We start from the raw sequence: 144,179 nt of genomic DNA, 5'->3' as shown, positions 1-144,179 counted from the left end.
ATGAAGTAGGAGAGGAACGCCAGGAACAGCAGCACCCAGACCAGCATGAGGCCGAGGGCGAGCCGTCGCCACTGTTTCAGACTGGACTTCATCTTTCAGAAGTCCTCTCGGCCACACTCCAGACCCAACTGGAGAAGGGTCAGCAGGAGGCCTACAACAGGACGGGAATAGTTAACCTCATAACACAATTTCAGATACAGATCACTAGCTTTGAAAATATGTGAAGTTGACCACTACAATATTCTAAACACAAATTGTCATTTTCAATGGATTTTTTTAATCAAAATTAAGAAAACTCTCGAGTTAATTTGAGGTTACATTACTTCTTGATAGGGCTGTGCAATTAATTGCATGCGATTGTCATGCGCCTCTATTCAGTAAAGCCAGTTCTGTGATTAGTAGTAAATCTCCATCACAGGCATTCACTACACAGAGCGGTAGTTCACTGACAATTAGGCAATGTCGCATTCACAATCACAGATGAATTGCATTTGATTATGAAGGCGATTATGAACTACGACTCTGTACTGAATGTCACTCAATCAGAAAGCAAATGATGGTGATTTACTACTAATCACGGGACCAGCTTTACTGACAAGATGCACATGACAAATGGCATGCAATTAATTGTACAGCCCTACTTTTTGATTACTTTTTCATTTTGGCAGGGCTTGTTTGTTTCAACTTGTATGTTCTTCTTTTACAAATGAAAATACCCTTTCACAACAAAAGTGAAATAAATATGCCTGAAATGTAAATGTTATGTCTGTACAGTAGAGGGTGAAGATCAAATTGCATAAATGTGACGCAGGAGAAGAAAGTTCAACTACACAGCAATAACAAAAATGAAACGTGTGTCATCTTTTGCTCAATAAGGTTGACCTGGATCATCAAAGTTCAGTAGCAAAGACATGAGCTAATAAAACGGGGTTAAATACATGAATGATTTTTGTATTTAACATTTAATTATTGCAGGTTTGTATAATACTCAATTTGCATTTGACTTATTAATTTTGAGGAATACTGAATCTGTTTTTGTGCAAGTGAGATAAGTAAAAGCTAAAGAGATATTTAGCCCAATACTACAGTAACATTGTTCACACTGCACACACAACGCCTCTGCACTTAAACATGATTTCTCTCAACATGGCAACACGAGAGCTGGCAGTCAAGACATGGGAAACAAAGTAACTGGGATTACTTATTTGAAAAACTCTAAATAATTAGTAAAGTAATGGATAACTTTTTTATTATTATTTAAAGTAATCTGATTAAGTAACTCACTTTACTTGTAATGCATTACCCCCAAAACTGTATACACACACACACACACAATCTTGTAGTCTATACTAAATGTTATAGACTCATTCAAATGTTATATTTACTCTGCCATACTGAGTCAGGTGAGAAATATATAAATATATATACATATATATATACATACATATATATATACACATATATATATATATATATATATATATATATGACGGGGAAATATATATGAAACAATGTTTACCCATTGTCATTCCCTGGTGCATAAAGTTTTTATTACTTCAAAGCCAGTTTAGTCTTAAACATCAAGCAAACAATTGGCTCATTACATTCATTACAAATAATTAAAGTTTCAAAGTTGTAGTTGCTAACTACTGTAGAACAATGACTTATTAGGTGACTACTTTCACTTGATTTCAAATATCTACAAGTTGTTCAAATATTTTAGTTTAATTTAATGTATGCACATGACAAGCTGCATAGAACAGACATAGTTACAGAGACAGTAACCAATTGTGTCAAAAACAGGAAAGACATTCTCTCATATCATATTTCTCTTTCCTTTGAGAACCAGCCCCCTGAGACCACTCATGATACACCATTAGTTTTCTGTATCGTTTCACTATTCTCTAACTGCAGATCTCAATTTAGACCTGAGAACACCTGCTGTCATAACACACTTTCCACCGTCTATTTGTATAAAAAAACTAAACACAAAAACCACTGTTATGCATATTTGTCAGTCAGAAGAAAAACAGGAAATAATTATTTAATCGAATTAATAAATTTAATTTGAATATGCAATAACATGGTTAATATAGTAAGAAACAATAAAAACCCCATTTTAAACCTACAGTATAAACATTTTAACTAAATGAATATTGCTTTTTCCACATCTAGCCTTATTTTATCCATGCTATTACTTTTTAAACTGAATACATGCAATTTTAATAGAACAGATTTATGCTTGCTCTAAATTTAAATAAATGCACTTTTTTATTCCAATTTAGAAAAAATCAAAAGATAAGCAAATAAGTAATACAATTATGTCATGATTTTTTGAGTGCATAAGTTTTACCTGTTTTTTTTACCCGTTTCATTTATTTAAGACTGACAGTTATATCACATTAAGGTTATTGGCTTGTTAAATGTTAATGTAAAAACTGTGTAATCCAAATATATGGAAGTTTTACATTCAGTTCAAATGCATATCTTTAGACTGGTTTATATACGGAGCATATCATACCTTCGGTCTCCCTACCCGACCCCTAAAAACAACCCTCACAGAAGAAAAACAAAAACAAAAATAAAACCAAACACACCTCACTGTAGTTCATATTTCCTTGAACCCATTTATCCTCAAACAGTTCGTCTGTCCCTGCAAGACAAAAGAAGACAGCAATTAGACACAATAACAGTCTTTTGAGAGCAAACTTGACACATCCCTGCTAAAATACTGTTTAAACTAGCATAAGCTGGTTTGATGGTCTAAGACGATCACATGGCTTCCTTCAAATGTTCAGCACAAAAAACAGCTGTAAAAAGCATTTTTTCCCCCGATGAATCATGATGTCACTCAATAAGTGACTAACCAAAGATGCCTCCGGACTTCATGAGTCTCTTCCTTAGAACAAGCACTCACAGACTGGACATTTGGTTTTGGTTTTGTTGTGTGCACTTTTTCCAGAGTTTGAAAGAAGAAGTGACGTGGATTCTCCAACTTTAGTACACTTACAGTGCTGGCTGTGACAATAACGCTGTTGTTGGTGTGGTGGGAGAAAATAAATCCTCAGTGGTCATCTTCCCAAATAAGAACATTTGTTCTCTGTCCAACAATGGATTAGTGAATGTAAAATCCTTACCAGTGGTGCTTTTAAAGGGAGATAACATTTGTCCAATAACTGATAGACTAACAGTCATGAATGTGGAGTCACATGTGGAGTCTGACTAACCAACCAACTGGTATGACAAGGCAGAAACTATGATTCAACACACTTCCTGTGCTTTAGCCTTCCTTCTCTCTTTTACTCATTCACACACACAGATAAGTTTAAATGTTCACAGCGAGGCACAACTAAGCCAGCTGTAGGACAACATCAGACATTAAAAGATAGACCAACATGAAGCCCGGTGTTGAATTAAAGAGATGTATAACTCAAACATGAAAACTGTTTACTAAGCATGTTCTATGTCAGAAGCACAACACACTCCGATGTGATTTGGGATGTCACATGGACTATTTTAATGATGTTCTTACTACGTTTCTGGAACTGGGAACATTGCAGTTGCATTTCTGTCTACGCAGGTCAGAAAGCTCTCGGATTTCATCAGAAATATCAGAATTTGTGTTCCGAAGATGGACGAAGGTCTTGCGGGTTTGGAACGACATGAGGGTGAGTAATTCACGATAGTTTACATTTTTGAGTGAACTATCCTTTCAACAACTTGATGTAACGCACAAATACAACTTGTGATTTAAAGGAATTGTAAGGAATTTTTTTAATTATACAAAGGTTTAATTTACAGTTAGACTAGTCACCATGTGTTTTTTAGACTCTTTTTACGCAGTGAAATACTGCTGCAGCAGAGTAAAATATTACTGATAAATCCATGTCTGATGATGATCAGTGTTTACAGACCGGAGAATCGTTTTTTCTTGACAGCATTGACAAATCTACCATTTGCCAGTGATGAAGCAGCTTTCTATTGTCCATGCAGATTGTGAACGACTCTCTACTGAAGGGAAAGACAATTATGTGGGCACTTTTTTGCTGGGAACCTGTGACCTAGTACTGTTGAAAAGCTAGAAATGCCCTGCCAGTAATTATGAAAACAGTGTGTCCACTTATGGTTTATGATACGGACTACAGTGTTTCTCATTAACCTGAGCAATTCTTGTCCGGTTACACCAAAAAGTGTCAACTTTATCTGAAGTTCTCAAAAATTCCTGAGTTTTTCAAGAATAGCATGTAGAAATATACAATTTTAAAGAGCATTTCATTTAGCAGCATTCAATGTAAAAAAAACAACTGTGTGTGTGTATGTTTTTGAGGAGAACACAGCAAAGGAGAGACTGAGTGTGACAGGATTTTCACAGCAGTGAAGAGTGAAAGTGTGACGTTGAGAAAGAGATAAAAGCAAAGGCGGAAACGCATTAACTGTTCAATGCTGAAATGCAGGGCAAAATTAATGACAAGGGGACCGACATCATGAAAATAGTGAGCCCAAAAAATGGAGAGATGTTGAGGCTTCAAACATGTTACACTGCAGGACACTGCTGTCACTTCTTGAAATTTCAAGCTAACTACATGATCATTTCCTCATCAGAGGTTGCATATAAGCCATAACACAGAATATGGTTTGGTTTGATATGTGAAAGAAGAAAAGACCAAATGAAGAATAAGGGTAAAAAAAAAAAAAAAAAGAAAAGAAAAGTGTAACAGACATGGTCTGCTTGCCACATTTCCTTTCGCTGGAGCCTGAGCTGAAACTGACAGACACAAACACACTGTAACAGCAGAAATCTACATAAAACCCGAGTGCAAGTCGATACGACTGGGCCAAGACACTGTAAAAGAAGCGAATAGACAGAAATAGAGAGAACGTACAAATAGAGGGAAGGACTTAACAAGGGGCAACGGCAGTGAAAGAGCGGAGAGAAGCGTGGGAGTTACACGCCACATCCTTTACATTATTCATTAGACTCGCAAGACACATCAAACCGGGTGACTTCCCAGAGCTCTTTCAGGTCATTATGCAAGCCACTCTCTCACACACTAAAACGCACAAGCAAAAACACACACACACACAACACACACACACACACACACACACACACACACACACACACACACACACACACACACACACACACACACCTTATTCCCTAGAAACATCTGCAGTGGCTTCAGACAAATTAATATCATGTGTAGAAGTAGTACAGCACTCATTTTGGAACTGCACTGCAGTTTAGCATGAAAAACCACATGTGCAAAGCTTCATTAGCTGGATCGGTTTAATTTCACAGCTTTAAGCAGTTGTCAAACAACATCACTCTTATACATGCCTTTACTTTCACTTTAAAGCATATAAATACACATTTCAAAGAAGAGCATTTCAGTAGAATTTTAAACAATATAGCAAACATTTCATTTAGCAAAGCTCTATACCACAGAAATCTTCAAATATACAGGTCAATACTGTTGCTTCATTAGCACTGAACGGCATAATAGACAGAGGCAGGTCAATTAGGCCTAAAGCAAAAATGGCTAAGATACGCAATATTTTGTTGTCCTGCCTTTACTACGCATTCACCAAAACAGTGACTGTTTACATTTCAGGAAGCAAGTTATTGTGTATATATATATAAGGGCTGGGTATCGATTGAGATGTTCCAGATCGATTCGATTTCAATTCACAAGCTCTCAAATCGATTCTATTTCGATTCTCGATTCTATTTCGATTCTCGATTCGATTTTCTATACTTGATTCAACTCAATGAATATAGATTTAATACAAATACTATATGTATAAAAAAGAACAGTGAACATAAGTTTACAAGTGGGTAATTAATAAAAAGAAATTAAGAGCCATAAACCTATATATTAAACATTTATTTTAGGTACACTTGGGTACATTAAAACAGAACCCATCTCTAATTTTCAGATGCATACAATTATGTTAAATAAATACAAGTTTGATTTAAGATGAAAAATGCTTTGCTCTTGTCCACAAGATTATGGTCCAAGTGCAAGTCTCGCGGGCCGCACACATATAATTTACAAATTACGTCACCAATACAAACCAACCTGATTTATAATATTATAGCCTAAATATTATGATATCTAATCGATTAAAAACATCGAAAGAAATAAATAATTCTACTCCCCATAAATAAAACACCTGATTCTGTCGGTAGCTGAACAATTTTGTGAAATTCGGCTCGATGTAGTAACAGCACAATGAAGTTGCAATTGTAAAGCCTGTGTTATACTTTCCGCATGAGCAATCCAGACGCAGACACGGCCAGCGCGGACGCAGACGTCTTCCATTTATACTTCCGAATGCGCACGCTGATGGTCCACTCTGCAACAAACATGTGAACAAATAATTGCCCAGAATTACTGCACATCTGACTGTCTTTATATTCTTTGCAAGTCTGTAAGACGTGCACGGGAGCATGACCTGACGCGCGACATTGCAGAAAATGTGCGTTCACAAATGTAGCCTGTTGATCCAAATATGGAAAGCACTTTCAAATTTAATAATATGAGGTTCTCTCTAGCGATGTTTTGCCACATTTCTTCAATTAAGGATGATTGCTGTGTAGTATATGGTGTTTCCATTTGCTTGAACTTCAAGTGAGCTGCGGGGCAAACTGAAAATCCTCCTTCACTACTGATACTTCTACTATTCTTTTTTTGTATGTGTTCACGCTATATGTGTTCGTAATGTTATGCAAGTCTGCTCATGTCTGAAAATAATTTATGAAAAACAAAATTTCACATAAAAACATTAGGCTATAGCTTATATTTCTTTAGTAGCCTACATTTTTTTCAATTAATGTAAAAAATAAAATTCATTGTAAAAAAGTTTTTTTTTGTGTGCATGTGTGTGTGTGTGTTCAGCATATGATTGGCCGCATTTGAATTAATGACGGGCCGCGGGTTTAGATCCACTGCTTTAAGAACTGAATGAATGAAAGACAGGTTCGTTGGTAAACATCGCACAAGGCACATAAGAGGGTGACATCTAGTGGAGAAGATGTAATTAGATTAACGCTAATCTTACGTTCAATGTCTGCGGAAATAAATATGAAAAAAAAAACGATTCATGGCCTTTTTCAACCACATTTGAAAAAACGATTAATTGAAAAACTATTTTTTTACCCAGTTTAATTATATATTATTATATATATATATATTAGGGGTGCACCGAAATTTCGGCCGCCGATAATTTTCGGCCGAAAAGGCATTATCGGTTTCGGGCCGAAATAAAAAAAACAGCCAAAAACGTAAACCGAAAATGAATGGTTTCACTCACGGTCGAGCTGTTATCACGCGTCTGCCTATCAAAGATTAAGCATGTCAAAGGGCTGTCACAATCAAAAAAAGCTTGTCACAAAAGCTGCACAATCGATCGGACCAACCAACACAAGTTTCGAAAACGAAAATAGGGAATCGATTTTAACGGCCTTCTCTCGGAGCGCGTCCAGCTCGCCACTATACGCTCGCAGCGTTATTAGTGCATAATATCAATGTAGCCTTCAGTAATGTTTTTCATTGATGTTATGGCAGTCCACATTGCTGACTTGTGCACGTCTCAAGCGCCCTCTTTACGTTCGCCCTAATGCCTGTTTAGTTGTCGGTGGATTTGCCTATATTTGGTGTTGAAAAACGGATCAATGCCAAATATAGGCAATTTACTAACGATTCAATGAACACTTTGCCTATGTCTCAAAAATCGAACAGGATTTTTTTTTCACAAAAGTGACAGCCCTATACGAGAGGACACCAAAGTTGCAATATGTAGCATTTGTTCTGCAAAAATCTTCAAAATTGTGGATTTTTTTTGCACAATTTTTAAAAAACTATTTTATTTGATGGAACATAAAACTTGAAGAATAATTATTATTTATATTTATTGTTAAAAATATTTTATGTTTTATGTAACTGTTAATAAAAGTTTGATTATTATATTGTGATTTTTCAATTCAGATCCATTAAATCCAAGCAATATATATATACACGTTTTTAAAAGAAGCCATTTTCGGCTTCGGTTTCGGTTTTCGGCCAAGTGCATCCTAAATTTTCGGTTTCGGTTTCAGCGCAGAATTTTCATTTCGGTGCATCACTAATATATATAAAATAAGGCTGGGTAATAATCTGATCTAAACATTCATCTTAGTTATTCGTGACCCTGGACCACAAAACCAATCTTAAGTGTCAATTTTTCTAAATTTTGATTTATACATAATCTGTAATCTAAATAAATAAGCTTTCCATTGATGTATGGTTTGTTAGGATAGGACAATATTTGGCTGAGATAACTATATTAATATCTGCAATCTGAAGGTGCAAAAAATCCAAATATATTGAGAAAATCGCCTTTAAAGTGGTCCAAATGAGTTCTTAGCAATGCATATTACTAGTCAAAAATCAAGTTGATATATTTACAGAAGGAAATTTGCAAAATGTCTTCATGGAACATGATCTTTACTTAATATCCTAATGATATTTGGCATTAGGGATGCTCATTTCGATTAATTTTCCCGACCGACAACCGCCGCTAGTTAATCGATTATTAACCGTTAACTGATAAGATTATAATATTGAATTGGCATTAAATACAAATAAAATTGACGCGTATCTGTTACCCTTTAAAAAAATACAAACAATTTTTTTTTTTATCAAAGGGTTTATTTTAACGTGCAAAGTGCAAACAGCAGCATACAGAACAGATCAACAACAGAACCTGGATTCAGTTTAAATTTCCACACACCTGCAGCATTTCTGACAGTGAGAGAAAAATAGAATGAAATAATACAAATTAAAAACAAAATAGGCCTACACTAAATATATTTTTAAACTTAAATGATTAACAAATTAAGATGACAAAAAGAAAACACTGAATCCGTTTGAACGAAACTTTCAAAAACCGGCAATTTTTTTCGTTAGACTAAGATTTTTCGTTAAATTAAAATAGCAGCCCTACCTCAACACCTTGTCTAATTTTTATTTAAAAAAAGCAACATATCAACGTGATGTGGGGTCAGTCTGGAGCGCAGCCTGTTGACAGTTAGACCCGCGGCAGAAAACACCCTCTCCGATGGGACAGATGTACCGGGAATACACAGGTAACGTCTCGCTAGAGTGGCCAGCTTCGGGAAGCGCCTTTCATTTGCTTTCCACCAGTCAAGAGGATTAATATCAAGAGAAGGAGGATCGTCTCTCATGTAGATGTCAACCTCTGCTTCTGGATAATCAGTGGCTTGACGAGGGGTGCTGTAGTCACCTCCCAGGAGCATCATCATGGCGTTGCTTTTGCTGCGGTCTTCATCTCCAGCTTGTGTAGCAGACACCGCTTTCTCATCTCCTTCCGCATTGGCCATTTCCAAAGCAGCACACATTTCAATAAGTTTTGCTTTTGCGGCTTTTTTCTCCGTTTGTGCAAAAAAAGGGAGATGTTTATGGCGTGGGTCCAGGACAGAGGCAATCAGCGCAGGTTTGGCCACCAGATCATCCTTGTCAACCTGTGACGAACATATAACCTCCTTTTTAATGCAAAACAACGAAAATAATAAATAATAAATAATAATAATAATAATAACTACCTCCATGCGGCCACTTAAGGACTGCCGAACCTTTGCCTTGAACTCCGTCACTCTGTGGCCATCATCCTCGGCTCTAATCAGGTGTGTATTCAGCAGGCTAAAGGTGATGGGGTAAATGTTGGAAATTGAAACGTTCTTTTCTGATGACATTATGGTGGTTGCACATTTTAAAGTTTCCAACACGGGCGCAATCTCCTCCATTATTTGCCAGTGTTCATCTCGTATCTCCAGGGTTCTGGCATCTTGCAGCCTTGTAACTGTTCGGTCAGATAGAACAGCTGTAACAGACCACCTTTGTTCGAGAAGTCTTCCGAACATGTCACACACCGAGTTCCATCTTGTTTTACAAGACTGAATGAGCTGGTGTTTCGGAATTTTCATTTGTGATTGTTTATCTTCCAGTGCCTTGGATGCAGGGGTGCTGTGGTTAAAATGCCTAACCAGGCGCCCAGCTGCAACGATGACCCGATGCACGAACACATTAAATCCATCATTTACAGCGAGCTGTAATGTATGAGCAAAACAGGGAACCGAGTCCCAGTTCACCCGTTCTGGAGAGTTTGCAGCCACGATGTTGCGTGCATTGTCATGAACACATGCAGACACTTTCCCATCAAGTCCCCATGTCTCCACTGCATCAATTAGTTTAGCTGCGAGGTTCTCAGCTGTGTGTCTGCTTGGCATACTCTGTGTTAGAAGGACAGCTGTATTAACTTGCCAGTCCTCGTCGATGTAGTGGCACGTTATTGTTATATAGCTCTCCGTTGTGAGTGCCGTCCAGCAGTCAGTCGTGAGGGCCACAAACTTTGTGCTTTCGAGTTGTGATTTAAGCGATTTTTTTCGCTCCTCAAAACGGGCCTCAATTCTACGGGTAATAGTGCATCTTGATGGGATTTCGTAATTGGGCTCAATATAGCCCAGTAGCTCTTGAAAACCTTCACCACAGACGACACTTATGGGCAAAGTGTCTTTTACTACCATTGAACAGATTCTCTGCGTTATCTCCTCAGATCGCCGTGCATCGCATCTTCTCCCTGAAAACATGGAGGGCAAAGTTTGTTGCCCTTCATCACTCGAAGTTTGTGAGTGTTTGCTTCGTAAATGGAACTGCATCGTACTTGTGCTACTGCTGTATTTTAATACGGCGCCGCATAATTTACAGGTAACTTCGTCACCCTTTCTGTTAAAATGATCCCACACAGTGCTTCTTTTCGCTCGCTTCATTTTGCTTCCCTTGCTCGGAAAAAAAAATTCTGCAGGCATGTGTCACTTGTGTGGTTGCGCGTGCCGATGCGCTCCGTGAGTTAATAAATATAAGCTATATAGTAGGCTATTTTATTTTTAAACCATGCAGCAAACTAAAAAAAAAAGAACCTTAAAAAAAACATTTTAAACCGTTTAACTGATAGTATTAATCGGTCAAAATTTTTTCTTTCGGTTAACGGTTAAACGGTCAATATGAGCATCCCTATTTGGCATAAAAGAAAAATTGATCATTTTGATCCGTAAAATGTATTTTTGGCTACTGCTACAAATACACCCAAGCGACTCAACTCCAGGGTCATATTTATTAACTGGTGTTAACCAAATTTAGTTAGAACATGTTTATGTAAAATGACTACAACCTTTTCTTCAGAAATCATGTAATCGTTTCCATTTAATGGTGATAACAGTATTTGTTTTTATATTAGCTAAACAAGCAAACTTATCCTTGACTATATATAATCAAACAAAATAAGTGGCATCAGCCACCTGTGTTTAACATTTGACTAACAATATCAACGCTATTGATTTTTACACCAACATATCATTCAGTATTCAGTACCATGGACTGCACTGATGAACCACAGTGTGAACTGTGCTAAACTGTAAAGGTTAGCCAGTCATAATTATTTTATATATTATCAGGGGCTTGCGATAAATCTTCATATAAAACTAAATATATGTTGATAATAAGCTCTCAACATTTTTACTCTATATGGATTAATCGAACAGTTTACACAACAAAAATAAACGAGACGGCAGTAAAACATTCACAGTTTCATTTGAGAAAAACTACCATCAAATAAATGCTGAAACTCAAAGACCTTCATGAAAAGCCACCAAAATAAAAGTCTGCTTTAACTTTAAGAAATTATAACAGAAATATCTTACTACTGTATACCAAAAAGTACTTCTCATAATAATAATAATACTTATTATTATTATTATCATTATCATTATTAATAATTTAATGTTTTCATTCATACAGTTCTGTTGAGCAGCATCTTATTTGACAAAATTTTTTTAAATGTGATGTAAATTAAATATATATATATATATATATATATATATATATATATATATATATATATATATATATACACACACACACTCAAATAGTCATATCGGCCCGTGAGATTTACGATAGACAATAATATCTATCATAACTATTTGGTGTTAAAATATAACTATTTTATTTTAATGGGATGAACAAAATATACCTTGTGGTAAACAAACACTTTGAAAATGAAAAAAAAAAAAAACTCCATCACTCCACATATATATATATATATATATATATATATATATATATATATATATATATATATATATATATATATATATATATATATATATATATATATATATATATATATATATATAATCTCAGGGCTGACAAAATTCTGAATGTATATACACACACACACACACACACACACATATATATACATATATATATATATATATATATATATATTTATTTATACATATATTTAGGACTGCACGATATTGGGAAAAAATGACATTGCGATATTTTATTTTTCTACGATATACAGTACAGACCAAAAGTTTGGACACACCTTCTCATTCAAAGAGTTTTCTTTATTTTCATGACTATGAAAATTGTAGATTCACACTGAAGGCATCAAAACTATGAATTAACACATGTGGAATTATATATGGAATTATATACATAACAAAAAAGTGTGAAACAACTGAAAATATGTCATATTCTAGGTTCTTCAAAGTAGCCACCTTTTGCTTTGATTACTGCTTTGCACACTCTTGGCATTCTCTTGATGAGCTTCAAGAGGTAGTCACCTGAAATGGTCTTCCAACAGTCTTGAAGGAGTTCCCCGAGAGATGCTTAGCACTTGTTGGCCCTTTTGCCTTCAGTCTGTGGTCCAGCTCACCCCTAAACCATCTCGATTGGGTTCAGGTCCGGTGACTGTGGAGGCCAGGTTTGCTATGTTTTTAAAATATAAATATTTTGTAATTACAATATACACTACTGGTCAGTAATTTGGGGTCAGTAATTTTTTTTTTCTTTCTTTTTTTTTTATAAAATCAATACTTTTATTCAGCAAGGATGTGTTAAATTGATAAAAAAGTGATAGTAAAGAAAATATATTTTTAGAATATATATTATTAGAATTTTTTTTATTTTGAATAAATGCAGTTCTTTTTAACCTTTTATTCATCAAATATATTAGACAGCAGAACTGTTTCCAACACTCATAATAAATCAGAATATTAGAATGATTTCTAAATGATCATGTGATAGACTGGATGTTACATGTGACACTGTAGGCTGGAGTAATGATGCTGAAAATTCAGCTTTGCATCACAGGAATAATTTTATTTTTTTTAAGTATATTCAAATAGAAAACTATTATTATTAAGTTGTAATAATATTTCACAATATTACAGTTTTTTTCTGTATTTTTGATCAAATAAATGCAGGCTTGATGAGCAGAAGAAACTTCTTTCAAAAACATAAAAAATAGTAATGTTTCCAAACTTTTGGTCTGTACTGTATATATACACACATATACACATATACACACACACACACACACACACACTATTGTTACGGTGCGAAAAATACATTTCTAATACTACAAATTTATTTCTAAATCTACAGTAGCAGAAATGGTCCGTTTCATTCTGAGTGTCAAAGAGCAATAGCAAATCACACTTCTGGCGGTCCCACAGAAATCTGTTAGACCATTTTATTCTCCCACGCTGACAAACCCACAAGCGTTTCATCAATTTCAGCAAAGACAACGTTTGCACTTGAGGCTTGTTCTGTCCTTGTGGAGGGCAATCAATATACAAGATGAGAAGCAAAAGTGAGAACAGAATAGATAAGGAAGGGATTTCTGAGCAGACAACCTTGAGACTGCCGGTCTCAATTCAGTCCGTCTCTTGGTGACCCTGTTTCGCGTTTACAGTGCTCTTCATTATGGATGACCAGGCAAGAGCCCTCTGAAAGCCTCCCCGCCGCAGTGCAGCGATGAGGGGGAATCAACACAGAGGTCATTTGACTGCATGTACATGGAGAGCAGATTGATGAGCAAACACGTGCTTACGGTCACACACTGAACCCATTAACCTGAACCCTTCATCTACATTGCTAATGCACTCTGGTAACCCAATCCGCCGCCAGACATTTCAACAGTAGCGCAGGATTCTTTCCATCACCGAATCCATAGTCTTCTTCAAAAGCGCAGCCGTGGCATCAACCTGAGCCAAGCTGTCCTGCTACATCTTCTCCAACACCTGGGGAGAGAGATCTCTCCTGCCCCTCGGATCTGGCGTCCATTTAGCATTGCACAAATGCACATGAGCTGTACAAATGTGCTGCCTTCACCCAGCTGGAAAAATGTCTTAAATAAACCAACACAGATTTCACCAGCAACCAGAAATAAAGCCACCATCTGGACCATGTCCCTGAGAAAGAACAGAGACAGGCAGAGGAAAGGACAAAGACGGCAGAAAAGAAGGAAGGTGTTGAAGAGAGGTTCCTCTGAATCACTGGCGTGTGGGCAACTAACTAACTAACAAACAAACTAACTAACTAACAAACAAAGCAGTCATGTTATTTTACAATGTTGTTTATTATATATATATATATATGTGTGTGTGTGTGTGTGTGTGTGTGTGTGTGTGTGTGTGTGTGTGTGTGTGTGTGTGTGTGTGTGTGTGTATAAAAACAGTATTCTGTATATTCTGAAATATTTTAGTTCAAAATAACTAATTTTCTATTTTCTTAAAACTAAAAATAGAATGTATTTTTGGTGGTCATACCAGTTATACCAGATAAGCTGATTTGCTGCTCAATAAATTTTTATTATGTTCAATGTTGAAAACATATGCATTAAAATTGCTTAAAACTGTAAAAGCGTGATATGCTTTATTTCGAGATTATTTGATGAAGTGTTTTTTTTAAAGCATAAATGAAACAGAAACCTTTTGCAACATTACAAATGTCTTCACTATTACTTTATTTACTGCATCATTGCTAAAACGTATTAACACTAAGTGTTATTTTAATAGCACTGAGATACTATTATAGTTTTCACTAATATTTCTTCATTTTTTTTTATTATATTTGCTTTAAATATTTGCGATATTGTAATTAAAAATGCACAAAAAAATTATGAAAAAGACCAAAACATTATTAGTATTATTTTATTTAATTTCAGTTAACATTTATTTTATCCCAAGTATCAAATGTTATTTTTTACTTTTAGTAAACTATAATAACCCTGACACACACACGCACACAATTTCTGTCTGGCCCCACTATATTGGATAAATCTAATTATCCAAAATAGTGACATTAATTAGCCACACTAATGGATTGTTAAGAGTTGTTTGTTGGCGCTCTGATCGTGGGCACACATAAACAGTCACTAGTGGCTCAAAACTGAAACTATAATGAAAGAGGAAAATGGGAATGGTAGACACGAATGCGTGGCGTTAAAGCACTCATTTGAAATGATGGGAAAAGGCCAGCTTGTAAAGTTCTAACTGAATTCACACCTCCCATAGCAACAAGCCCCGTTCCCACACACCCATTATTCATAGATTTCGGTCTGATGCCTCTCCAAATGTTTAACGGAATAATCTAACAGAATAATATAAACTCTGACAGGGAGATACATTTCTGGGCTGTTGGCAGGCTTTCGTAAATGCTAAGCACCTTTAATTTAGACCCTGTCATGTACTTTAAAGTAAGATAAAGAATCATTTCTTCACACGTATGCTTAAAGGCTGCATGCCGGAGGACGGTATGGAGGATATTGCTCTTCATCCATTTTGTCACAGGACTGTGAAGCATCCATTTCAAATAGCTAATGTGCGAGCCTAGCCGGCACGCATCGCAGAACGCTTTAGAGATGGAGGATACAGACTGCCAGGGGCGTAAACATCCTATTTGCTTTCATAAGGTAATTAGAAAGCACTCTCTGAAGGTATGAGACCACGAGCAATCTGATTATATAACAACAATACCTGGATGCTTTGTTTTAAAAGGATGTCCACCTTGAGAAATGAGCATCCAGATGAAATGTAATGGATCTCATTTGGACCGTGCTCTTTTATGAGATGGCTTGCGTCTTTAGTATGTAATGGATCTCATTTGGACAGCACCACTTTACGAGATGGCATACTTATTTACAGGCAAGCAATTCTACCCGCACCAGCACAAAATACATAATAGGGAAATAATTTGGTTCTGTGACAGAAAGAAAATGCTTCAGAACACACACTCGTGCGTCTGAACAAAGTCTAGACTTTGTGAAAAGAATTTCAAAAGCAGCAAGTGTTTATAACCTGAATGACATTTATTTTTGCAGATGGCTTTATGAAAACAATAGAAGCCAGAGAAAGTCAAATCAGATTTTTTTCCAAATGTGACGCAATTTCACCAACTGTGTGTAACCAAAACTAATGAAAACGAGTGGGTGCAGATGTCTGATCAAATACAGCTGATTGCCATATTGGGAAACCTGAAAGCAACATTTGCTACTTTTGAAACCTTTAAGCAAAATTTAGGTGTCATAACTGTGAAGATAACGTTGCGATCTACATCTTTTTTTTTTCTTTTTTTTTTCTTTTCTTTTTCTGTTCGTACCATCTTGGGGCTCGTCAGTGTGAGCATTTTACTCACATTTGCAACTTATGTATTCAGGAGCAATGGTACAAATTTGTCATTATGAAATTTGGGGCATCTTATAGTATAAAAACTTATGTTTAAAAGGTTTTAATTTTGGGGATGGAAAAATCGGAAGCGTGATGTTGGTATTAAACTTCCAAAGCTATGATGTAACTAAATATGATAGCTGCACATTTCAAAGGAAAAACTGCAGTGCTTTTGTGTGTTTGCCAAGCTGTTTGCAATCAATGAATACCATGCATTTAAAAAAAAACTGATTACTGTTGTTACTGTCATTGTGATCTACTGTAAATTCATTATTATAGGGGTTTACTTTCTGGTGTTTTTATTTTAATGTTTTATATGTTGTTAAAGTGAATATTTCATCTTATCTTCTATCCCTCATATGTTTGAAAAAGCAGTCAGCAATACATTTCAAAATAAGAGTCGCAGTGTATGCATACGTCTTAAAACAGAAATGCTTAAAATCTATTGTACGGCTTCTATTCTAAAAGATTATAAATGTCTCCTCTTATACCTTTATTGAATAAAAACTCACCATTTAATACATTTTCATTGCTCCCCTAAAGATATTTTCTATGTACTTAAAAAAAAATTAACTAAGGAGTATATGTGTTCCTTTGGAAAAGCATCAAGCCAGCCAATAGAATCCAGAAGGGAATCATACCAAGTTTTCTTTTTTTTATTAGGAGTTTTAAATATTCATAACGTCACATGATAACTCCGCTATAAACATTGCTAAGCCAGGGTCAAAATGGGACCGTAAAAGCCAGCAACAACAGCAAATCATTTAAACGCAGTAAAAACCAGATGTTGCATCATATAACCTACAGTAGCTATCACATCTGACATGCACAGATGCCAGGTTTACATTTATTCATTTAGCTGATGCTTTTATCCAAATTACACTTGCTATATATGTCAGAGGTTGCATGCCTCTGGACCAAATAGGGGTTAAGTGTCTCGCTCAGGGACGCATTGGTGTCTCAGTGGATTCGAGCCCGGTTCTCTCACACCAAAGGCATGTGTCTGATCTACTGCGCCAACCCCACCCCTATGCCCCAGGTGTGCAGAGAGTGATTTGGCACATACAAAAAATTTATTATTTATAAAAGGCACCCAATGAGAAAGTAAGATTACAAGTAAGATTTTCATAGATGCAGTACTTGTTTACAAAAAAACCCATACAATTAAAAATAAAACAAATGTTTTAATCAGTTCAATTGCCATTTGTGTTGTGACAGAGTTTCGAAAGTACAAATGACCATAGTGTCCAATTAAGCGTCAGTTTGCATTTAAATAGTCCGATTCTGTCAGTCGTTTTAAATAACATAAAATGAGCATTTGCATACATATCTACACATAAAAATAACTACCAACGGCCTTGAAATGCCATGTGAAAATGAGATTTAGGACCAAAAACATTACTTAATTGCCATTTAGTCATTATAATCTGATGATAATTACAGCTCTAGTCACGGTTATGATTCAAACCACGACTTGAGCAGGACATCAATGCAGAGGTCTTTGCTTGACATGCAGCGGCACTAAAGGAGCAACACTTTCATTAGAGAGCTGTAATTCATACACCGTATTGATCCGTCTGCAGTTTATGATGACGGAAACATGAGCGCCTTCAAATCAGAGTCAAAATGAGCCAAACCCTTGAGCGATTCAATACCTCAGCAGAAAAAGGGGAAAAGAGGGGGAAGAAAGTAAGGCTGTAGACAACGTCAGTGAAAAAGAAAAATCGATCTAAAAATGAATGCCTAATTAAAGAGAAAGTTCAGCCACAAAAGAAAATTGCCATCATTTACTCCCACACCGTTTTCAAAACCCACAAGACCTTTTGTTGCTTTTTCATACAATGAAAGTGAACCAATTCAGGTCACCATTCACTTTGAATACACTATGGAAAAGAGCAGCATGAACATTCTTCAAAACATCTCCTTTTGTGTTCCACAGATGCAAACATGTAAAGGTCACCACACAGGTTGAAAGTCATGCAGAGGAATAAAATGATGACAGATTTTTAGGTCAAATACTCTTTTGAGCCAAGATGAGAGTTCATCTTTTTCTTTTTGTAGGTGATGAGTAATCGCCTACATATAAAAGGACGAGGGGGGGAGAACAGTCAAGCAGCCATTGAATATCCCACCACATGCTCCCCACTTTCCCGAGGCCCTCTGGAACATGAGAGCCGACTCATAATTGCACAGTGCCACACAAGAACCCTGGAATGAGGCATGATTCATGTTCATGCGTAATTTAACACCATAAAAAGAGAAGATAAAAAAACAACAACAACAACTTGATAACGAAAAAGCACCACTCACCAACGTTAATGGTTTTTGAGTCTTGCAGGTGTGTTAGTGCCGTGGAATGTTGAAGTTGCGGTGTCTCTAATGCCTCCCAACAACTTAGCTTATACATTACACACACACTGCTCTCAACCTCTACTGCATCTGATCCAGAGAGCATTACAGGCCCTGGGAAAAGAGGGCAGGACAGGACCCCTATGAAGTCGAGTCAAAGGGGCTTTACATACTGAACATGGACAGCTGTGAAGCGTTTCACTCCCATTCCTCATCTGTCTGAGAGTGAGGGATCTCTGGTTTCAGCACTATATTTGATCAGGACTAAATCATCAAATTTAAATAAGTCTGGCTCAGCTTTTTGCTATCCTCATATTGAACTTGAACAGAAGTCTGAACAGGAAGGGCTGCTATAATCCCCATAAACAGCAGTGTGACGTAAATGTTGGCAGTAAAACTTGAACCCTGATATCTGAACATACTCGATCTGTTCCAAAACCTTGTGAGCCTATGTAGGCAGCTTTAAAGGCATCCTATAGGCACAATAATGAGGTAAAGCTATCATGAGCTAATAATCAGGGCTAGTTCACCTAAAAATGGAAGTTCGGTCATTATTAGTCATTTAATCGTACTGTAAGTCATTCCAAACAAGAAGTGTTTTGTCCATAATACCACAGTGAGGTTTGTTCTCTCATGACACCAAAACCACTTTTTTTTTCCAACCACGAGGTTTGTTTTTTCATAAGAGGAAGTATGGTTCTGCTTCTATTTAGTTTACCATATCTGATATGCATAAAAAAAAGTCTAAATGAAACCTGGGGCCAGTTTCATAAAAGTTAAAACAAGTTTCAGTTATTCAGACTTATTTTGAACCAAATCAACTGACAATGTGTCAGACTAACTTAAACCCGGTTATTTGGTAAACTTGTTTTTTTATGAAACAGCCACCTGGTAATCACAAAGCAACACAGAGATGCACAATATACAGGTATTATATTGTTAATTTGCTTAAAAAATATTCCCCAATTTAATCAGTAAATATTGGATATATAATTAGTTAGATAGATGAATTGTTTTGACATACTTTATATCTAAAATTCACTTATTTAATTTTTAAACACACTAATAATAATAATAATAATAATAATAATAATAATAAAGCTTTAGAAAATCTCAAAATTAATATATTTTCACATCTAAAAAGTATGACAGCATAGATTAATACATTATTTACATGGGAGGACAAAATAAAAAAAAAATATGAAACTAGAATCTAAAAATCTGTGCATCCAAAATAAAATAATTAATAATAATAATAATAATAAAAATAAAATAACAATAATAATAAATCCAAGATGGAAGAAGTTTGTTAATTGTTTGATAATTTCACAGCATTCTGAGAAGAACTGAATGTATAATATTATATAATATGATATAATATATATTACCATTTAATATATATTACCACTGGTTTTGTGGTCCAGGGTCATGTCAAAATAATATAATATGCGCATGTACACATGTAGTCTACTTGCTGTCTATGTAGAGCATGAATCTTAATGACACACCCGTGAACAAGCTAATCACGGTGTTCAGAATTACTTTCACATCACAGACAGGTGTGTTTCATTAAAGTTAGAGTGTGAGTCTACAGGACACCAGCCCCCAGGACTTGCGTTGAAGAGCCCTGATGCAGTGCTCCGGATCAAACACTTATGCGCTTTTCTTTCAGTTAGGCGGTGCCTTTGAAGGCAGCTACCTATCTAGGCAGTGGGCATTTTACTAGGTTTTGGAACAGAGCTAGTATCTGTGTGTGTGCCAAGTTGGTGCTCAACACGAGGTACTGCACTCACCCTGCAGGAGACCGTTTCGGCCCTTATTCCAGCCATCTTGTAGGCTGTCAGTCATACACACACACACACACACACAAATGGCAAGCTCCCTGCCTGGTTTTAAACCAAGTCCTCCATAAGGGCTCTCCTCAGAATGACGCACAAGCACAGCAACTATCTCAGAGGAAAGAAAGCAAACAGCTTTGGATCATGTCGGAGCAGAGAAAAATAAAAGTGCTTCCCTCTTGGGACTCAAATAAATAAATAAAAATGCTACAGTGTCTCCTGTATAGGCATGTTTTTAAAATACAGCTGCAAGTGTATAATTTCCATAACTGAATGAAACCGAATGCATGGGATCTCTGGGCATTTAATATTACAAATAAGTTTAACTTGACACTTGTCTTAATGTGTAGCTCATGGTGTAAGGTGCCTGAAAAGAGCACAAGTGCAAACGAACCCTTTCTCATTTAGTACTTGGTTGATTTTAGAGATGCACAACATATTGGTACAAATATTGTTTTTTTTTTAGCAATATTAGATATTAAAACAGCTGGTATTGGCTGATTTTGGATCAGTGCTATTTTAGTATAATTGAGGTACTATTAATTATTTATTAACATTATGAGTTTTTTGTATTTTTACTGTGTTTTTTATTGTTTTTATTTTCATGTCTATATAATTTTTATTTCCGTTTCAGTTATTGTACGACGTAGTTAAAATTAAAATGAAAAATTGCCAACTTTGCCTTGCAAACTAGCTGTAAAAGTAAACAATCAAATGGGTTAACATTTTATTTCAAGTAATACTTTCTTAATGGCTTTAATGTTATTTAACTATAATAACTCTGCTGGACTTTGATCTGTGCCGTTCATTTCCTTTGTTTATATTGAGGCTACCTTTCCCTATCATCTAATACTCACTTATTCTATCTATCAGCACAAATTTAATAATAGTGTTGAATGTATTCTTTGGCAAAACCCCAAATTAATACATTTTTCACACTTTACATTACAATGTTGTAGTACCTAAAGTAATTTTTAATGTTTTAATTTTTAGTCTTCAGTTTTAATTATTTGGACAAAATGCACTAATTTCGTCCTTTTTTTTTACTGGTTATCGGCCATAATACCAACAACAACAAAAAAAGTCTCTCTACTGTTATTTTTTATTTTTTTGTATCAGTTAACATCTGATTGACCACAAAAACAGACCTCTATAATGATATGATCTGTATGGTACAAATAGAGAAACGCACACCAAAACACCAAACAAACAGAGAGCAAAGCTTGTTCAGGTGAAGGAAGAACCACAGGGCCTGCACACACACACACACACACACACCTGTACTCATACCGAGCTCCATCTGTTCCACAGGAAACATGGATGAACTCTGACCCTGAGGAGTGGTGGTTCAGAAGGCCGCTATGTACCTGGGCACAGGATGATGTCTGGTATTCAAACAGGAGACAGACAGTCTCCCTACTGTTCCGATGAACAGAAGCCAATACTCACATACATGACTATTGGCAATCACACCTAAACTGCCACCCACAAATACACCACAGCCCACTACCATGAACCAGGAAGAATATATGAATACATACTCACATAAATACACATGCAGCGCAGATTGAGGGCTTATTGTAGCCACCACCTTGTATAACTAAAGGGATAGTTCACCCAAAAAATAATCTTTTACTTACCCTCATGTTGTTCCAAACCTCTCTGACTGACTGACTCCTGCGGGTCACAAAAGATGATCATTTGAAATGTAATTATTTTTATTTAGACAATGCAAGCCAAATGACAATCTAATTTAGACCCAAATGTTCTTCAAAATGTGTTTGTTTGTGTCCCACAAAAGAAACTCATACAGTCTAGCAACATGAGGGTGAAAGTAAATTTTATATATATATATATATATATATATATATATATATATATATATATATATATATATATATATATATATATATATATATAGAGAGAGAGAGAGAGAGAGAGAGAGAGAGAGAGAGAGAGAGAGAGAGAGAGAGAGAGAGAGAGAGAGAGAGAGCTTTTAAAAAATATTTTTGTTTTGTTTTTGTTTAAAAGCTTGGCATCAATAAAATTCTCTGTTTTGAAAGAAATTAACAGGCATTCATCTAACACTATTTAATTAGATAATTTAAAAAGAAGATTTCTTTTGAACTATTCAGAAAAAAATTAATCTGACCCATTCTCAAACATCTTTTTTAATATTTGAAAATAGAAAAGTTATTTTAAACTGTAATACTTACACATTATTAAAATATTTATTGTATTTGAGCATGCAAAATTTATAAAGGACACTTCAACTGGCCTATTGATATCACACTCAACAGCAAAAAACAACACACACACACACACACACACACCTACATATCAATACATGCGAAATGTAAAAATATATAATATGCTTAATTTTACTGCAATGCTGCAATCTTGCATATTTAAAGTTAGCATTTTTTTCCAGCTAAGATGCCACACGGATCTTCTATTGGTCGTACGTCTAGACACAATGTGATGCATAGTCAGTGGAACTATTTATTAAATTCAAATGATAGCCTACTCAAAATATAATTTAATAATAAAATAATAATATTACTTTCTTATTAATTTAACTGTTGAATAAAATCATTTCCAAATTTGCACTCATTCGTGCCTGGGGTGATAACTTTATGAGACAAAAGCTATATGTATAATTGTAAGGGCTTTCCTTGCCATCTTCGCGCTCTTGCAAACTGGATGCTCTGACTTGCCGTAGAGTCCTTGTAGCCTTGAGAGGTTTGTCCATGTAGATGAGTAAATAAATCTGCATCTTAAGTGGCGTGTCGCGTTAACTTAACGTCTGTCGGCGTGTGGCGTTATTTTAACGCGTGGTGGCGTCTGGCGTTAACTTATCGCGTAACGGCGCTTATTTAACACCTGGTGGCGTTATGAAAACGGCATTTTAAAATTAATACGCCGTTGAAAAGCACTTGTTTTATGGTCCACTTGGCTTTCCATAGAGTCACTCCATGAGCATCTGACCGTTTGATTTGAGTAAAGTTTTTGAGTAAAAGTTTTTTTCCAGAAATCTATTACTAGCCTATTGTTCAGCAGAATGTACATAGCCTACTACTACTATTAAAATGAAACGAACATAATTTAAGGAATAATCACACAACATTTCTTCCATGTATTATTTTTAATAGTAAATCCCCCTTGTTTACCAAAAAATAAAGTGCTTAATTTTCAATTATTAAAAGATAAATTAAATGAATGTTTTATGCCTTCATTTGATAAGCAGAAAAATGTGAATACACAGAATATCAGAGGGGAAAAAACATTTCTCATAAGGCTATTTTAAGAAAAAATTTTTACAAATTAAGTTGTTTTTATGCTTTTAAATAATTACACTTGCTTAAACCGAATTAGATAATAACACATATGGTGGAGAAAAAAATTAAACATTTCATAGGGCCCTAAACATGTAATATTTGGCATATTTGTTTTTACAGTAGTTTTTGGGGGGTTGTTTTTCCTGTAAAGATAGAGATATATATCGTATATCGAGATATAGCAAAATATATCGAGATATATTTTTTGCTCCATATCGCCCAGCCCTATCGTGACCACAACAACGCAATCGCTTCACAAAGTGGAAACAGCAAATGACATACAAGAGTAAAATGACATACAATAAGGGATTTTCTAGAGAATGCATGCGGAAAAGCAGCAGGGATATCAGTGGAACAGTTTACAAGTGAAAACGGTGCAAATTATATGCAAGTAAAAAATATGCACATCAGACAGATTGTTCACATATTGAGGCAGGGAATGCATTGTACAACTGACAGCTGATGGAACAAAGAATTTTCTGTCTCTTTTTATGCATGATGGTGCAATCAGTTTGTTGCTGAATGTGCTCTTTTGTCTGAGCTGTGTGCCAAGTAGGGTGGCATTCATGCTACACGCTGGAGTACGGATGAGAGCTCTCCGTCAGCAATCGCCTCCAATGTGCCAAGGCAGAGTCTGATAACAGAGCCAGACTTCCTGATTAAACTTTATTCAGATCTCTTTCATGCTGCTGACCAAACATACAGCGGTAAAGATGATGGGATCGGCCACAACAAACTGCAATCAGTCAAAGCTTCCACATAGGGCTGGACAATAACGCAATATCAAGATGTATCGCGATATAATTTTTTTCCGATAACGGTGATATGATTTTTAAACGCATTTATGATATTTCGATATACATTACCAGTGTTTCCCATATATTGATTTATTTGTGACGTTTGACATCGTTGAATAAACATGAGCACTGCACGTTTTAAAATCAAAACACGTAGTGGCTGTTTTATATGAATGCATCTCTGAAGGGAAAGTTTTGATGGCATTTTTATTTTATCTCCTCCTGTTGGCAGAGAATCAGTTGTAGAATCAGTTTTAGTTGTTTCTCTTTTTTTATTTTTTTTCTGCAGCAACTCGGAGCAATTTTCATTCTCTTTATACTGGCTATACTCAGAAAAATGGAATAATCAGCCAACACTACCAGTCAAAAGTTTTTGAACAGTAAGATTTTTTTTTTTAAGAATTCTCTTTGCTCACCAAGCCTGCATTTATTTGATATAAAGTACAGCATCAGTAAAAGTTTGAAACATTTTTACCATTTAAAATAACTTTTCTATTTGAATAGATTTTAAAATGTAATTTCTTCCTGTGATCAAAGCTGAATTTTCAGCATCATTACTCCAGTCTTCAGTGTTAAATAATCCAGAAATCATTCTAATCTACCGATTTGCTGCTTATCAATATTTAAATTACAGTTGATTAATCAGCATTTATCTGAAATAAAAATATTTTGTAAGATTATACACTATTCCATTCAAAGCTTGGAGTGTGATTTATTTTCTTTTTCTTTTCTTTTTTTTTTTTTTTTGGGGGGGGGGGCGGTTATATAAAAAATTAATACTTTTATTTAGCAGGGATGTTTTAAATTGATCAAAAGTGAGATAAAATACATTTATAATGTTACAAAATATTTCTATTTCAGATAAATGCTGTTCTTCTGAACTTTCTTTTCATATTAGAATGATTTCTGAAGGATCATGTGACTGGAGTAATGATGCTAAAAATATTGCTTTGAAATCACAGGAATAAAATTACATTAAAAATATAAAAATATAAATAAATAAATAAATAAATAAATAAATGGGCTGGGTATCGATTCAGATGTTCCAGATAAATTCGATTCATAAAATCGACATAAGTTAACATAAGTTTACAAGTTAGTAATTAACAAAAAGAAATTTATAGCCACAAACCTATATATTAAACTCTTATCTTAGGTACACTTGGGTACATTAAAACAGAACCCATCTCTAATTTTCAAATGCATACAATTATGTTAAATAAATACAATACAATTTTGAAGCAAGATGAAAAATGTATGCTGAAAAAAGTCAGACCAGTCACATTCCTAGATCAAACAGGATTAAGTTATTTAATTTTTAAGATAAAATAATCATACAATTTGACAAAATTTGCTGTAACATTGATGCTACAAGCCTATGAACAATGTAGGACAAATAATACTGGTGTATTGGTGATAGTTAACCCAAAAATAAAAAAAATTATGTCATTATGTATTATTCATTATGTATAATAATTTTTTCTTCTGCTGTTCTGCAGATTTGTAGTATTACTACAGCATTTCACCTCTGCATTACAAATAGCTTTGTTCTTGTCCACAACACTATCTTCGTCGTCTTGTTTGTGAAATCTAAAATGCTTTCATACCTCTGACGTTTTATGTGAAGGTGGCATCAACGTCGACAAAGCGCCCGAAACTGCCATTTTAAGCACCGAATGAATAATAATTTTTTTTTTTTTTTAAATAGCAAAAATATTTCAAAATGTTACCGTTTTTGCTATTTTTGCATTAAATAAATGCAGGCTCGGTTAGATGAAGATAATTCTTTACAGACAATAACAATCTTACTGTTCAAAAACTTTTGACTGGTAGTGTATGTTAGCTTATAGTTTGAAGTCAAAGATATTAATATTAGGCGAGTCTGAGAAGATTATATGACATTGATTTCACATTTCTTGTTTGTATGAAGGCTACATACAAATAAAAGGTGAACATTAATTTGTGCGTTTTTTTTTTTTAATTTCAAAAATATTATAATGTTTTATATGTGGTGTCATAGACTTGGCAAATTCATTTCACATAGGTTTTTATGTACAGTCATCTGCTGTTTTTGCCGTATTTACAAGGCTTTTTTATTTTTTATTAAATTTTTTTATATCAATATCGGAATAATATCATATCAACCAAAATTAAGAAATATATTGTGATATACATTTTGGCCATATCGTCCAGCCCTATTTCCACAGGAAGTGTCCTCCAAATACACTTCTGCAGTAACACATAGACGATTACTGGTTAGATAATTCATGTTATCACAAAGCAATGCTGATCACATCAAAAAAGATTGAGGTCAGAAAAAAAAAAAGTTGACATGTTTTTGAAAATCACCAAGTCTGCAGTTCTGTCTTTAGTGTCACATGACCCTTCAGAAATCATTCTAATATGCTGCTCAAGAAGCAGTTATTATTATCAATGCTGAAAAGAGTTATATACTGTACACTGCTTCAGCCTGCAGTGTACAGACACGTTTTAATAATTAATTACGGCTTTACAGCAATAATAAATGTTGTATGAGGTGGCAGCATGAATAATGAAGTCATTATGGTATTTTGGAATTAACTATGGTTGCCATGGTAAATATCTTTAAGGGCTTTCAGTGCAACAAAATAGAAAAAAAGTCTTGATCAATTCAAAATCAAAATTACATTTTGGGGCATTTTAATTCCTTTCTAGATGGTTTTGGCAAAACCTGCTATATACACATAAATATATAGCTTTAGATAGATGGACAGATAGATTACACGAGAAAACTATTTTAACTAATATAATATAATATAATATAATATAATATAATATAATATAATATACCAAAATAAAAAAATTACTTCTTAAAGCAGCATTTACACCTGATCACAAATTTTAACTATTACATTACATTATTCTTCAAAAAAAAAAAAATCATTATTTATTGAAAGGAGTATTTACACCAGTTCAGAATTCTAAATTAAATTCTTTTAAACAAAGAAGACTTTAACGGAGACGGTATTAACCACTGGGTTAAGATATTTAACCGTGACACACGGGGAACTGGATAAGAGTGGTATTTCCAGAAACAGAATGGGTCATAGCTAAATGAAATGAATGTCAAAAACATAACGCTGAAGAAATGTTTCCAGGAAGAACAAAATGAACTTCTCAGCAGTCGTTTCTTACAAATTACTGAGAGCTCTGCGTCTCAAAGACAGTGCTCTACCTCCGCTAACAGTGGGATGATCGCTTCTCAATAGATTCCTGGGAGCAACAAAGGTCTTCACACAGCACAGACTGTCATCCAGCCGACACACGACAAGTTCCCCAAGACACGTCAAGGTGAAATATAGAACACTCCTGCCTACTGAAATCAGCGAGATCTGTAATACTTCAAAAAAATCCATCAGCATTTCCATATCAACAACATAGGTACAATAAATAAAGCCTTTTTGATTACAAATATCAACTTCAAATCGTATTGGGTTGCCACATCAAACATAACACCTCATGAAAGTGACTTATGTGCAAGGAAAATTACATAAGAAAATTTGACAACAGATACTTGAAAAATGCTTTAACAAAACATCCTCTCTGCAAGAGTGCGAACGGGCAGGTGTATGAGTTTGTGCATGCATTGACAAACAGAAATGTCTGACCCCATTAACTGCACGTTTGGAGCAAGCTGCAAACTGACTGATCTGATAGCTCCAGGGCCGGATGACATGCAGAGGTGTTGTGCAAATGTAAAAATGCCTCAAGCTAGTTTGCAAAACTTTTGCTCCAGTCAGGACTTTGCTTTCTGATATTCCTCACTGAATCTGACTCCTTTTCAGTGGAATATAGCTGTTACACTTCAATAACATTAAGTACATTAATGATATCTGCTTAATGGGATTCAAGCAGATTGAATCGACAAAAATAATTGACGATTCATAATTCATGCATAAATCTAACTACTATAGCAGCTGCATTACTTACTGTCAATTAGCAGCAAATTATGAGTTTATTAGAAAAAATAAACAAACTAAAATCTCTATTGAATAGCGCTTAGTAATTTTTTTAGATAATATGCATATGTTTTATTATATATGCATGTATGCATGCAGGTCAAAGATGACAAAGGGCTTCATAGGCAAAGAAAAAATCTGGTCAGGCATAATTAGAACAAGAACTTTTAGATAACATTAAAGACTTCAATTTTAGCAATCTTTTCCAGTATCCTTCAAAGCACTAGCCTATAGGCTGTACTCATTCATCAGCAAAAAGTTTTTAAATCGACACAATTTGGAAGGATTACTTTTATAAGTTTAATTATTTCACCCATAACCAAGGTTATTGAAAACATTAGGCACTTTACTTGCATTTAATATGCCTTTCATGCATATAAAATAAAACAATTTCAATTTGTAAAATTATTTTAAAAAACAATAAAAAACATTAATAAATAAAAAGCGCTAAGATCGGTCATAAAATTGCTATGCTGAAATTATATTTTGGCCTTTTGGCCCAGATGTACAGTCATAAAAACATGCTTTTCACACCCACTACAGTCTGCAAGCAGTGTAAGCATTGTCTTTGATCACAAACTTATGTCTGCAAGGCAAGTCATCTGTGCATAGTATTTTCGACACTGCAAAATTAGCAATTACCTGAACATGCCACCAAAGCAACCTGCTCACACCCATTTCAGGGGTTTACAAGTTTTCCCTTAGACTCAATTACACTTGCTTTGTGTACTTCTAATAGACGTTCATTCAGTTTCATTGAGGTCCAAAGCCCATCCCAGACAAATGTACCCTCTTGGCACTCGAAGGTCTGGACCAGAACCTCGGCATTTGCCTGTCATCTGAAATTACACTCTTGTCTCCCCGGGCCCTGAGTCTGGCTGGTGTTATGCAGCGGCTGCCCCTGACACCCCATTAGACAGCAGCACAGAGAGCAGTGTAAAGCAGCGACACACAGGCTTGTGTGTGAGCCATCCATCCCTCAGTCACCGTAATGGATGGCTCAGACGGCTTCACGCTCTGCCAGCCACCGAACCTACCCAAGTCAAAACTGTAGGGATGTCAAAAGCACCAGAATTTTGGTAAGACAAAAAATAATAATAATAATCAATTAATCAATCAATAAAAATTCTGATACCAGTATTTTGACAGTGCTTCTTTAAAGCTTTAGAAACAAGTAACCTTTTGCACAAGAGTATAATGAGAAGTAAAACATTTAAATGTGTTCAAAATAATGACTAGTTTTGACCCACTTTCCACTCACACTGCGAATATTACATTAATATAATCGGGCCTTTCACATATTCTCTCTCTCTCAATATACTAATCCTAAAAGGAACTTTATGCACTTTAATTGTGCTTTATTATATTTTAGGAGTGCTGTAAAAAAAAACTGCTGTAGACAGTATAGGATGCTCAATAAGCTTTTCACGTTTTGGATAAATTCAAATAATTACATTAAATCACAACAAGTATCAGAATTTGTAAAACTCATTAATAAAAGCATAACCTAAAGAATTCATACTAGAGAAACTTCTAAACCGTAGATGACACTTCAATATATCAGTCAAATGCTATCAGGAGCTCAGGATTTCAAAGATGCTATATTTTATTTATATTAATAAATCTTTCACTTGTTCAGCACATGCTTTAATTAATAAATGTTTATACATTTTTCAGTAAAAGTTTTCAGTTTGGTGTTAAAGTTTGACAGATTTTTCACTATCACACATTTTACTTTTTATACACTAGAATTAGTCAAGTCACAGTTAAATGTACAAATATTTTATAAAATATTGACATCTTTGTGGAAAAAAAAACCCCGAACAACAACAAAAGACATTCATTGACATCTGGAATTTGTGTACTCATACCAAAAGTAATATGCTTGGCTATGGAGAATCAAATAATTTCTCTAAACAGTGTTAGGAATTAATACAGACGTCAAATAGAGATAATCTCAAAGAACAGATGGAGATGTCATAAAGCTCGGAAATGATTGACAATGACGCTTCTTGCATTAAGACCAGAGAGACTATGACTCACTGCCACCAAACAGCACAGCGCTGAGTTCAAACAGAGAATCCTTTATCATATTTCCTCAAAATTTGGGACTTGAATGAGACAGTCAATGGTTCAATTAAACTCTAATAAAACTATATCGCACAACCCTAGAGAAGGGAAAGAAAACATTGTTAACATGCAATGATTCTTTTCTGTTTGAGTCTTTATAAGTCTCTTTCCAGTGTTTACAACAGCAGGAGCTTTTCATTTCAGTTCTGGGCTTTTTGATGTGCTCAGCTCCTGAAATTGTCGACACACGTTCATATGAACGTAATGCTTTACCAGCCGCAAGCCAACTACAAAGGAATCAAAAGTTTAGATGTGTGTACTTGCAGCTCATTGTTCTCTGTGCGTCATATACGGCAGACTTTGGACTGTAGCTTGAAGAGTAAAAAAAGCAGAAGCTCAAGTCTAATCCCAAGTAACGGTGACCCAGGAACTCTATAATTAGCATACTGTAAATCAGATTGTAAATCTTTGTCATTCGCAAGCTTGTATTTTCTTCAGAGATACCAAAGACTGGATGGAAAAGACACATTATGATGACTGAACAATTTTGAAGTAATCAGCCATCTTGATTACTTTGGCTAGCATTTCTATATATAGACCGGTTATCAGCTAACAGATATGTGGTAGAGATGGTTATCTCATAAAATGTCAACGCTTGTTTAGTTTTAGGGCATTTCATCCGGTTTGACTTACAGTATACTAATTATAGAGCCAAGTCCCATGGAGAACCCTAAGGTTAAATGTACTGCACTGTGGCACAATAGGAACAGGCTAGATCTTGATAACCATAAGTCTTGAGTTCCTGGGTCACCGTTGCTTGGGATTAGACTTGAGCTTCTGCTTTTGACCTTCAAGCAACGGCCCATATATGACACACAAAGTACAATGAGCTGTAAGTACACAAATCTGAACTCTTGATTCCTTTGTAGCTTGCTTCCAGCTGGTAAAGCATTACCTTCATACGAACGTGTCTCGACAATTTCAGGAGCTGAGCACATCTTAAAGCCCAGAACTGAAATGAAAAGCTCCTGCTGTTGTAAACACTGAAAAGAGACTTCTAAAGACTCAAACAGAAAAGAATCAGTGCATGTTAACAATATTTTCTTTCCCTTCTCTGAGGTTGTGTTCTTTAGTTATAGCTATGTGTTCCCTCAGTATTATCAGCAGTTTTTGCATTGCTCAAAAGCTAATTAAATGGTGAATTCAACAGGCAAAACACCACTATCACTAGGAAATTGGAAATTAGCGAGTGGAATTCGTTTTCCCAATGGACTCACCTCCGATTCATTCAAATTTTTTAACTTTAACACATAATTTCACCGCATTGATCATAAGCTGCTTTATTCAGCATTACTTCACACATCGCTATATTACTGACATGGACTCCACGAGTGACTGACTCAAGAACAACTTTAGATGGGAACCTCATCCCCAAGAAAGAGATCAAGAGATCAAGCATCCCATCACAGCTGCCATGTTTCACTCTTTCACTCTTCACAAGCCAAGATCCCTTTAATGCTCTCAGGTTTTGCAACATCCATGTTGCTAAGGCTATCGGTGTTGCTTAAACTCATTTAGTTGTTTTCAGTTACATGCTTGTGCTAGTTTTTGTGACGCGGCGCAAGTGTTTTAGCCAGTTTCAGCCCAATGCAGTTCTCATTTTGCCGTCCCGCACTGTGTTGTTTAAAAAGCAAGTGCTTTTCTGCCATTTGTGAGCCCATGGGCGTGCTGGTAAAAAAAAAAAAAATAGAGAGGTGTTCAGGCATATTGTTGCCATGTTGCTATTTTGAGGAACTGAAAATAGACTGAGCCATTGACCAACTTAAACCAGGTCTAAAGTCAATGGCGCAGTAGTGTAGCGTATCAGACCTGAACCAGACAAATTAAAGAGCCGATCAGGATTTTGCTCAACCACACCCATTAGGACACAGAGGATTGTGGCTATCATGGCAGTAAAGGATACATCTATTCTGCCTTTATATATCGACCAGATGAAGGTATGTCAGGAGTCAGGAGGTGTGAAATCGCATCATCGCAGTGTGAAACTGACGTTGAAAACTCACGTTAAATATATTTTAAAGCACATATATGAAGTTATAGTGAAACTACACATTTATAATTCTTATTTTTTGATAAAAAATAAATTCATCTTGAAAATTACCAGCTTCTCACTGGGAGCCATTGCCCCACCCATAGCTTCACCACTGCTCTCAACTAGTGCTGTAAAATATACATGAGTGTCAGTTGGTACATTAATAATAAAATTAACTGATTTGTATACAAACACTTAAATTACACTCAATGACATTTTTATGATAATAAATTGACAGTTACATCATTATATTTCTATTCAAATTCATTTTTTGAAACCATAATTTGATGGATTTATTCACACGTAGCCTAAATTACACTGAAGAATTATGATACTATAATGCTTTTTGGTGCATATATTTAGCAAAATGTCAGTCAGCTAGTATTTTTTAGCTACCTTACGAGTTTATGGTCACCAAATACTTTTTTTTCCTGAGGTAAATATGACATTAAGTGACACCCCAAAATGGCATTTATTATTGGAATACGGTTTAAAAATAAATGAATAAAAATAATTCACATCAAAAGTTATAAAGCCCAAAGCTTTTTGCAATTTATTGGATGCTCCATTCATTAACAGAAAACAGGCCATTTAAGAATCAATATGGTTTCATAAAAATGAGAATCGATTAAAACAGACAAATTTATATTTTTTACCTAGACCTATACCTTTGTATCTTTAGGTTCAGTGCTAAACAAAATGACAGTGTAAACACTAAGCGAACCAGGACCAAATTTATCATTTGCTTTTTTTTGTGTGTAAATAAACCCAGAGACTACAGCGACCACACCATTGTGCGAATCTGGGCACTGTTGAGCATAAAACTCAATTTTCATCAACTGAACAGCCAGACTCAAACTCAATAGACAAACATTGACACTCCATTTATCAGAAGACATAAGAGCATGTTGACAAATGGGGCTGCCACATTACATAAAACAGGCAGCGAAATCAGTACAGTACCATACAGAGAGAGCTAAAGCAGGGACACCAAAAGGAATATAAAACAAAGAGGTATCCAAATCCTTGTCCTACAAAGCCTAAAAATAACCAAAAGGCACAATTTAAATATGCATTATCATTTCAATAGGTTCATGTGCATCTTTTTACCCAGGCTAGATGCCTGTAGCTTATTTAACAACAATGTGGTGGTTTGTAATTATCGCAGCATTCTCCTCTGCACACAACACTGAAGAAACTAGAGAAAATAGTGTTTTGACTTTGGATTCTTCATGCAGAATTAATAAGCACTGAATATTTCAGAGACAAAAACAAAGCAGAATATGGTTGTATTTGAGCAATTTGTCGTCAAAATATAAGATATCAGTATGACCATTTGTGGTACTTTAAGTGTTCTTTTATTAAGGCAAAATGGCATGAAGCTGTCTAGAGCTGCAACAACTAATAGATAAAATCGATTATTATCGATAATGAAAACTATCAACAATTCTCATTATCGATTAATTGGGTCTGCCCACAGTGCACGTACAACTTCAGCCGGTCACATCAAATTACAGCAATGAATAATGCATTTCTATGGACAAAATGCATCTACAAATATTGAAGCAAACAGAATGAGCTCCTGCAGGAAAAGTATGTGATCCAAGCTGCCTAAAACATGATACATCTTTATTTTAAGCTTCAAGCTGATGCATTAGTGTAATGGCTTGCCTGTCAGGCGCTTTTACAGATATGTGTGTGCGTCCAAATTGTTTTTAGTCAACGGTCATATCCTTAACTGTAAATGTCACAGATTTACTCAAGCCTTTCCATTTTTGCATAAAGGCCCGCTCTGACAGTCAGTGTTAAGTTGAAATCTTTACTGCAAGAGCGCCGGCGCGGCGGGCGCGCTAAACAGACAGAACACAGAAAGGGGAGGGGGACCATATTCAACACAAAAACATTAATTCTTCTGGAATATCTGTTGTTGAACATTACTTTTATGTTTAAGTGTCAACATGTAATTTATGAGAGTACAGGGACAGCAGTGTGTAATTGTCTGAATATAAATACCAGACGCTTTTACAAGATAAAGAAATGACAGTAAGATTAGACCGAATGTGATCAAAGTGAATGCTATGCGTGTTCCTACATAAAACAAATTTATGTAAGGTTTTTAACCAATTTTGTAAGGTTTGTGCCACTGCTGCTCTTAACTAACAGTGTATTGGTAATTTCCAAAATAATTTTTTTGCTTTCTGTATTGGTTAGACCTCCAATATGCATAAGCTTTTTAGTAACAGTAGTAAGCTATTTTTAATGCTATAATATAATTATTCTTGTTATCTGTGAAAGACAGAAAAAATCTAAGTGCTTTATAGTGTTTTTTTATTCAGATACCCAGTTAGTCAAAAAGTACATAAACAATGCCAGCAAGCATGCGAGCTGTCATCAAAGGCAAAGGAGGCTATTTTGTTGTTATGTGAATAAACACCATTTAGTTGTTTTAGCTTGGTATTTGTCCAAAAATTACAATAACATTTTTAGAATTTAATTTTTTTGACAGATTCCTAAAATGTGTTTTGTCTTACGACAGGTGGTCTTATAAATTGTTAAGCACTTTGTTTTCATAGCATTCAGTTGGCACATTTGTTTTAAGGACATTGGGCAAAATGTGGAATAGTGTGTTTTTGTCAGTAAAATTTAAATAAACAATATAGGGTTTTAATCCTATTAATAAAAAGTAATCTGCCAACTAATCGATTATCAATATAATTGTTAGTTGCAGCCCTAAAACTGTCCTTAGTAGACATCAGCCTGTGGAAAACAATAGTGTTGTATGCCTCAACAAATGGGTAGCTGCACCACTAAATGGCAAGACAAATTGTGCTCAAATAACCAACAAAACCTTAACTTTTGCTAGCATGTAATAACATCCATTACGCTGTCTGTTCCAGCTCTGATGTTTGTGCTGTTTGTCTGAAATGAACTTGTACTAGGTAAGGGATTTTATTATTTGGCAGTTTAAGGTTACAGCGGTTGCTGTGTGGTAATTACATTTGCCTGATATTCTGTGTGTACATTGGGATGTAATGACTTATGACTGATTAAATCTGCAAATCAGCTGTGCTGAAGTTCTTCACCCTGTTGCCTTTTCTAATTACCTCAACCTGATTGCAGCTCCGCTGCTCTCTTTTTTCAATTGTGAAAAACACCCACACAACAAAGACTGCTCCATTGCTTCGAATAAGAAAAGAAAAATGCAAATCTGCCATGTGACAATGTCACATTCAACATGCAAAACAAAACCCTTATGGCCATTTCAAGACGAAGATTAAAGAGGAAGAAAAAAGGATGAGTAAGAGGTGTTTAGGATTGGAAAAAAAGCTTTGTTTTGATTTAGCACATTAATACATGATTACAATCCATTTCAGTCCAGGTGACGAAACAGTGACCACCAATATGTTGCCAATGTATGGTTAACTATAGTTGGCTAATGGCTATCAAACGTTCTTGTTGGAACTGCAATATTTGAAAGAAAATCTAGTTAATCTTGGAAATATCAGTTAAAATGGGAAATTTGGGAATGTTAAAAAACCCTTTTGTAGAGTCCTAAAACAAACAGCTATAACATGTTACATGATTGGGCACATGCATATTGAACATTTAGAGAAGGAAAGAACTCTGACCAGAGAACTATTAAAAGACAACAATGTTCCATTGACCCCACTTATAATCTATACAACATAAAACCCGCATGATCATTGATCAGGAACTGCAAGATGCAGTGATGGTCAATAAGCCACATGTCTGAAACTGAGCTAGTGGACAATAATGTGTCATGTTTCATTTGAAAAAGTGAAGTGACATTCAGCCAAGTATGGTGACCCATACTCAGAATTTGTGCTCTGCATTTAACCCATCCGAAATGCACACACACAGAGCAGTGAACACACACACACACACACTGTGAGCACACACCCGGAGCAGTGGGCAGCCATTTATGCTGCGGCGCCCGGGGAGCAGTTGGGGGTTCGATGCCTTGCTCAAGGGCACCTAAGTCGTGGTATTGAAGGTGGAGAGAGAACTGTACATGCACTCCCCCCACCCACAATTCCTGCCGACCCGGGACTCGAACTCACAACCTTTCGATTGGGAGTCCGACTCTCTAACCATTAGGCCACGACTTCCCCAAAAGGAACTCAAAACAGCAATCTTACAGCATCTACAGCCAGTGTTTGCATATGCAGATCTTACAGTAGCTCCTCTGAGAGCTGGCCTGGAATCCGGATATCTCAAGACCCATGAGCTATGTTAATGCAAGTGTGTTGTAGTTTTGAAACTGGCATAACACTGATCACAGATGACTAGTTATAACAGATCACTGGTGATCTTTACAGTATTAATACTGTAAAAACAGCCTATTTTTAGATTCTTTAGCTAGTACTCTAAACTCAATATTATGCATGACATACCTAGAAGAACTCATTAAGACTTCACTGATTAACCCGATTTTCCATCTGACAAAGAACATATAGACATCACTTTGCACACAAAGCACTAACAAACAATGCATCCAGTATGAACGCCTAGAATTAATTAGCTGTATATGCCAATCCTTAATAGATTAATTAGAAATGCATTACCTCATTTAGTCTCTTATAACTCTGCAATGTGTGTATGTGGTTGTGATTTTTGGACAATGTAGGCTTTGTATCTAGTCTTGTTGTTCTGCTACAGCTAGTTTAAAACTGTATCCAGTCTCTAGATACAATTTCCCATTATAGGCATTTTTTTCCTACTCCAGAAAATGTCCTATTGTTCTTGTGACTTCATCTGGATCAAGTCTGTCACACTGCTTGTTGTTCTTGTCATGCTGGAAAATTGCCTAGATTTAGCCAGATGCACACACAAACATAGACACCATACTTGCATAAACCTTCCATAGTCTTCTACGGTTCCTGATGTAACCATACAAAAACGATTCATTAATAACAACTAATTTTTCATCACCAGAGAGGATAAGCACAGCACCAACCTATGATGTGTCAACAGATGCACAAATTATACAGAATTCATCAAAAGGATGCAAATAGACCAGTATCATTATTGTTAATTATTAAAAAATGTGTTTTTATTAAGTACAGCCAGAATTAAATATTAATTTTATATTTTAATGTAACCCAAATGTTATAATAAAAAAGAAAAAAAAGAAATAGCCAAATATATAAAAGGAAATCTAAAATTTAATTAAAATGACAACTGATAATAAATCAATTTCAAATCATCTATATACACTACTACAAAATTGATAATACAGGAACGTATGCATGTTTGTGTGTGTGTGTGTGTGTGTGTGTGTATACACACACACACACACACACACACATTATATATACACACACACATACATACAAATATATACACGCAAACACACATATATATACATATACATATATATATATATATATATATATATATATACATACATACATACATACATATATATATAATAAAAGAAGGCAACACTCTTTCAATTAGGTCTCCATCTATTGTCATTCTAACAAAGAACATTTTCACCATCAACATGCATATATGTAACATCTAACAACACTGAAATCTGGAAGTGATCCTTTCCATTCAAAACCTCCACCTCTACCACCCAACCAGTACATGTTCTCCCCAGTCTGCTCACCTGGCAGATAAAGGGGTTTTGCCTATCCTGTAGACAGCATCAGACTGCACTTGAGGGCTGCCGTGAGGTATTTAATTGAACTTCAGCATGCATAGCACACAAAACAACACTGAACACAGAGGGAAAGGGTTATAAAGCACACTGAACTCAACACTACGTGTGTTTTGAACGCGAACACAGGGTTTACGAGCAAAAGCACTCAGATGTTGTGCAGCCATCACTGCATTGTGTCCACAGAGGGGACAGAACAACGTGTTGTAAATGACGTCGAGCATGCAAGTAGCACAATTAAAAACAATCATGCAAAAGAATAAACATATCCTAATAACATGCCCATCATATACTAATCGCCGTTATTATATCTTGCGTTCACAAATCGCTGCTAATAGAACGGAGTGCAGCGCGCGGCTTACCTGAGAAATCAGCCCGCGTTCATTGTTCTGTTATAAGCGGGTGATATATTCCTCTCGATCCTTTTCAGCCGCTATTGTTTGCGTGCTTTGATTAAAAAAAAAACAGAGCTGGAGGCGTGCTGCGGGACCGGTGGTGCTGCTCGAGCGGTAACGGAGGACCGTGTAGTCGGTGTCTTTGATTCCTCCAGCTCTCGTTGTATTTTATCAGATGAGTTTTGTTGAGGGGCGGAGCCTCGGAGCTGCTTCTTTAAACAGAGCGCTTGATTGACAGTTAGCGGCGCTCTAACCATCTCACCGCTCTGTTGGATTAGTTAGGTTGTAAGGTGATGTGTCGAGAATCGTACAAACGTATTAGAAGAGCTTTGAGGTTAGTCTAGAGCTGCCATGACTAGTAACATGTTCTGTATTGATATTTTCAAATGCACAGTTCATAGTATCCTAGCGCCTGCCGTGATGGCTGTCAGTTTTTTTGTCTTTGTTTTGCCATTTATAGGCTATGCAGTTAGAAAAAAATAACTTTTAGCAGGTACACGCTTTCTTACTGACCTACAACAGTCTTTTACGGGATAACTTTAAAATACATAGCAGCTTCAGAAATCACATATGAGGTCCCTTGTGACCCCCCCCCCCAAAAAAAAGATATATCCAAAGTATTTAAAAGATAAAACTTGCATAAATATGAATTAAATAAAAGGTGTTTTGCTTTACAGTATCCTACATTTTAAAAGCATTATGTTTTAATAGTAGGACTATTTTGTCATGCTGTAAGGACTTGAATTGATGTTTTGACTTACCTACTAAAGCACATATAGAGCTTCTATTTAAAATTCTATGTAATTTTGATTGGCTTATAACATTGAAAGTTCATATTAGGCCTACCTACTAAACTGCAGCTCCTTCATTACAAATACACAATTACAAATATATTCAAACACTTGATATAGGCCTACACATTCCAAAAGAATGACACAATAAGGAACATTTCGCTGACCATAAAATGCTTGTCAGTATGTTCGACAGTGTAACCATATTTGAAACACAATTAAAAAAAATTGGTAAAAAAAAAAAGGTAAACTCTGCAGGAAAGTTTTTAAACTACTTTTTTAGAGTAGTTCTTTTACACAAGATATATGCGTGTAGTAGAGTTGTACACATTTAATGCAAGACTAGCTAAATATAGCCATAACAGTTATTTTATTAAGACATACCCATTTACAGATCCTTTGAAATTTGCAAGATACTTTAATCATGCAATGCATGTGTTCAAAAACTGCTGTGACATCTGAACTAACAATAAAATAAAATAAAAATGCTGGGTATGATATGGCAGGAAGCTGCTGCTATATGATATGCTGTGGTGCAGCACAAGCTAACCTCCCCTAGTGAAAACAGTCTGCCTCTTAATTGTTTCATTACTAAATGTCAATAAGTAAATGTCTTGCTAGTCTGCGGTTATTCATTCATTTGTGTGCCATTACAGGTTATTGCTTCATTGGCAGTACAATTACATTGATGCAGTGAAATTCCAGCTATGACTGCATGTGTTATTTGATTGGAAAGGTCATCGGCGAAGAGAGACCTAGATGACAATGCTCGTCACGCTGGTAGTGTTGATAATGGGGGGAGAGAGTGTGCAATTGCTCCTCCAGGGTGATGAGAAAATTGAACCATTTGTTTGGCATTGAACACCTGTGTGGAAAAAAGAACGACAACAAAAAAATGTTACGTAACCAGGTGCATTTCAGTATACACAGCTGAATTACTGAATGTTATTCCAGTTCTTTAATGACATATTTATAACTCAGGCAAAAAAAAATGTATTCATGTTTCATTTACAGCTCATAATTTGCTTAAACAACACAGCGTTAGCATGCTGCGATCTTAGGTTTATTTTCCCATGAAATGCGTGAATGTTAAAGATACATAAAAGAACATGAAATGCAATGCAATGTTAATATCTTTTGGATAACCAAATGTTTAAATGATTCAAGGTTACATCCAAAAAATTAAATTGTCGCAATATAAATACACTGAAATTGAAGTTCATCATGCAAGGTAATCTATACAAATTCAGTGGTTTAATCCAAGTTATCTAAAACAATACAATCATTACAGTGATTCTAGACAACTTTGATTACTTAATTTTGGATTACTTAAGTCATGTACAGTACGTTTTACCTGTAGCCTATGGTGCTTTTCACAATACACATTGTTTCAAAGGAAATTTAGAGTGTGAATATACACCGATGAGCTGTTACATTATGAATACATATATAATAACCTGTAGGACATCCTGAAGCCCAAAAAACAGTGTACAAGTGTGTACTGATTCAACAAGGTGTTGATTGATCTCCTGGGGTACCATAATATTAAAGGGTTAGTTCACCCAAAAATGAAAATTATGTCATTAATAACTCACCCTCATGTCGTTCCAAACCCGTGAGACCTCCGTTTATCTTCGGAACACAGTTTAAGATATTTTAGATTTAGTCCGAGAGCTCTCAGTCCCTCCATTGAAGCTGTGTGTACGGTCTACTGTCCATGTCCAGAAAGGTAAGAAAAACATCATCAAAGTAGTCCATGTGACATCAGAGGGTCAGTTAGAATTTGTTGAAGCATCGAAAATAAATTTTGGTCTAAGAAAAACAAAAATGACGACTTTATTCAGCATTGTCTTCTCTTCCGGGTCTGTTGTGAGCGCGTTCACAACACTGCAGTGATGCTGCTGACGTGTTTTCTGGTGCGCCCAATAACAAAGATAACACGTCAACAGCGTCGTACGTCAGCAGCATCACTGCACTGTGCAGTATTGTCTTTGTGTTAGCTGCAAAGCTGTTGCATTAGTTGCTCGTGCAGTCAAAGATTAGTTTTCAGTTTGTGTAAACAGCTGTTATAGATTCACCTTCCATTGTCTTCTTTTGCCTCACCTGATGTGACAGATAGTGATGTAAAATGCCCTTTATGTTCGTTCTTGGAGCTTAATTTATTTTTATTTATTTCTTTGCTTTCCTTAAGTTAAAGTGAAATGCAGCCAAGTATGGTGATCCTTACTCAGAATTCGTGTTCTGCATTTAACCCATCCAAAGTGCACACACACAACAGTGAACACACACACACCATGAACACACACCCAGAGCAGTGGGAAGCCATTTATGCTGCGGCTGAGCAGTTGGGGGTTCGGTGCCTTGCTCAAGGGAACCTCAGTCGTGGTATTGCCAGCCCAAGATTCGAACCCACAACCCTAGGGTTAGGAGTCAAACTCTCTAACCACTAGGCCATGACTTCCCCAAAGTCATTTCCTTTCCTTTAAGTAATTCAAGTTTGGGACGACATATGAATCAGTAAATAATAACTGAATTTTTTTTTTTTTTTTTTTTTTTGCTGAGCTTCCCCTTTAAACCTTGTTTACTCATCAAAACCTTGGCTTCAGTATAGCCAAGTTTGAGTTTTCTGGGTTAAAACCAGGTCTAGACTCTCTTAATATTCTAGACTCTCTTAATATTCTAGACAGAATATTAAGCCCCCTTTAAAGGCATCTCTCCACCTTTTATCCCTCCCTACCCGGTAATCCCTCATTAGTCAAAGCCTCCTCTCCTTTCCTCCCACTTTTCTCGCCTCTCACTGGGCCAACTTGTTGGTAGCAGAAAAAAGTTATAGCTGCTACTTCTGTATTTTCCGCCTCATTACCTTTCAAATCTATTGAGCTCCTCCATCCTGTCCCTTTGAAATGTTACTGCACTAGCTATTTTCTGACTCTGTGCTCACATCAAAGATGAGGCGCTTTAAAGTCTCAGCACTTTTGGAGACAGCACATTATGTATTGAGGGCCTGAAGTAATGAGACTTTTCCACTGGATGACCAACTGTTATTTATCAACACAAGCCATTTGTTCACCGCTGTGGTAAATGATCCTGCAGTCTAATGGCTTACTGTATGGTTTATTCTCTGTTCCCCATATGCTCTCATATCTGCATTAGCAGGCTCCGAACTTAGATCAAAGAATAAACATCAGGCAAGGGTACTTTCTCATGTTCCTTCTTTTGAATACCAGCGTTATCTTGATCAGATTCACTTAGCATCTTCATTATCATCACAGCCACCAGTAAGTTTTCGATCAGCTTTATTATCATCATCATCCTTATAATCATCTGCAGAACAGTATATTCTGCATCTGTTTAATATTTCCATTCATTCTAGTGACTCACAGGAAGGAAAGATAGGAAATTTGCTGATAATGTTTGCCTAACATCTGCCCAATGCCCTGATTTATTTCTGTTTATTGTGTTTAAGGATGATAATTAGGGCAGTTAGAGAGCCAAAGAAGGATTGGTAACCATAGAGACCACATAGAGACTTTTGGCGAGCCACAAAAAAGACATTTTAGCCATTGAGACCCATCTGCTCTGATCAGTGTCCTCTGATTGAATGTAATGTGGGTCAGTTCATTTCAAAGAGGCCCATTTGAACCCCTCAGAATTGGTCTTTACTTATCTTAACATGCACATTCAAGCCTTTCGCTTGTGTGGAATCTGAAAAGCAGAATGAAAAGGTTTACTTCTCAAACTGTGTTCCAGGCACTGAAGCATATGTGATTTCTAAAGGCAACTTACAAAAAGGTTATTGTAGCGTCCAAAAAGTGAAAATGTTAGCACCGCTAGAAACCTCTCGCTCTCAGTCCATTTTTAGTCCCTTATTGCAGGTGGCTGTAAAAGTTGTTCAGACTGAGCCAAATGGTGTTGATGGTGTTGTGTATTGCCTGTAGAAAGCTCTCCTAGTGTTAACAGATCACCAGCTGAGCTCAGCCATCCCTTACAGCCTCCTACTGGGCCCCAACAGCCTCTTCCTGTTGTCCTGAGATGGCTATTTGGCAGAACCAGCGTAAACTGGTGCAGACAGCTCTCCTAACATAAACATGCAATGCCCGGAAAAGGAAGTGTTGCACATTCCACTGACATGATCTCTTAGTTCTGACTAACTGCTTTTTATTTGGTGTTGCTTTTTCTGCCTACAAAGTGCTTACACAATCATTTGATTTTTGATCCAGGGTGCCTGGATTGGACGAGAATAACTTGGAAAAATGATAACTTTGTTATATCCATGGAGTGGAGGATGAACCCAAATGCAGACAGTAGTCACAGCACACAGTTTATTGTACAAAAATAGGAAAACAAAACCCACGAGGGGGGCAAAACAAGACAAAAAGGCAAAAGCCTTGACTAGGACTTGACTAAGACTTAACGAAGACTAAACTAACAACAAAACAATTAACATTATACGTAGAACTGAACTCTAGACAAAATACTCACAGCAAGGTATCATTAAAGATAGACAGAGACAAAGCTTCACAACATTTGGCAAGACTTGACAATATATGACAACGTTAGACAACATTTGGCAATGAACCGACAAAGGGACAGAGAAACACACGAGGTTATAAAGGGAGGCTACTAATGAACACAACAGGTGGAACAGGTAAATCAATGATGACAAAACTAGGGTAACAAGGGGGCGGGGCAAGGAAACGAGACAACAAGCACATGGCCAAAAGACAAGGCCATGTGCTTGTACACAAAACACGGGCCTGTCATGATCCTGCCACAAGACTAGAGAGAAAATCAGGACATGAAGGCAGAACCATGACAGAACCCCTCCTTAAGGAGCGGCTTCCAGACGCTCCTCAAGGGAACATCAACCACGGGACACGACTGACTGGGACAAAGACACAAACCAACAGAACATGACAAATAACACTAAAGGCAAACATGAAAAAACAATCACAGGGTTAGGGTGCAAAATCAAAAACAATAAACAAGGCAGGGGAGGTGGGGGAAGCACAAAGCCCTTAGAGGGCAGTCCAGGGTAGATGGGAGGACTGGGGGTCTTGGGTCTCCGGGACGAGGACTGAGGACTGGGACTCCGGGGAAACTTGGCTGGAGACACATAAGGGGATGACTTGGGGGAAACAGTAGGCAGCTTGACAGGGGAGACAGGAGGCAACACAACAGGAGACAAGACAGGGGATACTGCGGGTGATATTGGAGCAGAAGCCAGAATAGAGCTCCCCATCTCTGAATCGGGGAGATCATCGTCTGCAGCTGACTGGGATTCGGCGCTCACGGCAGCTGACTGGGGTTCGGCGCTCACGGCAGCTGACTGGGGTTCGGCGCTCACGGCAGCTGACTGGGGTTCGGCGCTCACGGCAGCTGACTGGGGTTCGGCGCTCACAGAATCTTTGGACTCAGTACTAGACATGACAGACTTGCCAGGGGCTTCGAGAATCTGGACAAGACGCTTTAGATATTCCGCCAAAGTGTCAGCAGCGACGAGGACAGGCATCTCTTGATGCGCGGAAACAGCCCGCAAGACAGCTTCAGCAGCTGAATCGGCCGCGACTCTCTCGGCGGTACTCACGATAGCGGGCTCTGGGACAGCACCTGGGACAGCGCTTGCAGTAGCGGGCTCTGGGACAGCACCTGGGAGAGCACTTGCAGTAGCGAGCCCTGGAACAGCGCTTGCAGTAGCGAGCCCTGGAACAGCGCTTGCAGTAGCGAGCCCTGGAACAGCGCTTGCAGTAGCGAGCCCTGGAACAGCGCTTGCAGTAGCGAGCCCTGGAACAGCGCTTGCAGTAGCGAGCCCTGGAACAGCGCTTGCAGTAGCGAGCCCTGGAACAGCGCTTGCAGTAGCGAGCCCTGGAACAGCGCTTGCAGTAGCGAGCCCTGGAACCGCGCTTGCAGTAGCGGACTCTGGAACCGCGCTTGCAGTAGCGGACTCTGGAACCGCGCTTGCAGTAGCGGACTCTGGAACCGCGCTTGCAGTAGCGGACTCTGGAACCGCGCTTGCAGTAGCGGACTCTGGAACCGCGCTTGCAGTAGCGGACTCTGGAACCGCGCTTGCAGTAGCGGACTCTGGAACCGCGCTTGCAGTAGCGGACTCTGGAACCGCGCTTGCAGTAGCGGACTCTGGAACCGCGCTTGCAGTAGCGGACTCTGGAACCGCGCTTGCAGTAGCGGACTCTGGAACCGCGCTTGCAGTAGCGGACTCTGGAACCGCGCTTGCAGTAGCGGGCTTCGGGACCGGCAGAGATGAAGGGCGAGAGGCTCCCTTTCTCCTCCTCTTCCTCTTAGGTCGCGGTGTGGAAGACAGAGCTGGACATGTGGCCGGTTGGTGAAGCTCAGCGGGATCTGTGACTTGCGTCGGACGGGCAGTCTCAGCCGGCGCGGACTCAGCCGAGGATGACTCCGACAGAGAATCCCACGAAGTCCGTCTTCCTCGTTTGCCACGAAGATCCACAGGAGTGGATGGGACCTCGGACGAAGTAGAGTGAGCATGGTCCCCTAGAGAAACACCAGCCAGGACCCGACCCTCCAGGATAACGGGCAGCTTGGCTGGTGGCGACAACACGGTGGGACTCTGCGGCCTCTCCCGAGAGAAACGATCCCAGAGTTGGGCATAATTCTTCAGGATCCACTCACCCTGGGACGGGACTGGAAGGTTGACCCTCTCTCTGTCGGTGGGGGACGTCAACCAGCATTGTTCACGTATCTGTGATTGTCGCCGGAGCAGGGAGGACATACTGTCTGCTGGGTTCCTTTTTCTTCGGTTCATTCTGTTATATCCATGGAGTGGAGGATGAACCCAAATGCAGACAGTAGTCACAGCACACAGTTTATTGTACAAAAATAGGAAAACAAAACCCACGAGGGGGGGCAAAACAAGACAAAAAGGCCAAAGCCTTGACTAGGACTTGACTAAGACTTAACGAAGACTAAACTAACAACAAAACAATTAACATTATACGTAGAACTGAACTCTAGACAAAATACTCACAGCAAGGTATCATTAAAGATAGACAGAGACAAAGCTTCACAACATTTGGCAAGACTTGACAATATATGACAACGTTAGACAACATTTGGCAATGAACCGACAAAGGGACAGAGAAACACACAAGGTTATAAAGGGAGGCTACTAATGAACACAACAGGTGGAACAGGTAAATCAATGATGACAAAACTAGGGTAACAAGGGGGCGGGGCAAGGAAACGAGACAACACAAGCACATGGCCAAAAGACAAGGCCATGTGCTTGTACACAAAACACGGGCCTGTCATGATCCTGCCACAAGACTAGAGAGAAAATCAGGACATGAAGGTAGAACCATGACAAACTACAAATTGTGTCTGTAAAGAATATATGATACACACAAATATAGGACTATATGGTAAAATAACAGCAGCCGTGGTTGAACTTTACAACTTTACTGTAAAAAATAGTGACAACAAGTTTCACGGATTGAACGGATTTTACAGATTAGTTAACTAATCAGTCTTGTACTGTAAAGATTATGATATTTTTTATAGTGTGAATTTTTACTGCCTTAATGAATGCATTTCACATCTCATCTTTATTTGTTTAAATTAGTGCTATCAAAATTAGCATGTTAACCCAGGTGATTAATTTGTTGGGCAGAGCCTATGGTTGGCCACACTACTTATAACTGCTACTTCTGTCTCTTTTTTCCTGACAAGAAGTGCATTTATTCAGCACACACAAAGTAGGGATGGGCAATACCTCTTATTTTATTACCTCTTATTAAACACTTTCCTCTCACTTCTGCTGACTGTTATATACGGAAGCGTTCCAGCAGATGACGTAGGACATATGCATTCGCTACAGAAGGCCTTCTTTCCCCTCCCGGAGCCGTGAGGCAAGTTTTATATGGATGCACACACTTTATTTAACGTGTTTTGGACTGTTGAACAGAAACACCCACCATCTACAATGATAGAGCGTAGAAGTGCCAGGACAATTTTTAATATAACTCTGATTGGATTCGTCTGAAAGAAGAAAGTCATATACACCTAAGATGCTTGAAGGTGAGTAAAACACAGGCTAATTTTCGTTTTTGAGTGAACAATACAGCAAACACAATTTATCCAGCAATCAGAGCAAAGAAGAAAATGCAATGTGGGGAGAAACATGTCAATACATGACAAGACAATACCTGAAAAAAAGGAAGGAACTGAGGGCATAGGGGTTTTGCAGTGGCTAGTTATAAGAACTTAGTTACAAGAGCTACAGTAGCAACTGAGAAGTACTGAATTGATGTAAGCTGCTTAAATTTATAGGAACTACCTAAAGGTTTCACCAGTGCGAAAGCCCCTATAAATACACTAGTAAATGAGGAACTAAGCAACAGACAGCAATCAAACAATAATAACCACAGGAAAAACAAACTAAACATTATAGGAAATGAAACTAAAAATAAAATACTAAACTGGAAAGTATGAATCATGGCTATTCATGCTGAAATTTACTGAAGATAAAATTTAACAGTCTTATTATTTTATTAAATATTACAATTTTTAACTTCAAGTGAGTATTAGATGATGACAGTTGTAATCTTAATGTAAAAATAGTGTAAATGAGCATGCACAGTTAAATACCAAATAACAATCCTCTGTATCATCAATATCCAATATGACACAATGGCATGCCTCCTTCATGGGCTAATGATCCGAGATTAAGACTAATCCAAAGGTTGCGATTTCAAGTCTTGGTCCGTCAGGAATTGTAGGTGGGGGGAATAAATGTACAGCGCTCTCTCCACCTACAGTACCACGACTGAGGTGCACTTGAGCAAGGCACTGAACCCTCAACGGATCCCCGGGCGCTGCAGCACAAATGGCTACCCACTGCTCCGGGTGTGTGTTCATGGTGTGTATGTGTGTTCACTGCTGTGTGTGTGTGTGTGTGTGTGTGTGTGTGTGTGTGTGTTTGTGTGTGTGTGTGTGTTTGTGTGTTCACAGTGTGTGTGTGTGTGTGTGTGTGTGTATTCACTGCTGTGTTTGTGTGTGTGTGTGTGTGTGTGTGTGTTCACAGTGTGTGTGTTCACTGCTGTGTGTGTGCACTTTGGATGGGTTAAATGCACAGCACAAATTCTAAGTATGGGTACCCATACTTGGCTGTATGTCACATCACTTCACTTTTAATAATAAAGCAACTGTGAACTTTTCTTAAATGTTCCCTCTCTTACACATCACTGAATTTGTACATCCCAGTAGATTTACTCTAATGTCATCATGTAAAAATAAAAGTAAAAGCCCCATCCGTCTAAAGAAATAATTTTCAATATTCAAGATAGCAAATATATCATTATGAAATTTGAACTTCAAACTGTTGCTATCAGGCCAGAATATGAGTCCATAATACTTGTTAATTTGTTCAGTTCTCTTACGAGAGCTCTCTCGTACTGCGTCTTAGCTAAGACGCTACGGGAAAAGTCTCTTTTCACGAAATACTGAAGCAAAAAATTATCCTTAATTTTGTATTTTTGTAAAGCGCATTTGCAGCAGTACACAGCCATAGGCGAGACGGCTCGTTCGCTCATTGGCTTGTTCTGCGGCAACTGCACAGCCTATCGAGCGCAGGCTGATGCAACATCAGACCAATAAGGAGCGCTTCGCGCCCTTCTTGCCACTTCCCGCCGAAACGGGTGTGGCCCAACCTATAAAAGGAGCTCAAAAAGGCTGACTCACCTGATTTTTCATCTCTTCAGTGAAGCTCACGCATTGCTGGATCACGAAGGAAGCAAGCGCCGTCTGAGAAGCATATCAGCGGGACGAGCCATTCTGAAGCTGCTGGCCTTCGCCGCCTTCCACTGCCGTTCCTGCTGCGCTGTCCGGCGCCTATATCCTTTCAATTCTGTTATATCCAACTGTTCTTTATGTGTGTGTGTGTGTTCGCCTTGCGACACACACTCGTAAAAGAGCTTGCGTCTTTTTTAAGATGCCTTCCTGCGGCTCGTCAGAGCCCCACTCAGCGAGGGAGACCGGTACGCCATCTGTGTCTCCTGCCTGGGTGAAGATCATGCAGCGCTCGCGCTCGCTGACGGCGGATGCCCTCACTGCGAGCTGTTGCCATGGTGACTCTGAGGACTCGCCTGGCCTTTTTCTCTGAGCCTGCATTCTCCGCTGCGCTGAGGCGCCGTGAAAGCGCCGCTTCCAGCGGATTCCGGAACCGTCTTCAGCTCAACCGTGCTCGCCGGTTCGCCCTGCTTCACCGGCCTCCCATGCATCGCTTCCCGGTGGGCAGCGCCCGCTGTTTGCCGGCGCGGCCCTGAGATCGACTTCCTCAGACGACGCGCCGGCAAACAGCGGAAAAGGCCAGGCGAGTCCTCAGAGTCGCCATGGCAACAGCTCGCAGTGAGGGCATCTGCCGTCAGCGAGCGCGAGCGCTGCATGATCTTCACCCAGGCAGGAGACACAGATGGCGTACCGGGAAGAGGACACGCGCTCTCTGCTAGCTTCGGGCAGTGAGGGCTGGGCGAGCTCCGAGGATCTCGCGCCTTCTGCTCAGAAGCCCAGCAGAAGAGCTGACATCGAGAAGGAGCCGGGGCGAGTGCTCACGTTAGCCCGCGACGAGTCTAGGCCGCGAGTGGTCTGCACCAGCGCCCCCCCTCTCGTTCCCGGCTGGATGGTATTTTCCTTTCGGATGAGCTTACTTCTCAAAGCCCGCCTCATTTCTTCCTGAGCTTCATGAAGAGGTGGCGAAGGCTTGGAACGCTCCATATTCAGCACGAACTCGTTCGTCTGTCTCACTAGCATTCTCCACACTGGATGATGCTAAAAACAGGAACTACCAGTCACTTCCTCCGGTGGAACAGGCGATAGCGACGCACCTTTGTCCACCCTCTGCTGGACGGCGGCAAAAGCGGTGTTACTGTTTCAGCGTCTTTTGCAATGCGCAAGCCTGTACGGTTTCCCGCTTGCCTGCACACAAAAACCGTTATCACGGCTACCCAGATGTTTCCCGAAAAAGGTGTAATTTCTGGTGTCCCGGCCACGGCCGATGGTGCTATAAATGTAGTGACGATGCCCACTGCTCAGTGCCCATCTCCACATATAAGCACAGCCCTTCACACAGGGCTCGCGCCCATAAAAGCGACTCAAGTCGATCACGCGCACTACATAGTAAACGTGCCCACTCCTCAGTGCCCACAATCACTATGTCACATGCGTCATGTGGTTTCTGTAAAAACAAAACCTGTGCACGTTCGTCCGGCCACGGCCGATGGTGCTATAAATGTAGTGACGATGCCCACTCCTCAGTGCCCATCTCCACATGTAAGCACAGCCCTGCACACAGGGCCCGCGCCCATAAAAGCGACTCAAGTCGATCACGCGCACTACATAGTAAACGTGCCCACTCCTCAGTGCCCACATACATTATGTCACACACGGCGCGTGGTTTCTGTAAAAGCGAAACCCATGCACGTTCGCTCTGCCCAGGCAGACAGCGAGTCGAAAGTGGTAAATGTGCACGCTTGCAGCCCACAGTTACTTGCAGACATCACGAGTCCCACGGGACTCGCTCAGCCCTCCCCCAATCGGTTAAGCACCGGGATGGGGTCGAGGACGAGCGATCTGCCCGCTGTGATCAGCGCGCTCCCCGCCTCAAATGCCACAGGCGTAACGCCCATGGTGCAGCGCACCCAAGCGCCACCGTTGCCCAGTCAACAGAGCGCGCTTCTCATCCAGCCTTTAGCCATTCATGCAGATGCATGGTCAGCGCTTCCAGGGGTTTCGGATTGGGTGCTAGGCATTATAAAGAGAGGCTACTCGCTACAGTTTTTTTCGACGCCCTCCGCGCTTTTTAGCGCGCGTCGAAACTATGGTCAAAACAGAAGTAGCACACATACTTCGGGCCGAAATATCAAAACTGTTGAGCAAAGGGGCTGTAGAGCCTGTGTCTCGAACTCAAAGCGAGGGGGACTGTACAGCAGATACTTTCTGGTGCCCAAGAGAAACGGGGGTCTCAGGCCCATACTGGATCTAAGACAGCTGAACAAGGCATTGATGAAACGCAGTTTCAGAATGCTTACGACCAGGAAGCTCCTCGCGCAGATTCGCAGAGGGGACTGGTTCATGTCAATAGATCTGAAGGACGCGTATTTTCAAATACAGATAGCGTCAAGTCACAGGCGATATTTGAGATTCGCCTTCGAGGGCCAGGCATACCAGTTTACAGTCCTGCCGTTCGGCTTGTCCGGGCTCCTCGTACGTTTACGAGGTGCATGGATGCAGCGCTCGCTCCTCTTAGACTCAGAGGCGTGCGAGTGCTGAATTATTTGGACAACTGGCTGATTCTGGCTCGATCACGAGCGGAGCACAGGGCCATTTTACTCGATCACCTCGAGAAGCTCGGTCTCAGTGTCAATTGGGCGAAGAGTTCGCTGAACCCCAGTCAGACGATTCTGTTTTTGGGTATAGTTCTGAACTCGTGTTCCATGACGGCGCGGCTGTCACCACAGCGCGCGTTGGGCATTCAGCAGGGTCCAGACAGGCTGTCCAGAGGCAATGTTCCTACGGGCGAATGGTCTCTACACCCGCAAACAGTCCGGCTGTTGTGGGAGAGATTTGGCAGGGCGGAGGTGGACCTCTTCGCGTCCCACGAAAACGCTCACTGCCCCGCGTTCTTTTCCAAGAACGAAAGCGCGCTGTCACGGAAATGGCCGTGCTGCCCGCTTTATGCTTTCCCTCCCGTCTCCCTCCTTCTGCAGGTGATAGAACGGGTGAGAGAAACGAGATGTTCAATACTGCTTGTAGCACCTCTTTGGAAGAACCAACCATGGTTCCCAGATTTGATGCAGTTAGCAGATGCCGCCCCGTGGCCAGTACCGTTGAGGAGGGACCTCCTCTCGCAGGCCAGGGGTTCAATTGGGCACCCTCAACCGGAGTTGTGGTCCCTCCATGTGTGGGCGCTCAACGGTTACCCGCTGATCTCGCAGTGGGAGTGCTAAATACCGTCACTCAGGCTAGAGCTCCGTCGACACGACGTCTGTATGCCTCGAAGTGGTCGGTGTTCTCCAGCTGGTGCACAGCTCGAGGATGTTCACCCCTTAGTTGTGAGGAGACGGAGGTTCTCTCCTTCCTACAGGAGTTGTTGGATAAGGGCAGAGCCCCATCCACGCTCAAAGTTTATGTGGCGGCCATCGCAGCGTTTTCTGAAACAGCGCTCGGTCAGTCAAAAGGAATGATTTGGTCATCCGGTTCCCTAGAGGAGCTAGTAGGCTGAATCCTCCCAGACCTCGAGGCCATGAAGGGTCCCCCTTTTGAGCCTATCCAATCAGTTAGCCTTCAGCATCTGTCGTTCAAGACAGTATTCTTGTTGGCTGTCTCTTCAGTGAAGTATGTGGGTGATCTGCACGCGCTCTCGGTGAGCCAGTCGTGCTTGGAGTTTGGGCCTAATGGCTCAAAGGTCATACTCAAACCTAGGCACGGTTATGTGCCCTGGTTATTGCCCTGTCTGCCCTGCCGGTGTCAGGAGAGGATAGAGACTCGAGTCTTCTTTGCCCTGTCAGGGTTTTAAGAGCTTATGTGTCTCGCTCTGCTGCCTTTCGACAGACTGAGCAGCTGTTTGTCTCGTCCGGTGGACGTTCCAAGGGAATGGCTGTTTTGAGACAGACTCTATCCAGATGGATAGTTGACGCTATAGCGTTAAATTACACTTCCAGGGGCCTTCAGTGCCCGCTGGGCGTCAGAGCACACTCCACAAGGGCGTCGCCTCATCGTGGGCGTGGTCTACTGGGATCTCCTTGCAGGATATATGTATGGCGGCAGGTTGGGCCTCGTCGTCTACATTTATCAGGTTCTATAACCTGGAGGTTCCCGCCTTGCAAGCAAGGCTGCTGTCGGTATAGTCGAATCAGGGCCCTGAAGGGAACTCTGAGTTCGTGAGCGTTATGCACTGCCGACTGTTATATGGGCAGTATTGCGTAAGACCCGCATTGCCACATTGGTCAGGCCTTGCCTCGGCTGTGTGATGTCATATTGCCGCATCTACGGATGCTGCTAGATATGGGACGGAGGGCTTCCCCCCTTCCTGTCCTGGACTCTCTGTGAGTTCCTCAGGTGACTGTACACTGTAAATCCTGGGCGTTGCTTCAGGTTTATTTGTGTGTGATCCCTGCGCGCACAGCATTTTACATTGGGTTCCCGTAGCGTCTTAGCTAAGACGCAGTACAAGAGAGCTCTCGTAAGAGAACGTACTCGGTTACTAAACGTAACCTCGGTTCTCTCTAGAAGAGCGAACGAGTACTGCGTTCTCTGCCGTGCGCACGATTCACTCTGGTTCGCTTCGTCGATGAAATAAATCAGGTGAGTCAGCCTTTTCGAGCTCCTTTTATAGGCTGGGCCACACCCGTTTCGGCGGGAAGTGGCAAGAAGGGCGCGAAGCGCCCTTATTGGTCTGATGTTGCATCAGCCTGCGCTCGATAGGCTGTGCAGTTGCCGCAGAACAAGCCAATGAGCGAACGAGCCGTCTCGCCTATGGCTGTGTACTGCTGCAAATGCGCTTTACAAAAATACAAAATTAAGGATAATTTTTTGCTTCAGTATTTCGTGAAAAGAGACTTTTCCCGTAGCGTCTTAGCTAAGACGCAGTACTCGTTCGCTCTTCTAGAGAGAACCGAGGTTACGTTTAGTAACCGAGTACGTTTTCATACAACCATTTCATAGCTTTAATGACTTACTATTATTCTAAAATGTGGGGAATAACAATAAATATCTGGTCGATAAAAATAAATCAATTGTCATGGCTAATAACTGATACAGCTGAATTTAAATTCTATATAATTTTTTTACATAATTTAAATGTATTCTTATGATTCAGGTACAACATCCAAAAAGTCATTATGTAACCAAAAACAATGGGATATTCAGCAGTAAATTCTCTGCATCATCAGTATCCAGTACCGAAATTATACTGATGTGCCATGCATCAAAATAATGCCATGCTAATAACAAAGCAACTTCAAACTGTCCCTTAATGTTCCCTTACTTACACGTCACTGGATTTTCACATCACAGTATTTACTCTGATGTCGTCATCTAAAGATGACATTAAAATCCCCTTCTGACTGAAGGAATCCCTGCCAAAATTCCAAGATATTTAGTGGAGATCCTTAAGAGAGACGTAATGCATGTTGATCCTAATGTCTGGGAGATAATGTCTTATCTTATTAGATCATCATAATCGTGTTGATACACAGCTCCATCATGATCCTCTTGTCTCAGCATCTCTCTCTCTCTCTGAATGCCCAGTGTGTCAGATCCGGCTCATTTACTTATCAGCTTGGTCTATGATAATGTGTTCATTATCAAATCAGCACTGCCAGATTAACTACTCCTAACTAATGGGCTTTGAAAGAAAGTGTTATCTTTAGTGTTTAACATTATGATAATTGCCTTCCGGTATTTTTACCCTATCCATAATTGTTCACAATATTTTCAACAATGTTTGTTCATATCAAGTGCGTCATTTCTGATATACGGTAGGCAAAGCATCTCGGCTTCTATGTGAAAGCAGAAAAAAAGTGAATGAATTGGGCTTCACAGATTAGCCACTTTAGCTTCAGAAGTCCTGATTAGCTTATTCATAGGACGCTGCTGTAAGTACTTAGAAGAGGTGGGAAATGTTCTAGTGTAACACCTCCCATCTCTAGAGCCTTCTGACTGTCTGTTAAGTTCTCAGTGATTAGACGAGCCAAGCTCGCTCTCTCCCCTTAACCGGCGGAACTAGGTTGTTACCATGGCGACAAAGGCAGTGTCGGACACGACTGCGTGCGTTATGTGTGCTGGTCCAACATGAAAGTGGCCTTGAGTGGAATCCCAATGAGGAAGAGGAAGTGAATAATCCTGCAATCTAAAATTTGTGCAGCACGGTCACAACACACTCATCTTGGCAATCAATTCATCCAGTGTGGAATAAACCGCACATAATGGCAATCTGGACATGCTCCGACTTCTAGCCTGCTTTGTTTATGCTTATTTTGTGCATGCAAGCAGGGAAGCGTGGAGGTATTTTCTGCATATTTTCAACTCGTCCACTGAAACTGGCCGAGATAGCCTCTGTATTTTTGTTTCATCCTTTTACTCTTGTTTCTCCTGCCCCTCCCCCTGTGTCGAAGAGCTGCACACATCTGTTTTGAGTGGCTGGTAAGCATTTATGTGGTAATTATGTACAACGGGCCATGGTTACACACACAGAAATACAGCTAGTCTTCATCAGTGCTGGTGTCCCACAGCCTGGGTTTTTATTGTTTAAATACAATACAATTGCATCTCTTAAACCAAATATTATTACCAGTATTTATATTCTAAAGAGGTTATATACAGCAGATGTAATTTTAGTAGCCATTAAATTTGAATGTATTGAATTCAGTGCATGATAAATCAAGTTTTTTACTGATAAAATGAGTCGTAGAGTATACAAGAACATTGAACTACATTTATATTTCTTAAATGAAATACTAGTGCTTGCAAGGCTAGTTAAAAACACTAGTCTTATGGTTAGTAAGTGTGGGTTTTACGTTTTTTTTCTGGAGAAATGGACTACTGCAACTAGTATAAAGTAAGAAAACTATCAGTAGAGAAACAGATAATGTTCTGACAGAAAATTACCAGTACATTTTCCGTTAAGTTTATGGAGAGGTAAAATCCCCGTGAAAAATCACTATGGAAAGTTCTTTCATATTACACAATATTACATTGGGGCGTATTATTGTGGAGTTTTCTTAGACTGAACAAAAATTGATGTAGAAACAATTTCAACTAAGAAATTTCATAAACAATTACAAGGAAACAACAAAAATTCCACTGAATTAAATGTAGAATTCTAAAGTAGTAAAACCAATCACTTTTACAGTAGTAAAAAAATCACTTTTTACAGAGTAAGAAACTTCAACAATCAATGCATATTTACTTACAGTTTAGCATGCAAAAAGCAGTACATCAAATATGTCCACATCAGTATCTAAATTCCCAAAACCTCTGATTCTTCCTTAACAATATTTTTAATATGTTTAGTTTTAGTTAACAATACTGGTTCAGATATATTTATAAAACAATTAAGTGTACAATACCTGGATGACCTATGTATTTGCAATGATTCTGATGGACACTGTCCCCAGAGAACATGGAAACTGAGGAGCTGTTTTATTTTAGAAAGCTGAAAAAGGCAGAAAACTGTGAACCAAATGCTCTTTTCAAGTGCAATAGGAACCAAAACTGTTATTCAAGGTAAACATATCTACCACTATGACAATATGAGCACTTTACTGTCACAATCGCTGTTACAGTAGTATGTGAAAAGTTGAAGAATGTATGAGTCATAAAGAATAATGTAAAATAGGATGGCAAGATGGTGAAAGCAGGCATGTATTTATATGTTGAATAGGGTTCAGTACAATATATAAAATTATGCAAATTAAAACTTAAAAACACAGCTGTAGTGGTAAAACATTACTGACAGCATGACAAGCACGATTTTTTATTCAAAATGTTTAAATTTTTACCTTGTCATGACTGTCAGTTATATTTGTACTGTAAATCAGTGAAAGAGCTTTACATTTAGTCCATTTAAAAAGGGTAAATCTTCCAAAAAACAGCACACAATGTGAAAATGATCTATTAAAATGATATTGGAAGAAAGCTGTTTACTTGTTTAGGCTGAATTATAAGTTTAACACTTATCAGAGGTTTAGTACAAACCCTGAGCAGAATGTGTGAGGAATATCAATGCAGTGTTGCTATACAAACCCTGTAAAACGAAAAGCTAAAAACAGCGAATGATGAAACACCCAAGAGTGTACATCGCTCTGTGAAGTCCTTTCCTAACTGAGAAGAGCTTGTTTTAAATGAGCACCATGTTATCTCTCATTTTGCCTGGGTCAGTTAAAGAACTGCAGTGCCTTCTCTTTTAACAGCCTCCAAATGACTGGCGAACTGTGCTATAGGGAGACTTAAATTGCAGCCAGACAGGAAAAAATAAAAATAGCAAAGCACAATTTGGGAGACTTAAGTAGTCAGTAATTTATAACTGGTATTATATATTTAGAAGGGCCGGGAACAATTACAAAGCTCGGTGCAGGAGGCCCTATGCATGTACGAGCGCAAAATCTCTAGTTTTCTAGTCTCACGTTACATCTGTATGCCTAAAGGCCCAGTCATACCAAGAACCAGCGTTGGGAAGGTTACTTTGGAAATGTAATAGGTTACAGATTAAGTTACCCTATTTAAAATGTAATAAGTAGTGTAACTATTTCAAATACTTAATTAAAGTAATACAACTGATTACATATGAAATTACTTTTTAATTTCTATTCTAAATTTCCTTTTTCAACTGTTCATCTGACCATCTGATTGGTTGTCAATGTTTTTATCGTTCATCAGTGGGACAAAAATTCTGAAAGCGAATCCAGCTGTATTGTTTCTCTGTGTTTTAATCATTACAGCTATGGTGTGGACTCTGCTATTCTTTTAAATGTAGAACAATTTTTAAAACTATATCTTTACTTCTATCATTATAGTTATCATCCTTGGTGTGAACTGTCTTGACTTTTTTAGAACAGAACCCAAATCCGATCTCTCATTACCTTACATTACCCTGCCAAGAGTGAATACATCAAGCATGATAATGAATGCTAAGCACAAAGAAAGAGTGAGTAAGATAGAACAGAACTGCACATCCTCTGAGCTGGAGTTCATACGGGCATGAAATATGCATGCGCTAACCATTAACCCCTCTGTCCTCTAGTCTGCTGCACTCACCAGAGCTCGGTGGAGATGTTCTCTCAGGGCTCTGTTCACTAATCACACATGCTCTCCTCAAAGTGAGCGACTTCAACCTGGCAGATCACTTTACAACATCTGCAGCTGCAAAAATATTATAGAATATTTGCTGTAAGTGAATATGGGAAGGAAGTCAAAAAATATTCAGGGAGAAGCATGAGCAACATGCATGTTGATGTAATAAACATGCTAAGTGAACATCTACAGACCTCCATCATAATTACAGTTTTATACGTATGATTTAATACTATAATTACATTGTAATAGATTTATTATTATCACTGAAATGTAATTTCTGCACCACTGTACCATCTAGTGTTCCCAGAAAAACATGATAAAACAATGATTGTTTTCAAATAGGTTTCTCACATTGGCTTACATACCGTATATGATCTTGAAATTGGAATTCAAACTAATTTAGAAGAATAGCTTTGAGAAATAAACTATTTATTGTGCGACATATAAAGTATAAATCCATTTGGGTAGTTTTTTAACTTTAATGTTCAACACTTTAAGGACTGAGTTCTTACTGAAGCGGTCTGGATCTTAAAAATAACGTTCATTCACTCTTTCCTAACGCTGGGATCAGAAGGAAGACAATACAGTACAGGTTTTTCCACAGCTTGACACTGTACAGCATCTTTTTGTTTTCGCTTCACAGTTGTCTGTATTGTTTGGTTTCTGCGTAGACCAGCCTTCACCCTTCTTGTTAGTTACACTACATGTGCAAATCGGTGGGCGTGGCTAAACAGGCAGCAATGTAGAAGCAGGTGTTGATCTTCTTCTGTGGAGGCGGTGCTTTACCACAATATGACATCATAGAGAACATTCTAAATGCAGTAGTTTTGGCAGACTGCCTTCAATATTAGCTGTTTTTAGACTAACAACAAAGTTTTGAATTATAAACTTACACAATGACCTCTTATATGTCTAACAATCAACGGAATTGATTGACCCCTATAAAAAATGCATTTGAATTTGTCTTTACTGTCAATTTTTATTAAATTAATGCATACAGTACTTGCTGAATAAAAGTGTTAATTCCATTCTACCACATGCTTTCTGAAGAAGCCATATCTGGGGAAACAAACATTGGAAACATATTATACATATGAAATGTCTCAACTTAGTTTCTGTAGTGTTTGTTTAACCCATTTAGCTTTGTGTAATTCCGTTCTACTTTGTATCTGACCATATAACCTCAACACTTATTTGAATGCTGCTAATGCTGTCATGTAAGCTACACAACATTGGAGTGTTTTTAAGGAAATTTGACACAGTGGCTTTTGCAACACATTTACGATGTACCCATAGAAAAATACACAACTGAAATGTGGTGTCTGGTTTAACTTCAAAGGGGTTTAAAGGGGTCAGTTTTAAGAATGCTTGTTTTAATGAATGAATGTTTAATCCTTCCTTTTTCTGGATCAAAAGAAAACTATAGACTTTTGTGTGTGTGTGTGTGTGTGTGTGTGTGTGTGTGTGTGTGTGTGTGTGTGTGTGTGTGTGTGTGAGCACAGTAAAATAGCTATTTGCATACAAGTATCTTCATTCGTCTCATTTACCATGGTACCGTGATGCTAGAATGTATTTCTTCTTCATTATTTTTCTCTCTTTCTGTTTGTTAAATTAGGCAAGCACCATCTTTTCCCCTACCTGAAATGGCTCTCACTGATCTGAGTAATGCAAGACTAAGCAATCCAATTAAATCTACAAAGCCAAAGCCTAACATCCTCATCGTGAATGTAAACACGTTTACTGTAAGTACTGCCACATGTCGCATGAGAGGAAGGATGGGAAATAGAGATATAGAGAGACGGTACCTTGAGAATACATAAACACTCAGAGGGGAATTCACTAAGAATCAATTGTGCATGCTGATAGTTTTGTCTGTGTTGTTTTATACCCAATACACTAAAGGAATTATTTAAATCGCGTAATAGCATGAACACATCTAACAATTAGTGCTAAAAAAATTGAATGGTACATATCCCATTTTGCATTTTGATGTAACCCGCTACATAACTACCAAAGTACGATACACTGATGGGGAACTTTGTCACACATTCATTGTTATTTTTCTGCATGACCAGTTTAAAGGAATAGTTCATCTAAAATGAAAATGTATTTTCCTCAGGCCATCCAAGATGTAGATTTGTTTCTTCATCAGAACTGATCTGGAGAAATGTACATCAGATCACTTGCTCACCAAGTTTGAATTAAAAAATGTTTTAAAGGCATAGTTCATCCAAAAAAAATAAAAATTCTGTCATTAATTACTCACCCTCATGTCGTTCCAAACCCGTAAGACCTTTGTCCATCTTCAGAACACAAATTGAGATATTTTTGTTGAATTCAGAGAGATTCATCAGATTCTATCAAAAGTTTCTTAATTTGTGTTCTGAAGATGAATGAAGGTCTAACAGGTTTGGAACAACATGAGGGTAATTAATGACAGAATGTTCCATTTTGGGTGAACTAACCCTTTAATGATGAATTTGTTGATTACAAGCAAGAAGTTAGGCTAACTGATGGACTGATTTATTTTTTTATTTTTTATTTTTTTTATACTTTCTGTACAGCACTTTGGTTCCACTTGTGGTGTTGAAAGTGCTTTATAAATAAAGTTGAGTTGATGGACTGGAGTGGTGTCGATTACTTGTGGATTATTGGGATGTTTAATGAGCTGTTTGAACTCTTATTCGTGTTCACAGTGTGTGTGTGTGTTCACTGCTCTGTGTGTGTCCACTTTAGATGGGTTAAATGCAGAGCACGAATTCTGAGTATGGGTCACCATACTTGGCTGAATGTCACATCACTTTCACTTTCACATCACTTTTTCTGGCAGCACCCATTCACTGCAGAAAACTCTGGATTCAGGAAACACCGTATCCTGATGGTATAACCAGAACTTGCACCCACAGCTGACTTTTGGGAAACGTTTGGTTGTGGAGGATGCAGCATTGCACAAATCTGAATCTCCAAACCAGACACTTAAACCAGCTCTTTAAAATGCAGGGAGCCCTGAAAATAAATGGCACTGTCAGCCTGTGCAATTCATTTTTAGTGTGTCTGTCAAAGTCCTTATGTGCAATAAACACTGCATGCCGAAATGCAAAAATGACATATTGCCCAACAACACCCAATGCTGCACACTGTTCTTATTCTTGAAAAATACTAGCAGGATGGAGTGGCTGCATGAATATATGACCCATATGACCTTCAGTGCTCTGGGTGTAATAGGGGTAATGTGTTTAGCTCAGATCCCCAGAGAGAGCGGATGTTTCTTAGCTGTCATCCACCTGACTGCCTTCCAGTAAAAGATTTCCCCTTTAGGCTCCATTACAGAGGGTGAAACAGCAGTGGGATAAGAGCTTCTGTGTTTGCTCATCCGTGTGTGAGGGGCCAGTGAATGGAGCTCGTCCCCTGCTTCATTGACTGCTCATAGGAAAGGTGCCAGGCTGGCACAGGATGTTCAAATGACTGGAAGTCCTTGAGATAACATTTTCCAAAATTGAATGTCCTATTTAAACAGATGTTGACAGAGATCCTGCTGGTCAGTGGGCCGTTTCGGGGGATAGACACAGCAGAATTATTATTATTATTATTTTAATCTACCTTTATCAGCTTGTCACTAAGGCAGTGCATTTAAAATGACATTTTTGTACCTCATTCACCTCTAAAACATTCAAAGTAGTAACTTATTTATGGTATAAATATGACTTTTTGAATGGTAGAAAAGATCATCCCTTTAAGGGTACTGCTCCAGCATCTTGCTGTGCTAACAAAGAACGCTAATGTTCCCATTAAGTTATGAAAACATTATTCTGAATGTTCTCTGAACGATCTGAATGAAATAAAATGAAAGGTTTTTCTTCTTCTTAGTTATACAAACAATAAGGGAACGTTCCATTTGATCATTTTGTAAATATTATGGGAATTTTCCAAGCACCAACATTTAAAACAAGTATTTAAAATAACTACATTAAATAAGTAAAGTACGGGTTTATTCCCTTAAGCTAGATATTTAACTCCAGCTTTCTCTGATGGGACACGCCGTGTATTAGTTGCACTCTGGATTGAAAAAAAAGCATCAGTTAAATGATGACTTATTTACTACTTACCTGGTAGTGTCTGGCAGAAATAGCACTAAAGTATAATACTTTAAGCAGCTTTCACTACACATCTCATTCTTGTCTCATGTGTCCAGCACCTGAGCTCAGCTTAACTATCATTTACCGACACTGCATTCTGATGCTTGCCCAAGGAAGCAGAAATGAGAGACTGACTTCCGTATAGAGCCACAATAAAAAAAAACACATAAACATCTACAGTAAGCAAAGTTGTAAACACACTGTATAGGTCACTGTGGATCTAGGATAGGCTGGTTGTAGCATTCCTAAACCTGAAAAGTGGAACCTCATAGTGAAAAGTGAAAGGACTGTATGTGTAAAAACATGTTTTCAGCAAATTCCCACAGCAAATATATCTGAGTGAAACATATTACAAATGATTAAAGCTCAAACCTGTTTCTTCCATGTCATTATAAAACACTATCATGTGAGTTTATGCTGCTTGAAAACAAAAGGAGATGCTGCCTATAGACTTCTGCAAAGCTGTTCATATCAACATATTTACATTTTGTATTTTCCTGCCTGTCATCAGTAAACTATGGATGTGCATAATGAGGATGCACTTCTAACAGCCTGCAATCCAATGTGAAAATACAGCTTTCACTCTTTTTAGATCAAATGTGAGATACAATTATGAATTTTAGTTTATTACATCACTGATAACATTTATCAGATTACCCAGAAATCTGAAGCGCTGAGGTTTTAGATCAGTGGTTCTCATCTGTTTGTCTGCAGGCCCCAGATTTATTGAACATCATCTTGCAAACAACACAAAAGAATATTCTATTAATGTTACTGGAAGAACATTTATTTATAACTTTGAGAGAACCTTGCCAGAATTTTCTGGCAATAATACATCATACAAAAGAAACAAAAAGACTGATGTGGGTGGAGACAGTGGGAAATTAATTTGAGCATGTTATCCATTGATATATTTGAATGGCTCCTTGACAAGACATATATATGTGTTATTTCAGTTCATGATAGGAAGATCAAAAAAGAAAAGACACTAAATGCGTGATGAGGTTTGATCATGACCATCTGAACTGTTTTTGTGTCATTTTTATAAAGAGTTGATGCAGTTTTTCTTTAGTGGCGAATTAACACAAAGGTTAAGGCTGTTAAGAAAAGAAAAGTGTGTGCTGTTTCACTGAATGTTCAGAGGCTAAGTACATTTTGTAAGCATAATCTCTAGATTTCAAAGCATGACACTGGAATGAAATCCTTCATTTATCCCCCTGTCATAGATTAATGGTGGCCCAGGTGTTTCTCAGGGCTTCATTCATTTCAATTCAAAACAAATACAAATGAGAAAGACAAATAATAAATTCTTGTAAATTTTCCAAACCTTAGCAGTAGAGAGAGAGTAAAAAAAAAAAGCTAGTCCTGTTTTAAGCAAATGACTTTGCTTCCAATCTGCCATTTTGAGATGCAGGGCAATGGAATGAGGGGAAAAAATCTAAAAGATCTAAAGGCATGGTTTTTATAAATTCCAGAATTGTATTAATTTGAGCACCACAATTTGAAGAACTATGTGTCATGTGCAAGCCCTGAGCACAACGGTCAAACGCATTTGTCTAGTTCACACTGGTATAGAAAAACAATGGAAAGCAGTGTGATGGAATGCAAATATGTAAACATCCCTTTATGGTTTCTTTTTCCACTGGGACACTATGAAATCAGGAGTTTTTATCTATATATTGTGCAGTGATTTAGAGTGCTATGAATGAGTTTAATAGGTGAACTAGTGTAATGTACCCCAATGACAACAAAAGAAAAATGAATAAAAATACTTTATTATAGAGAAACGCCATCCTCATGTCACTACAGATGTTTGGCCCAGTGTTGGAAGCACTTAAAATGGCAAATTAGGCAATAGTCTATTTATCCTCTGACAGTGAAAAGAGTTCCAAACAAAGCCACAGCAGAATAACCCAGTATTTCTCCAAGCAACACACAGTAGTGCTGTTTTGTTGCTTAATGAATAAGTGGCTTAATATGGATGGCATACTAGCATACTGCATCATTCATTAAATGGCATGACGAGTGGTATGTGCATTTATCAGGAAGTGTTTTCAAGTGAATAGTGAATAATTCAATGACTCATTGATTCAGATGATTAACTCATTATCGCGTTTCACTTAACAATGTAACCTGCTGTAAAAAGGACAAGTGATACACACATTGGAAAGTCCCAGTGCTTTTGGACTGTTATGAATAAGCTAGTTGGTTATAACAAAACTTTTGGAGCGCCACTTGGCTCGCTAGGCCATTCAAATTGTGAGGACTGAATGAACTGTTTCTATACTTTAGTTTTTAGTTTTCTCTTGTTCAGTAAAACCTTATTTTTATCTAAATGATAAAAACATTTAAAACATTTGAGCAATTTGCAAGTAAAATATCACTTATTTTAATACAGTGACACAGAGATAGGCAAATCTGGCAGGGACTGCAAAACAAGGTGTAACGGCTAAATTAACCCTTAGATCTGTTGTGCACTGCATGCTTTTGCTCCAAACGTAGCCTCGTCTTTGAAGTTTTATGTTTGGAGTTATAGAGTTTAAGTTGTAGAATATGTAAAGGATCATGTTTGATTATAGCTAAATAAACACTGACAGGGTGATCCGGTTTTCTGTCACATGAAGTGTTTTACTTTATTATAATGACAGCACCCGCTTATTACACAGCTGCTTAATAAACAAACAAAAGGACAATAAATATTGATTTGAGTTCAAATTATTTCATAAGAAGGAGAGGACCGAAATAAAACTATAAACACATGACATATATACACTACCGATTAAAAATTTGGAATCAGTAATTTTTTAAAAAAAAATTTTAATTTTTTTTAAATTTCTTTCCCAACAATATACACTACTGTTCAAAAATATGGGGTCAGTAGTTCTTTTTTTCCTTTTCTATATATATATATATATATATATATATATATATATATATATATATATATATTCTGCGTGGATGTGTTAAATTGATAACTGATAGTAAAGAATTAGAAAATATTTGTTAGAAAATAATTATATTTTGAGTAATAAATGCGGTTCTTTTTAACTTTTTATTAATCAAAGAATCCTTTAAAAATGATCACAGGTTCCAGAACACAATTTCTGCTTATTAACATTGATAATAAATCAGTTTTATAGTAACAATAGTTTTTTAAAATAGAAACCCATTTGTAATGAATTGAAACTTCCTAATCATCGGGAAGAAGGAGGCGGGAACCGGCGGACAATCAAATAACATTTAATAATTCAAAATAAACACAAAACAGCGCACCAGCCCCTCACGGACGACTGATGCGCACAAAATAAAAACCAAAACACAACTAAAAGCCCAGGCCTGGTCCTCTCTCGTCCTTCACTGTCGTCGCTCCAGTTTTATATCCTTCCATCTCCTACGTGGGACTCGAGACCGGCGGTGGGTCGCAGGTGTCACTGATTTGCCCAATCATTGCCGGCCTCACTCCTTGTTCCCACGTCCCTCGGCCCCGCCCCACTCGCCACACCATTATTTTAAATTGTGATAATATTTTACAATATTACTGTTTTTCTTTCTGTATTTTTGATATACAGGGATATTTTCACTTTGGGCCCCTTTGTACCAACTGAGCATCATTTAAACACCACGGCCTACCTGGGTATTGTTACTGACCATGTCCATCCCTTTATGACTACAGTGTACCATCTTCTGATGGCTACTTCCAGCAGGATAATGCACCATGTCACAAAGCTCAAATCATCTCAGACTGGATTTTTGAACATGACAATGAGTTCACTTTACTCAAATGGCCTCCACAGTCACCAGCCATAGCTGACCAATCAGAATTAGATATTCTAGAACTGAAATGAGTTAAGCCCTTGAAGCACTTGGAGCAAACAGAATCACATATGACCCCTCAACCCTGAGGGTCATTCCATCTATGAGCAAATTACACAACCATATGTTACCTCATCTGTACCAGCAAGTGTATCTAATAATGAATAATGATTGTAATGAACCTCAATGGATGAGCTGTATGTGACAGTGATCACTTGTGAAAATTCACACAAGTGTTACATCTCCATGAAGGTGGGTTACCCCAGGCTTCCTGATGGGAGTTTCACTGGGACCCGAAATCATCCAGCCTCTGGGTACACACACACACACGCATACAGAGAGAGAGAGAGAGTGTATTGACATGCTCAGATCATCTAAACTAGAAAGGTCGTGCAAACATTTTTTTGTGAAAGCACAGCTGTGTTGTGTGTGGATGTGTGTTTTTGAGCATGTGATGATGAGCTCAGCAGCACATGAAAAGGAAATCAGAGGAGGATGGCAGATGGGAAATTAAAAGGATTACTTCTGGTATCACTCTACAAACCAGGATTTATTGTGAGGACGGGGATACTGAGGTGAGTAATACAGGTAGGTATGCAGACACACAACGTCTCATAAATGCTCAAAGAGGATGAATGGCTAATATCACAGATGATACTGGGTCACAGGTGAGCGATCACAAACACTATTGCAGGGACACACTTTGGGGAATAAAGGAAAGCACTGAGAATATAACAGGGAATAGGAGATGCTGGAGAAACAGGAGATCATACAGGATAACATATGTTCTTGGGAACACCTACTGAAGATAAATGTATGCAGGATTTTTTTTTGGAGAAACAGGAAATGTTATAGAATTTAATTGCCAGTCCTGATGAGTGGATGACAAGATGCAGTTGTGTGATTAATCTGTAACCAAGGAACCCTCAAACACAGGAAAGGACCAATCATAACGCATGTTCAAAAAATGTGTCCATTTAAGTTATCTAACTATGTCCCTCAAAGATGCATTTCTAAGTGTTTAATGCAAATCGTCTTCTTAGAAATTAGGTTGTAGGGTCTCTAAAACAACACTTCTTGTTTCACACTCATCTTCTCTGACCCATGGACTGCTTCTGGTACATCAAAACAACTCAAGTATAGGCTACTGTGGAGGCATTTAGAGAAGTAAAGAACACTCTTTGGTAGAGGAAAGCAAATTAAGCTAATAATAATTATATTTCTGATAAAAAAAAAATAGAACTGCCTCCACAGTTAGTCACTGACATTAATCTACACACATATAGAGCACATCAGACATAAGCTCAAACATAAGAGCTTGGCATGCGTGTCGCTCTAGTGTGTCAAGCAAGCACACTTCTTGAGCTTTGTTATGTGAATAAAGTCAAATTAAATGATGATGGAGTGTGTGTGTGTATATACTGGGGTGATTTCTTTGAGATATTCCCTGATGCAGCAGAAAAAGTGCTGCAGCTGCACTGTCTGCTTTTCCCTTCCTGAGAGCCGGAGACAGCAGGGCATGACACACACTGAACCAGAGAATGGGGAACAGGAAGACGGAGAAATAGACAGGCAGGCAGACAAAACAATTAAAGTGGGCTATCAAGAACAGGAAAAGAATGCCGAAAAACCTAAGGAAAAAAAAGTGCCAAAACAGTTTTAGGGAGTAGTAAGTGTCAACCCACAGAGGTGAGATGCAGAACTTATGATCACTGAGATGTGTGCAAAAAGCTGTTATAGTACAGAGTGCAAGAACTGTTGATTAGAAGAAGCCAGGAAATTGAATCAAATACAAATACACTATAAGAGGCACACACACACACACACACACACACACACACACACACACACACACACACACACGTTTGCTTCTGTGAATTGTGGGGACTTTCTATAAAGTTCTATTACTTTTATACTGACCAAACAATATTTTTGATCCCCCTAAACCTAATCCTATCCCCTACAGCAATTATTACACTTTCAGATAAACATTTACTATTTTAATTTTTTTTTTTTTCTTCAAATGTCAAACATGTCAGGTTTTACTATCCTTGTGGTCCCCACAATGTAAGATAAACAAGCACACACACACACACACACACACACACACACACACACACACACACACACACACACACACACACACACACACACACACACACCACACACACACACACACACACACACACACACATATGACTGTGCTGTTTAAAACTTTTTTTTTCTGTTTACATTTTGTTTGTGTAAAAGCAAATACTGTAACACTTCTCATAGATTATTTTAATATTATTCTGAGAGTTAATATGCAAAACAAATACAAACACATATGGATTACTGCCTGCAGTAATATATTTATTAAAATGTATATATTTTTTTTATATTTTTCTGCCCCTCTCTCTGCCCCTTTTGGTTTTGCTTTTACTTTTTAATTCTACTTTGATGTTACAGCTAATTTAGTTTTTCTTTATGTTGAAATTATATAGCAAAAATCCAAAACACAATTTACTGACAGACATTAATTAATATTTTAGCCTCTGTCTAAAGAAAATATAATAGTATATGGTCTTTATTTAATTTTTTTTTATTAAATTAAAAACAAATATTAGGTTTTAGATTAATTAGGAAATATATTACAATAAATTTTAATCAAAATGTACATTTTGAAACAAAACAAAAATATAATTTGAGAAAAATGTGTCTGTTACAAATTTAATATTAATAAAAAAAAGCCTTTAAGTCCAAACCATCTTTTTTTTTTTCAAATGCAGTTAGTTTACACAAATACAAAAATTCTGTCATTATTCTACTCTTCATTTATACTCTCATTTAATGCCAAATGTCTTCAAAAAAAAAAAAAATTCAGTAAATGACTACTGCTGATGAAAATCTCTTGGTCATCCAATGAGGGAGTCATTCTAACATGCTTTCAAGTCTTCACTATAATGTGCGCTCTAAAAAATGCTGAAGGTTGTATTTGAGAAAGATTGAAGGAAATGCATAGGCCTAAACAAAGGATGATGGGAAACATGAAATATTGCAACTGATAGAAAGACTGATAGAGTCTGTCAATCCAAAATGAAAGTCATATATTGGGCCACCACTCGGCCTTTGAATGGTTAGCACTGATTTATAGGTATTTATAATGGAGAATGCAAGAAGATTATTTTATATTTCTCTCTTACTCCAGGAAGGGTTTATCTGATGCCCGATTCTGTTGTCTAAAGGATACAGAATATCCCTGAATATACATGTTTATGTGTAGATGTTGTACTGTAAATGGATAAGCATGGGATCATATGATATTCTGTGCACTCCCTGATAAGTTTTCAGTTTAAGCTTCAGTGTGACCAATGGTGAAAGTCACAAGATTCATCAGAATAAAACCTCTGGGTTTAATCAATTACAACCCGAATTCCGGAAAAGTTGGGACGTTTTTTAAATTTTAATAAAATGAAAACTAAAGGAATTTCAAATCACATGAGCCAATATTTTATTCACAATAGAACATAGATAACATAGCAAATGTTTAAACTGAGAAATTTTACACTTTTATCCACTTAATTAGCTCATTTAAAATTTAATGCCTTAATTTAATGCAACAAATGGCTAAAAAAGCAAGCAGTTTAGAAAAGATTCAGCTGGGAGAACATCTAGTGATTAATTAAGTTAATTTATATCAGGTCTGTAACATGATTAGCTATAAAAGCTTTGTCTTAGAGAAGCAGAGTCTCTCAGAAGTAAAGATGGGCAGAGGCTCTCCAATCTGTGAAAGACTGCGTAAAAAAATTGTGGAAAACTTTAAAAACAATGTTCCTCAATGTCAAATTGCAAAGGCTTTGCAAATCTCATCATCTACAGTGCTAACATCATCAAAAGATTCAGAGAAACTGGAGAAATCTCTGTGCGTAAGGGACAAGGCCGGAGACCTTTATTGGATGCCCGTGGTCTTTGGGCTCTCAGACGACACTGCATCACTCATCGGCATGATTGTGTCAATGACATTACTAAATGGGCCCAGGAATACTTTCAGAAACCACTGTCGGTAAACACAATCCGCCGTGCCATCAGCAGATGCCAACTAAAGCTCTATCATGCAAAAAGGAAGCCATATGTGAACATGGTCCAGAAGCGCCGTCGTGTCCTGTGGGTCAAGGCTCATTTAAAATGGACTATTTCAAAGTGGAATAGTGTTTTATGGTCAGACGAGTCCAAATTTGACATTCTTGTTGGAAATCACGGACGCCGTTTCCTCCGGGCAAAAGAGGAGGGAGACCTTCCAGCATGTTATCAGCGTTCAGTTCAAAAGCCAGCATCTCTGATGGTATGGGGGTGCATAAGTGCATACGGTATGGGCAGCTTGCATGTTTTGGAAGGCTCTGTGAATGCTGAAAGGTATATAAAGGTTTTAGAGCAACATATGCTTCCCTCCAAACAACGTCTATTTCAGGGAAGGCCTTGTTTATTTCAGCAGGACAATGCAAAACCACATACTGCAGCTATAACAACAGCATGGCTTCGTCGTAGAAGAGTCCGGGTGCTAACCTGGCCTGCCTGCAGTCCAGATCTTTCACCGATAGAGAACATTTGGCGCATCATTAAACGAAAAATACGTCAAAGACGACCACGAACTCTTCAGCAGCTGGAAATCTATATAAGGCAAGAATGGGACCAAATTCCAACAGCAAAACTCCAGCAACTCATAGCCTCAATGCCCAGACGTCTTCAAACTGTTTTGAAAAGAAAAGGAGATGCTACACCATGGTAAACATGCCCCGTCCCAACTATTTTGAGACCGGTTGTATTTCTCCTGCAACTCAAAAGATAGAGGAAATCCCATGGTTAAGTCACATACTATATGCACATAAAAAAAAACCCATCAAAGAGGGTGGGGGAAAAAAGACCATAATGGAAGTATAAAAACAAACAGAATGGGTTTCTTGGTAGACACTGAGACATCATGAAAATTTTTATGCGGATCACAAATACCGTGTTGAAATGGGATTTCTCCTGTAATCATGAGATAGACGTCCTCTCATTAGTACCAGAGAAAGCCCAGACTAACAGACTTTGGTTACAACCAAGAGAGAAACACAAAATGAGAGAGAAAGAGGACAGATCAACACTCCGACCTAGATAAGTGAGCCAAAAATGATTCTGATACTTAAAAAAAAAATAATAATAATTCCTGAACATCTAGATCTTTTTACAGAATTAACCCCTTTCCTGAGCAAATTTGAGTTGTGTAGTGCTATGAGTCGGACTCGGAGAGAAATCACTCAACATCTGGAGAAGAATGAGAGAGCGAGGGATGGCCAAAGGTATCAAGCTGAAAGTGAGATGAGTGCTTGACGTAACTCAGCACTAAGAGATGAACCATTTTCAGCAGGCAGATTTTGACCCTGTAATCTCACGTATACGTCAGCAAATGACAAATATCCATCTGTGTAGTCATTCAGTGTCTCATGCTTCACAAGAAACATATCTACAGTTGATTTAAACTCAGTGAACTTCATTTGAACTCAGCTCTCGCACTTCCTCGTCTCTTTCCATTCACTCTGACTTTGAAGTCCAGAGGACTTTGGATCATTTGCCCGCTAAAAGTTTCTCTATTTCACCACACAGATTTTAAATTAGGTGTGATAATCCTCATAAATTGACCTCTTCTTTCATCCAAATAGATGTAGAGATCAGTCAGAATGTCAGGATAGAATAAACTTTCCATTGAGAATTCACTTAACCCGGTTTAATGTTATGCCTGTAGAATGTGTATTTACTGGATGAAGTCAGCTTTCCACAAGTTTCTTGCACAGTATGTTTTAACAAATTTCTTTGTAATGTGTTGTTTGAAAAGTGCAATGTACCAATTCTTTGTTTGAAATCTGTTGATTAAACATTTGTTGATTAAATGTTGATTAAAGCTCTCTCCTGTGATGCTTCTCTAATACTTAATTCACAAGGTCTTTGTACTAACAGCCAGCCTTGCGTGCACACACACACACACACACACACGCACGCACGCACGCACGCACGCACGCACACACACACACACACACACACACACACACACACACACACACACACCTCTTATTCAATGAGCACTTTCTTGCTAAATCACCTCAGAATGTATTTTTGTCTGGACTACTCTCCTGGCATTATATTGTGGATCATGACAATAATGTAATAGTCATATTTCTTTTCACATTTACAGTCTCTCCAAGGTTTATTGGTATGCTGTTAAAACCACATTATTGCCAAAACACATAACTTTTAAAATATGTAGACTTTCAGTTTTGAGTCAGTAAGATTTTTTATGGTCACACTTTATTTCAAGGTCCAATTCTCGCTATTAACAACCATTATCAACCATTAATTATAACTTATGCCTTTAATAAACAAAATAATAGTAATTCGTAATAATAGTTAGTAAGGTAGTTGTTAGGTTTTGGTATAGGGTAGGACTAGGGATGTAGAATATGGTAATGCAGAATATGTGCTTTATAAGTGCTAATAAACTAAGCTAATATGTTAATAATAGCCATGCTAATAAGCAACTAGTTAATATTGACAATTGGTCCCAAAAGTGTTAACGAAGTTTGTCTTTACTTTTATTCAAAAAGACTGCTTTAAATCGGTCAAAAGAAAGTAAATGTTAAACAATTTTCTACTCAACAAAGAACCCTAAACACACACACACACAACCGTATCATTGTTTTCCCAAAAATACTGAGCAGCACAACTTTTTTCAACACTGATAATAATAAGAAATGTTGTTGAATAAACTGCATTTTAAAATATAATGATAGATATTCACCATTCACTGTAATTGCATTGAAAGAGAAAACTTAAACAAACAAACAAACAAACAAACAAAAAGATGTAAGATTTATTCCACATATGAAAAAGTGATGTAGGCCCAACGTGGCCTCCCTCTCCTGGGCATGAGGGTAAGACGGCGCCCCCTACTCCAGTTCGCTGTAACCATGGGGGCTGAGCTCCAGGGGCTTTTTCGAGCGACCCAGGCCCAACGTGGCATCACCCTCTCAGGCATGGGAGTGAGATGGTGCCCCCTACTCCAGTTGTCCGTAACCTTGAAGGCTGAGCTCCAGGGTTTTGAATGACATGAGGGTATATAATGATAGAATTAATTTTTTTGGTGCACTAATCCTTTAAGTAAGATGAGCAATGGTTTTAATCCTAACACAGAGAGGACATTAGTCTTGTAAGATTAGTCCCATGGTAGGCAATGATCTGATGCAGCGTTCAGGCCATTCCCCTTTACAACTGAAAATGATATATAAAAGGAGCACTTAGATAATAGAGGAACAGCATATTCATTTCTGGTATTCACTTCATTTAGTGATTATTTTTTGAAGGTAACATTTTACAACAAGGTTTAATTCATTAATGTGTTAGGTATTATGAAATAGCAATATACAATAGTTTTACCGGATGTGTAAATCTAGGTTAATGTTAATTGCTGCATGTTAATACATTTTTAGCTTGTCAAAGTAACATTATTTAATGAATTGACAATCACAATAGAAATTTTATACTACAATATTGCCCCAATTAACTTTAACGAACTTAGAGAACAAAACAATAGCAATTTAAATGCCTTAAATTTCTTTTTTAAATGCCTTAAAAAATTTTAATGCCTTTATTGTTGTTCATTATACCTAATGCATGTATACAGCCAAACCAAATGGAAATATGATGTCATAATATGTTAAATATGTTAAACATCACAAATGAGTTTGTAAAGTGCTAATTCCAAATTAACTTCAGAACATACAAAGAAGGAAAATTAGCTACTGTAGTGCAGTTTTCTACTCTTATACAGTCTATGTACAGTCTTTTCCCGTACTGCCCAACAGCTATCCTCCCCTGACCTCTTAAACCCCTTACAGCATCTTATAGAATTTTCAAGACCATTTGGCTTCTAATTACCACAAACAAGCAGATCGAGGTTTTTGGCCCTCTCTGTCCTGGAGAAGAAATTCTGAAGCGACAGCCCGGGGGAATGCTTTATTTTTGTGATGTATAAAGCAATAGTAGACCCCCTCTCTGTCTGTTTTAGATCTCTCTCTCTCTCTCTCTCTCTCCTTATTTCACTCTATGTGTGGTGAAGCCGTTTGTCAGTGGTGTGATGGTATCTTTGCCTCAACATGTCTCCTGTCACACTCTGTAGAGGCTGTAAATCATACGGCATACCAGTGCCAAAATAAACACACCTCCACGTTACATATTTCTGACCAAAAAAAAAAAAAAAAAATTAAAAAATTTTTGTTAACCTGAATTGAAGCACTGATAAAATGTGAAGGCCTGCCTAGAATAAGCAAAGGTGTTCCGCCCTTACAGTCACTGTAAACACATCCTTAAACAGCTTATTGCTTTCAGAAAAAATATATTTCAATAAATTAATAAAAAGTACAAATAGACAGTAAACGGTAAGATAATAATAATTAGAATAAACTGTTCTTTCACCAACATGGTACTTCAGTGTCAGTGTAAATATTATTAATTTCATTGCCTTTTTAAAAAACAATTATAAGAAATTAATAGGAATAAGCCCAGTTTTGTTTTTTCTGTTAATTGAAAAACGTGTGATACTGTATGTGAATAGAATAGAATATAATCCATCTACTCATTAGCAGACATTTTTCCTTTGATAGAATAGAATAGAATAGAATAGAATGGAATAGAATAGAATGGACCCCTCTCAGTTCATCAGACTGTATTCAATGAACTGAGTTCTATGTTATAATAACATAACATCTTTTCATTCTTAGATACTGTTTGTTCAGTAGAATAGAATAGAACATTCTCAATTCATCAGATTGTGTTCAATGAACTGAACAGAATTCAACAGAGAATCCCATGTTAATAGAATAGAACATAATATTTTAAAAATAGAGAAGGTCCTGTTTTCAACAGATTTTCTTTCGCAAATAGAACAGAACATCAATTCTACCTTCGAACAGAACAGAAGTGAACATAATTGTTCTGTTCTATTCCATGAATGGAATAGAATAAAATAGAACATACTTTTATTTTCATGTTAAAATATTTTCTGCTATTGCAGTATAATTTGTTGAGAAATTTTACAAGCATTACATTTGATGAAACCTACTAAACATCCCTAGGAGCCAGTCGAAGTGGGTGACCGGCTCAACCAATGGCACATATATAAATTTGTGCAAATTTATAGGTTGTATTTGCACAGATTTATGTAGAATTATAAGATTGATAGTCAGAGCTGAAGGTTAAAGCTGACACTGATGCCCTGAACCATGAAATGGATGTTTGAGCTATGTGTACACTGCTATGGAGGTGTCTTTAAGGAGCGTCCATGTGGGACCGGCCTAATTTAGCTCTCACAGAAGAGGATTCTGACACAGATTGTGTGTGACAGCTGTTTCCTCCCCCACACACACAAACATGCTTTCAGACTTTCTCCCGCTCATATGCACACAGACACACAACCCTATTCAGAGATAAAAAACCTTCCTCTGGAAAATACAATTACTGTTTAAAAATGAAAAATTGGAATAAATAAATCCGGAATGGGTAAAATGGGTGAAAGTTTAAAGGTTGTGAACCACTGCTGAGAGATGGATTACAAAAACCAAGATGCTGATATTTCGTATGTGACATTAAAGCCAATTAAACTCATTCACTCCCTAAAAAAATGGATTATGTTAAAACTGTTTGCATAGTTTAATGCTTCTCTATGCTTGTTGTGCGGTACTGTGTTTATCATTTTCGCAGTTACAGTAGCATATACAAAACATATTCACATTAAAAAAATTCCGCCAGACAATCAATGTGTATAAATTTGCAAATATGAAAATAAAACCTCAGAGCTGAAAGAGGCCTGTGAGACTGTAGCTTTCTTTAGCCCTCTCACATTCAAACAATATTGCCATCCCGAGAGTCCCAAAATCTCATCAGAAACACTTTATCGCTTTCATTGCTTCACAGTCTCCACAGCGGATGCTTCCCCACACACCAGTCCTAGACTCCTGCAGTATATAAATAAATAAGCCAATGAATTAGCAAACTCTCTGACAACTCCAATTGTGTGCTGACAGTGCTGTGGGGCACCTGAGCATCTGTTTCAATTCACACCTCAGCACTGTCGAGTAGCTCTTCAGAGGCTGGGAGGAAGACAAGCCTTTTGGGGAGTTGTGGGAGGTCTTGACTTAATGCTTATTTTCTTTGGGTGAGTTGTAGCAGTAGCAGAGTGAGGGTTGGTCTAAAACAGCTGGTCTTAAAGGGTTTTGCTTCAGGAAACAGGTTTTTATTGCTCAGAAGTTGCTTTTCGAAGCTCACAGGATCAGGGCACATACAGTACAGACCAAAAGTTTGGACACACCTTCTCATTCAAAGAGTTTTCTTTATTTTCATGACTATGAAAATTGTAGAGTCACACTGAAGGCATCAAGGGCTATTTGACCAAGAAGGAGAGTGATGGGGTGCTGCGCCAGATGACCTGGCCTCCACAGTCACCGGACCTGAACCCAATCGAGATGGTTTAGGGGTGAGCTGGACCGCAGACTGAAGGCAAAAGGGCCAACAAGTGCTAAGCATCTCTCGGGGAACTCCTTCAAGACTGTTGGAAGACCATTTCAGGTGACTACCTCTTGAAGCTCATCAAGAGAATGCCAAGAGTGTGCAAAGCAGTAATCAAAGCAAAAGGTGGCTACTTTGAAGAACCTAGAATATGACATATTTTCAGTTGTTTCACACTTTTTTTGCTATGTATATAATTCCATATATAATTCCACATGTGTTAATTCATAGTTTAGATGCCTTCAGTGTGAATCTACAATTTTCATAGTAATGAAAATAAAGAAAACTCTTTGAATGAGAAGGTGTGTCCAAACTTTTGGTCTGTACTGTATGTTCTAGTCAACTTTTTATCAGATGTTTCTCCTAAGGTTTTTTAGATATTTGTTGGTATACAGTAAAGTAAAGTGCTACAGTTTTTAATTTTTTTTTAATTGCCAGGACCCATTTTAGGTAGCTTTTTCATAACTGTTCACACAACAGTTTATAAGAGGTACACCGTGGATCATTCACCATTGCTTTGGCACAAAATGCTTTCAGTGACTACATCTTTAAAATGGCATTATTCCTTTTTCACTTAAACACAATTATATGTAATGCAATTACATATGTTAAAATAAAAGGGATAGTTTAAGTCACCTAAAAATGTAAATTCTGTCATCATTTACTCACCCTCAATGTGTTTCAAGTCTGTGATGAACATAAAAGAAGATATTTTGAATGTTGGTAACCAAACAGTTTTTGGTCATGACCTACAGTATATACAAAATCTTTACTTGTCACACAATTTCTAAAATCTGACACTCAAACAGTAGAACCACACACCAAATCTCCAAAACACTAATTCTTGGCCTTGACTCACTTTTTGCAAAACACAACACACAGTTCTCTATGTAACACACAAAAATCTAACAGGAATTAATATTACGGCAATGGTGTTTGCTTTTGAGATGTGTTTGTGATATTCTGAATGCAGTGCTTCATTTTCCAAGAGATGTGAGGCATTTTGCCTTTTTTTTTTTGGATTTGTGTGTAAAGTTTTGAAAAAAGAGGTTGTTTTGAAGTTGAAGTTTTGAAGTGTTAGCAATTAAAAAAACAACAACTTATAGTTCAATAATATAAAACTGAATAAGACAGAAATCTGCTCCTTCGTTGTTAGTGTTTTTTAAGGTCACTATATTACAAGTGACAGCGACAACCTTTGCCAGAGTTATGGAAAAATGACTTAATTTGAGACATGAATGAAGTGTTTTGGAAGTGTTGTTGCGTTCTGGATGTGAACTTTACATCTATGCCAAGCTGAAGGTTATAAAAGAGCACTGCATGAAGGGTTTTGAAAACTGACATATATATTGAGAAAAAAGTTCTATAGCGATAAAAAAAACAAAAAACAAAAAACTTAATGTAGAAAAAAAAGAAGCTCATACTGAAATCTCTGATATTCATTGCAGGCTTTATGTGTTCAGATCTTCTCTAAAAATCCAAATAATATAAATACAATAAAGTCTCCATTTGATCAGTTTAATATTGTTGCTCATAACAAACAAATCCTGTAACAGTTATCAAAAAGATCCATCAATATGCAAAATACACCATGTTTCTTTTTTTATAGATTTTTTTTTTACTTGTAACTATACTGACATAAAGAAAAGGAACTGCAAATGATGTAAGTAAGGTTTTGATATATTTCTATATTATGAAAATAACTCCACAGGCTGAATGGAAGTATAATCTGTTGGGGACTAAGCCACTGGGACTGCTGTGTGGTGACAGCTTTCACAGGATGTGATTTAGCCAAGACTCCCATGTTCTCTGTTCCATGTCGCTTCAGTCTGACGAGACTTTCCATCTTAATAATGAAACACCCAGCCCCTGGCCTCAGTCTCTCTCTCTCTCTCTCTCTCTCTCTCTCTCTCTCTCTCTCTCTCTCTCTCTCTCTCACTCTCTCTCTCTCTCTCTCTCTCTCTCTCTCTCTCTCTCTCTCTCTGTGTTGTTTTTTCTGTCACTCAGTAAAATAGTAAAATAGCAACTTTGCATTGGCAAAGCATTAGTAAATAAATAGTTTCAAATTATTGTAATTGTTATTGTTGTTAATAATAATAATGAACATCAAATGAAAAAAAATATATATAGCAGAACCACACACCAAATCTGCAAAACCATAGACTAATTCTGGACCTTTGACCCAGTTTTCAATTCATAAAAACACACAGTTCTCTATGTAACACACAAAAATCTAACATGAATTAATATTACGGCAATGGTGTTTGCAAATGTTTGCTTTTGAGACGTGTTTGTGATATTTTGAATGCAGTACTTCATTTTGCAAGAGATGTGAGTTGTTGAAAAAAACTAATAATTTTTGAGGTGGTAACGCCTTCTAGCGGTCGAGTTATCAACCGGTTGATGATGACATCACTGTGCGCCGGAAAACATTTTTGTCCCGTGTCATGACGTCAGCAGCTTGACAGCTCATTCGGACACTTGTTTTGTTCGTTATTTGCTTCTCTGTACTAACAGAGCATTTTTAACATTATGAGCTGAGGGCACGTTTGTCATTTTCTGTATACAAACGCCAAACCACATGCCACACCATGTCTTTCTTCGTAGATTCAGTGATTATGTTCACTTCTCAGGTATGTCTTATCTCTCGCTCATTAATAAATGTTTATTAGCTTCAACAACACGAACACAAACACTTCCTTCATTGTGCAGTGAACCACATGTTACCAAGGTTAAATGCTTAAAATGATACAAAACAATTAAAATACTTAAAAGGTGTCTGTCTGACTGTGTCTTCGTCTGTAACAGATGCCTAATAATAATAACATAATTATTGTTATTATTTACTTTTGACAAAACACTACAGTATTATTTCGAATAGTTAAATGTTGATAGTTAATATAGTGTTATTAGTAGTTTTGAAGGTTTTTGCTTTATGTGTTGGTTTGTGTATAATGCAACATATTTATGTGTTTCACATAGAAATGTTTGGAGGATGTGTTAAACATGATTTTGTGTCCACAGGTGCTGTTTTTTGGGTTTGGGTGGCTGTTTTTCATGAGGCAGCTGTTTAAAGATTATGAGGTATCATGCGTAAGAGTGTAGATTTAGACCAGTGGTGTTGACTCTGGGCTGTCAGTATTTATAATCTGTCTCAATTCCTCCTCAGGTTCGACAGTATGTTGTGCAGGTGGTCTTTTCCATCACATTTGCCTTCTCCTGCACTATGTTTGAGCTCATTATCTTTGAGATCCTCGGCGTATTAAGCAGCACGTAAGTATTCATGACTAAAAACCAGTGGTGAGAAAAGTAGACCAGATGCTCACATGCTGTTTGTTTGTTTTAAACAGGTCCCGATATTTCCACTGGAAGCTGAATTTGTATGTAATATTACTGGTTCTGATATTTGTGGTGCCTTTCTACATTGGCTACTTTGTGGTCAGTAATATACGATTACGTAAGTGGATTTGGTTCTCTCTTTATATTTTGTAGCTTTCAATTTGCTTGTTTAAAGGAATAGTTCCCCCCAAAAATGAAAATTAGCTAAAAATGTTCCTACACTCAGACGATTCAATATGTAGATGAGATTTATTTATTTTTTAATAACTTACTCACCAATGGATCGGTGATGTCAGAATGAGTACATTTTCTTCTTCTTTTCTGGGTGAATTATTTATTTATATTTGCAGAAAATTTTATTATGCACCCTACCCTTTTTTTCCTGCTATTTTACAGTGCAGAGACAAAGGTTGCTTTTTTCATGCGTGGTCTGGTTCACATTCATGTATTTCTTCTGGAAACTGGGCGATCCTTTCCCTATACTTAGTCCAAAACATGGTAGGCACTGTCAACATAAAACTTTCTATGTATTTATAAATGTAGCATAATATTTCACAAAATCTGTAGACACAATCATTTGTTATTTTGTAATATTTTTGGAATAATGTGCACCAATGATTCAAGCACATTAACAATAAATGTGCTTTAGGAAAGTAAATATATTACAAGTAATAATGTATATGTTTTTTTTTTTGTATTCCCAGGCATTCTGTCCATAGAGCAGCTGATCAGTCGTGTGGGGGTCATTGGGGTCACACTGATGGCTCTTCTCTCTGGCTTTGGTGCTGTGAACTGTCCTTATACATACATGTCATATTTTCTGAGGTATCTTTGCTCTTAGACACATAAAATAACAGAGAATAGCCTGTTGTATATTTTATATGTAAGATACTAGATGTTTGTTTGCTCAGAAATGTGACAGACAGTGATATCCTGGCCCTGGAGAGAAGACTTCTTCAGACTATGGACATGATTGTCAGTAAAAAGAAAAGGTAAGCAGTATAAAGAGAGGGATCCAAGCAGACAGGGGAAACATATTCACAAATCTTGAGTAGCTGTTTCTCCAGTCTTCAGTGTCTCATGATCCTTATTATGCTGAAGATTGTATGTTAAAACATTATGTTGAAAAAAAAAAAAAAAATCTTTCTAACCCTACATTTATGGATTTTATATGACCCAAAAATAGTAAATAAGTAGGATTTGTGACAGAACCATTTTTTTTTGTCTTTTAAGAACTTTTTAATATCTCTTTGTAGGATTGCCATGACAAGAAGGCAGATGTACCAGCGTGGAGAGGAGCAGAATAAACAGACGGGATTCTGGGGGATGATCAAGAGCGTGACCTCCTCACCATCAGGCAGTGAGAGTATCCTTAATGAGCCAGTTCGTCTGAGGCAGCAGGCTGACAGTACAGGTCCTGAGTTACTAATTCAGTCTCATTTAGAAGAGACCCAGCAACCGGAGAGTTACTGAGATCACATTTCATCACCATTGTGCCTTAATTGTCTGAACCAAGCTCTTAACTCCTGTTCGCTCCCTGAGGACTGCCACAGCAATTTAATTTAAAGCAGTAGCTAATGGGCAGTAAATACTGTGTGAGGATGTGCATGTTAAGTAGATTGGTTAACCTGCTGGCTTAACACAATGCTTCTCAATTGGTTATGGTTCAGGACCCAGATTTTACAATGCATCTACAAAAGCAAATAATAATTTGAATGAAGTCAGACATTGAAATGTGTTATTAATTTATTTTTTAAATTTTAAATAGGCTTTTCAAGGCTGAGAGCACTAATTTTTGGGGGGTAGTGAATGTGATGCACTAGTTTAGGACCACAGGCTCCTCTAAAGGGATGTTTGTTTCTTAACCTTGGCACGGCAGATCTTTCTTTGATCCAGCAGGAAGTGGATGCTCTGGAGGAGCTCAGTAGACAGCTTTTCCTGGAGACTGTGGACCTGCAAGCTACCAAGGTATTTAAAATGAAAAATAGTTGTATTTATATGCACAGGGATCCCATGCTCATGTAAAACAAGGAAGTATGTATCAGGCAATTTAAAACATTGTAATCTCCAGGACAGACATGGAAATTAATAAAATCCTAAAAACAAATAATTACAGTTAGTTTTTCTTCTTTCCTTTTACTTTGAAGTATCAAGAAAATATCCAGTAGTGATAGTCATGGCAATTCTTTGGTCAAAATATAAAATCTTTTATATAAATAATAGTAAGTTCTTAAAACACTATAATGATCTTATGTCTCTGTATTCAAAGGAACGGATCGAATACTCAAAAACATTTCAGGGGAAATACTTCAACTTCTTAGGTTATTTCTTCTCCATTTACTGCGTGTGGAAAATATTCATGGTAAGAATTGTTTTTGCTCATTTTGGCTGGCATGTATTATAGACCATTGTAAGAATGTGTCCTAATCATTGACATAATGTAATTATAATGTAATTCTTCTTAGGCTACTATCAACATAGTGTTTGACCGTGTGGGGAAGACTGACCCAGTGACGAGAGGAATCGAGATCACAGTCAACTATCTCGGCATTCAGTTTGATGTATGTTATCATCAGTTTACTCTGCTTCATATATATTTTGGCAAGCTAAATGTCTTTTAAGCTTCCCTATCAGACTTCTTATTTCATATTTACATTTTTTACTCCACTTCTGATACTCAGTTGTGAGTATGAATGGTGTAATTCACTATTATTAGAAACATATTAAATGTTTTTAAAATTATAAAGAAGTCACTTATACTCACCCAGTCTCAATTCACAAAAATATAGCAAAAAACAATAATATTAAGAAATATTATAACTATAAAAAAAAGAACTGTTTTTTTAAAAGAACTCTTTTAATATACATGTCTCTAATTATAATCAATGTTGAAAACAGTTGTGGGAAACCTGATACGTTTTTTTTTTTTTTATTCATATCAGGATTATATCAGTTTTCTTGAACAGAAAGTTTGAACTGAAGTTATTAGAAATAGAAATGTTTTGAAATGTATACTTTCTGCTTTTGAACAATTTAATGCATCCTTGCTGGTTAAAAAAAAAAGAAAAGAAAAAGCTACTGACCCCAAACCTTCGAACAATAGTAAATGTTATGTTTTTTATTGATAAAACCCTCTTTACATTTTTAATGTCTCTTTATCTCATGGGAAAATCTTCCTTCTTGTGTTTCTGTGCCCCCTATTGGCCAATATATAAAACTATAGACAAATCAGATGTTAGCACGGTTTTGTTGCAGTACATATTACCATACCAGTTGTTTCTTAACTTATTTAATGATAGTATTTTTATTTTATTTTTATAATTACATTTGTTAGTACACACTCATGTACATAGTTGTTGCATATCCACTCTAATAGACTTTATTCTTCTGACTGTGATTGTATATGCATGCTGTGATTGTATGTGCTGTGTCAGCTGACATTTACTGCTTTGGCTGGCAGTTAATTGTTCCCCAGCCTGTTAAATGACGGTTTAATCTTTCCCCATGAGGAGGTAATGATTCAGCCTCTTAAACATGTAATCTGTGTCCGGCTTCACTCTTGCTCTCTACCGATAAGGGCAAATGCTGCTCATCCCTTTCTAATGGATAAAGCCTCCCAATTCATGTGCAGAAGAGCTTAAATCTTTGTTTTCCCACAGGTCAAGTTCTGGTCTCAGCACATTTCTTTTATCCTGGTGGGAATCATCATAGTCACGTCCATACGAGGCCTTTTAATCACACTCACCAAGGTAATAAAGGATGAACGTGTTTTTTTCTCATTTAGTCTTATCACTTAAGGGGAAACGGTCATATATTACTGTACGTGTGCGTAGGCGTGTCGGTTCGGTCGGTGTGGAGGGAGCAGATTATTTCCTTGAGCAACTGCAACGTGGTCTTGCTCGAATTCAGTTTCTAAGAAGCATTAATGTTGTTTAAAGCTAATGAAAAGCAGTTTTGTTTAATCTCTCTGTTTTGTTCACAGTTTTTCTATGCCATCTCCAGCAGCAAGTCCTCCAATGTCATTGTGCTCGTCCTGGCTCAGATCATGGTGAGACATAATAATAATAAAATTAATAATAATAATAATAATAATAACTGTACTAATTGTAAGTTTTGTTAAAATGATAGTCCACCCAAAAAAGAAGATTCTGTAATTACTCACCTTCATCTTGTTCCAAAGCGGTAAGACCTTTGTTCATGTTTGGAACACAAATTAAGATATTTTTGATGAAATCCGGGAGCTTTCTGACTCTGCATAGTACTTTCTGACAGCAAGAGTACTATCACGTTCAAGGCCCAGAAATGTAGTAAGGACATAGTAAAAATAGTCCATGTGACAGCAGTGATTCATCCTTAATTTTGCTAAGTTATGAGAATACTTTTGGTGCGCAAAGAAACCAAAATTAACAAATTTATTCAACAATTTTATTATTTTAACAATGTCCTTACCACTTTTCTGGGCCTTGATCATTTTAGTACCCTTGCTGTCTATGGAGGGTCATAGAGGTCATGGATTTAATCAAAAATATCTTCAATTGTGTTCTGAAGATGAACGAAGGTCTCACGGATTTGGAAGTAATTAATGACATAACTTTTATTTTTGAGTGAGCTGTCCCTTTAATTTCAAGGCATATACAAACATTTGATGTATGATATACAGTATGCATTATTATTGATTATGATCTACAAATAATTATTTAATAAATAATTTTTTTTTTAAGAAATTATGTTTGAAGACGATTATGTTGCAAAATAGTTATATTTTAAATAAACGTTCTTTATATTAATCAAAGAATGCTAAAAAATTTATCACATTTTGCACACACACACACACACACACACACACACACACACACACACACACACACACACACAAAATATTAAGTAGCACAACTTTTTTAACATATATAAAAACTGTTAGAGCATATTTGCATCAGCATATTAGAATGATTTCTGAAGGATCATGTGACACTAAAGCCTGGAGTAATAATGCTGAAAATTCTAATAGAAAATAATGTTTTACAGTATTACTGTTTTTCAGAACAGTACGAGAACAGAACATTCAGAAATGAGAGAAAAAAAACAAAAGCTACTGACCCCAGACTTTTGAACAGTAGTGTAAACGTGTTTAGTGTTTTTCCAGCGGAAATAATGGATAACTTTTAATAATTTAAAAAATAACTTTTTGGTGATTTTGAATAATAACTGTTTTTGATTCCTTGTCCTACTAATATTTCGAGAACCCTCCTCATATTCAAAATGGTGCGTCATCTCGGTCTCTCTCTCCCACTCTCTGCTGTCTGTTTGTAGGGCATGTATTTTGTGTCGTCTGTGCTCCTGATGCGGATGAGCATGCCTTTAGAGTACCGCACCATAGTGACGGAGGTCCTGGGAGAACTGCAGTTTAACTTCTACCACCGCTGGTTTGACGTGATCTTCCTGGTCAGTGCTCTCTCCAGCATCCTCTTCCTTTACCTGGCCCACAAACAGGCACCTGAGAAGCACATGACCCTGTGACCTCATCAGAGAGAGACGCATGGGACTAAAGAGTCTCTTTCTTTTGTCTCTCCCTTTAGAAGGACTTTTTTGCCTCTGCCCTGTAATGAGCATTTTTGGGTCTGTATTTCCTGAATCAGGAGGTGCCCAGAAACTGTGTTTATATGACTTTGGTTTCAAAAAATGCTGATTAGCTGTATCATTTAAATATAATCAAATTAATGGAGGGGACAAAATAATATAAAATTTCCTGTACCAGGTGCTATTATGTTTACCACGGTAGGTGAACAAACTAAAGGCTCTCTCTAGTTTGCTTACCATGAAATCAGTCACTCTTGAGCCATCTTTTATCATTAATAGACATCAGATCTATATCTCGGCAACACCCAGTTATGTTACAGTGGACTGTTGGACTCTTGTTTTTCTTTCAGGCCTGTTAATCGTTACTATCATTCATTCCATGTCTCAATGATTCACATGTGGATACTGTATTGAGTGTGAGTCATAATCTTCTGCTGAAATCAACTAGAACTGGTTTAAGAATACATGTACTTTGGCCTTGTGTATTATATTTTTTGTGTGTGTGTGTGTGACAGATGCCATTGATTTACTGAAAAGGCAATATCTGCGTGCGAGAGATGTAACTGCAGGAAGCTCAGATTTCCATTAAAAGGCTTTTTCAAGCATTTTCACTGATTCTTATTGGTACATTCAGTAGATTGAAGCTGAAAAAGGTTTACAAGGAATAAGTAGTGTTTTGTGAAGAGCATGACGTCTTAAATGAAAAGTGGTTTTAATTCGGTTTTGTGTGGGTCGCACACCCTCAGTATATTTCGTAATTCTGAAATGGTGTAATATGCAACGAGAATCCTCACCTTCATTCATTGGCTGCCACTTCTAGGCTATAACCATATTGGTGTTTGGTGGTATAAAGAGCAAAAATTAAGCTATTAAACATCTATTATTAAAATACTTTACCAGCAAAAACAACAGGAGAATTAGTATATGTACATCCGAATAACAAGGAAAGAGCTAAAGACAAAAATGAACAGAAGCTTTGTTTACAAAGGTGGGAATATTTGTTATATATTTGGGAATATATGTTGCTGCCTTGTTAATCTGCTTTAAATTAAAGCCCCCCCCTCCATCAATCTACACTCTATAGAGGACAAACATATATAAATATGTATAGATTGTAGATTAACTTTTTTCAATATTTGATTGACATGCACTGCATTTGCATGAAGGTGGCTGATCTCCTATAGCTATAACTACAGCCTGTTCTCAGCATATGCAAATATTAGTGCTGTCAAACGATTAATTGCGATTAATCGCATCCAAAATAAACGTTTTTGTTTACATAATATATGTTGGTACTGTTTATATTTATTATGTATATATAAATACACACACATACAGTATATATTTAGAAAATATTTACGTTTATATTTCTATTCACAGTTTACAGTATATTATACATAAATATATTTAATATATAAACAATTTTTTTCTGAAATATATACATGCATGTGTGTGTATTTATATATGCAGGAACACAGACATTTATTATTTAGATTAAATCTAAATACAATGCTTGTTCCATTCTGAAATACACCAAAGATTTTAAACAGAAAGTGGTACATAGTACCACAGTGGGCACAGCCTTTTCTGCACTGTAAACTGAGATTGAAAAGATGCTGTACTTCATTGGCAGATGTGGATGCTCTCTGGGGAGAAGAGGCAGTTAAAGTTGTTGTTGAGGCCTGAGGCTTCTGCTGCCTCCATTTTTCCCCCCTGTTAGGAACCAGCAGGCATTGGTGTTCCTTGTGAGAGTCCTTCCCTCTGGGAAAAACCCAACAATCACAGGTGATCCATGTGGGCTCCTGGCGGTCATGGGAGCTCCCCGTGGGAACCTTGTGGACATGGGTGCTTCATGGGTACCTGGCTCCCTGGGGCAAAAAGGCTTGACAAGGCTTCTGTTGCCTCCACTTTCCTCTCTTTGGGAGTCTGGCGGGTACAGATGCATCTTGTAGGTGTGTGGTTTCTCCTGCCTCATTGTCTTGATGGATAGAGCTCTTGGATGGTTGTAAGACAAATTATCCAAAAATTTAACGCAAAGGTTGTGCAAAATTTGTTGTGTATGCAATAAATGATATCTAGATCTGTGAAACCTTGTGAGAGAAAAAGAGAGTGAAGAGATGAGTTGAGTAAACCAAGAAGAGCTTGGAATTTAGTTGTGGGGTCTTGTATAAACGGGCCAGTTTTTACTGAAGCTGTGTAAAAAATGGGCCATAAGGCTTGCATGCATTTATGCTTGCATGCACCTGAATGATGAATGGATAATGACTAATGAATTCTGATTGTTTTGTGACTCTATGCACATACGAAATCCTATTCAAATCCAAATCCTATTCAAATCCACACACAGTGGTTAAGTAAATACAATAAATAAATCCAAAACAGAGCTTAATGCTCAAAAAACTAACAGGTTTGTTAGTGATGGGAGTCCTTGGCTATTTTGTTCGATTAAAGCTGGAGCTACAAATATAGAAAGTGAATACAGATCTTTAATTGGTGATGCAGATTTGCTTCTGGCGTTTATTTTTCTTTATGCATAAAACATTTCATGATTTTTCCTAAATAATACATGATGCATAAGTACAATGTAAATCTGTCATTGAATGTTGAAGTGCAAATCACCTGATTTTATCATCATCAATGGATCCATATAGCAGCATAGTATTTTTTCCACTTTAAGCACTAGTTATAGGTACTTTAAATATATGAAGAACATTGGTGCTAACACTAAAGAACTAAACGCACCTTTAAAATGATAAGAATTGTTTTCACATTTGACATCACACCGAATAAAGAAATTTTATTCAATAGGCATCCATGAGAAAGTGACAAAGCATTCTGTATAATAAATTATAAATCAAGACGTATGCATTGCCCGAAAGACCATAACTACCTGTAATTTTATATTTCATGTATCACAAGCATAATAAAGCCTGTTCAAATAGATCATTGTTGTTGTGGATCTCAATGAAAGCAGTACAGAAATAATCTGTTTCATCTGATATTGTCATTATAATAGCTTTGTAAATTCACATAGAAAATATTCTTTAATCAGTGGTCTTATTGTCTCTTGTTCAAAGGGTCATTGCCCCTCTTAACAGATTGTACTAGCTGATCAGGGGTGCGCTTCCCAAAAGCATAGTTGCTAACTAAGTTAGCAACTTTGTTGGTTGCAATACAATTTCCCATTGCCAACAAAGTTGCTAACAGATTAGCAACTATGCTTTTGGGAAACGCACCCCAGGTAAGTGCATCAACCTGTCACTAAATCACAGTATCGGAAGTATCTGTTGGTACAGAAGTGTGGTGTGCTCAGAGTTTCTCGTCCTCACTCGCATCTGATGCTGAAGATGATGACGATGAAGAGGATGAAGACGACGACGACTAGGGTGCAAAAAAGAAGTTAGAGTTAGTAGATCTTTCAGGATTTCGTCATGGCTCGTGTCCTTAAAGGGATAGTTAATAGATTTAGCTCAGAATAGAAATCACAATATACACTACCACTATTTTTTTTTTTTTTATGTTTTAGTCTATTAATGCTCACCAAGGCTGCATTTATTTGATCAAAAATACAGTTGCAAAACATTATTACAATTTAAAAAAGCTGTTTACTATTTTAATATGCTGTAAAATGTAATTAACTCATGTGATGTCAAAGCTGAATTTTCAGCATCATTACTCCAGTCATCACTGTCACATGATCCTTCAGAAATCATTCTAATATACTGATTTGCTGCTCAAGAAACATTTCTTATTATTAGCCATGTTGAAAACAGTTGATAATGCTAAATATTTTTATGGAAATCGTGAGACTTTTTTCAGAATTAAAAAAAAAATGCATCAAAAAGAACAACGTTTATTGAAAGTAGAAATCTTTTGTAACATTATAAACAACTTCACTGTACTTTTGATCAATTTAATGCACTGTAGATGAACAAAAGCATAAATGAATATATAAATAAATGCACTTTTGAGCTCAACAGTAATTGGAATATTTCACCCTAAAACTATAATATTATAATTTACTTATGTCTATACCCCAAACACAAAGCTAATGTACATATTCAGACGTACATGTTGGAATTAACTGTACACCTTTTAGTGGAAGGTGTACAGTTCTTCAAAACTTATTTAATGTTCAACAGAAGAATCAAAGCCATACAGGTTTGGAATGACATGAGTGTGAGTAAAGGATGACAGAATGAGAAATTTAGTATTGTGAAGTAAATTGTGAATGCTGAAAACAATTAGAAATGCTGAAAAGCAGTACTGACCCTTGACCGGGTTTGAGCAGGTGGAGTGGCCGGCCTTTCGCTGTCACTTCCTGTTTCTTTCCTCTCGTCCTCCAGTGTGTATGCTGGTGCTGGGACATCAGCGTCGGGCTCTTTATCGAGCAGCTGAGGGGTGATGGTGATCCCTCGTGCTTTCAGATGATCATAGGCCGTCCTCTCAGCCACTAGGAGGACCAGCGTGTCCCCACTCTTGCGGATGAGGTTCACAACCTCCTCATGTGTGCTCATTTCCACATTCACCCCATTCACCTCCACAACAATGTCATCATCCTCCAATCCGGCTCTGTATGCTGCTCCACCTTTCACCACCTGAGAGAAAACACATTAACAGGTTCATTCATCCCAAAATGAAATCAGTTATTCACCCTCATGTTCTATATCTGAAGGAAGAATATCTTATCCACTCTTTTAGTGAACATGAATAGGTGAATCTAACACCAAAATCTAAAATCAATTTTTCAATCAATAAAAATGTGGATCTATTCATTCATTCATTCAAAAGTTATATTATCTTATTTCTCATATATACCAGAGAACAGCTAATTGAATTGCGATCAATATTTCGGATTCTCAGACACAACTTTAATACACTAAACAAAGAAACTAAACTTCAGACCTAAAGTTGGATTACACTGTCAGTCATACATGAATACGATAGGTAAGAAAATAATATTGGCAAAATAAATAAAAAATAACCTTGTGGCATAGTTCATTTCTAAAGATTTGCATCTATATGACTATTTAAAAATGTATATTTTCATAACACATTTATTTGGATAGCTTAAAATCGGCAAAAACCTTTTCATTGTGACAACAACTGAATTTATTTAGTTAATAAAGTATGAACATGGTTAATATAAATATGGTTAGATGTGGACCAAGCAATATTCAAGTAAAATGTATGGGATTGAATCAAATTATAAGTATTAGTTTATTAATGTTAAATGGTGGAATACAAATGGGTGAATATTTTATATAAAATTTGTATTATTATTATTTCTAAATCTATTTAATAGTATTATTATTATTTGAGTGCAGGTATAGAATATAATGTTTATGGACAACATTTATGTTACTTTTATCATTCTTTTATAGTACTTTTCTTATGTTTTGGAGCTTGATAGACACTAGTCCCTATTTACTTTCATTAAATAAACAAGAACAGTTGGGATATACGTTAAATAAAAAAATCTCCTTTTGTGTTCAGCTGAATAAAGAAAGTCTCACAGGTTTGGAATGTCATGAGGATACATAAATAAAAACTGAACCTAAAAAGCGATCAAGGAGAGCTTTTCTAGAAATGTCAACACAGGTAATTTTTTCAGAGCGCACCTCTTTGATGTACTGTCCGTGAAGTCCCTGGATGCCGTTGAGATGGAAACCAAACCCAGCAGCGGTCTTTTCCAGCCGGCACAGTTTGGGTTTATGGTCCACATCTGCTGGAGCAGGTGCCGCTGGAGCAGGTATGGCTTCAGCTTCATGCTCAGGATAACTGGGTGGAGATCCTCTCATTTCCTCCCAGTACAGAAGTGGAGAAACACCACCCTATACATCAAAGTATCACACAATGTAATTTAAGATTCAAATTTTACAATTAAATATGCAATCACCAGTGTACTCTTTAGTATCAGTGTAAATGTTTCAAATCAATGCTGTACTGCAGCAATCTTAGTGAATGAAAAGGACTCACCAATTTGTACATTTTCTCTGTTTCAGCATCCAGCACCAGGAGGGAGCACTTGTTTCCTTGATGTGATATTTTCTCCACCACCTGTTCATGTCTGCAGTTATCTATTTCCTGTCCATTTACAGCCACTAGTCTGTCCATATTCTTCAGTCCCGCTCGCTCCGCAGGGCTTCCTTTGTCTATTTCTCCGATATAATGGCCTGAGAAAACAAGATATGACATGAATCAAAATATTTTTCTCTGTTTATCTAGGGTGACCATACATCATAGAATTCGAATTACATAATCGACCAAGGGTGGCATGCAAGAAAGTGGGATCTACAGAGAACATCCAAAGAATACGAATTTAACCAATTTAGTTATTAATGCATTATTTAATTTGTTTGTAATGAAAAGTGTTCATTAATTATAATGAAAATCCAATGCTTGTAAAATAAGTTTTTGATTATATTTTTAGAATGCCCTCTTTTGCACCCTACACCGTTTACTGTACAAAAGAACATCTTGTGATATTAAATCATATTAAAATTCTAATCTTTTTTTTACTGCATCTAAGAGGCCTTTCAGTAGATAACCTTTGCATATCACTATACAGTATCATAAAAATTCCTCTGAATCACAGTTACGCAATGTCAGTTGCACATTGCAAACACATTGTCCTGACACTGCAATAAACCTTAGTGAGTTCATGTGGCACCACCATGCTAGAAAGACACATAAACAGAAGAACTGATGCAAGTAATGCAGTGGTAATGCAAAGAGAATCAGGGCTGCTAACACCAAACTTCCAGGATCCAGGAAATTAAAGTCCTGCTGTATTTCCCCTGAGTTCTAGTCTGCGAGCAGTGCACTTAACCTTAGGTTGCTCCAGAGAGACATCTATGCAATTAGTGTGCTGTTAGTCACTTTGGATGACATAAAGAATGAAATTCTTAAAACCTACAAAAGAATAAATAAATAGCTTGTGACCTATTTCAAATTAAATTTATACTATAATTAGGCTAAATTTGACATATTAAACACAATGTGTAATAGTCTGAATTTGTATTTCATGTTGACTTCCACACCATGGCAAGCACTTACCTGCATCTTTAGGATCTTCCTTCAGGATAAAGCCATAGCCATCTGCTCTCTTGGTCATGTCTGCAATGCGAGGTTTTTGCTGGAGGTGCTTGACAGTGGCATGAGCCGTGCTTGGTCGAATGCCTTTGCTCTTGAAGAATTTTTCAGCGTCCTCATCCACCAACAGAAGCATCACTTTGTCCACAGCTGCTTTCAACTACAATACCAATATAGACCATTATAATATTTTTCTCAAACACTGATAGGGTAAAACAGTAGAGTCAAGGTCCAGTCAGTTTGCACTCAAAAGTTATTAATGTTTATAAAGAATGGTTGTAACCAAAAAGATTCTGGGTCCCACTGACTTCCACTGCATGGACAAAAAACACTTAAGTGAATGGGACCAGGGACTGTTTGATTTCCAACATTTTTCTAAATATCTTCTTTTGTGTTCCGCACAATAAAGAAAGTCATACAAGTTTGGAAGGACATGAACATGAGAGAAAGATGACTGATTTTCATTTTTGAGCGGACTATGCCTTTGAAACTTCTCTAAAATGGTTACTGCATTACAGAATTGGTGATAAAGAGGTTATGTTATAGAGGAGTTATTGCAGTTAGAATTAAAGCATAATTTTAACTTACCTTCTTCACGATCTGATCATGTGAGAGACTCTCAACATTCTCACTGTTTATCTCCACTATCCGATCACCAAGCTTCACACCGGCTTGATCAGCTACTCCTCCAGACACCAGTTCTGTCATGAATATGCCCTTAGTACCTGAGAGGAAAAAGGGTTAGATCAGAATCTCTGTTAGTACTTCATCTCACACGTCATCTGAAATAATTCCAACAATGATCAACATATTGGTTGATTTATCCAAAACAGGCCTTAGAAATGAGTTAACGTTTGACTTTCTCAGCCTCGGGTGACCATTGGCTGATTGTCGACAGCACTGGAAAAGACTTTCTTGAGCTTGCAGGCTCTCATCCCTTTAGCTGAAAATGAACTAATTAGAGGATTTAGGCAAATCTCTCAAATATATTCAAATTGAGGAACAAATCTAACTAGATTCAGTGCTTTGCTTTCTGTATTATAACTGTGAAACAATCGGCAGATACTACATTCTTAAGTTATTTATTTTTTAATTGGTATTTATGGTTTCATTAAGAGTTTTTGTAACAACCATGGACCCTTTTCTATTGCACAGAATGTTCTTTATAATAATAATAATAATAAAAGTTTTTCAGATTATTAAACTGTTCTTCAAACTAAGGAAATTTATTTTTTGAGAAGGTTCTTTGGGGAACCTTAAAATGGTTCTTCTATGGCATCACTGCAAAAACCCTTTTTTGGAACCTTAATTTAAAAATAAATAAATGAATAAAATCACAAAGTCTACACTTGATATTTCTGTCATTTTAACCATTTATCTGAATTTCATATAAATCCGTCTCTAAATGGTACATAAAATTAATCAAACGTGATTAGTAGCTTGTACTTAGTAGGGTTACAAAGGGGTGGAAAATTTCAGGAAACTTTCCAAAAATCTCTGGAATATTTCCAAAAATCCTGAAAAGTTTGCGAAATTTCGGGAATGTTTCCAAAATTTACTAGAAATTTTCCACCTTTTTGCAACACTAATTCTAAGTATTTAGTTCTTGGCCCAAACAGGCATTACTGTAAACAAGAACATATGATGTTACTTAAGAATCTGGCTATGGGAGTTTTTGGCTTACCTTTGGTGGACTTCAAGGAGAAACCAAATTCACTGCTGGATTTTTGCAGATAACAAAGCTTGGCTTTAGCGGTTGGTGCAGACACTCCATTCATGGTGGGCTGGCTCTGACCTGACTGGGACTGAGCGTCAGCAAGATTTACACCATTGGCTTTAGCCGTCTTATATGCCTCTTCTCCAAGCACATGCAATGTGACGCTCATCCCACTCTTTCTCACCAAATCTGCAACCTGACCCATGAAAAAGACTGAGGTTTACCACCAGACTATTGAAATAAAATTTACTGAAATAAATAATATAGGATTTAAAGAAAGTCAATTTTCAAATTCATCAGACCTGGCTGTGCTCCAAATTATCCACAAACGTTCTGTTGACTCTGACTATGCGATCTCCGTCCTTCAGACCGGCCAGTTCAGCCATGCCGCCCATCTCCAGGGCACGGATCAGGTGACCCTCCTCGCCGTGCTCCACTCGGAGGTAGAAGCCATAGCCCTGACCCTCTCGCTTGGTCAGAGTAACGATACGTGGTTTTGGCCCAGCCATTTTCCCTGTTATGAAACATCTATCGATCAGTGTTGCTTTTACGCTGAGGTCATCGAACGTGATAATATGCTCGTCTTGGTACATCTGATGTTATCTTATCATAGATGCACACAGTTCAGTATATACCAGTCATTTGGTGATAAAATTGGTAATTACCAATGAAGTGTGTGGAGACCAAATGTATTTGTAATTGCAGGTGTCAGAAATCAATGAAAGCAGACTCATGCAGATTAGACACGGAGTTGAACATGATTATGTAATCTTATGTTCTTGAAATGGAGTGATAACTGGGGTAATATAGAATTATCAAAGACCATATAATCACCGCCCTATGTTAGGGTGCACCTGCTGAACTACATCACTGAAGGCTTAAAGTCAATCTAAAATTACATTTAAAAATAATTTAGTTATATTTCTGGGTATTCAAAAATGCATAAGATAAAATAATACTATTAATAATACTACTACTAATAGTAATAATAATAAACATATCATAGGGAGAGAAAGCATATAATGCAATTTATGTATTATTTGCAGTAAACATTTTCTTTTTTTTTCATGCACAATAAGACTTAGAATGTGCATTAACAAATATAGTACATTCTGATTTCATGTTAAATTTAAATAGAAGCAGAGCAAAAAAATAAACAAATAAATACATAAGAGAGTGAGCAATCTGATTTGCACAACTACTAATTGTTAACAAAGTGTCTGTCAAAGCACATCTTGCTTTAAAATGCTTGCACCTTGTCTCTGTAATTACAGATGACAATCATTCAAGTTTATTTTGTTTTAGAGTGAGTTTTAGAATGCGTGCTCTGAATCCACAATTGTTAACAACTGTATGTGTTGTATGTTTTTTTTCTAACGTGTACCTTGTACCTTGTCTCTGGAGTTACACATTAGTAATTACAAAACAATAGACACAATTGGGAGGGATCAACATCATCAAGGCTTTTAAGGCTTTAGAAAGATTGCCTATAGCCTTGGTTCATTTCGATAAATGTTTTTTACCAGGGGAAAAAGCACAAGCATCTAGCTGTAGGTTCAAGCTCAACAGATGCCATATCAATTACACAATACCTCACACATCAGCTGAGAGCTAAAGTACACTTCTCACACTTGAGTGCTCCATGAACTGCTCTATGAGCTGCTAATGCTTTCACATCATCACGTTATGCCTAAAAACAACTCCTTGCTGCCGTTTAATAATTAATGCAACTTGTGTCAAGTTTCTCATCCGTACAAATAATATAAAAGCAAGAATTTCACTTGAGTCATCAAACTGCATTAGAAAAGTTTTCAACATGATTCTCAGGGTGTCATTGCCTAAATTTAGGTAGTCTGGATCAACATGTCTATTCTATTCTATTCTATTCTATTCTGAAAAAAATATTCAAATGACATAACTCGGAATAAATTTTTTAAATAGTAAGGTACACATCAAAGCAGATTTTTCTCAAGCCCATGATATTTTTAAAGGTACATGTATGTGGTGTCACTCACCAGCTGCAGTCTCCTCAGTGTCCCGGTGTGAAGGAGGTGGCTGCCTGCTTCTGCTCAGGTGTTATTTAGCGCTGCGTAAGTCTGTGTGAAGGACTTTGACAGGCCAAAGGTTGATCTAAAAGGTGAGTTATTTAACCATGTCCCGTGGCTGGAGGCTTATTCTCTGTTGCTATGAATGACTATATTCTACCCTAAAGAAATAAAAAAATAAAATAAATCTAAAGTCTGCGAGGATATTTTTATTCACTCTATTAACTTGGTTTACTGAGCTGTAAGAGTGTTTTAAAACCACCTCAATTTTAGTCTGTAAGAGATTTATTTCATGGTATAAATGAATAAATATATAAGTTTTTAAAATACACTTTTTTAAATTACATTTTTATGTTTTTTTTTAGCAATGTCTTTGCATTTATTGGATCAAAATACAGTAAAACAGTAATATTGTAAAAGATTACAATTGAAAATAATTGTTTTCAGTTTTCACATCTTTAATGTAGTTTATTCCTGTGATGCCGAACATAAATTTCAGATGAATTTCATGAATTTCATAATTTCTGTCACATGATCCATCATTCTAATCTGCTGATTAAAGATATTATTATTATTATTATTATTATTATTATTATTATTATTATTACTATTATTAATGTTAACAGTTTTTGATGCGTAATATTTTGTGGAAACCATGATGCACTACTATTAAAAAGTTTTAGTCAATCAATCAATCAATCAATCAATCAATCAATCAATCAATCAATAATGTATTTCAAATGAATGCTGTTCTTTTCAGCTTCATCACAAAATCCTGAAAAAAACTTGTTTCATGGTTTCCACAAAAATATTAGACAGTGACAAATATTTTACTATTTTCAACATTTATAAAAATAAAAAACAACAACTGACAATCAATATAATATACAGATAATAACAGATCATCAAATCAGAATATTAAAGTTTCTGAAGGATCATGTGACACTGAAGACTGGAGTGTATTTCACAATGTTAATGTTTGTGTTGTAATTTAGATTAAATAAATATATTATGTTTTAGTGAGCATAAACCACTTTGTTAAAAAAATAATATACAGTTGTGCTCATAAGATTGCAGAATATGCAAATATGTTAATTTTAAATAAATAAGAGGGATCATGAAAATTGCATGTTATTTTTATTAAGTACTGTCCTGAATAGGCTATTACAAAAGGTGAAGACATTTACTGTTTGAAGAAGGCAACACAATGAACAAATAAAAAATAGCATGCAATTTTCATGATCCCTCTTATTTTGTTAAAATGCATTTTGCTTTTTCTGCAAGGGGTATGTAATTTCATGAGCACAACTGTATATAAAAAAAAATCACAATATGATTGCAAAAATAAAATAAAATAATAATAAAAAACAGAAGCAGGTTCCACAATGTTTATTACTCTCTCTATTCCAATAAAGAACAGATGCTTGTGCAAATGACTGGGATCATGCCACTGATTCTTTGGTCAGTCTTCTGGTAAATCATGACCCCTTAACGTAATTGGTGTTTTCAGTGGGCCAATTAAATGATCTGAGTATTAGTGAACTCATTAAATCTAAATCCTAAATCCCGTGACAGAGTCTGGACCATGAATGTGTGTATAATCACTAATTTGTTTGTATTGCCTTTGCAGATGTGCACATACTCGGACACTCTATTTAGACCTGAAGCCTGTGCTTGAACTGCTCATCAGTTATAGTCCTATATAAATGGCCAAAGAAAACACCTGACCAAACAGATCAAAATCTATGAAGCCATTTTTATAGACAAGCAATGATGATAATTTTCCTATCATACAAGGTGCTATCATATTACTGAATCAAATGATCATAAACCCTTCAATATAAGAAGTGTAGACTCTGGTATACACTCATCTAGACATCATGTTAAATAACTGTAATTTCTGTATAATTTCAAAATGTGACCGATGCATTGCGACTCACAGGATAAATACATTTCTTTAATGCTCAAATAAAAAAAGAAATAAAAAAAAGAAATTAATAAAATATTTCCAATATCGATTTTATTTTGTTTTAGTCAATACTTTAAGATAAGTGCTGCATAGAAATGTATGCTCAAAACTAAACGTACCGTACCATGATGAAAAATGTTCACTGAAGTTTGTGACACCTTTTGAATGAATATTTATGAATATTTAGCTATTAATTTATGACGAAACGGCGTGGAATATATTAATTCTAAAATACATTATCTCTCTAATGTTTAAAATCGTATAAAAATGCACTTAATGTCATTTCAAAATAGAAAAGGACAAAAAAATAAAATAATAATAAAAAAATATTTTCCAGAGGAGCGGTTCTGCTTCCACAAGAGGGCGTCGGTGTTTCACTCCACCTACCACATCATTTATAACTTCCCTAAATCTCCATGTGCCTGTACTCCACAATCTCCCTTCAACGTCTCCTCCTCTCCAGGACGCTCAGTTCCCTGAATCCCACCAGCTCACCCCCAAACTCCCACCCCTGCTGTTTAAGAGCTCATTAATAACCCCTCAGCTCGGTCCACGCGTGAGAAGAGCCTCAGTGGCGCTCAGGGCTTCATCACATTCTCACACAGAGCAACTGTGCCTTCAACATACCGCTGAGCAACAACGCTTTATTTCAGCACGAGCTTATCTTATTTCTCCCTTATTACCTTTTTATTGACTCTTAATTGAATCCTCTTGAAATGTCTGCCCTCTAAGCAGCTCTTTGCGCTCTCATAGCTTACGGATGACTGCGACGAAACACTAATATCAAATAGTTGTGGTTAGGTCCGAGATGGATTTACAGACGCTAAATGATACATCTGGGATTTGGGCATGCCTTCAGCTTCAGAACAGCTCGGTTCTGAACGGGACCTTAAACGGGAGTCTGGAGATTCCCGATGGCACCTGCGGAGACGCGCTTCTGCTGCCCAAGACGGAACCGGCGCGAGCCAAAGGTGAGGATCTCCGACACACACTCGCGTGCGTTCAGCACACTCGATCTCCTTCACTAGAGAGGTACCAGACTGTTTTGACATTATGGAGAGGTCGAAGCATCCTTCTTTAAGCAAAATCAGGAAGTGTTTGGATGGGTATAAAACATTTCAGTTAGCGCAAAAGTAAGAGTAAGCTAGTTTTAGTTGGAGCGCACTAAATACAGAAGCCTCGCGAATAGAAGCGCTCGACTGATGAGGTAACCATAGTGACAGTAGGTTTCTCTGCGCTTTTCGTACGATTACTGAAAAAAAAACATCACTTTATGATTTATTTAGGTATTGCAAGTAGCCTATATCATTTTTTATCAAGTCAAGTTAAAGCCTAGTCGACGTTTGCGTTCGGGGAAAGCCAAATTCGGTTGCGCAAGACAAACCTGAGAGATTGCTTCGTGAAAATCAGGTTACTGAGAGAAATGTCCTTACATTTCCACACCCCTAGAAGTCACTAAATATTTCGCATACTAGAAATAAATGGCATACCATGTCATGTTTTCGTCCTGTAACCTTGCTCTCATTTAAGTATAGAAAACGAAAAGGTAATCACTCAGAGTCTAGGGAATAGGAGATCTTAAATGATCAAAGCGTTGCTTTATATAATACTACAGTCACTGTACCATGGGCTGTGTGGAAAAGGACAATGCTTGTTATATCTTGGGAAATTGTAGATTAATTTCTGCCAGCATCGCTACAGCTTTATTTGCCACTGCAGGGAGAATTTAGATGCGATTATAATCCTATGGTCTATTAGTTTCTGATGCCGTATTTGCAGTCAGCTCAAGAGAGATGCCATAACAAAAGGATGATGAAGTATGTTTACTGTGTGTGAAAACCTTATGTAGACTAGCTAGGCTATTTAATTAGACACCTGTGAGGAACACTTACATTTGAGTGATGGGTCATAAGTGTATTAGTGTCCACTTGTATTAAATCATATTTACACACACACACACACACACACACACACACACACACACACACACACACACACACACACACACACACACACACACACACACACACACACACACAAACAAAACATTGATTTCATTTTTACCATAGCTGCTGTAGATACATTAATGAGACAAAGTTAAAAAAAAAAAAAAAAAAAAACGAACCCTTTTTTATAAAGGTATGTATAGTTGTTTCATTAGGCTGTCCAAGGAGTTAATGGAGAAAAAAATGGATTAAATGAGTTACACAAATCTGAATAAAGTCAGCAGTGCCTATATAAGAAACTTTCCACTGCTGTTAGAATCACTGCCAGAGCAAGTAAATAATTCAGCAGAGTTCACTGCATCACCCTGTGGGCTTTATGACACGAGGGACTGTATTACGACGTAAAGAGATTATTTATCTAGACCAAATGAAGTGACGACAATTCGACATACTGTATTTTAACTTTAAAATATAAAACTGTAAAACATTAAAGAAAAAAAACCCCAAACATTCTAAATTATTAATGAAAGGAAAACCAATATTTGCAATAAAGTTAGCTAATTTTCTGGAAGAAAGCAGATGTTAAATATTTCTTAGGTGAATTTTCCTTATATTATATTAGTGATGGACATTAAATTGCAGGCTCCAACTGCCGTTTGCAACATATCAAACCATAACCACAGGATCCCCAAGGCTTCAGACTGTTGTGTGCTTTAACAGGAATGTAAACTTCATGCTTGTGACTGGATAAAAAAAAAAATTAATAAATCTGAATATTGAATTACACTTTCTTTAGTCCAATTTCACTGGATATAACTGAATTAAAATAACACAGAAGAAAACAAAACAACCATAATTAGTAATAAAATGATGACAAAAAAAAAAAAGAAAAAAAGAAGTGAATACCAAAAACAAGGTATTGTTCAACCACGGCACTATAAAAATGCTTTGTTAGCAGTGTTGGGAAGGTTACTTTAGAAATTTAATAGTTACAGATTAGAAGTTACTCTTTTTAAAACGTAATAAGTGGTGTTACTATTTCAATTAATTTATTAAAATAATATAACTGATTACATTTGATTACTTAATGATTATTTTTGCAAAGGTCTAATGAATGTTTTCAACTGTTAATCATTTTCAAACATTTAAAGTGGCCAGGGATATTGTTACAGCAGTACTCAACACTGATTACTGACTTTCAGAAACCTTCATTGCTATAATTAAGATTCAAATTATTTAATTTTAAAGCACAGGCACCACTGCCAGAGTTTAGCACCTAATTTTTACTTTGAGTTCTGAGGTTAAATACAGATTTAAAATTATAACAAGAAATAGTTTAATAGCTATGATGCTGTTTTTGAAATCAAATCTTTGCATAGTTATGACAGGAAACATTGGCATCGAACAATGCCTTGGAAAAAAAAAATCTTAAAAAATAAGGCAAGGTAACTGTAATTTAATTAAAATTGCAATTAAAAATAATAAAAAATGTTTTCCTCAGTAACAGATCACAATTGCATGTATATCATTAAATTGTGTAATGCCATTGCACTTAATTATTTACTCCCAACACTGTTTGATAAATAACACAAAATTATGAAAATGTGCAACATTTTCAACATTCAAATGCTTTTAATTATGCATATTCACTCAATCAACATGACTTCTTCATTAAGTTACCCAATAAATGTAATTTAAGAAGTCATTTGAGGTCAAAACAGCTCTTTTGTACACACTACTATTTTCACATTTTACAGCAAAAGCGAATGATTTCTCTTTCTCTCTGGGTGCTTTGATGGAAGCGTTTAGCATACCTCCGGGCACAGGCTAAATTTAGTGCATTGCCACTGAGGAGCCTAATCAGAGACTGCTCGACAATACACATATTTGCTGTCCATTTCCTCCATCAGCAGAGGCTGTTGGGCTCTTTGTTCCTGTGTTCAGTATAAACCCTGATCATCAAACACACGTGTCATTATCACCATCAAACTGTGCTCCGACAGCGCTCTTCAAATCCACAGATCTGGGCTGTTAGCATACAATGCACACTCATTCATTCTTCTTTATGACGAGTCCAGGATGACATGCACATGCTTCAGGCAATCAATGACATCTCAGTGATTTTCTGTGAATCTTTGTAAATCTCTTCACTGTACTTGGCAACACAATGATTTCCATAGTAAATGGATCATTTACTATTATTGTTTCTCAAACCTGCAAGTTAATATTTTGCAATTTTGACTTTTTCTTATGAGAATTTGTATCTCATAATTTTTAAGTCAAAGGCTGATAATTAGTGTATGGTTTTGCAGATTTGGTGTGTGGTTCTGCTGTTTGAGTGTCAGCTTTCAGAAATTGTGTGACAAGTAAAGATTTGGTGTGTAAGAAGTTGAAAAAAAAAAAACACAGTTGCAAGTTTTTATCTCAAAATTCTGACTTCTCACAATTGCAAGTTTATGTCTCACAACAATCTCAAAGTTCTATTTTATTTTACTTTTCGGAGAAATGCGAATTTATATCTCATTTATATAAATGACATTGTTATTTGTTGGTTTTAGGTTGTGTAACCAAAATCTAATGTTAAGTAAATGCTGAATTGGCATCAAATAATGACGTCAACCCGATTTTCATTCTCAACCAAAATGCACCATCTGTCCGAGGTCACGTCCAACATCAACTTGACATTATATTGGCATCCTGTGCCTGCTGGGATGAGTTTATATCTCAGAAATAAAAAAAAATAAATAAAAAAAATGTCAGATGCAGAATTGTGGGGAAAATAGCCTCAGAACTCATAGATAAAATCCAACAATTACATTCATTTACATATTATCGCAGAAGTAAGCTTCCATCCTATTTCCATTTATCCTATCCATGCATAAGTACATGGTTAGTTGAATTATATAATTTCCATGTAGCCTATTTTTCTCTGCTGACCCCATAAGAACAAAGCTGTGACCCACCAGTTGGGAAGCACTGCTGTATATGATCAAACAAGTGCTGTGTTAACATGACGAGACAGGCAGTAGAAGTCATTCGCTCTGAAACAATGCAACCTCTGATCTCAGGTGAGACGCCTGTTGAGTTCGCTCAGGATGAGGTCTTCAGTCATGAGCTCTTAACATTTAGATGAGTCCAGTGATGAAGCTGCATCAGGGTAATTTGAGAGGACACAGAGGTTAGCAGAACGTCATGCTTTAGCTTAATATAGCAACATTTGTGACCAACAAGTGATTAACTTCCTTGACAGATCTAGATGATGATTGACACCAAAGGTTGAAACCAATCATTAGATAATTTACTGCTTTAAACTTGTTTCATAGTGGGTTATGAGAGGTCTCTTAATGATCTTATGGATGCTGTATGGCTTAATACAGATACAATTATTCAGCAGTCAGCAATGAAGAATTAATCGTTCACGCTGTTCACAGAAAAAAAAGAAAAGAAAGAAAGAACAAGACATTGTGATGTTATTATTGCAGTATATGGTGTTCCTGAGTAGTTGGCTTAATTGACAAATGTGTTGTTTGGTTGTCCTCAGCACATCAGACAGTGATCCGAATCCAAATTATGGCATTACCTTTGTTTTTGGCTCTAATATAGAAGCAAACAACTCACAAACCCAGTAATTTATTATAAATTTGTGTCCACACTGCATTACTTGATTTACATATATTTGTGTTTGGAAAAAGAATTGCAAAGTAGTGTCTGAAATTAATTATTTTTTAAAACACAATAATTGATTTTCTAAAAACTGATTTACTGGGGCATTTTTACCTGTATTATGAGATTTATCTGTTTTTATAATAACATGCAGCCTGCCATACAACAGTTTACACTATACAGTAGGTCTGAATAACCCAGAAGGAGATGAGCAAACTGAAGGTCATCAGTTTGCAGGAATGAGCTACAGCCATGGACCTCTCTAAAGACACAGCTTGAGGACTGTTGTATATGGAGGAATGCTGGGTATTCAGTCACACTGAGATTGGAGCGAGACAGGCTGTTCCAGCTTAGTACTCACTGAATGCCACACAATATACACTGTGGGCTGCCTATTATTCTTTAAAAATAGTAAGTGACATTTTTTCTTTTTGATTTTCTGCTCAAATGAGACAAAATAAATGTGTTGAGAAAAGAAATAGTTCATTCATTATACTGGAAGCAGGAGGTCAAATCGTGCAGATTGCATTGTGGGATCTGAAAATTGTGTGTTTCACAAAATTCCACAAAATACACATAGCCTAAACGGGATTTCTACAAAATATACCACAGAGAATGGCTAACAAAAACAAGTTGCAGGTGAGTGTTTTTCCTGATATTTCTCACGTGCTTTGTCCTGCGGATTTTAATTAGCGAATAGTTGATTATTTCAGGACAGGCACTTGGCCTCTATGTGGACACCAATTACAAACATCATTCAGGAAACTGCATGGATTGCTTCGCTGCTTTGGGAATATTGACTACAGCCTGAGTGGACTGTTAACCTCTGTCTTTCCCTGACAATCAAGCCTTCTCCCAAAATCCATGATTAGACATCCATCTGTTTTAGAATCGATCACTTGTTGCTGCAACAGTGATGCAACTGTTTGTAACTCATGACTTTATTAATGTTGGTGAATTACTACTTTAAATCTATAGCATGTAAAGCTAAATAAGTAGGGATTTTAGTAGTTTTACTATTGAAAAATAAAAAGAAGATGTGATTTAACAGGGCAATTTATTACTCTCAGATGTTGTAATATTTGAAATCTATATATTTTTGTGGCTCAAAAAGCAGCTATGGCTGCACAATTAACTGCAATTTAATCAAGATCATGATTTTTGCTTCTTTATCTTTATAAGGCATTTACATCTCTGAACATGTATGTTTCATTTTAGGGTTTTCCATTCTACTCAAGAAAAAGTATTAGCAGGTCAATTTTCTTTCTTCTTTTCTTTCTTTGCTCTGACTACATCTGAAAGTAAACCATACAAATGGACATTCTCTTGATTTGTGCTTATGTGAATGTGCAGTACTGTAACTCTAATTAAATGTTAAAAAGGTTCTAAAATTAATAATCGTCATATTTTTTTAAAATAAATAATAAACAAATATAATGACAATTAAAAATAATAAACAATAAATCTAATTAGACAGTAAAATAAAACTGAAAAGCTAGAATATGAAGACATGAAGATAAATGTACACTGAAACAATGTGCTTAATGTGGTAGAATGAATTATTTTATTCAAAAATGCCTCCTTAAAGCAAATTTCACACTGTGAAAATACCTTTTGAGTTATTTATTCCCATCTAGTTAGTTATAGCACTGGTTATAACAATGACTTAGAGCATGCAAAATGCTGTTGATATGTGAGGATTTTTTTTTTTTACACAAATCTAAAATATTTATGCACTCACATTTGGCCTCAGATTCATAATTCATGCAACTAACTTTCATGATATCTTGATTCCTCTTGGTTGTGATTTATTCATGCATTCCTTCTCTGGTTTGAAACCTGTATTCCTAACCCAGCTCAATCTTCTCATGAATTGATCATGAGGCCAAAAGCATTGATGAAATAGTAAATGGTGGAGTTTTGGAAAGTGGAAGTTCAACAGCTGAAACAGTAGCAGTGCGGCTCTAGAGGTGATGTGTTGTGAGATGGAAATGGACGAGGGATGATGAGAACTAGTAGTGATGTTTTGTTTACATGGCATTTAATGACATGAGCTTGAGTTTATCCTATCCTGGAATAAATATTCAGTTCACTTTTAAACAATATCCATCTGATTTTATGATCTGTATATCTTGTATACACATTTTAGATAATGTTAAGTATGGTAGACATCAAGTTTTGTCATAAAAACAAGGTTTGTCATAAAAACACACCAGAGGCATAAAACAGCAGAGTACACATGAGAATGAACTATTTACCCTCTGATGCATGAATAATTAAATCACATAGCACAAAAATATCTATCTATCTATCTATCTATCTATCTATCTATCTATCTATCTATCTATCTATCTATCTATCTATCTATCTATCTATCTATCTATCGTCTTGGGCCAAAAAATACCAGTAAATTGATTATCACAAAACTTAGTAAGTTGCATTAAATATTTAAGTAGTTTATTATCTCAAAGAGTAACTACTTCAGAAGGATATGTAATAAGATCAGCAGCAAAAATAACTGGCCATGCCTTTTATTCACTTTTAACATTTCTTTAGTAAATCCTGACAGTTGATTTTAGATTTTAGGGTTGTAATATAATATGATATGATATGATATGATATGATATGATATGATATAACATAATATATATATAGATACATAAACTGTGGTTTAAAACAATATACTAATAAATGATTATCTGTCTTTACATAGAAAATATTCAGATGTCCTTATTATGTGCATTTTATATCTCTATTTGTCCCAATTTCTATGTATATAAGCACTTAAGTCGACAAGAAAATCCTTAATATTCTTTCATTAAAATATCTTTGTTGAATCACTTTATTAACAGCTGAATTCACGATGAAATGCACATTGAACAAATAAAAGGTGTCACATTATCTCTTAAAGAAATAAAGTGTTTTTGCAGCAGTATTATAGAAGAACCATTTTGAATTCCAGAAATAACCTTTCAGTGAACAAATCTTAAAAGAACAATTTTTTCGCATAGTGTGAATAACATATTAACTTCATACTATCTTGAGAACTTTTTTTTTCACTCTAAAGAACGTTTTGCAAAATTGAAAAATTCCATGGATTTTAAAGGTTCTTCCTTGAACCATAGATGCCATAGATTTGAGTGTAGAACAAACGAGCCAATGCACATTGTCATGCAATTATTGCATCCAGCTGGTGGTACAGCAACCGTGGCGACGGGACTTGATATCTCCATTCCCTCCTACAGGGAACAAGGGTTACCATACATAACTGAGATGTTCCCTTTCAGTTGGTCATTCTCGACGTCATGTCGGGGACCGACGAATTGGGATGGTTGTCGTGAAGGATTTAACCTCCTGGCCCCTCTAAGGAACCTGATGACGAGGTCAGGCTTACCTAAAGACATCCCATTCATGGGGTCATGATATGCAATAGCAGCAACCTGGACTTTGAGGGTGGAGGGAGACAGCCTTCACTCAAGCCCTTGCTGCAGAAAGAACAGCACGACTCCAATCGTGCATCTCCAGGAGTCTTCTCGGCAAGAAGAACACCACTCGATGAACTGGTTCCACTTCAAGGCATAAACGTGTCTCCTAGACCGAACTCTAGAATGACCACTGCTGAAGCACCATCTTGCAAACACAGGAAGCTTCTGAGAGCATGCTGAACTTGTAGTTCACGACTGGTACACAGTTGAGCAGAATGATACTGTCGCTCGGCTCCAAAGTGAAAAGCTGGTATACATTGCACCTGCTGCTTACTCACGCTGTGATCAGTGGCAGCTGGATGCATTAATTGCATGTCAATGTGCATTGGCTCGTTTAGTTTACACACAAAGTAGATTGGTCTATTGAAGCAATATCCCAATTCTTCAATCACCGATGTGACATTAAGAGTGACCGACTGAAAGGGAACCTTTATCTTTAAGAGTATCGTTTGAAAGAAACATCACCAGTGGATACTGGATAGTCTGATCAGGTTAAATAAATGATCAATGGCCTACAGTTTTATAATGAACTCATTCTTGTCAGTCCCTCATGTACAGTGAATTTTACACTTCGTGTTGTCTCGGATGGTTTGAATAGCGATGTGACTTGCGAAGGTTGTGCGAGACAGGACATGTTGAGATCTCATCCTGAAACCAACATCTGTCACGTACACCAAGATCGCATGATGAAATATACTGAGAGAGACATTCATCCACAGGGAGAAGAGTACAGAAGAACGAGTAATTGAGTTCGATTAGATGGCCCTTGTGTAACATTTCAATTGGCAAGGGGGAACAAGTATTTCATTCTCTGTAATCTAATTTATTGTCTCTTTCTTCCTGAATCGTTTCTCCTAACTGAGTTGTTTGCATTTACCAGTGTGTGTTTCTGATTTTTTTATATGTTTCTAAAAAGAATGTGACTCATCCTGTTTGGTCTTTGTGGTCTAAGAGGGTGTTTACACAACACTGTTTTCAACACGGTTTTGGCCATTCATTTACACAACAATGGCATTTTGGGGGCCAGAAAATGCAAACTTATGAAAGCGGGTAGTATAATTTTCAAAACTAAGAAAACGTGAATTTGTGAAAGCAGTGACATAATGTCCATTGCTTATTATGTGTTCAATCTAAAAGTATGTGCAGGTAGTGTATGTGCTGTTTCTTTAAAAAGTGACATCTCCATCTTCTGGCCTGGCATGCATAACACAGCATATTTAAGTCATTTTCGCTGTGTGAATTGGGATCGTTTGAAAATAAGTTTTCAATTAAAAAAAAAACAGTGCATTGTTTTCATGTAAACATACCTTAAGACAGCTCAACAACCCTTGTGAAAAAGCGCACTTACTCTAATTGTATTGAATGTGCACTTGTAGTGTACTTCAAATCTTAAAAGTATATTTTTTGAAAACCTGTGCTTGACAATAAAATATCAATTAAACAAAAGGCCACCAACAACTTTCGTGACTGTTAAGCACACTTAAGTACACTTTTAAAAGTTTAATGCTTTAAAGAAGTACACTTATGAACACTTCAGTGTGTTAACTATCATATTAAATTTTAACTATGAATTTAAACTAGTTTAATTTATTACATTCAGTTCAGTTTACACACGTGTACTTTTTTCACAAATAACATATGTACATTTTCATAGAAGTGTCAACAGTTAGAAATAGGAGAGCTCTAGAAGGGTTCTTAGTCACTTTTGAAATGTTAAAGCTTGTGCAAAAATATAATATAACAGAGAATTTGAAATAGTATATTAATCCAATTACCAGCAAATATGACACACGCTGTTTTAACCCTAAATCAAGCCAACCCCATCCCAAGGCAACACATCTCAGTTTTCTGACACTTCTAAGTATTTCCCAAGGCCTTTAAAACCCACAACTAAGACAGAATCCACAGCAATCCTCAAACAGTTTAGTTCACGCTTCTCCCACATAGTGAGGCGAAGGCATCCCACAGAAAGTAGTGGCATGTGGAGGATATTTGATAAACATGTTCTTCTTTTTACTTGATGGAACAAATTCTTTGCAACAATGACAGAGAAAGTGAGATAGCGATTTTAGCCGAGCCACTCATGCAGACCACATCTCTCATGAGATCAAAGTCCTGAGGTTGTCAGCAGCATTTTGGCGGGTCTAATCCTTTAAGACCAGTGGCTACAGGCGATCAGTAATGGAGCGCACACAGAACCCTGTGCTGTAGTCAAACATGGCCTCAATTGATTGCTTTAGCCTGACAAAGCCACAAACAGGATATGACTCCTCACATCCCATAATCCTACCTGCTCATGCTGGCTCACATTGACTGCTCTCTGCAGAGGCAGAAATGGAAAGCAGCTGGAATATGTTGCACTTTGCCAGAAAAATGGCTTATTTTCAATGTTTGATTGTTGGGTCCCAAAATTAAGGCTTAGTATTCAATACACTTATGGAGGACTGTTTATAATTTGGAGCTTTTCTATGTCAGAAATCATTAGAGCAAGAGCAATGACTTAAAGGGATAGTTCACCTTGAAGACTTTTTGAAATAAGGCCTTATAAAGTCAATGCCAAATGGGTCCATTTTGGCTTTAGACCCCAGTGATTTTCACTGTGAACAAAACCAGCTTACTGTGATAGAAGGAAAAATCTACCAAAATTACCAACAAATGAACCAAAAATATTAATTATCAGAGGAAGTTTAAAGGAGCATTGCGTAGGTTCTGAAATTTCTAACCGTTACTGACACCAGTGGCCGTTAGAGGAACTGCAGCCAGTCTCATGCTCGTTCTCAGTGCGCACGCTCTTTTTTTGTTTTTAACTTACGAGGAGTGTCCGTGGGTGTCTGAATTGTGCTGTAGGCTGGTCGCTTCTTTCCATCCGCAGAGTCCATTTGAAAACACTATTGCCGCTGCTTACTATAATGGCTGGCGTGCCGTACGGCTGTAAGCCCAAGTAGACGAGAACACGCATGACGTCACATTTTCTGAATTTTCGTGCCAATTCGGGCCCGACTCCTCCACACACAATTGAGCCTACAGGCTGATAGAGGCAACCGTGGTGGACAGTCCAGGTGTCATTCTTTTTTTAAATCATGGTTGGCTCATACATGTACAAATGAAAACTCTATCTTAAAGATTTTTTTAAGTAAAAACCTCCACATAGCTCCTTTAATGAAAAGTTCACATATATGTCAATAACCACTGTAGACATTGATGGGTAGATGTTCATATTCAGAATTGAAGTCAACCGGGGTTTTTCATTGATTTGTATCCTGAATCTTTGCTCACATCATTGAACTTGCCTTTTTACCTGTCTAACTTAACCAATTACTATTTGGAAATCATGTAAAGCACGATAACTTTTCAGTAGTATCTTAATAGGGTTTTTTTTGTGCCATTATCTTGTCTAGTATGAAATGGCACCTTTATAAAAAAAAATGACCAATTTATTTCTGATTAAATTGCATTTATGCAATAAAAATAAATAAACACACAAACGCACACACACTACACTCTTAAAAATATAGGTGTTTCACGATGCCATAGAAGAACCTTTTTTGTCTAAATGGTTTAATAAAGAACCGTTAACATCTGAAGAACCTTTCTGTTTTACATAAGGTTGTTTGTGTTGCGAAAGAATGATCTTCAGATTTGAAAGAGAAGGTTCTTTAAAGAACCTTTGACAGAATGGTTCTTTGTGGAACTAAAATTGGTTCTATGGCATTGCTGTGAAGAACCTTTTGAAGCACGTTTATTAAAGATTGTATATTAACTCTTTCCCTGGCATTGTCAGAATTTTCACTGTTATGTGAGAGGCACTATTACACATATTCTGAAAGAGTATTGAATCTCTGGATCAAAGAATGGTGAAGAAAAAGCTGAAATTAATATGTAGAATAATATCAAAGTGTTGATAAAAAATAACGAAGCTAGAATTAATTAATTAACTATTTTTTAAGCAGAAGCTCTGTTCTTTCTTAATGCTTGTTCAGATATTCATACAGCCATGGAAATTTTGTGAAAATTATAAAAAATGCTGGTGGGCACTGTAAACTGTTTTTAAAGGCTGGCAGGGAAAGAGTTAACATTTAATAATAAAGTATACATATAAAAATGATACTCTGAATTTTTAAGTTTCAGTGTAGTGGCTTATGAAGGGCTCCTTATTTACGATGCTATTAAACAAATTAATTGTATGCTTATGACATTTCAGCAGAGTTGCGATTCATAGTCTAATATTGTTTTGCAGTAATCCTACAATTTTTCTCCATTAGTCACTGTATTTCCCCTTTGATTGATCAACAATCGGACAACTTTCCAATTACACATTAACATTTCAGTTACAGATATCAAGTTTCCAACTCATTGCTTAAACAAAATGATGAGCTATGTCAGAAAGAATGATTACCCGTGTAAAAATTCAGATTTATTATGGCCACAGAGATCAGCTAGAAAAACACAATCCATCAGCCGTGTCTGAAAAACACACAGCTTCAAGTGTTTGAGTGAGCTGTTGCATTCCGAGGATGTTATTTGATGATGCTGGATTTTTTCCATACTAGCAGAAGGTTGCATTGAGGACCATTAGATACATTTATCGCTTCTAAACATTCAGCAAGTCAGCAAGAAAACCTGACAGCACATAGCACAATTATAGACTAACTTGTTTTAGAAACAGTCACTGTGAAGTACAGAAAAGTGTATTTTATAATCAAGTTCATTGTAATTATACACACACACACACACACACACACACATAGGGCTGTCAGTTTAATGCGTTAATTTAATTAGTTATGAAAAATAACGTGATTAAAATATTTTAAGGCAGTTAACGCACTGGCCCCGCCCCCAGACCTGTCCGTCATCTTGTATTTCATACAGTTGACTGTTGTCAAATATGATGCAGGGCAACAACTCCATAAATGCAGTTATGCCCTAAAATTCACGATATTGGTGCAAAAATGCACTTGTATGAGTTTTTGTCTCATATTTACATCATACGATAAGCAATATCACACGAGCAGCCATATATATATATATATATATATATATATATATATATATATATATATATATATATATATATATGTATGTGTGTGTGTGTGTGTATGTATATATATACACACACACACACACACACACACACACACACACACACACACACACACACACACACATACATACATACATATATATATATATATATATATATATATATATATATATATATATATATATATATATATATATATATTCTGTACACCACAGTGGCAAATATCACACAGTCTAGTTTATTAACTGAATTTGATCCCCAGACCTTTTGCATACTAATTAAACACATCTGACATGTCACAATGATTCATTAAATTATTCATTAAACAGTTTTTTTGTTTTCTTTGGCCATGTCTTGCCTTTAAGGAAAAACATTTCACCATATGCTGGTAATTATATATAATTTTCCATCAGTGAATTGCTGACGGTGTGAAAAATAACCTTAAAAAGTAATCAAGTGTGAGTGTGGAGAGTTTCATTTACTGAGGCCTTTTGAACATTACATTAATTAAATATATGTGCAATGATCTGGCATATTTCAAAGCAATTAAATGCCAATTAAACCCTCCTCCCATATCTTTTCCCAGTCACTATTTTTTTCTCGCATTTTTGACAGAGTTGATTTAACTTGATTATCTGTTATCGAATGTTAACCCTGTGAAGCCTGACATATGAAATAATAATAATTAAAAAAATAAACCTTTTTATCAACTTTTTACACTAAATGTATGTAAATATTAGTTGTCACTTTATATTTAACAAAAATATATCTTAAGATATTTAAATGTTTAGTTTTATGTTGCTATATATATATATATATATATATATATATATATATATACAGACCAAAAGTTTGGAAACATTATTATTTTTAATGTTTTTGAAAGAAGTTTCTTCTGCTTATCAAGCCTGCATTTATTTGATCAAAAATACAGAAGAAAATGTAATATTGTGATATATTATTACAATTTAAAATAATAGTTTTTAAATTTATTATACTTTAAATTATCATTTATTTCTGTGATGCAAAGCTGAATTTTTAGGATCATTATCACATGATCCTTTAGAAATCATTCTAATATGAAGATTCATTATCAAAGTTGGAAACAGTTCTGCTGCTTAATTTTTTTTCAGAACATGTGATACTTTTTTAGGATACTTTGAATAAAAAGTAAAAAAGAAAAAAAAAGAAAAAAAAAAGAAGCTATGTTTTTAAAATATAAATATTTTGTAATTACAATATACACTACTGGTCAGTAATTTTTTTTTCTTTCTTTAAAAAAAAATAAAATCAATACTTTTTTTCAGCAAGGATGTGTTAAATTGATAAAAAGTGATAGTAAAGAAAATATATTATTAGAATTTTTTTTTATATTGAATAAATGCTGTTCTTTTTAACCTTTTATTCATCAAATATATTAGACAGCAGAACTGTTTCCAACACTCATAATAAATCAGAATATTAGAATGATTTCTAAATGATCATGTGATAGACTGGATGTTACATGTGACACTGAAGGCTGGAGTAATGATGCTGAAAATTCAGCTTTGCATCACAGGAATAATAATTATTTTTTTTAAGTATATTCAAATAGAAAACTATTATTTTAAGTTGTAATAATATTTCACAATATTACTGTTTTTTTCTGTTTTTTTTAATCAAATAAATGCAGGCTTGATGAGCAGAAGAAACTTCTTTCAAAAACATAAAAAATAGTAATGTTTCCGAAATTTTGGTCTGTTCTGTATATATATATATATATATATATATATATATATATATAATTTGGATAACAGAAATCATGTAGTAGATTGAGTACAACAAGTTTTGATCATGTTGACCTTAGAAATGTGCCTATCCAATATAACAGACATTATAGGGTTAAGTGTTGTTTATATTTTGTCATTTCAAAGCTCTTTAATATGTTGATCTGTTATTTGCTCTTTGTCTTCCAGAAATGGATTCGCTGCGCATATTGCTATACTCTCTAATATTCCTGCTGAGTGTGTTTGGTAACCTGCTCATCATTGTGGTTTTGGTGGTGAATAAGCGAATGCGGACGGTGACCAACTCATTCCTGCTCTCCCTGGCCATTAGTGATCTCATGATGGCTGTTTTCTGCATGCCCTTCACTCTTATTCCCAACCTGCTGGAGGATTTCATCTTTGGGGCTGCCATGTGTAAGATTGTGGCCTATCTTATGGGTAAGATGGACTTTTATTTCTTCTAACCTTAAATGAGAATGTTACCAATGTACCTGCTAAATCACAAAAAAAAGTACAGCTACTTTGCTCTGAATACCCTGCTGGCATAAGGCACCCAGGGAGAGTCGGTTTACTGATCGTCTTCACAAACACTGGTAAAAGTCACAGGCTTGAATTTCTGTTGCGTAGATATGCAGAACTTTACGTGGCTTCAGATTTTTGAAAGATATTAATTTTACTTCTTTTAAGTTAGTCTGTACAGGCACAGTCAGCAATAGTCAGAATATTTATGAATATTTAAATGAAGTCATTTGTTTCTGTGTAATCACATCTCCTATGAGTTTTTAAAGATGTTTCAATACATCTTCTATTATGGCAGCAGTAATTCATCATATGATGATCTAATGACGGAGAAAAGCAATAAACTGAATGTAGTACTATTCATGGTGAAGTAAGGAGCACTTTTAAAGAGATGAATCCAGTGTCTGGATCTCGGTGATGGGCCTATGCTGTCTAGACCCAGGGATGAAGAATTATTGTTTAAATTATTATTTTAGACATGTAGACATGTTTTTCCACTACAAAAAAACAAACAAACAAACAATTACTGTAACTGGGGAAAAATAATCATGAAATTACCATGCAAATTGAGTAAGCTTAATAAAATTAGATGTATTAAATTAAATCATTAGGGGTAAAAATATCAATTGCAATTTACATCTAGATCTAGCCACAGTACACAATAATATGCAATTTTTTTCGACTACTTATAAAGCACAATGCTGGAATGAAGTACAAGAAAATAAGAAGCATTGCACTTATATTTACAGAGTAATTTTCTTATTGAATAAAGCAACATGCAGTATAGCCTAAATACAGCTCTTCAGCTGACACCACTGGATGAAAACAAAATTGATTTAAGCTGGATGATGGTCTTCTGTACAGATGTATCACATCTTGGATATCGACATTAGTATTTAATCAACTTTGAACTGACTCAAACTGAATAACAACATTGCTGCTCTTTTGTAGAACTGCTTATAGTTAAACTGAACTTGTTTTAAATGGATGAACTTCACACTGTTACTGATCTGAACTGAACCAAAGACTGACTTGAGCTCAATAATGACACTATTGTCTTTTAGAGCTGCCCTACAGTGGAATCTGAACCGATTCTGATTTCAGCGGATTCTGCTATTCATCACTGTGAACCCCACACATGGCATGTATATATATATATAAACAGGTTAACAATAGTTAATGTAATCTGTACTTTGAAACATAGAAAAAAAAGTATTTTTCATAATTAAAGGGTTACCAGTAGTTCACCCGCGAATAAAAATTTCTCACTCTTGAAGCATCCTAGGTGTATGTGACTCTCTTCTTTCAGAATAATCCAATCAAAGTTATATAAAAATTGTCCTTGCTCTTCCAAGCCTGTCATTGGGGTAAGCGGGTGTTTGTTGTCAACAGTTCAGAAGACGTGAAATAAAGTGCACGCATCTGTAATAAAACATCCCTCACACGGCTCCGGAGGATGAATTAAGGCCCCCTGTAGCGAATACATGCACTTTTATAAGATAAATATCCAGATTTCAAATGTAATAAACACTTTGTTCCTCACTTCTGCTGACTGTGGGGAACCAGAAGATGTGCAGGTGGATGTTGTAGTTATCAGCACTGCGTGGTTAGTGACGAGAGAACAAAACAAAACACTGGTCATGAATTATAAGCACAAAACGAAGATTTGTAAAGAAAAACATCAGAGGATTTCAATATAAGCCAAGAGGAGACTGGTTTTCCTTTGCTAAAGTAAGGAAACATTCCTTTGCTCCTACATTTTCCAGAGGCTTCAATTTTCTTTCTGCATGTCTTCCGTGTCCCACAGTCAGCAGATGTCAGAAAAAAAGTGTTTATTACTTGAATTTTGGATATTTATCTTACAAAAATGCATAGATTCACTACAGGGGGACTTTATTCACCCCCCGGAGCTGTGTGAGGGACATTTTATTACAGATGCATGCAATTTATTTCACGTCTTCTGAACTGTTGACAACAAACACCCGCTTACCCCATGAAAAGGCTTAGAAAAGCAAGGACCATTTTAAATATAAGTTAGATTGGATTTGTCTGAAAGAAGAAAGCCACATACACCTAAGATGCTTTGAGGGTGAGGAGAAGATTAATTTTCATTCTCGGGTGAACTAACCCTTTAATATCCATGCACCAAACCTTCATTAAACGTATCACAGTTTGCTTCTCTGCTCTGCTCTGAACTGTATTTTATTTTATTTATTTTTCACATTATTTATTATTTTAGTCATCATGTATTTAATGTTTTGGCTCCTAAACTACACATACAGTGCCATTGAAAAAAAAAACAATAACATAAATAAGCTGCAACATGAGACTACAAAACACACCTCAAAATGACTTGGTGAAACTGCTGTTAATTTGTAATACGGTTACCAGGATGTCAGATTTTGGCACAGACCCTCGCTTTGAGCAATTGGCCACTGATGTACAGTAGACATATACATGAATTCATCCAGCTTGATCTGCACTGTTTCATGGATCACTAACCTCCCTAAATGAAAGTCAAGGCTCATCCAGCAACACCCAATACAATGCCAAGGTCAGATAAGACACAAAAGGGCTACTGGCAAATAATTTGAAGGGGCCAAAAAAATCAATTCTTTTTTTTTCTTTTTTTTTTACTGGTATTCTGGGGTGATCAGATAGTGTTTTTAAAGGATGTTTTTCTCCTGTATTATGTTGACTGTCTGGTGGAGGTCCTGGAGATGACACAATTCACAAGAGAGCAGATCTTATTTACTTGAGTGTGTGCGAGTGGCCTGCGGCCCACACAGTGTCAGAGTGTGACAGGGCAGCACATCCAACACGCTGTGCCAACCACAACCTCCCTCCCACTGTTTGTTTTTCGAAGGGGCAGAGAAGGAAGGGGATTTGTAAAGCAAAGAACAATTTCCTCAGTATGAGCTGTGGTGCGGAGGGCGAGATCAGATCAAAGCTCTCGGGCTATTGGGCCAGTAATTCCTCAAACATGAGGGGCTGTCGGAAATCTCGTTCTACAATGCTCACCAACAAGAATGCCATTCTGCAATGTTTTTCACTAAGCTTTGTATTTTTAGAAGAACGTATTAAGGATTTTGTCGCTTCCAGTTTTGCAAAGCATAAAGTGTTTGGGGGAATAAATACAGATTTGCAGTGAATACGTATAGCGATAGGAGCAACTGAATCAGAAAACTTGCTATATAAACCACTTAGATGATCTTGACTCTTGGCTCTTGACTCAATGCCAATTTCTTTATCAAAAACCATAAAAAAAAACACTAAAAGTTGTCTAAAAAATATTGTACTGTACCTAGATTTTATTATGGATTTAAGTTACATGATTAATATATGGGATATATAGACAAAAAAACTGACACAAAAAATGTTTTAGTAAGGTAACTTACTAACAACCAACCACTGAAAAGGTTCTTAAAATTACATTTTTATTTTTCAGTGTAATTATTTTGCTTTATTACAGGAATCTCCGTCTGTATATCTACCTTCAGTCTGGTGGCTATAGCCATTGAGAGGTACAGTGCCATTTGCAACCCGCTGAAGTCCCGGGCATGGCAGACCCGATCCCATGCCTACAAAGTCATTGCTTCTACCTGGGTCCTGTCCTTCCTCATTATGACACCCTACCCCATCTTCAGCACGCTGGTGAAGTTCACCAAGCACAACAACATTACAGCTCACATGTGCCGCCATGACTGGCCAAAGAGCGAGGTGGAGCAAGCCTGGTGAGTGTTGAAGTATTTGTAAGTGCTCATTTGCCTTTATTTTATAGCAGAGTTAAATGGAAAAAGGATGCGACCTAGGTCAGACTCCAAGCTTGGACAGTTTACATCAGTATGTGGCAGGCTGGGCTGGAATGCACAAACAAGCAATTTCTACCTTAAAAATATTAAGCTGCACCACTGTTTTCAACATATGAAATGATTTTTGAGCAGCAAATCTGCATATAAGAATAATACCTGAAGGATCTTGTGACCATGTGTGGGTGGAGAGTGGAGAAATAATGCTGAATGTACAATGTTTTTTTTTTTTGCAAATAAATAAATATGTAAAATAACTTCTTTTAATATTGTAATAATCTTGCACAATACTGGTGTTTTTTTAAACTACTTTTTTCAGATACATAAAAAATATTTTTAACTGTAGGGTATATTAAAAGAACATTTTGTATTTAAACCTTTCAGAATGCCTCATAGACTTCTACTGGAAGTGCATACCTGTTTATTTGTTTACTAACATGCTTAAAATTATAGTCTGGTAATGCCACAGATGCTGTCTTTAGAGAATAAGTTGTTTTTGTACTCTGTAAATTGGAAAAGCATCCTGTTATTACTCATACTGTAACATCATTGACTGTCTGCGTTTGTCTCAACTTGAGAGGCAAAGACAGAGACACAGAGACAGAGTCAGAGACAGCTGTTGCAAGGTAGACAGCAAGCGACCACAACAGTACTGTTTCTGCATGTTCCACTGAGTTTGCTTGTACATCTTTTTAATTATTTCTGCATATTCTGTTACAGTAATAAGCCACAAGAGGCTGGGCATGAAAGGGATTTTATTACAGGGAAGGTGTGTTGTTAGGCACATCACGAATATGTTCCCTTCAAGCTATGCCAATGCATGACTACACACTTCTGAGGACAATTATTGATATTTAAATTAATTCAGTATTATAATCAGAAAACTATTTTGTAGAACAAACAATGTTTTGAATAATGTGAATCAGTCTTCACAGACCATGGGTGGCTACCCTTGGATAAATAGCCTATATGAGTGAGTGGTTGTATTTATATCTTAAAGGAATAGTTCAGCCAGAAATGTAAATATACTAAATATGTACTCACCCTCAAGCTATCTAAAATGTAGATGAGTTTGTTTCCTCATCAGAACAGATTTGGAGAAATTTAGCATTACATCACTTGCTCACCAATGGATCCCCTGCAGAGAATGGTTGCTGTCAGAATAAGAGTCCAAACAGCTTATAAATACATTACAATAATCCAAAAGCAATCCACAAAACTCCAGTTCATCAGTTAACATCCTGTTAATTAAAAAGCTGGACTCTCATTCTGACGACACCCATTCACTGCAGAGGATCCATTAGTAAGCAATGCTAATTTATTACTAAAAATCTTTTCTGATGAAGAAACAAACTCATTTACATCTTGGATTGCCTGAGGGTGACAACATTTTCACCTTTAGGTAAACTATTTTTCAAAAAGGATTTTCAAACAATTTTCATGTTGTTTTAGGTACATCCTGTTGCTATTTGTTCTGTTCTTTATTCCTGGAGTGGTGATGATCATTGCTTATGGGCTCATTTCTCGAGAACTCTACCGTGGAATACAGTTTGAATTGGAGCAGAAGAAAGGACAGAGTGGTGAGACATTTATGAAGTCAATAACACAATACATGCAGTATAATTTAGCCATGTTTTAGTAAGCCTCAGACCATCCCATAGGGTATTAACTGTGATTGTATTTGATGACCTACTCTGAGGATTTAATTGTTTGTGTGTACAGTCATGTCCATCTGTTTTTGAATGAGGCTCAATTTCCTAAGTAATGAAATGTGACCTATTGGATTTTCAAAAATATTAATTGCAGCTGTACAACATTTCCCCAACTACCCCTAAAAGAGCAAGAAGGAAAAAGTAGGAAATATAGACTTGAATATTCCCCCTAAATTACTCATTGGTGGGACATTTAATATAGCTGGATTGCTTTGATTATGTCTCATCTTGAATTCCACTGTTCTACGCTAAATCACATTCTATAATTTTATAAATATGTCTCCATTTCCCCTGGGCTGCAGTGATCTAGCATTCAAACGCTCCGGTGCAGAGTCACCACTCTACCCATTAAGATGTTTTCATTTGTATTAGTGAAATGTCATTTCCTTTCCCATTTTATTGGTAAAAATTTGTGCAAAAGAAGGAAGCTCACGAATGTCAAAACACAACCTGCTGTGGGGTCTCATGAAGGTTATTGTTTAGTAACAGACATAAGGGTTGGGAATTGTAAAGAATGGAACGATTCAGATTGCACTTTATGATTCCAGCTCCTTACTGATTAATTTCATTAATAGAATCATTAATAGACTCAAAATTGAGTTTTAGGTTTTGTGTCATTTTGACTAATTTATTAAAATGAACCTAAGAGTAATTTGATTGCAACTGGTTTGATTCATTATAACAGGGCTTGAAAATAGGAATTCATTTTTCCTCCACAACTTTCTACAAATAAAGAGATAGTATACCCAAAAATGAAATTACTTACCCTCATGTTGTTCCAAACCAGTAATACCTTTGTTCATCTTCAGAACACAAATTAATATATTTGAAATATGAAATAATCATTAAAATAGTCCATGTGACATCAGTGGTTTAACCTCTATTTCATCAGAAATACAGTGTATCTTCATTTCTGTTCTGAAGATGAACAATCTGAGTGTGATTGTCTTACAGGTTCTGGAACAACATTAGGGTGAGTAATTAATGACAGAATTTTCATTTTTGGGTGAACTATCCCTTTAACCCTCTAGTATTCATAATTTTTATTTATAAAATAATAATTTAAAAAATCATATCATTTTCAATTAATTAAGCGTTTAAATAAAAATGGAACAAAGAATGTAAATTTTACTCCCCCGCCAAAAAACAAATTGCTCTGAATTTTTGTATTTTCTGATTTATTTCTTAAGGTGGTCATTTTTTGACAAGAAAGATCTCAGGTGTTTTTTTTTTGAGACCATTTAGCCTTTTCCAATCATGTCGACAATGCTTGTGTTCATTTAGCAAGTACCACAAAAGTCACCAAATTTCATACCATTCTGATAAAGTAAAAAAAATCGAAATGTTAAATTTTTCATTAATTCAACAAAACGTCCCAAGGTTACGTATGTAAACCTAGTTCCTTGAAGGAACGAGACGCTGCGTCGAAACGCTTTTGGGGAACATCCCTGACGAGACCGACTCTGAATATCGTGTGCCATCAGTCCATCGGAAAGGCGTGATGTCACGGGCGGGGTGACGTAGCGACCAGGAAGCTATAAAAGCACGTGCCGTGCAGCTGGCTTCAGCTTCGAGTAGGGAAGCAAGCGCCGGCAGGGGTGCCGGGAGTATGGCTCTGCGACGCAGCGTCTCGTTCCTTCAAGGAACTAGGGTTACATACGTAACCTTGGGACGTTCCTTTTCAGGAACTCGAGCTGCGTCGAAACGCTTTTGGGGAACGATGTGCCCACGCTGCCAGACTTCCAAATCCCTGCCTAGTGTGTAGTCAAAGAGCACAGCTAAGATGAGAGAACAGAAGAGCCCGGCGTGGCTCGCATGTCAAGATCGTAAAATCGGACAAATATGTAGGGCGTGGACCACCCCGCAGCGTTGCAGATGTCCAAGAGGGACACACCTGCTGAGAAGGCCTTGGAGGCCGCCATACCCCGAGTAGAGTGAGCCTTGGCCCCCAAAGGAGGGGGAAGACCAGAGGACTCATAGGAGACGTTGATAGCCTCGACTATCCAAAGACTAAGGGTCTGCTTGGTGGCAGGAGAACCCTTGTTAGAAGGACCGTAGCAAACAAGCAATTGGTCTGATTTTCTCCACAGGGCAGCTCTGTGGACGTATGCGACACATACAGTGTCTGGACACATACAGTTTAGCTTCTCTTGGTCTGGCTCCCGAAAGGGAGGAGGACAGAAGGCCTGCAGTACGATAGGTTGTGGTGTAACAGAGGGAACCTTCGGAACATAACCTGCTCGAGGGTATAAGAATGCTTTGGCCATACCAGGGGCGAAGTCTAAATAAGTAGGGGCCACCGAAAGGGCCTGAAGATCTCCAACTCTCTTTAGTGAGGTGATTGCCAGTAACAGGGCAGTTTTAAGTGTCAGATGTCTATCTGAGATATCTTGTATTGGCTCGAATAGAGCTTTACAAAGAGCCTCTAAAACCACAACCAAATCCCAGGGGGGAACACGGGATCGTACTGGAGGTCTCAGCCTCAGCACACCGTGGAGGAAACGTGTAACTAGGGGGTGTCTACCCACTGACTGATCATTGAAAGGGACATGGAAAGCAGCTATGGCCGCCACGTAAACCTTTAAGGTGGAGTGGGATAACCCCGCAGAGAGCCTGGCTTGTAAAAACTCCAGAACTGTACCATGGGCAGTCTGCTGGGTCAAGCTGGCGGTCTCTGCACCATGAAGTGCACCACAGTTTCCTCGTAGAGGGAGCTCTGGATTGGAGTAGGGTCTCAACAACCTCGGTTGAGAGACCAGCTGCTAACAGCTGTGCCCCCTCAGGGGCCACACCCACAGCTTCCACAACTCCGGGCGAGGGTGAATTATCGTGCCCTGCGCCTGTGAGAGTAGGTCTGTCCTGATCGGTATCTCCCACGGAGAGCCGTCGAGGAGCGAGACTAGATCTGAGAACCATACTCGGCCCGGCCAGAACGGGGCTACTAGTAGTAGACGGGCCCCGTCCCGGCGTACTCTCGCCAGAACTCCCGGGAGCAGAGCGATAGGGGGAAAAGCGTACAGACGAAGCCTCGGCCAGGTCTGTACCATAGCGTCCAGTCCCAGAGGAGCTGGATGAACTAGAGAGAACCAGAGGCGACATTGCGATGTCTCCTGAGTCGCAAAGAGGTCCACCTGGGCTGTGCCAAATACTCTCCATATCTGCTTCACCACCTCGGGGTGAAGCATCCATTCCCCGGGCCTCGGCCCCTGTCTCGACAGTATGTCTGCTCCCACATTCAATCTCCCAGGAATATACACTGCTCTGATCGAGAGGAGTTTGCCCTGGGACCACAGAAGGATCTGGTGTGCCAGTTTGTATAAGGGGCGCGAACGCAGACCCCCCTGGTGATTGATATAAGAGACCACTGATGTGTTGTCGATGCGCACCAACACATGGTGACCTCTCAGGTCTGGGAGGAAATATTTCAATGCTCGATAGACTGCTAGTATCTCTGGGCAATTGATGTGCCATGTCAGATGGCGACCACTCCACAGACCGCGGGCAGGGTGGCCACTCATGACCGCACCCCAACCGGTGAGAGACGCATCTGTCGCTAGCGTTACACAGCGACAAGGAACTCCCAGCACCGGGCCCTGATTCAAGAACCAAGGTTTCTTCCACATGTCTAAGGCACGAAGGCACCGCCGCGTGACCTTGATAACTCGAAGTGGATTTCCCCTCGGGGAAAAGCCCTTGGACTTGAGCCACCACTGTAGAGGTCTCATGTACAGCAGGCCAAAAGGTATCACGTTGGACGCAGCTGCTATCAGCCCTAACAATCTCTGGAATTGTTTGACAGTGAGTGACTGGCCTTCTTTGACTCTCTCGACTGATGTGAGGATCGACTCGATCCGAGCAGGAGACAAGCGTGCCTGCATCGTGGTCGAATTCCACACTACGCCTAGATATGTGGTTCTCTGAACTGGAGAAAGTACACTCTTCTTAGCGTTTAGTCTCAAACCCAGCTCCCCCATGTGTGCGAGAACGACATTTCGATGTCGAGCCGCCATCTGCTCTGATTGAGCTAGGATCAACCAATCGTCGATATAATTTAAAATGCGGATGCCCTGCATACAGAGGGATACCAGAGCCGCATCCATACATTTCGTGAACGTGCGGGGTGAGAGTGCGAGGCCAAAGGGAAGTACTCGATATTGATAAGCTTTGCCCCCGAAAGCGAACCTCAGAAACTTCCTGTGTTGTGGAAGGATGGATATGGAAGTATGCGTCTTTGAGATCTATTGTGACAAACCAGTCCTCGGATCTGATTTGAGCTACAATCTGTTTGACAGTGAGCATTTTGAACTTCAGTGACATTACTGAGAGGTTTAGATGACATAAGTCTAAGATCGAACGCAACTCCCCATCCTTCTTTGGAACTATGAAATACCGGCTATAAAACCCGGACTCCCTGACTAGAGGAGGGACCACCTCGATGGCCTCCTTCCTAAAAAGGGTATTCACTTTTTGTTCCATAACCAGAGCCTGCAGGAGGCCGACTATTGTCTTTCCACTGTGCGCAGGACCCATTGAGATACATTGGCAGTAGTTTCCACGCTGCTAGCTAATGTACTAAGGGAATCTGTGTCTCGAGACTGATCTCTGGAGTAAGAGGCCCCCGAAGGGGAGGCGAGCATCCCAGTTCCGCTACGCTCACGGGCGGAAATAACTGAGTAGTGCTCGCTGGAGGCCGCTGCACCCTGAAACTCCGGCAGGGTTGGCAGACCCACCTCCCGAGGGCACTGAGGTGAGACGGGCACCGTGTAATGAGGTGGACACCGCTCTACCCCAGTAGGGGCTGCCCTCTGTAGTCGTGACTGTTTGTACGCGGAGGGGGATATTCCTCAGAATTTATTGAAATCAAACAATCAGACAAGTAAATACGGTCTGGATTGTGATACAATACACATTGAAGTGATATATTGAACTTCTCGAAGTTAGATAACAGTCATTAGATTCCTCAGAATCTAATGCAATCCAAATTCCTCAGAATTTAGTGAAATCAAACAATCAGACAAGTAAACACGGTCTAGATTGTGATAAAGTACACATATAGTGATATATTGACTTCTCAGAGTCATATTCCTCAGAATTTAAAAATAATCAAACAATCAGACAAGTAAACACGGTCTAGAGTGTGATAAAGTACACATTGAAGTGATAGAACCAACTCCTGCTTATTAAATGGAGTTAAAATAACCAGACACGCGGTCGGGTATGGAAAAATTCACATCAAAACTGAAAATGATGTAATACACGCGTTGCCTCGACAGCGCGCGAATAGCTTAGTCACACAAACAATATTAATCCCCTCGGAGATTAAATAGCTGCTCACTAACGCTGCCCGTATAATGACACTGTTTGTTTTATACTGTGCTTATGCAACTTTGTTTGTGCAACTACAAGCTTGCCGACGCCCTCCGTGTCAATCTCCTCGGAGAAAGAAAGGCAGAGCGTCAAGCCCGACGCTCGGGGGGAAGAGCCGAAGCTCAGGCTTCCAAACCCCGGAATCAGGCAGATCTGGTGGGTACGGTAGGAGATAAGGACGTGCCCGTCTCCATACCTTCCAGCAGATCGATCTGCGAACCCAACGAATGCCGGCGCGGCTTCGCCTCGGCGAAAGCGGAACCGGCATCGCGAGGAACGCTTGCGAAGGCTCACTTCTCGAAGAGAATTGATCCCAGGCAAGCCACGCACAAACTGTGTGTATCCCCACTCGTAATGTAGCGAGGGCAGGGAGGAACACACAATCTATAACGTGGCTTGGAATCGCCCTTCATATGTTAGGTCTTTTGCTTTTGTTTTGGCATATTGAGCTGTTTTAGCGATCTTTTAATGGCTTAGGGACAGACAACAATAAATAGGACCAACAGGACAGACTTTGACATACACACACAGAGCGCTTGCTGACAGATTCGAAGCTGAAGCCAGCTGCACGGCACGTGCTTTTATAGCTTCCTGGTTGCTACGTCACCCTGCCCGTGACGTCACGCCTTTCCGATGGACTGATGGCACACGATATTCAGAGTCGGTCTCGTCAGGGACGTTCCCCAAAAGCGTTTCGACGCAGCTCGAGTTCCTGAAAAGGAACTGCTTACGTACAGCCTCAGTTGAAACTATATTTTGTCAATAACTTCATTCTTCATAAACATTATACTTTAAGGATTTTTCAACTCAAGTTTGAAATTTTGTGTGATATTTGCATATGAAAACAGCCTTGCAAGCAGTAGTATTTTATTCAGGAAATGCAATGTGGATCAAAATGTAAGCTTCCCCTTAATCTGTATATATTTAAATACTCCCTCAGAGCTTATTCTTGAGGAATGTCCAATGTTTCCTCTTTAGGAATGAAAAATGGTATCAGCAACACTGTCTTATATAGCAGCGATGACGGAGACGGCTGCTACATCCAGGTGTCAAAGAGGCCAAACTCAATGGAGATGTCAGTCCTCACCCCAACGGGCTCCGCAAAGGTGGACCGACCCCGCAGTAACACGTCTGAGGCTAAACTAAAGGCCAAGAAGCGGGTGATCCGTATGCTTATTGTCATTGTGGCCATGTTCTTCATCTGCTGGATGCCTCTGTACTCCGTCAACACCTGGAAAGCGTTCGACCTTCCCTCAGCCCACAGGGCTCTTTCTGGGGCCCCCATCTCATTCATCCACCTGCTGTCCTACACGTCTGCCTGTGTCAACCCAATCATCTACTGCTTTATGAACAAGCGCTTTCGAAAGGCACTTCTTGCCACCTTCTCCTGCTGCTGCTGGTCCTGCCGCAGAAGAGGCTTCAGGGAAGGTGACGATGAGGTTACTGCCACCGGAGCGTCCATGTCTAAGTTTAACTACACCACTGTCAGCACGATGGGACCATGCTGATTCTCAAAGGACAAGATGGAGAAGAATTGGTGTGGATGTTGGCAAATTATGAGGGTTAGACGACTTTTAGATTGTTTATCACTTTCTTGCAGCTAAGCAGATGCTACATCAACAGCAGCCAATGGTTTATGATTCATGATTATTCATGTTGTTATATATTCACTAGAGACTTGTATAAATGTATATTCTTAAGGTGGCGTCGAACAGCTCGGTAGGAAAGGTCACACCAACCTCACCCTCTTCTGTCAAAGGTCTGTCACTCTCACAAAACAACAACAACAAAAAAAAAATGACGCCAAATGACTGCCTGCAAAATTTCTTTCTGACTGAACTGGTTTTGGTGTAGAAGAACCAAAAAAAAAAAAAAAAAGTCATTTTTACCATGAATAACAATCTGCATTTGAGGTAAAGTTTGTGGTGTAGTTTGCTGAGAAAAAGTTTGGATCAGATGCAAGCAGAACAATGGCTCTTCAGGATGAGAAGACTCTCATTGGTAGCATTTATCGACTGAGGGATAATGTTGAACTTGCTAGATCAGAGTCAGCAGGAAGCAGAGTTTCTAGAGCTTTAAGTGTGTACTGAGAGACTACAGTTTCTGACTTGCTCAAACGACTATGTAAATGTCTGAATATGGCTAGTAGAATGCCAGCCTTATGCTTTAAGTTATCTTTTGTTGTAGTTTTAAGTGCCTGCATAGTGTTTTGAAACCCTTTTTGAGGCCAAGAAACATCGGGGGGGATTTCATTCATAAGATCAGAACTCTAAAACACTGACATATAGCAGCTTTCCAAAGTCTGAGCCATAAAATATTACGAGGTGGTTAATGATTATGGTCTGTTTCTAGACAGGACAATTATTCTGGCAGTTGCCTTCATCTTTTTTTTTTTTAACTGAAGAGGTTTTGTTTTGTTTTTTGAAGTTGTCCTTTGTGGCCTTCATAGTCTGTGGTTATAGGTGACCTCAACTGAATGAAAACGCTTTGATTGGGATGAACTCATGCCAGTCTTTCATAATCTCACAGACTGTTTTATGAATGCTTTTTACATGCCCTCGTAAATGTATGGATATAAGCATATTAAGGTTCTTCAAGACAGTCATCATCAAACAACAGCAAAGAACACTTAAATCTGATTTGTGATTGTTCTGTCCTTCTTTTAGAAGATTCATTTTATTTACTTATTTTTAAATTTTTTTAGGCAGGTTAGAGAGGGAAGCTTGATTAAATGTCAGATATTTTTGGATGCCATGGAGCCCATGGGAAGTCAGACTTGATTCAGTGACTATAAAATATTTCAAGAATATAAAACAATATATAAAATATATTAAACTTAATGGCTGACTTTAAGTAAAATTAAACTGCTGACAAAGTGACAACCGGGAGTGATGAGTTCAGGAACTTTGATTTTAATTACTGATGAAAAAAACAAGCTGAAACTCCAAAAACTCATGACACTTTGAATGGATGTATACAAAGATTATTTTTTGTCATAATGTAAACATTTTACAATGTATTTCCTCTGCATCAAATTTACAGTTGTCGTTAAAAAAAAAAAAAAATAATTTGCACAATCTCACTACTCATCAAGTAACTCATTAAAGATTTAGGGCCCTATCTTGCACCCAGCGCAATTGACTTTGTACACCGACGCATGTGTCATTCCTATTTTGCACCCGGGCAAAGCGTGCTTTTCCCTCCACAGAAGCACGTCGCTAAACTAGGGAATGAACTTGCGCTCCCTGGGCGGTTCAGCGCAAAAAAGGAGGCGTGTTCCGGCGCAAACGTTCCTTCATGCTATTTTGCAGGTTTAGAAAACAATTGCGCCACTAACCAGGAAAAAAATAGTTTAAAGTCAGTGGCGCGTTGCGCATGTTATTAATATGCTATTTTAAGGGCGCATGCTTGGCCATAATCAATGTAGCGTGTGCACAACGCGCACGATTCTCTCATCTACACAGAAGCAGCAGTTATTATTTTTGCAAATCATACATTATTACGATAGATAGATAGATAGATAGATAGATAGATAGATAGATAGATAGATAGATAGATAGATAGATAGATAGATAGATAGATAGATAGATAGATAGATAGATAGATAGATAGCAGCCAGCGATAGATAGATAGATAGATAGATAGATAGATAGATAGATAGATAGATAGATAGATAGATAGATAGATAGATAGATAGATAGATAGCAGCCAGCGATAGATAGATAGATGTTGTTTCAGATAGTTAAAATAGGGCCCTTAAATTCAAACATTATATAATTCCCAATTCCTTAACTGGTCACAAATGACTGTCCCATGGGGTATTGTTTTTCATGTCATTATGTTTTTTTTTAAGTTCCTTTGTAAAGAAAACAAAAAACAAATAGTAGGTAACATTAATTAAACATTTAGTGTAAACTGGTCGTAAAATAATTATTACATAAATAATTGATTTAACATGTTTCTTGAAGACTATGAAGACTTGTTTTCTCCCAAATCCAAATTTCTGATAGGGCTTTGGTACATAATGATACATAATGCAAAAATGGATGGGAAACACTGGCTTAAAAGCATAATGAGTTAAGCATAATCACGACCAAGCAGGAACCAGCATAAATGCTCCCTGAACTATACATATTATTTACCATTTTCTATATTTTGCCACCTATTCTTCTCTTCACCAATAGTCTGTCTCATTTTCCCTGATATATATGCTTAGTAGTTTTTCCACTGGCTAAACATTACTTTCTATCAATGTGCATCTGCTCCCTGAACTTACTTTGCAGTTAAAATGTCAACAATACCTTGTTATCCACACACTTTCCTGATGACCATCCATCACACAGCAGTCCTTAAAAGCTGCCAGTTCCCCCATTAAATTTATGTCGCTTGGCTGTCCAAACTTTCCCCGATGTACCAGCCAGGGTTTTAATGGCATCATTCCCCTGCGCAGCTCATGACTTTTATAATGGGTCGGTATTCAGGATCACACACAAAGATCAGTTTTATGGATCACCCAGACAATGTTGTCGGATTCGCTCATTTTATAACAGCATCCCATTAGTACAGGTTGTTATTTTTGTAGAGAGTGACAATGGTCATAGTTGAAAATGATCAATTGAGCTCTTCTTGATTGCGTGTTATGAAAAAGGATCAAACTACTTTGATGAGCCAATCTTGTATTGTGTCACTCAGTCTTTAAAAGGTTTGTTCAGCAGATGTTTTTGCTTTATTCTGACCTTTCCAAGCCCATCAAGACTCCTTTTTCATGAGACTAATATATAGAGATCCTCCTGTGAAGACGTTTGCAAAACAGATGTCTGACTTCCTCAGGTTTCGATTCAGATTGAGAAACCATTTGTTTCTTGTGAAAAACAACTGGCGTACTACAACTTGTAAAAACATCTACGTTTATAAAGGAGTCCAAAAGTGAGAGAAAAAACATAATTAGCACATGGCGAATTTGTGTTTGAATGCTTAGTGAATTGTGAATGCAACGGTAAAATGGATCATAGCCTGCTGTAGGCTGCACAGATGTCAATTGTGAAGGATAATATGGATACGACCCTATTGCGTATTCAGTGTTTAATAGCCCATGATAGTCCAACATGGGGTTTTCCTAGAACAAAACAGACTAGTTTCATTCAGGAAGTGCTCTCACAAAGGAAACATCTGACATAAAGGTTTCGGATTAGCGAAACGTGGAATCAGTTGAACTCTAAACACTTAAGTAAATACAGCAGAACAGACAGCAACAACATCTGCTAGGTGAATCCAGTAAAACAATAAGCATTTGGAGATCGACTATGCCTGTGGAAAATTCATTTCAGAAATAAGCTTCATAGTGCCTGCCTCCGTCTGGAGGCGTTTCACTGTTGTAATGCTCTGAGCTTGGGTGCTCTGGCTGAAAATGGAAGGGCTGTTAAACTGATTTCCCCGAGGTGTGTTTGAGACGTCTGTGAGTGCTGAACACATTGTGTTGTTGTGGCCCACAGATCTTTTCTGATTAATAGGATATAATTTGAAGCCTAAACTAACCACATGTTTCATGGTGTTTAACCAACAGTCAACTCAAGTGTTCTCATCAGATTACATACACAAGCTCTCAGCAGCGTAGTCTTTCCTTGAAATGCTTCACCTTGTCACGGACAAAGTGTGTAGACAGCGTGATGAAAATAAAAATGTTTATCAGCTTCATCAGTCAATATGACATAAAACACAAAGGCAGATAACTTCACACAGACATGAGACAGATTTTTGGCATATTTGTCTAAAATCTGTTTAGTCAGTAGAGAATTTGTAGTCAGAAAATATACATGACAGTTGATTTTTACAAACCCCATCCAAACCACATCCATATGTGGTTTTTAAAATGCGAATTATTTGGACTGCATTTGAGTCTGATTGGATTTGAAGTAATTTTTCTGCGCTCTAAAAATGCTGGGTCAAAAACAACCCAATATGGGTCATTTTGGCAACTCAGCGCTGGGTAAAAAGGGAACAAATCTATCGCTGAGTTGTTTCAACTCAACATGCTAGGCTTTATTTAACTAAATTGTTCTTTAAAAATTACCTAATGATGAACTAAATATTGGTTGGAAATGTAATTTACACACAAAATCACTACAGTAACAATGCCAGCAACAGTAATAATCAAAACGTGAACATATATTAAGCAAAAACACCCCAAAATTGACAAAAATATAGACAAACATAAATCTGTACATGTATTTGAGAAAAAGTGCATAAGAGAATGGAAAGCCAATAATTATGTAGCTTATACAGTTAAACAAAACTGCTTTTGAATAGTTTAATATTGAATTTAAATAAAAAAAAAATAATTATTAAAAAAAAAAGATTGACCAGTTATTTTACTCACATTTTTTTCCTGCCAAAGAAATCCCTTCTAACTGTATGGCCGGACCATTAGGCTGAGTGCCGCCAAGAAACACGGACTGAAAGCCTGTAATACACACTTAAAGTCAGGAATAAACTGTGTATTGTAGCGAACTGACAGTATTGTACCCTTTGTATTTAAAGCATTTACATTTCTCCTCTCAAGTGCCATTCTGTGTTATCCAACCATCTTAACTCAGCATTTAGGCTGAAAAAGAAACCTAGCATTTTTTAGAGTGAATGCTTATAAATCAATTGTAACATCATAAAAATGCAGTATTGTCTCAAGCTTTGTATGAATATTTTATCTCATTATGTGTATATGTATGAATATATAAAATGCTACTCATGTTCTTCAGGAGTTCAGACATGATTCCCAAAGCAACTTGTTTAGATTCACCAGATATGAACTAAAGTATATGTACAAAAGGGATCAAATGTAATCACTGACACAATGACAAGTCAGTCTGAAAGACTGGATTTGAAAAAGAAATCAGATTTATGTTCAGGTCAAGCCTAAAGGTTCTTTTAAACCTTTTTTTTAGATGACGTATTAAAACGTTAATCTCTTTTGCAGGCAGGTTAACACAGCATTGTAACCAGGCTTAAGCAGCATCTGTTACTAAGGCAGTGGACAGATTTTACTCAGAAAACATCATGATCTGTTACTGGCTCATGCAAGCTGATGACAGATTGTGCTTTCTAAAACAAATAGCAAACCTAGACTCATCACATTAAAGAATTTGAAAATTAATTAAGTGATGTTCTTCAAAGAGCAAATCAACAATAAGTGTAAATAAATACAGAAGGTACCATTTATAATGCAACAATACAGATAACATTATCTTAATTTATTCTTTTGTAATTTGTTTAGTAGACTCGTGTTTTCCTTGTGAATGTTTCTTAAATAATTTTCTATAATATAACGTGTTATAACCTGTCATAACCTGTTACTCGTTTCCCCTTCCTTATTTATTCCTGTCTTTGTCATATCTCTGTGTCGGTATGTCATTTTGTGTTACGTTTGCTCTAACCTTGTTTGTTGGAGATATCCTCTCTTCTAATCATTTTTGCACTGTGTCCTGGATCCTCAGGTGAGGATTAACTAATCCACTGGATTGTTTGTCTGGATTGGGAGTGCTAGACTGAACTCCTTTCAGTCATCCTCCCTGCCATCTGTCCAGTTGATGTGGGCACTGGGAGTCCTGAATTCTTCCTAGTCTTCTTTTTCCCTGAACTTTGTGTTTTCTGTTTTGTTGATGTTATCAACTGAAGTTTTAAGTAAACTGCATACCTCTGTTTGGCACAGCAATTGGGTCCTCTTTTTTTATACACAGCGTCCTGTGACAGAACACACCAACTAGTCATGAACTAGACATGGATTCGCCATGCTTTTGCTCAGCAGGGGATCATCCTTGGACACCAACAGGAAGAGATATAGTTATCTCATCAGGCCTTGATTAGCCTGTCACAAAAACTCCAAATTAGGTGACCAGATTCAGACTGATCCATCTATGGTTCCTGCTGCCAAAACACAGGATATGGAGGAGGCATCTACTCTCGCCGATCTGAACCTTACCTAAATTCTCTTATTCTGGTAAACCCACACCACCCCACTGACGAATCCAAGGTAGCATTTGTTATAATGCACCTAGCCGGAATCACAAGAGAGTGGGGCATGGCGATGTGGGACAACAAGCATGAGTGCTGCAATTCCTACACTAACTTCCCGCAGGAGCTACGGAAGGTCTTTGACCGATCAGCTCAGGGTAACGAGGCAGCTCGGGCACTCTCGCTACTGCTACAGGAAACCAGATCAGTGTTGGATTATGCCATTGAGTTCTGCACACTGGAACAGCATGGCGTTGTGCGACCACTTCTTCCATGGACTGGCTAAGCACATTAAGGATGAGATCTACTCCCTGGAGCTTCTTCCCTCACTCAATGGGTTGGTCGAACTCGCCACTTGGGTGGATTTCAGCTTGGCACTCAGGTCGCAACATTACAGCATGGAAATCAGGCACAAGAGCATCATTCTGAAACCCGGCGCTAGAGACGCCACGTCACCATGGTTTGGTTTGTCTGAAGAGGAACCCATGCAGATTGACTGTGCTCATCTTACGGCCTGGGAATGGCTGCATTGGATCGCCCATGATTTTTGCCTCTATTGCGAGGAGGTGTGGCATATGGTTACACCTTGCCCCAACAAGAGTCAACCTCCCTTTGGAGAAGGGTAGTGCATGGTAAGCATGACTGCTGCTCTACTGAAATCTGGTGGCCGGACTACTTTCCTGGCTTTGTATCAGTCAGAGGGGGTCACCCACTTGGTGGCAGCTCTTATCGACTTCATGGACATCATGGACATTGAACTGGCTGAACACTGGTGTATTCCTGTTTTTTCTCTAGATGGATCTATCTCTGCCAAGACTCTTTGTGGTACTCCTCTCACCAAGATCACAGCCATCACTGGACTCATTCACCTGATCACATCCGGCAATCACACAGAGGAGATTTGATTCCTCCTCATTCACTCTCCCTCCACTCCAGTAGTTTTGGGGCACACCTGGCTTATTAAGCACGATGCTCTCACTGAGTGGGCTCACCACACTGTATTGGAGTGGAGTCCATTTAGTTTTCGCTCAATTTTTGGTGCCTGCGTCATCTCCTGTCATATCTGTCTCTGTGTTACAGGGGAAGCCGTTAGACCTTGCAAATGTTCTGGAAGCTTACCATGACTTGAGAGTGATATTCAGTGAGTCCAGAGCTTCATCTCTCCCTCCGCACCGCCCGTATGATTTATTACCTGGCACTTCTCCACCTAAAGGGTGCCTTTATTTGCTCTCCCGTCCATAGAGGGAGGCCATGGAGAAATATATCAATGAGTCTCTATTAGCTGGGTCTATACATCTTTCTTCCTCTCTCTGGCTGGGGTGGGTTTTTTCTTCTTGGAGAAGAAGGATGGGTCACTCCATCCCTGCATTGATTATCAGGGTCCGAATGGCATCACGGTCAAGAATAGCCATCCTTTGAAATTGATGTCTTCAGCCTTCAAAATCTTGCAGGGGGCGACCATCTTTACAAAGTTTGACCTTCGCAATGCTTACCACCTAGTTCAGATTAGGAAGGGGATGAATAGAAAACCCCCTTTAACACTCCTAAAGGTCACTTTGAGTATTTGATTATGCCCTTTGGACTTTCTAACTTCCCTGCGGTCTTCGAGACACTCATTGATGATGTGTTTAGAGATGTGGTCAACCGGTTCGTGTTTGTATACCTTGATGATATCCTGATCTCGTTGATGTGAGGTGGAGTGGTAGGGGTCACCAATATCTGGTAGACTGGAATGGTTATGGCCTGATAAGAGATGCTGGATTCCGGCTCGTGACATACTGGATCGCGCTCTCATAGACCAATTCCATTTGGTGTCATGGTGACTCTTCCGGAGATGCCCTGAGGGGAGGGATTCTGTTATGGTCGGCAGCTCTCACAGACTTATTCTTGTTGTTCACCTGTGTTCTGTCTCTGTCAGCTACATGTGTTGGGTTGTTTTGATTCTGTCATTATCTGCTGCATGTGGGGGAGAAATCCACACTAACTCGCAGCGTTGTGCACTCCATCAGACCCACACCTGTTACTCATTTCCCTTTCCTTATTTATTCCAATCTTTGTCATCGCTTTGTGTCAGTATGCCATTTTGTTTTACATTTGCTCTTACCTTGCTTGTTGGAGATATCCTCTCTTCTAATCATTTTTGCAGTGTGTCCAGGATCCTCAGGCAAGGATGAACTAATCCACTGGATTGTATGTCCAGATTGGGAGTGCTAGACTGAACTCCTTTCATTCATCCTCCCAGCCATCTGTCCAGCTGTTCAGTTGTTCTCCCTATTCTTCTTTTCCCCTGAACTTTGCTGTTATCATCCTATGTTTTAAATAAACTTAATTCCTCTGTTTGGCGCAGCACTTGAGTCCTCCTGTTTTTATACACAGCGTTCTGTGACATATCATTGAAAAATCTGATCTACCATTGCCATTATATCCAAAGGCCATTTTAATAACTTAGCAGAGAGAACATTGAGTTCAACTGAAGTAATTCACAAACATTTTTAAGTTAAATTTAAATCATTTTTGTATACATAAAAAATAAAAGACTTTAAACATCAAAAATGATAACTGTAATGATAACTATATTAGCATCCATACCAATGCACAATAATGTTCTGTTTAATAAAAAGTGCACTACGAAGTTTTGGCATCTTCCACCTTAAATATTCAAGCTTTTTTAGGTCAGGTGGATTCTGATTAGCTGTTAATGTTTTTATTACTCATCAGATGAAAAAAAAAGTTCTCGAAGTGATTCCAACATTATAGTTTTATTCTAGCTTTTCTTTTAAATTTAGAATGATTTAAAAACTATATCTTTATCATTACCGTTATAGTTATCATCCTTGGTGTGAACAGGCCTTAACTGACAATATATATATATATATATATATATATATGTAAAATAAATGTTATGTACTCTAAAGATGTTGTCTTAAGTGTTCTGAAGTTAGTCTTGTGAAGCATATGAGTTTTGTTCATAATTGCTTGGAGCTGTAAGCATCTCCAGAGGCTTCGAACCAGCCAGGCATCTAGAGCCAGGCATTGAAGCCAGGCATCTAGAGGAAGTAATTACATCTACTGAAATCCATGCACTGATATCTCCACCCCAGCAAATGTGGTTACTCATTTATAACATTTCCTGAATGAAAGGATGAATTCTGCCACCAACTCCATAGCCGTATCCATAGCCCAGGGCCAGATTAACACTTTGTTGTACCCTGGGCAACAATATTCAAGGGCCCCATCATCACGACCCCAGGATCACCATAATATGGTCATATACAGAATATATTACTGTAATATACAGTAAATATACTCAATACTTCAAATTCTAACTGTCATCAGGTGTATTTTGATTTACAAATATTTAAATGCTCATAGAACTACAAATGCACTACTATGTCCCCTATCAAAGACATTCACTCACATATGATGCTATGAAAACAAAACACATCAGCATCTGTATAATCTGGTAAAATTGACCCACTACATTGAGAGGGAGGGAAATATCCTCCATTTTCACAAAAATGAATAAATAAGCAACCACTTTCAAACCATTGTTTATTTAACAACATTTATTCCCAATAGAAATGTATTGAATTGATATAGCTATAACAGAAGACCACAGACAACACATCAAGAAACATTTTGGTCCTCAGCTCATTTTAAGCAGAAATCACCCTGACAGGGTGACCCTGTTTCCTCAGAATTCAACAAGGCAATCAAGTTATTAGTCCATCACAAACAATTTGAAATCTGCCAGTTTTCCCTCCACAGCAATATACAGCATTTTAATAAAGCTGGCACCTCAAGGAAAAAATAAATAAATAAAATGCAGTATCACTGTTATCTGCTCATAAACATTTTTATCCTAAGCTCATTTTAACTTGTTTTAAAATAGAACAACAACATATCACAGCACAATTAACCAGTTAAACATTTTAGTGCTACATAAACATTTAGAAATCTGTCAATTTCTCTGAAGAAGACAAGACAGAAATAAATGCTACATAATCTGGCAAAACACACAATTTTAGTCCTAAATAATGAGGAAGTGCATGTTTGAATTTGAAATGCCTTCATTTGGCAAACACATCTTACAATGGCTTTTTTCTGGACTTTGACTGTGCAAACTGGTGTACAGTATAACATCTTCAAAATCAAGGCCACTAACAAGTTCATGTCCAATAGCTAAAATAGAAAGTGCAGAGCCGTGTCTGTGACACAATTTCTCTCTAGAAGACAAGATAAAAATAAATACTACAAAACCTGGCAAAACACACAATTTTAATCCTAAATAATGAGGAAGTGCATGTTTGCTTTCCTATGGCATCTTGTAGAAAAGTCCTGGCTAGCTGAGTTGTCCTCGTCGTTGACGGAAGCTGACTTAACAGAACTGTCGGCAACATTAACAGGAGTGAAGAAATTACCTATTTTAGGTATATACTTTACATTTTCTGCATTTCTGATGTCCTTTTCCTTTTTTAATTTCCGCTTCGCGCTCCCATTTAGCTTCTCCATGTCAGATTTTTTTCTGTTGTAGCATCGCCTGACGTAACCCGCTCGGCGTAACATTTGACCAACCTCATGCGGACTGACCAATGAGGAGAGGGTCTTAACTTGAGGCCCTCTCTTCATTGGTCATTCCGCATGAGACTGACTCTCAACCGCTCTCAACTCACGTTCAAAGTCATAGGCAGCGCAGCGTCTCTCTGTGCAGCGCAAAAGCCCGTGTTGACAGTTTGTTTAATGTAAAGCGGGAGATTACCAGATACAGTATTTTGCTCGTGCCCTTGCTGCCCTGGGCCCTTTAGAGGTCTTGGGCCCCCGGGCAATTGCCCAGTTGCCCGTATGGTTAATCCGGCCCTGCGTATGCCCTACAGAAGTGTGTCTCCAAGTCATCTAGGATCATAAGAAAAATCCTTGTGTTGCCACTGGTTGTTGCTGTTGGCTAGACACAGAAAACTCAAATGCATGATGCACTGTACACCATTTCATTTTTATTATATTACCCTCCCACAGGCTTAAATGTAAAGTTTTCTATCTACAAGTTATTGCTGAACTAAAAAGGATTAGTCTTCTGATTACGAGGGGATTTATGCTGGTCTGCATGTCTGATATCTGATATTTCAGGTTAAGAAGATTAGTATTATTGTTATTATTTTTTTATGAATAATTGTTATGCTGTCAGCTCTGATAACATTTGATTACTTTTATTTAATACTGTATGAATTTGAAAATATTTGAAATGTAATCTGTGTATTGTCTAAACAAAACTAGAAAAATAATTAAAGAAAGAAAGAAAGAAAGAAATAAAACAAGAGTAAAGGGAAAAGTGGAACACTACAGATTTTAGGCCACCAATGCCTTAAAACTATGTGTGCGTGTTTTAATAAATGTGTAGCTTACTTATGATGACTTATAATAGACCTTAAGCACATAAATTGAGACATGAATGTGTGTGAATGTATATGTGTGTGTGTGGACTGAAGGTGTGTAAAACTGTCCAAAACTGAGCTTTTTTTCTTTTCTTTGAGGATTGAAGCATTGAGCATTGGTTAAAAATATATGTTGTGAATCTCTGAATCTTAAAGGGTGTCATATTCAGACTTGTGTTCATTGTACTGGTATAACTTATAATCTATATTAATCTGTACTATGATTGTTGTGACAGACATTTGTGTTTTTGCCTTAGTATTTAAGAGATGGTTTATGTCATTGCTCATGCAGTTAAAAAAGCTATAGTCATATAGTAATAAACAAAAGCTATGATGTTCTGCAGTGCAGGTAAATATATATATATATATATATATTTGACACTACATCATGGAGTGCATATACTGCAGTATATCATATATGCTCATATCTCAAATCTCAGAATAATTTTCTTTTCTGTATTTCCACTGCGAGTATAAATTGTGCTTGCAAACCCAAGAGACTGATGCTTGTTGCTTTCACAGTGTGTAAATATGTATGTCAACCAGTGAGTCCGTCTGGGGCCGCTGATGCTGTGTTATTTGATGTTGTATGGTAACCATATAATAAAGCTCTTTAACTCTGTAGTGTCTGCTGCAAACAATATCATAATCACATAAACAAACTCTCAATGCATTAAATAACTTCAAAACACATTATATAGAATGATAAAGTCCTTAGAGTTGTTGGAGCTGTTTGTAAGTTCATTAAGGTTGCAAAAGACTTTTTGTAGATTATCAGGTATGTACTGTACCTTTGCCAAAAGTGAATATATGAACTGGAGATAAATACCTATATGTTTACAAGCTTTAATGGATGGGGGCAAGTGTATGTAATATTAAATAGTAATTTCCATTGTGCCTTATCGGGAAAGATGTTTGTTTTGTTCTTCACTTGGAGCAGAAAACCTTTCAGAGAGGAAGCGATGCAGAAGGTTATTGATTAATCTTTCAAACTAACAGCATTGCTGTACATTTATAGGTGGTTACTTCCCTCCCTCTCACAGCAAATATGACCCTAAAGTACTAGAAGGTTTTGTTCTCGTATTTAAAATATCTCAAGAGATTATAGAGGAAAATGCACACTTACAACAATTTTCTGCCATCTAAGCAGTTTTGCCTCCCTAAATGTTCCGGATCAAACTTTTGATTGATACGTTAAAAGAACAAGTGGACAGAGTGTAATGCACCAATTTGAGAATAGAGAAAAATATTTTAATAAAATAATTTAATCATGTAAAACCAGACATATCAAATAATAGAAAAATCTAATTATTTTGAAATAAAAGAGTTTGAACCTTTAGACAGTTATAGTGTGTGTGTGTGTGTGTACTTGTTTATGCGGATTATGAGGACACAAATGTGTATACTGACTTGGGTAAGACATAGGTATTACAAATTACAGGTGAATATGAGGACACTTCTAGTGTCCCTTAAATTCAAAAGGCTTATAAAGAGTATAAAAATAATAATAATAATAATAATAATAATAATAATAATAATAATAATAATAATAATAATAACGTATGTGTGTGTGTATGTGCGTTTGTGTGTGCGACCCTGCCTGCAAAAATCCAGCTTTAGTCACTTAATTGTGACTTGCTGTTTTCTACTAAAATCATTATTCATAATGTTAAGAACATTCTGTGAAAATATTACCTTGATTTCTTTAATATAGAATAAGTAAGGACATTTACTTAAGTAAATACATCTAATTAAGATTAAGATTGAAATCATAGTGAAATTAATGGTTGAAATCAAACTTTGATGCTTATTATCTCAATTAAATTTAGAGACTTTAGCCTGGATTTCACAGACAGGGTTACATATATTAAAATTATATTTAAATGCTTAGTTTTATTATAAAAACTCAAAAACAGCCTATGTCGTCATATTTGGTACATTAAATAATAATAATAATAATAATAGTAATATGCATTTTCTTTCTTTCTTTTTTGTTTCTTTAGCCTTTCCTATAAAAACGCTTGCTACAGATTTGGAAACACTGAAAATTGTACCTGATCCAATTATTTTTTTTTATGACGGATGAAAGTTTAAGAGGCAGTGTGTTAATGTGATTTGCACAACGTGAAGTTGCATTTATTTTTTAATGTGCAACAATTTTGGACAAGCATTTCAGACTCAGTGTGCAAAGACCTTTAATCTTGAAATATTCCTAACAAAATAAAAGTTATTCTTGCATCATCATAGATTTCATAGCAATAAATAAATATACAAACAAACCAACACTAAAAGGCCTTTTACTTGCTAAAAACTATGACTTACCAATCATAGGACTGAAAGCATGTAGAAGTTTTTTTTTTTTTTGGCTTTGATTATGTTTGATCAAGTTGATTAAGTTGATCATTTAGAGGCCTTAGAAATATACACAACAATTTTGATATAGAAGGATTCATGGGCTTAAATAATAGAGTTTCTCATTTTACGTTTGGTTCTGATATGCCTAGTGCTTCAATAAATGAACATCTATCCAATATTTGAGTACAGTAATTAGTCACATCTAATGTGTAATTATTATTTTTTTGTTTGTTTGTTTATGAGAAATATTTTAGTATTTTAAGACATTTGTCTCAAGCAACAAGTGATATAAAACACCAACTGCTGGGCACTTGTTCCACGATCAGTTACATTTGTAGATAGATTTGTAGATTTGTAATAGCTCTCATAAGCAAGAAAGCAAGAAAGAAAGAAAGAAAGAAAGAAAGAAATGTGTGTGCAAACAGTTAGCGTTAGTTTAACTTATATGTGAAATTAATACAAATTAATTAATGAAATAAAAAATCTAAAGTCTCAAGCTTTTTAAGCAAAAACAAAAACAGCTTGATTATATCTAAATTTAACAAATACACACAAACTCATCAAGGGAGCTTGGAGATTTAATGACACTGAAGGGGTATCAGATAGCACGAGTTCAAAAGAAGAAAACATCAAACACTTGTCTTTATCAAGCTATTCTGAGTTCAGACACTGTGCCGAAAACATTGCCAAAAGTAAAACTAAGAATGTGTCCTTTCCCTGTATCCCTGAACTTTTCTGGCTTAGAAGACTCGCACATCAAATGAGCAGTCTGGAGCCAAAACATCACAAACATCAAAGTTTTGGAGGATGCCACCTAACCACCTTGTTAGTGACCTGAAAAGATTACAACTGAGAGAATATGTGAAACACTGCATAGTGCATGGCGGCCTGGCATTGACGCTCCTACTTCCATCTGGACATCAGAAGATAAAAGACAGCGGCGGAGGAAATGGAAAGGTGGATTAGCACTCTCCAGATCTGACCGGAGGCCATACATTTTAAAGAAGCCATCTGCATTCACATAGGCTGTCTCTAAGTCATATCGTGAAAAATGGTAGTCTGGAGGAAAAGGAGTCAGTCATCCGAGAGATCTTACCCTATCCATCCTTTGTTCTGAGACATGGTCAATAACCAGAATGAAGATGTGACCTAATTTCAACTTACAGACTGCTTGTAACAACCATGACTCAAAGACAGAGATAGAGTGCAGCAGTTTATAAGTGTAACAGGATGATTAACATGATAACAGCAACTTAGATCGGGAGACGTTAGAGATTCAAGCTCAAACAGCAGAAACATTCACAAGATACATTCAACATCAGATAAACACTACAGCAGATTTTACCAAGTGAGACATGTTCCTGGAACAACATCTTTGTTGTCCCTGGAACAACATTATGTTTAACCAATCAGATTTGAAGAATCAGTTTATAGATTGTGAAGTTTACACTTACAATCAGTTTGGTGCTTGTACATCAGTGTCATTCATTTATAATTTCCTCTTTCTTAATTTTAGGGATTACTCATGGTTAAGGTTAGGTTTTTGTGTAGGGATATGGTCAAGAATACATTTTTCATTTTTCATCAAAAACTCCTCGGTTGACGAATCGGACGCGTCTGACAGAAACGGTTCTTGACTCGTGAATGAGTCAATGTTTTGTTCATTATCTGGCTCGGCTCGGTGTTCATCTTCAGTTCTCTCTTCACAGCAGTTCAGTCAGTGTACTGTGAGTACATGAATTACTCCGGGATATTGGTTTGTTTGAACTCAGAGGGAGTGTCAGCCACATTAAAAAAGTTAACAGCTTAAGTCATTTGTGGATTAATGCATATTAGAGATGCGAACCGTTTAAAACGATTCAGTTTGATTTGGTGAACTGAATGATTCGTTCGCGAACCGGATATCCAGACTGTTTTGTTTTGAACTCTCTCACAACAGACACGGAAGAGAAGACAATGCTGAATAAAGTTGTCGTTTTTGCTATTTTTGGACCAAAATGTGTTTTCGATGCTTCAAAAAATTCTAACTTACCCTCTGATGTCACATGGACTACTTTGATGA

At 37.3% G+C, this 144,179-nt stretch overlaps 4 protein-coding genes and 1 long non-coding RNA gene across 6 annotated transcripts in view; 3 read left to right on the top strand and 2 right to left on the bottom strand.

The window, feature by feature from the left end:
* LOC132094989 (beta-galactoside alpha-2,6-sialyltransferase 2-like) overlaps positions 1-39,311 on the bottom strand; it is a 65,509-nt gene extending 26,198 nt beyond the window's left edge. The window contains exons 1-4 of one of the 2 annotated variants that reach the window (XM_059499697.1): positions 39,110-39,311; positions 22,407-22,443; positions 2,598-2,653; positions 1-151 (exon numbers count right to left, since the gene is read on the bottom strand). The exon at positions 1-151 is cut by the window's left edge and continues 833 nt beyond it. In XM_059499697.1, coding sequence (XP_059355680.1) covers positions 1-92 — 92 coding nt within the window. In that variant the 5' untranslated portion in view covers positions 93-151; positions 2,598-2,653; positions 22,407-22,443; positions 39,110-39,311. The remainder of the gene's footprint in view (positions 152-2,597; positions 2,654-22,406; positions 22,444-39,109) is intronic. The other variant, XM_059499696.1, reaches the window with a different exon arrangement.
* Positions 39,312-79,683: 40,372 nt separating this feature from the next.
* On the top strand, positions 79,684-86,152 carry si:ch73-390b10.2 (Golgi pH regulator). The gene is made up of 14 exons (XM_059499695.1): positions 79,684-79,912; positions 80,304-80,363; positions 80,449-80,552; positions 80,630-80,736; positions 81,015-81,116; positions 81,323-81,443; positions 81,530-81,610; positions 81,875-81,984; positions 82,498-82,586; positions 82,888-82,980; positions 83,084-83,179; positions 84,278-84,367; positions 84,601-84,666; positions 85,929-86,152. Exons 1-14 carry the CDS (start codon positions 79,871-79,873, stop codon positions 86,133-86,135), a joined length of 1,368 nt encoding a protein of 455 aa, XP_059355678.1. The 5' UTR covers positions 79,684-79,870; the 3' UTR covers positions 86,136-86,152.
* A 1,812-nt stretch (positions 86,153-87,964) lies between these two features.
* LOC132094987 (uncharacterized) lies at positions 87,965-89,139 on the top strand. Its single transcript, XR_009422420.1, has 2 exons — positions 87,965-88,350; positions 88,578-89,139. It is a non-coding gene; the product is annotated as an uncharacterized LOC132094987 (long non-coding RNA).
* pdzk1 (PDZ domain containing 1) lies at positions 88,973-97,172 on the bottom strand. Its single transcript, XM_059499694.1, has 9 exons — positions 97,023-97,172; positions 95,310-95,521; positions 94,975-95,203; positions 93,879-94,015; positions 93,255-93,450; positions 92,175-92,371; positions 91,817-92,029; positions 90,467-90,793; positions 88,973-89,576 (listed from the first exon to the last, which is right to left on the bottom strand). Exons 2-9 carry the CDS (start codon positions 95,514-95,516, stop codon positions 89,505-89,507), a joined length of 1,578 nt encoding a protein of 525 aa, XP_059355677.1. The 5' UTR covers positions 95,517-95,521; positions 97,023-97,172; the 3' UTR covers positions 88,973-89,504.
* Positions 97,173-99,377: 2,205 nt separating this feature from the next.
* cckbrb (cholecystokinin B receptor b) lies at positions 99,378-128,405 on the top strand. Its single transcript, XM_059499336.1, has 5 exons — positions 99,378-99,992; positions 115,112-115,360; positions 118,914-119,175; positions 120,703-120,830; positions 127,308-128,405. The coding sequence occupies exons 1-5, from the start codon at positions 99,830-99,832 to the stop codon at positions 127,835-127,837; spliced, it is 1,332 nt and encodes a 443-aa protein (XP_059355319.1). The 5' UTR covers positions 99,378-99,829; the 3' UTR covers positions 127,838-128,405.
* Positions 128,406-144,179: the final 15,774 nt, after the last annotated feature.

This window comes from Carassius carassius, chromosome 19 (genome assembly GCF_963082965.1).
Source record: "Carassius carassius chromosome 19, fCarCar2.1, whole genome shotgun sequence".
Lineage (NCBI taxonomy): Eukaryota > Metazoa > Chordata > Actinopteri > Cypriniformes > Cyprinidae > Carassius > Carassius carassius.
This window is presented reverse-complemented; position numbering and strand designations above follow the sequence as displayed.

What these genes read in the sequence shown, in the direction of transcription:
- si:ch73-390b10.2 (XM_059499695.1), top strand. Translation starts at nt 79,871, where the DNA reads ATGTCTTTCTTCGTAGATTCAGTGATTATGTTCACTTCTCAG. An exon ending in CTCGGCGTATTAAGCAGCAC is followed by an intron (nt 80,553 to 80,629) that starts GTAAGTATTCAT and finishes TGTTTTAAACAG; the next exon opens with GTCCCGATATTTCCACTGGA. An exon ending in GGTCAGTAATATACGATTAC is followed by an intron (nt 80,737 to 81,014) that starts GTAAGTGGATTT and finishes GCTATTTTACAG; the next exon opens with TGCAGAGACAAAGGTTGCTT.
- pdzk1 (XM_059499694.1), bottom strand. Translation starts at nt 95,516, where the DNA reads ATGGCTGGGCCAAAACCACGTATCGTTACTCTGACCAAGCGAGAGGGT. An exon ending in ATGATCAGATCGTGAAGAAG is followed by an intron (nt 93,451 to 93,878) that starts GTAAGTTAAAAT and finishes TTGGTATTGTAG; the next exon opens with TTGAAAGCAGCTGTGGACAA. An exon ending in CTGCTCAAACCCGGTCAAGG is followed by an intron (nt 89,577 to 90,466) that starts GTCAGTACTGCT and finishes TTTGCACCCTAG; the next exon opens with TCGTCGTCGTCTTCATCCTC.
- cckbrb (XM_059499336.1), top strand. Translation starts at nt 99,830, where the DNA reads ATGGATTTACAGACGCTAAATGATACATCTGGGATTTGGGCATGCCTT. An exon ending in GGAACCGGCGCGAGCCAAAG is followed by an intron (nt 99,993 to 115,111) that starts GTGAGGATCTCC and finishes TTTGTCTTCCAG; the next exon opens with AAATGGATTCGCTGCGCATA. An exon ending in GCAGAAGAAAGGACAGAGTG is followed by an intron (nt 120,831 to 127,307) that starts GTGAGACATTTA and finishes TTTCCTCTTTAG; the next exon opens with GAATGAAAAATGGTATCAGC.